The sequence below is a fragment of the Pelophylax lessonae genome, assembly GCF_965119305.1.
Source record: "Pelophylax lessonae genome assembly, chromosome: 2".
Lineage (NCBI taxonomy): Eukaryota > Metazoa > Chordata > Amphibia > Anura > Ranidae > Pelophylax > Pelophylax lessonae.
The window spans coordinates 543,396,471-543,540,649 of record NC_138769.1 but is presented as its reverse complement, the minus strand read 5'-3'; positions in this window follow the sequence as shown (position 1 = coordinate 543,540,649).

The window sequence follows — 144,179 nt, the reverse complement described above, 5'->3', positions numbered from 1 at the left end:
AAATTGGACTGTGTCAAAGTGGAAAACTGTTCTGTGGTCAGACAAATCGAAATTTGAAGTTCTTTTTGGAAAACTGGAAGGCCATATCATCCGGACTAAAGAGGACAAGGACAACCCAAGTTATCAGCGCTCAGTTCAGAAGCCTGCATCTCTGATGGTATGGGGTTGCATGAGTGCATGTGGCATGGGCAGCTTACACATCTGGAAAGGCACCATCAATGCTGAAAGGGATATCCAAGTTCTAGAACAACATATGCTCCCATCCAGACGTCGTCTCTTGCAGGGAAGACCTTGCATTTTCCAACATGACAATGCCAGACCACATACTGCATCAATTACAACATCATGGCTGCGTAGAAGAAGGATCCGGGTACTGAGTGGCCAGCCTGCAGTCCAGATCTTTCACCCACAGAAAACATTTGGCGCATCATAAAGAGGAAGATGCGACAAAGAAGACCTAAGACAGTTGAGCAACTAAAAACCTGTATAAGACAAGAATGAGACAAAATTCCTATTCCTAAACTTGAGCAACTTGTCTCCTCAGTCCCCAGACGTTTGCAGACTGTTATAAGAAGAAGAGGGGATGCCACACAGTGGTAAACATGGCCTTGTCCCAACTTTTTTGAGATGTGTTGATGCCATGAAATTCAAAATCAACTTATTTTTCCCTTAAAATTATACATTTTCTCAGTTTAAACATTTGATATGTCATCTATGTTGTATTCTGAATAAATTATTGAAATTTGAAACTTCCACATCATTGCATTCTGTTTTTATTCACAATTTGTACAGTGTCCCAACTTTTTTGGAATCGGGTTTGTATATATATATATATATATATATATATATATTTAAATATATAGAGAGAGACAAAGAAAAAATGTGTGTGTATATATATATATATATATATATATATATATATATATATACTGTATATATAATATCCTCAGCAAGTGTACAGTCACATTTCATTCACCTTGCTGCAATTATGTTGAATACTACAGTATGTTAATGTAATTTTTTGTAATCAACAGTCCTACAGATAGATGTCAGTGATGAGGAAAGTTCGAAGACAATGGATACAACTAGTATACAAGATCTAGAATTTGAAGAGGAAACACTGGAGAAAATCGCCAGCAAAGATCTGTCATGCACAAGTGAGTTTAATAATACGGATTCTACATAATATCATTAAAAACTGTCTCCCTATTTGCTATTTTTCACAAGGCTCTCAGCCATTTTTTTCTTAGAAAAGGTCAATATTATATTGGTTAAAAGAAAAATAAAAGTCACCAACACGCCCCCACCCGGGAAAATGTAAACTTTTACTTTTTTTATAATAAGGTGTGGTCTCAACCACCGTGAATTAAGATAATATACTGCATTCAACATATCCAGATTCTGCGATTGACTTCTAAGACTATTCCTCATGCCAAGTTACAGATGACATTCCCAATCTAGATGTGAGCTTGGATGTAGAAGATGCTTACGATCATGTTTGTTCAAGAATACATGACAGTGAGTATGTCTCCTACACATGTATTGTACATATTTTTTTAATTAACATTATCTTTTCGACAATTTTGGTTTGATAATAGTCTTTAATACTACAGGTCGTGGTGTGGATAGTGGCACAATTGCAAGACTGACCATGGATTTGTTCCACTGCTGTCACGAATTAGAAAAAATAAGGGATGCAGCAACTGTTTTACGTCAAAAATTGCAGGACTTTATCGACGTACTTGGTAAAATTGAACCACTCAGAGCTGAAGACCTGACCCCCCCCCCCCAACTAGTGAAACTTAAATCTCAGGGGCTCAAGCTGGGACTTATAGCCCTTCACTAGTTGAGGGGCTGTCATGTCCTCAGCTCTGAGGGGTTCATGCTGGAACTTGCAGTCCTTAGCGGATCCATTCACGGGACTACAAGTCCCAGCACGAGATCCTCACCAGTGCCCATCGCTGTTGGTCCTTTTTAGACTCATTTATATTATTATTGCCACAGTCTATAATGGTGCTATGGTTGTGAAAATGTGTTTAATAATGTAGTTTTTTTGGTTTTAAACATGTCATTGCCCTTCCACAGAAATTCTATGAGGTCTGTAACATTTTTTGCAGGCTGCATAGAATTTTTTGAAGTTATATGCATGTTTTCACAGAGATAATCATCTCCAATATTGTGCTCTGACACAGGGATGCAGTTGTCTCCCAAACCCAGTACATCCCCTTCCCTCAACCCTCCCACCCCCCTCTTTTAATACATTTCATTAATCTTATTTTACTAAAAGTACGGTTAATTTATATTGTGCAACTATCTCATCACCTAGAATCAAGATGGAAGACAATGACACTCCTAAAGTACTGCAATTATGTATAAATAGCATTGTCTGCCTAATAAAAAGTGTTCACTTTTCTTCAAATATTAGAGGCAAATGAAAGATGACATTGCACAACGTTACTGTACTATACAGCACTTTGTTTATGCACTTTAATGTTTGAAAATGTTAACAAAACAATAAAAACATTTGCACCAGAGAAATTATGCCCACTTTTTAATGTTAATCATTATACTACCTTTTTTCTATGTAACAATGTGGCAATAAAGTATATTTTTCTGTTTTTGGAAATACATTTTCTCTCTAATTATTCGAACATCAGATGTGGTCTTTTATAATAGTCACTAGGCTTATGTTAAATGATCAATGAATTGGTATGTGTAGATGCAAATATAGAAAACAAGAGACTCATAACGTGTGTATCGATATATATATATTTATTATTAAAAAAGAATAGCGCACACATGCAAAAGAAATGACTATCAAATATGGAGTTTATTATGTATTCGGTCTGACCAGACTTCTGAGGTTGAGCATCCCATCCCCCACACACACCTGTACTCTATTGGTGTCCACTATCAAGTAGATATAGGAGGAGTCCCCTGTAGTGCATTAGCACACCTTCCCAGCAAGGAGTGTTGTCTCCAAGGGTAAGAAAGGCTGGATTCACCCCTTTTTTATGGATAGTGTAGGACCCACTGGGAATGGGGTACGTTGACGCAGTGGTGGGCTTGAGCACGATATGGCCATATGGTGGGACCAAACCCCCATTTTTATTTATGGATTGTCTCCATATTTGATAGTCATTTCTTTTGCATGTGTGCGCTATTCTTTTTTAATATACATGTTGCTTGGTCCATAGCTGCACTGGCTTTAGATATACATGTTCAGGGTTTGCTCCCCCAATTTTTTGCTTGTTTATTATGTATTCAGTCTGACCAGACTTTTGAGGTTGAGCATCCCATCCCCCACACACACCTGTACTCTATTGGTGTCCACTATCAAGTAGATATAGGAGGAGTCCCCTGTAGTGCATTAGCACACCTTCCCAGCAAGGAGTGTTGTCTCCAAGGGTAAGAAAGGCTGGATTCACCCCTTTTTTATGGATAGTGTAGGACCCACTGAGAATGGGGTACTTTGACGCAGTGGTGGGCTTGAGCACGATATGGCCATATGGTGGGACTAAATCCCCATTTTTATTTATGGATTGTCTCCATATTTGATAGTCATTTCTTTTGCATGTGTGCGCTATTCTTTTTTAATATACATGTTGCTTGGTCCATAGCTGCACTGGCTTTAGATATACATGTTCAGGGTTTGCTCCCCCAATTTTTTGCTTGTTTAATATATATATTTATTAATTATTTATAACACTCTGAACAAGAAGAAATATGAAATGAACAGTAAAAATGTAATATACTATGTGATACAACAGGCATATAACATGAAAAACAACCCTTTAAGCTGGGTATTTGTAATAGGGAAAAAATAACAGTTTAAAGAATATGCACAACCTAAAGTTTACATGTCATTTTGCCACTCCACTGCACCAACTCCATTGAAATAATGCATATAGTTTAGCCTGTTTTGTCTAGCGCTCTGAGTGGCTAGTCCAGGATGGCCCATGCCAATGGGTGTCATGACATCCAGAACTTCATGCTCCTGTGCACCAGATGTGTTTCCTGCTCTTCCTGGATCCTCATCAAATTGATGCGCAGAAATGTATTTATCTGCATGTCTCCGAAGAAAGTTATGCAAAATGCAGCAACAAAGAACAAGATTGTTGACTTTATATATGGCCAGGTTGATGGTAGTCAGGAAAATTCTAAACCAATTTGCCATAATCCCAAAGGTGTTCTCCACTACACGCCTAGCCCGAGACAGTCGATAATTGTATATTTGCTGTTCACGTATGAGATTGCGCATAGGGAATGGTTTTAATACATTTTCGGAGTGTGCAAAGGCGTCATCTGCTACGAATACAAAGTTCATGTTTTCAATGTTATCCTCAGGTGCAGGCAAATTTAGGGTTCCGTTCTCCAACCTTTTATAAAATTCGGTCTGATCGATTACCCCGGCATCTGAACTACAACCATTCTTCCCGATATCCAGATAGATAAATTCGTAGTTGGCATTAACAACAGCCATCAAAATTATACTAAAAAAGCCCTTGTATTTATAGTAATAGGAACCAGATTTTGAGGGAGGGCTAATTCTAACATGTTTACCGTCCACAGCTCCTCTGCAATTTGGAAAGTTCCACTGCTGGTTAAATCAGACTCTGATTTGCTTCCACTCCTCTGCAGTTGTAGGGAACTGATAACATCCAAGAAGAAAAAAAATAAAATTTTTAACATCAATATATATGTTTTTAGGTTTTGCAAATTGAACAGGTATATTCAACAATTATCAATTTAGTTTTAAATACATGTATATATACCTTTATGTATTCTTCCTGGAGGACTTGGATGACGGCACTACAGGTTTCAGGTATTATAACTCCAAGAGCTTGCGGAGAGATGCCTGTCATGAATTTAAGATCCTGTAGACTTCTGCCCGTGGCCAGGAAACGCAAAGTGGCGATTAATCGCTGTTCTACAGTGATAGCCTTCCGCAGAATGGCGTTCTGCTTTTGGATGTATGGCCGCACTGCACTCAGGAGTACATGGAAGCACTCATCAGTCATCCGTAAATAGTTCCTGAAGTCATCAGGATTGTTCTCTTTCAATTCCCTCAGTAGTGACATATGAGAGAACTGGTCAAGGTTCAACAGCCACCTCTTTCACCATGCTCTCCTCTTCATCTTCCTTTTCTGCTGCCTTTGGATAGCCAGGACTCCAAGACCAAGTATAGTAAGGGTCTCGGATGTTTCGATCTCCATCTTCCAAGATCGTTGTATAAACAATAACGACAATGGTAATAAATCTCGAAATTTCAGAATAATCCGAAGCGATAATCCGAGAACAAAAGTCATGCCACATCCGCAACAAGGAACTCAAAGGCGTGGCCTGGGGGGGTTACACGTATACGTACTTACATCACACTCTACGAACAGACGTCAACAACAACAAAAAAAATTGGACGAGAAAGTTCATGAACATTTATGCACTTTCAACTAAAAACAGTTGTGAACGCTGAACATGAGAGAGAAAAATCAGAGGATATTTCGTCCGATTTGCGTCAAGTGTGTGCGGGCCTTAAGCCTGCCCCTGTTCCTGTTTTCTCCTCCTAAGTGTAAACAGAGACTTGTGTGAAGAAAAAAAATGATAATAAAAAAATAAAGGAAAAGATAGCTAGATCAGGGTTTGGTCAGTGTCAGGGTAAGAGTTAGGGTCGAGATTAGAGTCAAAGATCATAATAACAGACAGAAGATATATATATATATATATATATATATATATATATATAATATTATAGGTTGAATCTGGTACATCATATCATCAGACTCAGAAAGCAAGTTTTTATGCAAAGAAAATGTAAATTTTAAGACAAATTTCTCCTTAGAATTAATAACGTTCGCTTGATTTTCAAATCGTTAGTAGGGTAAAATTGAAGTTTGTTTTCGACTGCAGTGATGGGAAAATTCAAAGGAGCAGAATAAAGAATTTTCCTTAGTCAAACAAATTTATGGACCGTGTATGTGTTTTTAGTTCAGAAATTACATTCATTTTAAAATTGAATGTTAAAAGCAAGTGAAATTTTCAAACAACATTCGTCCATTCATCAAATGTACACAGAATAATTTAAATATAATGCTGTACTGTATTTCCTGATAGGTAAACAAATAAAGCATTCTGTATGCAGGCCAACTAATTGGCTGACCAGCTAATAATATTAGTCAATTGATTGGTTATGTCGATTAGTTGTTTCAGCCCTAGTGGTATCCCTGCATTCATCAGGAGCAGTAGAATTTATTTTCGGTTGTTCTTTGATGGTAGGCTATGGTGATAGCAAGAAATATACAGTGAAATGAAAAAAATATATTATTTACTGTTTTGTTTTTTTGCCAAAACAAAAAAAAATCAGGAGATATTCTTTACTATTTACCACCAAATGAAAATCCAATTTTTACTCAAAAAAACAAGCACAAAGTAGTTGTGATAATATATACAGTTTTACTAACACATGTCAAAGTTGCAAAACTGTGTTCAGGCATTGAGATTTTTTTTAGCTTTCGTCATGAAGGGGTTAAAGTGGTTCTAAAGGCTAGACATGCATTCCCTGCATTAAGGTAAAAAAAGTCCCAGTAGTAGTATCGCTCCCTCACCCCCAATATACTTACCCGAGTCCCATCTCGATCCAGCGCCATGCCCATCTGCAGCAGCACTCCCCTCTCGTCCTCTTTTCACAGGCACAGAGGCAGCAGTGGGAGCCATTGGCTCCTGCTGCTGTCAATCAAATTCTGCAGGGAGGAAGCAGGAGGGGGGCCGAGCCACTGTGTGTGTCTATGGATGTACACAGCCTGGCACAGCAGTGAGCCCGCACGTCTGCAAGCAGTTTGCTATGGAAGCAGACACAGAAGAAGAGCAGAGAGCACTGGCAGGGGACCCCAGAAGAGGAGGTTTAGGGTTGCTCTGTGCAATACTATTGCACAGAGCGGATAAGTATAACATGTTCCTTATTTTAGAAAATAAAAAAATAAAAATACCCCGCCTATACAATTTATTTAAATATAAGAATATGATAGATAAACTCACCATTCTACAGAGAATATAACATTTAACAAACTATTGACTATTGATATTCCAGGTGCCAAGGAAAATGGCTTTGCATGCCCACAGTGGTGCCCTTGCTTTAGGTTCCTGACCCTGGTATATAGGTTTAGAAAGGTGAAATGTTATTCCTCCTATGCTGCCTCTAGCAAATAGCTTGTCACTTCAATTACACTAATAATGGACTCACTAATCTGGGACACACACAGGTAGATATGCCAGTGTACAGATGGTGAATGGGGAAGAGATAAAACATGGATGCTAAGTGATATACAAAACCTAGGAATTCTGTGCAACCCCAGCCAATACCAAATTGTGGAACCCCAGACAATACCAGAGAATACCCAGACATAATACAACTTTCAGGGCAAGTTTCCTTTTTACTCAGCGTGTTTCCATACATTTTGGGGTTTGTCCGTAACATTAAATGGTGTGTGGACCAACTGTATTGCCTGAACATTAGACTTTAGACTCTGTATCTATGCTTATTAGAAATGTTTATATATAGATTAGGATGTATTTTAAATCTTTCATAGATTTCATATCTGCTTTTAATAGATTAGCTCAGGCAGACTGACAATTGAGGGTTTGTGTTTATATATAGGACATGCTGCATTTAGAGGAACATAATGCGAACCAGGTCAAACGCAGCCTCATGACTGCCGTCATTGAGGTAAATGGTAATCTGTTGATCTGTGTTTGATGTGCTTTTAAAATGCAGTTAAATAAAATACTGGGAAGCATGGATTTGCATTTTCGGAAAAAAGGGTCAGCAATAGTGGTCTTTTTACTCAATACAGGTGTGGCGCACCCCGCGTAAGAGCCGCTGGTGAATAGGGATCCCCCATCCCGCACAGCCAGGTACACCGGATTTCCAGGCACACTTAAGACAGGAAACAGTCCAGCAACTTTGCTTTTGTTTTTTAATTGGCGGTTAATCTTGGATGGGGTGTTTATGGGATGGCCACTTGACTCATCGGCAAAGAACTCTTCAGGGATACTTCAGCTATATACAGTCTATATACACTCTTTTTCTGCCTCCTGAACAAACTTGCTTGCAAATCCACAGTGGGGTCACCCTAAGAAAAGTCTGTAGCAAAGGCCCTTTACAGGCAGGGACTGCTGGCCCAATACTTGAGAATGATGGGGTGACACCACTGGCACTATCACTGCACTTCCCCTCACGGTCACTGGTCGCAGCACCAGCTTTTCAGGCTCTGCCAGCCCGCTTGGCTGCAGCAGCTGCTTTCACTAGCCTACCTAGCTACTTTCCACAGTCCTCCCAGACTGCACACTCACTAGCCCACCAGGCTGACTTCTCCCGGAGATCTCCTGGATGTGTTCACTGGCTCTTGCTGTCCTCATTCTTGCTCCCGTGCCTCTGGACAGGACTCTACTATGTGTTGATAGAAGATCCCTCCAGCACCCAAGCCCCGGGCCCAAGGTTACCCCTCCCCTAGACTAGGAGGACACCTTCAAGGACCACCAACAGCCTCCTCAGCGCTCCATCTCCATCTTCCACCTGACTGTCCCTTTGCTGGCATGACACTGAGTATTTACGAGGGGCCTACCCCCTTCCAGCCCATTTGCTGGTGATTGGCTGGGGCCTTCCTCAATACTCCAGACAGATCATCCTAACCTCCCTCCCATTCTTCTGAAAGCTTCTCCAAGGTTCCAGCAAGTAGGGGGAGGTGCTGCCTGATGAGTCATCTAGCCTCCCTGAGTCACTCACGCTTATCCAGATTCAACCCAGTCTGGCTCTCACCCAGGCCAAATGTATCTACACTACAACTAATACAGCTAGAGGGTGCTACAAAGGTTTATTTTAAAGTGGTTGTAAACCCTCACCAGTGAAGTGACTGGTCTCAGGTGATACTTAGAGATTAACCATTTCCGGAAGGCCTGACACATATATACTGTGGCAGGGTGACCCGCCTGTGCAAAATCACGTACATGTACGTGATTTTGTGCACGGGGTTTCGGGGACACGCACGATGGCTCCCGGGACCCGCTGATCGTTCGGCGGAATGACAGAAAGGCGGTCTGCCTATGTAAACAAGGCAGGCTGCTGTTCTGTCAGGGAGGAAAAGAGAGATCTTGTGTTTCGGCTAAGCTAAAACACAAGATCTCTCTTTTCCTCTAGTGCATCCAGTCCCAGTACAGTTAGAAAGCACTCCCTAGGAGCACACTTAACCCCTTGATTGCCCCTAGTGTTAACCCCTTCCCTGCCAGTGTCATTTATACAATAACAGTGCATTTTTTGTTTAGCACTGATCACTGTATTGGTGTTACTGGTCCGCAAAAAGTGTCACGGCAGTGTCAGATTTGCCTGCTGCAATGTCGCAGTCCCATTAAAAATTGCTGATCACTGCCATTACTAGTAAAAACAATAAAAAAATCAAAAGTCCATAAATGTTTTCCATAGTTTGTGGATGCTATTACTTTTGCACAAACCAATCAATATACACTTGGGTACAGGGTCACATGACCGCACAATTGTCAGTTAAAGCAGCGCGTGCTGTATCGCAAAAATGGCCTGGTCATTAAGGGGGTAAAACCTTCCGGAGCTGAAGTGGTTAAACAAGTCCTCCTACATACGTTGTAGCTGTTTATCTGTAATATTTTCTTCTCTACAACTGTTCAAAATGCACAATTTATACAGCTTATTTTAGCTTTCAGAAAGTAGGGGATGTCAAGCTGAAGTTTCACTATGCAGAGGGAAGGGACACACGGCCACTTCACACAGCACCCTGGAACAGAACTGAGGCTTTCAATCACAGGCTGTTTGCTGAAGCTCACACCCCTGCCACCTTTTTTCTTTTGGATTCAGAAAAAACTTGTCAGAAGTGACTCATGCTGACAGCAGGGGAATGAGGCTGCAGATAGAAATAACACTTAGTTCTTGAGACAAGTACACCGTATACAGGGATATGCTTTGTTCATATTTCTTGTCAGAAGTTTACTATCACTTTAATGTTATAACTACAGTTTAGGATGGACCAAAACAGCCCCAGCCCCTCATGCCTTGTATTGTCTGGAACCGATTTGGCCATACAAGCCTGACGCCAAATCACTCAAGACAAAATGTTCAGTGACCAAGACATGAACCGCAGAATCTGTCGGATTGTTGTGTTACTGCATGTACAAAATCCCCTCTTTTCAGCATCCAACCCCTAGCACAATTTGTTTTTAGCGCCCCCCAGTGACCGTTTATAAGCCCGTTCCTGTGTCGGGGGCCTACTGTAAATCATGAGCACGAGATGTCAGTTTACATCTTCCTTGTATCTGTACAGAGACTTAACATTCCCAAAGAATCCACAATCCTCCATGTTCTGCTTTACACATTGAGGGCCATGGGATAATATAACCGCACACCTCCCCAACTTAGGATATATAGACTCTTTGCATTTCTATGCTTTCTTTACTGTTTTTTTTTTTTTTAATTGTCTGGCTTTTTTGTTTTAGCTAAAAAAATAAAAACCGCAGAGGTGTTCAAACACCACCAAAAGCAAGCTCTATTTGCGGGGAAAAAAAAATACATAAATTCTATTTGGGTACAGTGTCGCATGACCGCGCAATTGCCATATAGCAAAAAAATGGCCTGGTCATTAAGGGGTAAAACCTTCCAGGGCTGAAGTGGTTAATTAAACCCTCAGACCTTTTTTAGCTCTTTCAGCAGCTGATTTTATCACTCACTGGATATGCAGCAACTTTATCTTTTAATACTACCATGTGCTGCAGTTTAGGCTGATGCCATGACCACGGTCCCTGCTTTTCTGTTTCAGGGTGGCTCCTTTCTCTTGCAGCTTCCTTTGGAGCCACCCTTGTGTAGGGATTGCCTGCCCTCTACTGTTGGAGTTTGTAAATGCCTGTATAGATATTATTTATGCCCTTCCTGTCCCTGGGTTGTAGGCTTTGAAACCCTGGAAGGAGGAAGTGAAGAGAGAGCAAAAATCTCAGCCACATGTCCTGCCCATGCTGCTAAACCCCAATCCAGGGACTGTTATGCAAGTAATCCTATTAGGTAGATTAGCTGCAGTTAAGTGAATGTATATCTAAATGTTTGTGACAGAGTATTTCTGCCCTGTCCTTGTTCTTTTTTCATATGTACAGTGCCAGATAGCTATGTCTGTGCTACTGTATGTGTAGTGGTCACCTTCCAGTATAACCTGTTTGTTTGCAATATAGTTTATATGCAGCTCCTGGTATTCTAGTTAACCCTGTCCCTGCTGATTTAAAATTCTATAGCTTTTTTTAGTTTAGGGCTCCATAACCAGCATACGCTAGAGCCAGGTTTGGCTTCTGGGGGCCATGTCAAGATCATAGAGTTAGAGGTCTGGTTGCATGTTAGTGTAGAACATATTAGGAAGGGACTAAACTATAGAACAGATAGGCTGACTCTGAGTTCCAGTGCCACACTGCAGTTCATGATGGTGAGAACCTTCGTTCCAGGCTGATTGGACAATACTTGGAGGATCTCCCCATGATGCAGATCTTACCTTCAGTTTTCTGACAGAGGCCACATCATCCTCAAGGAACTTGCTGCAACATTTGTGTGGAAGTATCTCTATTAATAACTATATATACACCCAGGTTTATGTGCACAATCCCACACGGACTCTTATCGGGCCTTTTGTTGATAATACTGTAAATGTTTGTACATTTGATGTATGTACTGTTATTAATCTCTTCTTATATAAAGCCTGTTTTATTTCTATACTTGTGTACTTTTATATACAGTACTTATGGTAAATGTTATATGCTGATTGAAGTAGTTTTTCTGCTCCCAATTACTTTGTTTAGATTACTGATTGTTCCCAGGAAGGGGATCCCCACTGTTCATAGAGGCCCCAGGGTGGAGTTATATTTTCTCCACACTGTGTACAGCAATAAATATAAATAGCCATTGTCTAAGATTGCAGGCACCCCTCTGCTTCCTTCCCCAAGCAAACACACTGGCTGGAGAGCGCACTGCCCACAGTAAACTATTTCCTGTGAATACTGGAAGTTCAGGGAAGCATCACTGAAAGGAGGAGCCAGCAGCATTGCAAGTTGTAAACTGAAAGTTTACAAAATAGTTTACTGGAGAATGTTTATTTTTTTTATTTTTTTTGTGTTCACTTTCTTAAACTTAAAAAATCCCTGAAGGTTTAACACTAATTTATATGTTTGTTTTGTTTAGGGGTGCAGGGATAAAGTGTATTACTTACCCTATGCCTGGCAAGTTCCAGTGTTGTTCTGCCAGGAGCCCTGGGCTAGGCAAGAGTAGATTTTGTCTAATTCCTTTTGTTCAGCTTTAATTTACTGCTGCCGTACCTGCATTTTACTCCATGGATTTTAAAAGGCTTGAAAGAGTACACCACGTACAAATTCAACAATACCATGCAAATTATGCCCATTCTTTCCGATTGCTCATTATGTCCAAGTCAACAGCAATTATCAGAAGGAAATGTAGCTAGAAAAGAATGTAAAGCAGGGATTTGCATAATGATCCATCATCTTGTAGCTGCATGCTGCATCAAAATGTCTTCTGACATTTAGGCAGTACAAAAAAAAAACTAAATTTTACAAATTTTTTGCTTTTTGAATAAAGGTAAAAATAAAAATACTTTGTTTTCTAAGCACAGAATCACACATGGCAAATCCCACCATAAGACCCCTAGAGAAATACATACTTCTGAAGTGCTATGTTAGCTGGCTGTATCTGGCTTCTCTACTTCCGAGTCACAAATCTGGAACAAACATGCAGCAAATAAAAGTCAGAAATCTCCATAGTTGCTACAGGTCCATGACTCAAAGCCAAAATATCACTATTACAGCTGGGCAACTAACATTTTAGGATGTGGAGGTTAAAGTTCAACTCTGTCTTTTTTTTTGCACTGTGTCTATTATGTGTAAAATTTAAAATCAGAGGCTACAATACTCACCTTCAGTTTAGAGCTGTCCCATGCAGTAATCTTATTTAACGACTAAATGTCCTTAGTCTTTGAGTTGAATGGCGCACAGGGGCTCCACAACACCCTGTGTTCACTGTGTAATGGTGCACTGTGCGGCACTGGAATTATCACATTAGCGCATTATCATATTAGTGCCACTTTCTGAATCATTACAGTACAGAACAGATCACAAGAAGATGTAGACCCTGTTGCATCATGTGACTGGCCTATAGACTTCTGGAATAGGTTTCACTGAAAAGAAACCTGTATTAAAAGTACATAGGCTGCCTTTGCGACCTCTGATTCTGAAAATGAGTATTACTTGGTGTATCACTTCATCTCTCTAAATAAATCAAGCAGTCCTTTCTGTTGGAAATGAATACCATTCTCTATATTTAAAGGACTCTGTTTCGTTACGAATTGAAATGTGAACAAAATGTTTGTTATTCGGAGATTCAAATGTATCCTATTTTACAAATCACAATAGTAACGAATGTCCGCAGATCAAAAATAAATTATACCTAAACAAAATATTCAAAAATGTTTTCAAATTCCAAAATGAATTTGAATTTGAAATGGAAACATAATGCAATAAATACAGTAAGGCATAAAAGTGAAATAAGATGAGGATTCCTACTTAGACTGCTTTATAGAATAGAATAAAAAAATAGAATATGATTGAATAGAATAGAATAAAATAAAATAGAATGAAAATTAGTATAATAGAATTTAATAGAATAAAACAGAATAGAACCGAATATAATAAAATAGAACAGGAAAGCATAGAATAGAACAGAAAAGAATAGAATATAATAAAACAGAATAGAATAGAAAATAATAGAACATATTAGAATAAAACAAAATAGAATAGAAAAGAATAGAATAGAATAAAACAGTATAGAATATAACAAGATAGAATAGAAAAAAGAGAATAGAATAGAATAAAACAGAATATAATAGAAAATAAAGGAAAAGCATAGAAAACGAAAGAATAAAATAGAATATAATTAAATAGAAAAGAAAGAAATAGAAAAAAAAATTATAGACTAGAATAGAAAAAATATAGCCGTCTTCTATAATTAGAATTTTTAAATTAAAATTTCAGATAAATTTGAATTTCTAATAAATTTCATATCTATTTGAAAATAACAAATATACGAAACGAAGCCAAATATACAAAACATATTCCTAATCATTCTAAGATAACGGATATGAGAAAACAGAATTATTAACTTCATGAACGTATCCAAAATGAAACCCATTTTTCCGTCATGCACATTTCCAATGGACTTGTTTGAAAGTCCGCAAATTTTGGACCAAAAGATATAATCCAATTTATTACCTACCTAATTTATCATTCTCTGAATTTGCTTTGAAGTTTTTCCCTGACCGTTTCATTACCAATATCCTTAAAAATTCTGAAAAATTATTCCTATCTTTCTTGTGGTCAGAATTACAATTTCAGTTCATCAGATTTAATATTACAAGTTCATCAGATTTAATATCAATTATTTTTGATTGGACTGTTTAAAAATGTAACTGGATAATGGCCAATGAACATTTGGCAGCTAATAGCAGATTTGTTGGCATGACAAAATGACAGATTTGATTGGCAGTCACAGTAGTCACATGATTGGGATCCCCTCCCACCGGTTACATGGTACAATCGTACATGGTGGTCGGGAGCTGTAGGTGATAGCTTGGTCAGTGTGCTAGGAGCTTTCTTTTATCAATGAACAGTGGTGTGCCATGGACGCATCTGTGTGGCATGCCTTAGACGTGCAGAATCAAAACATTTGTTTAGTCTCATTTCGGTATTTAACCCCTTGGCGCTGGCCGCATGCACATATGTGGCCTCTCAGCGCCTGGTCCTCGGCACAAAGGGGCCGCATATTTGTATGAATTGCTGTTCATACAGCTGTGCCAAGAGACACAGTTACTGGCGCCTAACCGAAATCTGCATTTTTGAATACAGACACTCTTTTTAAATCGGCGCTGTTGGCAGCCGAATAAACCAGAAGAGACGTTGTGACGTCGCTTTCGGGTTACATAATCGGAGACCTGATGGAAGCTGAATCTGGCTTTGTTCGGGACTCTAACCAGCGGAGGGACGTGCCGACTGGTTGCTTGGGTCTCCCGGTGGGACCAGAGACCCGGGCAGAGCGGCGGAAGGCCGCTCACTGGGATAATGGCCAAGTGGCTGCTGAGCCGCATTGGTTGTTATCCCCAGAAAGCCGACCGCCGGCTCTAAAAAGATGTACTGGGATGATGCCTTTAGCTGCAGGCATCATCCCGATACAACCACTTCTTCAAGCCGACATACAGGTACGTCAGTTTACGGGAAGTGGTTAAACCTTTACATTGGTTTGCACAGAGCAACCCTGATCCCCCTCTTCTGGGGTCCCCTGCCGGTGCTCCTAGCTCCCCCCACTGTCACTGCTTGCTGTAGGGGTTCTCATGCAGACCTGCTTCCTCATCATAGAATCATATTGACAGCAGTGGGAGCCAATGGCTCCCACTGCTATCAGTCTGCCCTGTGAGGAGGAAGAGAGTAGAGATAGCCGCTTCTCTCATGCACAGCTCTGGATTGAAATCGGACGGTAAGTATAAGGAGGGCTAGCGGGGAGATCCTGGACATTTTACCTTAATGCACAGAATTCAGTAATGTATAAAAATCTTAAGCCTTTAGAGCCACTTTAAAAAAAGAAGTAAGGCAAAAAGTCGAATTTTGTTGTCTTCATGTTCTCTGAAAAAAGCTGACAGTTCTCTTAAGATATATAAATTGCACAGATGTTGCTGACAGGCAGTAGTCAAGGTACGTTGCTGATGATTGTAAGCTGTTTTGACATCCAGTCTGTCACTTGTGAAGCAGAAGCACTTTGCTGTACAGCAGAATGAGACAATGCAGAATATGATTTTTTTTTTTTTTTTGATGGCTCAAAAAGTAGTGAAACAATTTGATTAGCATAAGAGACAGGGAACTAGCATTTTAACTAGTGGGTCAGCAGTGACAGCACCCATATTTCTTTCATAACAAGTTTATTTACAAGAATGATATGGTCACATCACACGTTTTTATTTTATATCAGCATTGTAATAGCAATACAAACAATAGTTATATTTATCAATCCAGTATAAGCCTGCTTTTATGTTGTGAGTTGTACCTGTCTATTGGTTTTCCACAACTTCATGTATCCATTACATGCTTTGCCGCTTCTCCTCTGCTGTTTATTTTCACTATCTGGGCGCCCAGACGACGTCTTTTGATGACGAAACGTTGGCGACTCCAGACGCAACGTCCACACGCCCCCTTGCAGAGCCGGCTGTTTGATTGCTCCATGCTGTTCTTGGTACTTGCGGGATGCCGCGATTCCGTCCATGACCAGCTCACTACATGCCTGTTTTGTCTTATGTTTGTAAGTAGTTTTTTTAAATAAATATTGCTTTTATGTTACGGGATTACGCTATGGGCCTCTATTCTTTCCACATATGTAATTATGTTTGATGGAGTAACTGAGGAGTGCCAAGCCTGATATCCTGATATCCACTAAGCCTATTGGTCGAACAACTCGCCGAGAGAGGCGGTCTCATTGAAGGTAGCCACGAAGTTCTGAAAGTGCCTGAGTCAGACATCTAGTGACCACACTGGTTTTGGTAACAGCTGGGAGAGGCTGTCTCATTAAATTGAACAGCCACGGAGTTCCGGTAAGCTGCCTACTATACCCGTGCACAGAGGTGTCCCCTTCTCACACTTTTCCTTGGTGTCACTGGAAAGAGTTTTTTTCTTTGAATACCTTGTATGAGGAACCACAGCTTTGCACTTGTTGTTGGGACTGTATTCATTCATTTGGACACTATCCTCTCATATATATTTTTCATGCTTTTGGAGCTTTATTATTATTCATAATTTTTTTATTCATCTTTAGCGCTGCACTTTTTGGTTATATTGTTTATGGATCATTGTTAGTTGATTTTGTGCTAGCTGTTCATATTTACTTTTAAGTCACATAATATTTGTCACATTAGCGCGGAAATTTTCCCTTATATATACAAAAAACGTTTACAAGCTGTGATACTTGCCAAAGGGGGCAGTACAAGATATTAACTCTGCAGGGTGCCCAAACTTTTGCAGACGCCTTTTTTTGTTTTCTGTTATTTTGAAAGTGTAAATGGTGGAAATAAAATCTAACTTTTGTTGAGATATTATAAGAATGTTTAATCTGTAATTTGATGCCTTTTGGAGATTTTCCCATCTTTCCTTTGCTTCTTTATGCACATTAATACAAATTTTTACCTGGGGTGCCCAAACTTTCGATCACCACTCTATATATATAGATATATATAGATATATCTATATATATCTATATATATATATAGATATATATATTGTGACAGGAAGTCAGGTAAATCTGTGAGTGGTGTCACAGATGGGAGATACACTTCTGCTTGGTTTAGACAATTCACCAATTACTATAGGGTGTCGGCTGCAAAGGCAGCAGGAAGGTGTAAAGAAGTTGAAAACCATTCAGCTAGCTATTCAGAATGAGGAAATTAAGGCCTCTATAATTTGTCCAGAGGAAGTCCTATTGATTGCTGCCTCCTGACGCTGTGTGAGTAGAGGAGGACAGTCAGATGGGTCCCTCCCGACGCTGTGTGAGCATGGGAGAAGGAAGGCCTCCTGAAGCGATGTGCACTGAGGAGGGTAAAAAGTGTGAAGACTACTCAAGGTGAGGTCTTGGATTGTTTCTATGTGAAAAGAAACCAATGGACATTTCCTGTGTGAAGGGAAAATGAATTAAGACTGAAGACTACTCAAGGTGAGGTCTGGGATTGTTTCTATGTGAAAAGAAATAAATGAACTATTTCTATGTGAAGAGAAAAGGGACATGTTCAATGTGAAGAGAAAAGGGACATGTTCAATGTGAAGAGAAAAGGGACATGTTCAATGGACATTTGTTGTATGAAGAGATAAAACATGGACTATTGATTGTCTGCTGTAGGATCAGCAAAGTCTGCCCAACAGTAGGTTGGGGACAGACTCCTTAGGTAGGTTCCTGTGTGTGAGAAGGTAGCCACCCACAGTGGCAAGGATTTATTTTGTGTTTTATTCTATTTTGGATGTTTTTGACGCTTGCAATTGTGTGAAGAAAATTGCATGAATAAACCAAACTGTTGTTTGCAACCACTTCTCGGCTATCTCCCTGTGTAACGAACCCCCCAAAGGGGTCATCCACACCCGCCACCGAGCTAATCCCCTCACAATATAGATAGATAGATAGATAGATAGATAGATAGATAGATAGATAGATAGATAGATAGATAGATAGATAGATAGATAGATAGATAGATAGATAGATAGATAGATAGATAGATAGATAGATAGATAGATAGATAGATAGATAGATAGATAGATAGATAGATAGATAGATAGATAGATAGATAGATAGATAGATAGATAGATAGATAGATAGATGTGTGTATATATGTGTGTGCAACCTTATAAATTACTTTAAATATCAAACAATAAAGGTGAAAAAATGAAAACTAAAAAATCAATCTAAGCATATCCTATCCACCGTGAAAGAAAAGGAAAAAAAGTCAAATTATTCTTGCTCAGTTAGTAAAACGTGATTAACAAAAATCAAGGCCAATTTTTGTGACATCACTACACACCAGGCTGGAGGCGAGGTCCGCGGCTTTGTGGAACATTTGTTTTCTTTGCTTCTTATCGTTTTGTTACATGTAAGTGCAACAATACTTTTAGAGGTGACTAGTGAAGACGCCGTGCACCGCGACTTCGGCGCGACTTGCATGGACTTCACATAATGGAAGTCTATGCAAGGCGCTCCGACTTCGGTCAAAAGTAGTGCAGGAACTATTTTCTAAGTCGGAGCGACTTGAGTCGCTCCTATTGGAACGGTTCCAATTGCACTGAATGGACCGCGACTTGTCAGGCGGCCAAGTCGCCTGACAAGTTGCGGTAGTGTGAACCGGGACTAAAATACATGTTTTAACGTACTGCACAGTGAAGCCTCTTCCTTCTATCACCCTCCATGTATGAGAGAACCTACAGCAGCATGCATTGCATGGTTCCAGAGGACACACAAGATACATTATAATAGGTGGAGCAGTAACCTTTTACAGAGGGAGCACCCTTAAAGGAGCTTACGAGTGGAATATGTCTGGAAACCTGTAGGAGCGAGTTTGATCTCTATAATTTGAGATCCTTTTGGTAAGAGGCCTGTGTTTATTGTGGGAAAGGCATTTTGGTGAAGCACCTTTTTTGTGAATCAGTTTTCACTAACTGAAAATTAATAATTGGACTCTTTTTTTTTTCACTGTGGACTGGAAATGCTTAGATTTATCTTTTAATTTGAATTTTTTCACCTTTATTTTTGATATTTAATGTCATTTTGGAGTATATGACAACTTTGCACACACGCACACGCATATATATATATATATATATATATATATATATATATGTATATATATATATATATATATATATAGATATATACACACATACACCATCCATTGTCGACTCTATAACTTTCCTACAGACTAAATAGAGTACACTGATTTGGGTTCTTTTCACCAAAAAAATGTAGCAGAATACAGTTTGGCCTAAATTTATGAGGAAAGATTATATATTTGCAATATTTTATAACAGAATGAAACGAAGAAAAACATGGTGATTAAATACCACCAAAAGAAAGCTCTATTTGTGTGAAAAAAAATGATAAAAAATGTCATATGGGCATAGTGTTGCCACATCTTACTTCTATGCTATTGGAAAGCCACTGATGATATGACTCCTGTGCATAGAGGCACATTAACATCCAGGTACTTTGCGATCACCTTCTAGGGGCCCCCCTGCTCAGGATCACTTTCGGACAGCCACTTACGGATAAAATCCACATTTATAATATTTATAGGTACTTCTCTAGTTTTCATCCATCCACTTTTTCGGTGCAACATGCAAAAATAAAGTCACCAAACATTGCCGACCACAATATTAATGGTCAAGTAGCTCATAATAACCATTAAGCTCTTTGTTACCATCCCTTAGTTAGAGTGGTTTATCGCATGAAGGGGGAGGGGAAATAGGCCCTTGCATTTTTATAGTACAAGGTCTGATTTATTATAATAAAGATCTGTACCAACGACATGCAAATATCAAATCTGTCCACATGATCATTATTATCATAAACTGTGACATACAAATAATTGATAGTTAAAAGCAACATAAAGAATAGAAAGGTCAGAGCTAAACAATGAATTAACAGAAGAGACAATATATATCAGCAGCGTGTCTTCTTTAACAGAGTATGAGAATAGAAGAAATGAAATGATAAGTACCAGTTAATAGCCATTATCTGTGAGGGTCAGCCGTTAAGATATTGCCTGTTATTCCATTATTGTTAATCAATCATCTCTTTGCTTTCAAATCAACACGTTTGTAGATTTTCTGTCAGTGAAGTTCAATTTACCTAACTAAATGAGCCTGGTAGACACCAGCGAGGACCGGTCCTCTGCAAATAACATTAACAGCAGTGTAACCTATGGCACGAATCCTATTGTCCAACTGGTTCACACTAGATCTATGCTGCTAATATAGTCTTGTTTTTATGACTAGGTTAGCTGAGATGTTCTGTAAATATTAACAGCAAACTCACAGGTAACTTTTGCTTTCTGCTTGTATTTTTTGGCCCAAACATTCCATATTATATTAACCACTTCAGTTCCGGAAGGTTTTACCCCCTTAATGACCACGCCATTTTTTTGGGATTCGGCACTGCGTTATTTTAACTAACAATTGTGCGGTTGTGTGATGCTGTACCCACATGCAATTGATGTCCTTTTTTACCCACAAATAGAGCTTTCTTTTGGCGGTATTTGATCACCTTTGCGGTTTTTAGATTTTGCGCTATAAACAAAAAAAAAAGAGTGACAATTTTGGAAAAAATTAATATTTTTTTTCTTTCTGCTATAAAACATTCCTAATAAAAAATTTAAAAAATCTGATTTTTTTTTATCAGTTTAGGCCAATTTGTATTGTGCTACATATTTTTGGTAAAAAAAAAAAAAAAAAAATCACAAAAAAGCATATATTAATTGGTTTGTGCAAAAGTTATAGCGTTTACAAACTACGGGATACATTTTTGGACTTTTTTTTTTTTTTTTTTCATTTTTATTAGTAATGGCGGCGATCAGAGATTTTTAGCGGGACTGTGACATTGCGGCGGACAAATCTGACACATGGTGACACTTTTTGGGACCAGTGACATAAATACAGTAATCAGTGCTAAATAATATGCACTGTTACTGTATAAATGACACTGGCAGAGAAGGGGTTAATACTGGGTGTGATCAAGGGGATAAGTGGGAGCCTGATTCTGCTTACTAACTGTGGGGGGGGACTTCTGTGAAAGGCACACAGAGATCAGTGTTTCAGCTTAGCTGAGACACACAATCTCACTGTGCCTGTCTGACAGGAGAGCTGCCTGCTTTGTTTACATAGGTAGGCGGCTCTCCTGTCAGTTTCCCCAGAAATCGCTGGAGGCCAGCAACGATTGAGCCCGCTCCTCCTGCGGTCTGACTCCCACTGTGTCTAATCAGACTGCGTGCACATAATCACTTAGCTGAGCCGCCCTGCCACAGTGAATCTGCGTGGGGCGGTCGGCAAGTGGTTAAAGGGTAGGAGGGAAAGTATACTGAACTAATGACTTCAAGCACAAAATTTCTAGTTGGTAGTTTTTTCTGGTAGAAGAGGCTTTGTATATTTCTTCAGCCAAAACCTACTTACCCTTTTTTTTTTTTTTTTTGCGTGCATACTGCCTGTGAAGCATGCACAGTGCAGAGTAGACTCTTGAAAAAAGTAATAAAGTGCGCTATCCAAAAATGTGAATGTGATACAGTAAATAAAAAATAAACCAATAAACATGCAGATATTGTTTAAAACAAAATAACAAAATAGTTTGAATAAACATTTGGACACAAGTGTTATAGTATTATTAAAAAAACACTTCCAATCAATGTAATGATAAAAAAGTAGTGAAAAAGATATATATATATTGAAGCATTCATGATACAGCAGAGTACGCTCTTGACATCTATATGATGAGAGTAGGAGCCAGGCATCAGGACAATGTGACTACTTTACCAAGGGACGGCAAGTTCCTAGCCTGTAATGGGCTGTTGCTGAACTAACTAGAGACTGTTAGTTCCCCCAGGAGTGAACCAGTGGGAACTGTAAAAGGGAACCAAGTTTGTGCAGGTGGAAGGAAGAAGAGAAATCTGTAAATAGGAGGGAAGTTGTCCGTGGTGTCGATTGTTGGACATTTTCAAGTTGGGCATCCCATAATACCTTATTCCATCTGTAGTGCCCTCCTAGTTAGGTGCTAAAGTGAGTGTATATCGTTTTTTTGTTTCTCTGCCTAACAGGGAGACAGCTAGGCAAATGTATATGCTGTCTGCTTAACAGAGAGCTGTGATTGTTTAGCAGAGGCTGCTCAGTGTGCTCTGATGCTGCTCATGCAGTCTTGATGTTTCACACTGATCCAGTAGCAATGGAGTATACTGGATAGTGGGTGGAAACCTGGCAGATGAGAGCATGGGATGTTTATACAGCCCTGGCCAATTAGAAGGGGATGTGCCCCAAGGCATGCCGGGAGACTGTATTTATATCTAAAGAACAAGTGGGCTTTGGGGCAGTCTTCCTCTACAGAGAGAGGTTCGAGGGAGGAGGGGGCTGCTGCCTCTGTCCAGCATAGGCTGCCATGCGGCCTCAGGTGGACGACCTGAGGGCCTGAATCATTGAAGCTGTAAACCATGATTCTTTTGCAAGCTGACTGAGGGAGGATGTCCACAGATCCTGTCTGGTATCATGGAAGAAGGTGACCTGTGGCCAGAGCCTTGTGAGTACAGACCCCCTAAAGGTACCCTGGAGATTGTTGTTACTAAAGTCCCTCTTACTTGGTGCTAGGAGTCAGCATACTGTGTGTAAGCTAAAAGAGACACTGGCTAGTGTCTTGAAGAAGCAAGGTCTACTAACTAAATTCCTTCTACTACAAAAAGGGACTTAATTCTGTATAGCTTGCTGCATCATTCCACTGACAGTCTGCTACTGATAGTCTGCTACACAGTTCTAATAAAGAAGCTGTCCTCGCTTGTGAATAGTTAAATTGGAGTATACTACTAAATCCCTTCTCCTATCCGAGTTCTCCAAATAAAATACAAAAAAACACACCCTCTAGACTGGTTATTGGAGACAACAAGCAGAAGAGTGTGTGCACCTGGCTGTGTAAAAATACCCTGTAAGTGGCTGTGGATTAATCAGTGGGAGACCCGGGCACAAACAACTATTCAAGCCGCTAGTAGTAGTGCTACACATCCAAGTTGTCATCCCCTTATGAAATAACAAAAAACAAGCCAAGGGACTGATTTCTGTGTCTAGATACAAGAAGGAAATGCTGTGTGACTGGCTGTGCAGCAGTGGGGAACCCTGACATCAGCAACTTCTACAGGGGGTAGTGCTACACTTATATTACCTTTGTTGCTTATGTGAGGATCATGTCACGCTTATTCTAGGGAGGTTAGCCCACTGCACTGCTAGAGCGCCATCTGGCAAGAATCGGGCTACTTAGCTTTCCCTGGGATCTTGTTTGAAGGACCCTGTGGTATGCCAGTCGAAAGATAAATTAATTTAATATTTTTCCAGTAATTATTTTTTATTGCAGCTGTTTAACAGGGGATGGGGCAAGTTAATAAGCAGGCCTTGCTTGTAGTGCAAGGTCTGCTTTAAAGAAAACTGTACTGAGAAATTATTAAGGCTGCCATTGCTTATTTCTAAAAATTGCTACTTGCTTGGCTATCATACTAATCCAATGGCTTCAATACTTTCTGAGTCACTGACCTGCAACAACTTTGTCTGACTTCACACTAAGGGGCTTTTCACGCGGGCTGTCTGATCACTCAGGTCTGCCTGTCAGTTTTTCAGGCAGACCTGGTAGGACCCTTTGGTCTCTTCTATGGAGCGGCAGATGTCAGCTGACACCCACCACCATCCAATCCAATCCTGTCTGCCAAAAACAGTGGATGGATGGTGGTCCTATTCCCCATCCATCCGGCGGATCAGATGGCGTAGGATGGTAACCGACAGGTTGTCTGTTTCCATCCGACTACCCCATAGAGGAGAGCGGAGCGGACACGGCTTGTCATCCCCAGCAGAATCTGTTTAGTGGAGGTGCCCATGTGAAAAGGGTCTAACTTTCCATTGAAGATAGGAACATCTAGGTGACTAGTATTCTTGGAAGACAACAGTGGCAGCTTTGTTTTGCTCTCTGTACAGTTCTTCTTTAACAAGCTTAATTGATAATGCAGACAGCAGTCATGATTTACAAAGTTTATTAACCTATTGCCACCAGTTAAATCTCTTACCCGTAGACAGATCAGCTAAGAGATGATCTCTTACTGTAATGGCATGAATTATTCAATTTGCAGATTATAATTTATAATCCATTCAGCTAGCTATTTATCCAGCTTTATTGAATAAGCCTACCAATTAACGGCTTCATTAAAACCAGTTTAAAACCAGACTGTGACAGATTCTTCTTTTAGCTGCAGATTGATAAACTTAGCAGGTTGTAGTAAATATTGAAACTGATATATGGTATCAAAGCCAGCCGCAGTGATAGCATTTCCCAGTACAAACTGGATAACCTAGTCAGGTTGCAGCCGGCTGACTACACAAGCCAGCCTTAACCCTTCTCTTATGTTAGCTTTTTGTTACTATCCATGATGTTAACGGGTCGGTTTTGACCCGTGTCTTAAATCAGCCATAAAATACCCTCTGAACAATTATTTATCATCCAATTTGTTTCTTACCTCTTGGTTAACTTGTTAGGCTTCTTTATCCTTGAAAAGATTGGTTTTAATATTTTTTGTGTGATCCCTTAGACCTTTCTTTTGATAGCATACCTCTCATTTTCAAATTTAGAAAATGGTAAAATAAAGTCAGCAACTCTGAAATGTATTGGTCCTATGTTTCTTTACTTTATTTAGAGAAGCAGACAAGCAGGAAAAGAGATAGGCCCCTCCCTAACTACAGCTCACAGGGTTGAGAGGGGATTGGCTGTCACTGTTCCTAAGCAGAGAGAGTGTTTATGATTTCAGTTTTGGCACTTATTAGTGTCCTATAATCCTATATTATAACTGGGTCAGAATTGACCCTAACACCATAAACATCTTAATTTTCACCACAGTATTTTATAATTTAGTGAAAAGGATTATTTTTCTATTACGTTGTTTAAATAGAGGTTCCTGACAAAGTAAAAAAATCTTGATGCAATAAACAAATTTATGTGATACTTATAGACATTCAAAACCGGAAAACGGGTCAGTTCTGACCCTAACACAAGAGGAGGGTTAAGCCAGCCATACATGGATTGAAATTTGGCCGCTTCAGCAAGTTCAATCCATGTATGGACACCGACTGCCCGGCCAGACTTTCGAAAACCAAAAAACTGTCTTATCTATGGGCTGCTTTAGATGTTGTGCAAGCATCAGAATTGTTTCTTAAAAATTATTTTTTATAAATGTTGAGGTGAGTTTGTATAGGTATACTGTAATTCAATAGGTCTTGAATCTTTTTCATTCTGTTCTATACCTGCTTTTCATAGAATTTGGCAGAGTAACTGAAGAGTGTTTTTCAATGCAGTTCCATTTTAACTCATATTGGTGATGATTAGTGATTGTAAAATGACTAAAGCAACATGATGGCAATAACACCATTGTTTATTTTTGTAGTTTATATAGGCAAAACTATGATAAGGTTTGAACATTTTTTAAGCTAGCCATAGATGTCTCATATTTCAACCAATTTCTGCTGAATAGGCCCAAATCCGAGTCATGGGTGGCCCTGTCAGCACCACTTGGCTTGACAAAATTAAATTAAAAAATCAATTGAGCCGTGCAGAAAATCATCATCCTATCAGATGCAATTACAGTTCAGGTATTCAGGCACCCACAGGTGCTGGCAGGGGGAATTCCTCCACCCATGCTAAACAGGAATCTATTGAATTAACCTATTGATCCTCCTGGAATGAACTAGGTATAGCCTCGTACACACGCACCGATTGTTGGCCGACCGATCGGCCGTCTTTTGTCCAGTGTTGTTGTGTTGGTTGAAATGTGCTCTAGACTGCACACGAATTTTCTCGGCCAACAACAACCAACTTTCTGAAGTGATGTCATGTGCTGGTTAACTTTCCGTGTGTTTTTTCTTCTCTGAGCATGCCCAGTCTTGCTCATCTGATGTTTGTCTGCCGAAATCTGTACTGACTGACGAAAAATCGGCCGTTGTGGTGACGGCCAACAAAAATTTTATAGCATGCACACCAGATTTTGTTCAGCCGAAAAGTCGCAGTCGGTTGTCGGAATCATCATACTAACAAGCCGACAATTGGCCGATCGGACGTGGGCCAAAAATTCACAGCCAACAATCGGTGCGTGTGTACGAGGCTTAAATCTAGCCATGTACTGGCTAGCATTAGGTTATATACCAAGGCTCACCCTTCTCTTTATACAGACAGGACATGCTTCCCATTTGCTTAGTGGCCATTCTGATATACAATAATAGTTATTACATCTCAGTGCTAAACTACACAGCTACCTACTAAAGAAGCCCATTGGGTGGTTGTAACTCGTATGGGAGGAGACAAAGCCGCCTTTGATATTATGCATTAGCCATTGGTGTTATGTCAGCATGGTGAGCTGAATCTATGCTTGTCTCACATATATTTTCATTAGTGTTAATAATCCCTTGATTTTTCAATAAATGATTGGTAGCAGAGCGCACTATGGTCTTTCTGTTTATTTTATTGCCCCATTGACGCTTGAGGAAGAAGGAGAAAGGGGAAAGAGCGTTCTCCTGGTGATATGAACAAGGGTAAGGTTGCTGTACCAGCCAGAGTGGGAGTTCACTAAGACCATTATGACACTGTAGTAAGTAGGGTCAACTACTTGAGGTGAGAAGGCATTTTATCTGGAGGTGGTGGGCACTGGACACACCGGAAGATGTTATATGAACTGTCACGTATTTTAAACACTGTGGTGGAGTCTTGAAGGGGACATTCATCCTGATTCACAATTTTTATGCTGTTTTAGAAATCCATCATTTTGAAGTTATTTTCACATTTTTTGGTGTTGTTATTTGGATATGATTATGCGATTGCGCTGTACTTACATTAGGCACTATATGATTTTATTGTCTTGTTACTGAGAGATTTAACCACTTGCTGGAAGTCATCTGAGAAAGTTAGGCCCCATTCACTTATGCGTGTTTTTTCATGAGTTTTCCCTATGTGCAACAAATGCATCAAAGTAGTGTTTGACACTTTTTTGAGTGGTAAGAATTTGCTAGCCGTGTTTGGGCTGCCATTAAAAATTAATGGCACTGCAAGCGCGTGTCACGCTTTAGTGTGTTTTTTGTGTATTCCCGGATTGTGCAGGTTTAAATGGCACCGTATAGATACACGGCTATCCTTGCCTTGCTATTGCTGGAAGTCACCTGGGTAAACTAAAGCTCCACATAAGGGTTTTAATAGCTCAGTCTAGCTCCTAAAAATGCTAGCAATTATTTTAAAAAAGCAGCAATTGATTGCTAAAGACATGACACAAATAGATACCTATGTAATGAGCCACAAAACTATCAGTCAATCTTGCATTGCCGCTCAATACAGGAATCATATTCAACTGATCTCTAGAAGAGCTACTATATACTATTTGTGTAGCTTAGTCCATAGGGACCCATTTGTTTTATCAGTCTAGCAATCAATTGCTAGCAATTATTGACTATCTATTTTAGTGCCACATCTACTAAAAATGTCCTATGCAGCTCTAGCCTAATGAAGTGACTGTTAGCAAATGTTCACATTTCTTAATATCAAGGGATTAAAATTGCCCATGCAGCTTAGCCCTAAATAGGTAACTGAAGATTCAAGTCTAAAATAATCGTTCTTAGTCCCAAAGAAACTAAGGGTATGCAGTAGGAGTGGGCCCTTAGGGCTCATGCACATAGGCTTACAGTACTCTGTGTTCACATCCATAATTAATAATGATCGGTACTCAGCAGTATTGTATCCTAGGGGCCTATACAATCTGGGCTTTATTGGTCCACAGCGTAAAGCTACATAAAAATAAAAAGGGGAAAATCTGCATCCAAAGACAAACCTATGCAGCATATTTTCTTTTCCAATGATTTTTATTTTTTTGAAAACAAAAATACATATACAAGATGTGACATGTATACTTTTGTATTACAGATCATAAACAAATGAGTGTGTCACATAGATTTCCAGAATAAGAGTTTACACCCATTCCTGGGTACTTTCCAGCATTAGAGGATATTTTCATATATCCATACATTAATGAAGTCTTTGTTACAAATAAATCTGTACATTATTGACATGTTTTGGCAGCACTATAGTTCAAATAAATGAATGCTCATGAAATGAAAAGAAGAAACAGGAAAAAGAAGAAAAAAAAGTGTGAAGGCGTGTTATCCACCTCCACGTTCATCCCACAGGTCCAACCTACAGTGGTTTTCATTTTCCTCTGAAATATAAAGTTTCAATGGGTCAGAAATATTTTCAAATAAAGTTATTTTGTAATTCAGAGTGGTTGGTTTTTAATTTGCCATTATTCATGATAATTTTGTGTTTATCAGTGTGATCAGAACAGACAAAGACCTCCGTGATCTGGCGATTGCTATTCTAGCAGCTAGAAATATAAAGGAGATTCATTTTTTGGTTTGCCTCTGTTCTTTCTTTATCAGTCGTATGACTAAAGCCTTGTAGATTTATTAGATTCTGAGTTAAAGAGTAAAAAAAAGTTATATTCTGGAATCCACAATCTTTTAACTCTCTGGCAAGTCCACCAAATATGGTAGTCTCTGCCTTCCTAGCCACATCCCCTAAAGCACTTAGGGGAGGCTCCTGACACACACAAGGCTATTTTTATAGATACCATGTACCATATTAAAAGCTCCTTATAATTAGCTTTCATAACGAAAGTGTTTATATATGACTTAGAAGCCAGAAGTTTGTTCCACTTAATAGGATCTAGGTGTTCATCTAAGTCCTGTTCCCACTTTTTCGTATTTGGTAGTTTATCATATTTCTAGGTAAAGATAGATTATATTTCAGATATATGAACAGGAATCTTGTCAACATTTATGCAGCGAAGCTCCATTGATGTCATAGTAGTTACATCTTAGTTTCGTGCTGGAGCCTGTAGGAAATGCCATATCTATCCTATTTGATAGTATTCGGCTTGCAGCAGTTGATGTTTGTCTTGTAAAAATTGTTGCTACAAGATGCCCTGATCATTAAAAAAATCTGCTATTCTGAGAAATCTTTTGTTTGTCTACAAGGTAAAATTACTAAAGGTAAAACCCAGGATTATTTGATATTGGGGCCAGGTGACTGGACAGGCACAACCCATGATAGACTAGACTGATGGGGTGCACAGGATCCTGAATTCAAGTGAAAGGGGAAACATTGTTGACTCAGGAGTTGGTGGTAATTAGTGGAAAGAGGTCTAACCTCCTGTCTGTGAATGAAGACCCCAAAATGGAACATTCAGCAGGTGACCTGAGCCCCGTGACACACAGACCCAAGATGTATTGTGAGATTGTCAGTGTCATAGACTGCAACCACGGATCCAGAATGTAAAGCCTTGTGAATGAGTAACAACCAAACACTAGAAGAGCTGGTGCTGCACTGGGCCAGGGGGGTGGCAATGTGGGGTCTTGGGCCCACCATTCATACACAACGTGAACAGTTGCTGTGCTGGGAATGAGGCCATGGAGGGTCTTGGACTTCGGTAGGCCCCAAATAGGCAACAACTATGTGGGACCACTAGGGGGTGTCCTACAAGTACTATGTAATCTCAGGTAGACCCATCCAAGGCCTGACATAAGAAAGGTTTCCTTTGCACTCCCTAGGTGACCATTTATAAGATTTAGCAGCATAAATTATTTCTACTTGGTTCCAGTACTAAACAATTTGAGATGCACACTTTCTGCCAATACATTTTTGGAAATAGTAAGCTTAGTATAAATGTTACATTTGAATTTTCAGTCGTCCTGCCACACCACTGCATGAACATTTTCAGTGTAGTACTGTTGGGCATTTTAGGAATTAGGTTACATTCATTCCTAGCCATGAATCCAACATTAACTCTCAGTAGTGAACTAAGGTAAAGTTAGTATAAACTGAAATCTGATTGGCCGCCATGTGTTACTGCACAGCACTGGTCCAAACATGTTATCGTATATTGCCCCAAACTATTAGCAAGTTTTATGTGCTGGTACTCAGTAGCAGCAGAATGGGAAGCTGCTCTACATGCGTCCATCTAAATATAGAACTTATTAAAGCATTTCCTACAACTTCCTTTTGTTACATAATAACAATCTTATGCAAAACTTTGCCTGGAATTTAAGGGGTTTATTAAATTTCCCTCTTATCTTACAAGAATTAGTTGTGGTTTGTTTGTTTTTTTTTAATGCTTATACAGAATTATCATAGAAATTTTCAATGGGAAATATCTTCTTCATTCTATAAAATGCTGAAGTGACATAAATATCTCAAACAGCGCATACGTTAAACACAAGGCCCATTGGCTGAATCCCACCCTACTGGCCATGTCATGTGGCCCTCACACCCAGGACTTTTTTCAGGCCTAGTTCTCCGCTGTCACTTATAAACACAGAAACCTTCTGTGTTTATAATTACAGCTTTGTTCTCGATGGCTCGAGGCTCTCACAGATCCATGCACACACTCCATGGCAGGGCACAGCAGGGACAGATGCTGACCAATGATCTCCCTGCAAGGTGAGGCAAGGCGGAGCCGCCTACACTGCTAGACGAGTGCACTGCTAGTACACTGGTACTAGAGCCAGGCTGGGTAGGTGACATGTGAGAAAGCTTTGGGGGGGGGGGGGGAGTGAGGGCTGTGGAGGGAGATGTGTGCAGGGGTGGGGGATGTGGGAGAGTGGTGCAGAGGTAATAGCAAAAGAGGAGAGGTGGAAGTGATGTATGGAGAGCCTGTGTTGAACACTGTGTATAGCACACCCCTAAACATTGCACTTTGTATGTAGTGCACTCCTCAACCCTGCACTCTGTACACAGCTCACCCCTGAACTCTGCACTCTCTACGTAGCATGCTTTTGAATGCTGCACTCCTTACACAGCACACCCCTGAACTCTCCTGAACTCTGCACCCTGCATGCCACATACTCCTGAACTCTGCACTCTTTATGCCACATACTCCTGAACTCTGCATTCTGTACACTGCATGCTCCTGAACTCTGCACTCTGTAGGCCACATACTCCTGAACACTGCGTTCTGTATGCTGCATACTTCTGATCTCTGCACTCTGTACGCCGCACACTCCTGAACTCTGCACTCTGTACACAGCGCACTCCTGAACACTGTTCTCTGTACACAGCGCACCCCTGAAGTCTGCACTCTGTATGCCACATACTGCAGAACTCTGCACTCTGAATACCACATACACCTGAACTCTGCACTCTGCATGTCGCTTCCACCTGATCTTTGCACTCTGTATGCCATAAAGGCATAAACTCTGGAACTCTGCACTCTGAACGTTACGTACTCCTTAACTCTGTACTCTGTATGCCACAAACTTTGCTCTCTCTCTCACTTAATAACTAACGTTATTACTAAAACCAGTGGCGGCTGGTGCTCAAAATTTTTTGGGGGAGGGGGCGCAAACAGAAAAATGTAATAGGCATTGCTTTGCGGCAAAAAACACTGTAAAAAATTGCGTGACTTTGAGGTTGCAAAAGTGTGAAAGGGGACTTCAGTAATTAAGGTATAGTTTGCCCCCCTTCAATGCAGAGAGACCAGCGCGCCCCCTTTCAATGCAGAGAGACCAGCATGCCCCCTTTCAATGCACAGTGACACCCCTTTCAATGCACAGTGATCAGCGTGCCCCCTGTCAATGCACAGTGACCAGTGTGCCCCCTTCAAAACAGTGACCAGCATGCCCCCTTCAAAACAGTGACCAGCGTACATGCCCCTTTCAATGCAGTGACCAGCGTACATGCCCCCTTTCAATGCAGTGACCAGCGTACATGCCCCCTTTCAATGCAGTGACCAGTGTACATGCCCCCTTCAATGCAGTGACTAGCGTACATGCCCCCTTCAATGCAGTGACCAGCGTACATGCCCCGTTTCAATGCAGTGACCAGCATACATGCCCCCTTTCAATGTAGTGACCAGCATACATGCCCCTTTCAATGCAGTGACCAGCGTACATGCCCCTTTCAATGCAGTGACCAGCGTACATGCCCCCTTTAATGCAGTGACCAGCGTACATGCTCCCTTTCAATGGGTCCACCCTTTGCATCGCCCTATTAGAGCCTCTGGCTCTAATCAGGTGATGCAAAAAAAAAAAAGCCCCATTGAACTCCATGCATCCTGCGCCCCTGCGTGTAGATTAGGGGGCCGGATGCATGGATAGGGGGGGTGGCGCCCCTGCGCCCCCAACGAACCGTTCGCCACTGACTAAAACCAGTAATAATCAAATGTAGAACAATTAATTAATATGATAAAGAGTAAATATATAGTCTTACAGATACAACTGGCTCTTTCAGGGCAATCATAATGTTGATGCTGCATGCAATGAATTTGAGTTTGACACCCCTAACATACAGTATGTTCTTTAGACATATTTTCGAAAGAAAAACATAATTTAATTTAAATCATGTGCAATGCTTAAACTTGTTTAATGTAATATGAGGCTACTTGTCAGCAATCTACTAAATTATTGAATTAAATTAAGAAAATTCCCTTTTCCTGAATTTATTGTGTTTGTGGTATGTAGCATGTTAGCATTTGAGTATAGTATACCTTTTTACACAGTGATTTCCACATGGAAAATATTTAGTATGGGAAAATATTAAAGATGCTTTTTCATAGAAGAGTTAGGTGTCATAATAAAAATGTTCTTATATATTAAAAATATGAATAGAAGAAATGCCAGTAACAACTGATTGGGTATGCATCTGTGTGTTTTGCCCTTTCTTTATTTACGTTATATACTGTACAAGTATCAGATACAATATATGGTTACCAGATTTCCAAAATAAAATCCGGGGTAATACTACTGACCACATCCACTTTAAACTACATTCATAAAATAATGAATGCCTTATTTGTAGCCACATTCCCTCATTTTTAACAGGCCATCGCACAATTTGTCACAGACTTTAGGAACAAAGAACATTTAGAATATAAAGACAGTATAAACAGATTTCAAATAAAAGGCACCAAGATATGCACGAGTTCATGATTTATTTGCTCCAGAAAACTTGAATATATAAGGTAGAGCAGAACAATTTAAATGAAATGGCATGGCGGCTGAATCAAAAAGGCCCTTTTCAGGCATTTCGTCCCTCCATTGGGAACCTTTGTTATTGTCTGTTTAGGAGCGGGGGGTATACCTCAGGTTTCACAACAGTTGGGGTAACGTATGTTCATATAGTGCCATTCCAAATAATGCTGGGCGGTCATTATATTGTCATTATATTGAGGTGGCACCTGTGACTATTACTAGTGCCATCTCTAACATGGCTACCTGGCAGTGCTAGATATCGGTGGAGTGCACCACCAGAAATGTTTGTTTGCCCAAAACAGCCCCAAAATGGGGACAGATGTCAACGGTATAATAATACTGAATGCTTGGGACCCACAAATGTTATTGCACCATCCCACATGTACATTTAAGCTGCTGCTTTTCATCTTTAGGTTACCGATCCTACATCTATTAGAACTCATACCCAGAAGTGCCAATTTTGTGCAAAAAACATATTAGATATCAATATTTATTCATACTTTTAAAAGCATCATGTGCTTGCGTTAAAGTTTATCTACAGTAAAAATGTATTTTTTTAGTTAAGGATTGAGTAGGGAAATCCATGGCAGGCTGGCATTTTCTCATTGTCCTTAAATGTCCCCAGTGGAAGTTTTCCCTCACCTTCATCTATGACATTTTGGATTTCCCATCACTTTTTGTCTCAGTTACAATGGTCACCAAAATAAATAGAGCTGGAAAAAATTCCCCATTGAGAATTAAAATCAATAAAAACGAATCCCTGTCAAACTCTATTAAAAACTAAAATGTTTTAGCTATAGATATAATTTAAACCTTAAAGCAGTAGTAAGTTTACCAAAAAAAAAAAAAAAAAAACCCTGCAAGGTAAAGGCATTAGGTGCTAGTATGCAATGAAAACTAGAACATTATGAAAGACTTCCCTTGTAAGGAAGCCGTCCATGGGCGGGCTGTCACCGCTGATAGGGCTTCCATCTTCACCTGGTCTTTCTTCTGGGTTCAAAGGCTGTAGCTGCTTGAATGGTCGAGCTGTGATGACGTCACTGTTTTTGACACAAGCCCCTGAAGCAATGGCACGGGTATGCCGTTCCTTCAGAGAGCATGCACCAGTGACGTCACAGGCTGCTGCACCCTAGAACATCTCCTTTATTATGAGCTTACCTGTAGGTTTAAATAAATATTTACTACCACTTTAAGTTTGGCCAAATTATGTCAGTTCTGTTGGAATCCAAAGTGTTCTTCTTTCTTACTCAGCCATTGGGTAATTTGGGCCTACATAGTGATACACATTGTCATTTTTTGTAGCAAAGAGAAAAAATAATGTCCTCAAATGCAGAGATTTATGCAACAAGTGGTATAAGTGCCGGTTCACACTAGCAGGGCACGACTTCGGGGGCGACCTGTGAAGTCGCGTGCACCGCGACTTCGGCGCGACTTGCACGGACTTCACATAATGGAAGTCAGTGCAATTCGCTCCGATGTAGCCCCGAAGTAGTACAGGAACTATTTTCTAAGTCGGAGCGACTTGAGTCGCTCCTGTTAGAACGGTTCCCGTAGCACACAATGGACCGCAACTTGTCAGGCTGACAAGTCGCCTGACAAGTCGCGGTAGTGTGAATGGACACTTAGTTCTGTATTTAACACCAAACACATCTTTTGGTTAGAGGGGCAAAATATTGTAGCTTACGAAAGCCCATGGCTGAGTTCTTGCAGATTGTCACAAAAGATTCCCAGTTAGAGTTATCTAGTTGAAAAGTTTGGGCCGCATATTGTTCCACTGAAGCTGGTTACACACTGGTAGAAATGTGTTGCTTTATGAACGTACGTTCAATTTTCTAATCATTAGTGAGGTTAAAACAACATTCAATTTCAACCTCAGTGACAAGAAAATTGAAAGAAGTAAGATGGAACATTTCAAACAATGAATGTGATAAAGTCCACATACAAAATCCACTTGGTAAAGTCCATTTGTTCTAAAGCTGATGGTTGAAAACAAAAAAAAAAGGTTGAACTACTTTTGAACAGTGGCGGCTGGTGCTAAACATTTTTGGGAGGTCGCAAACAAACCCCTTCAGGCTCGCACTCACCATGGTCATGGCTCCCCTGATATGGCTCCCCTCCGTGTCTTTTTCCTGGGTTCTAAATCTTCAGCCTTCTGATTGGCCCAGGACGAGAAGCTGGAAACCGGAAAGTGACGAAATGGCGAATATTAATGTGCTAAAATCAAAAGTGGGAGGGTTCGAGGTGCAGAGGACAATTTAAAACAAGCCAATTAGAGCCTCAGGCGCTAATCACATGCTCGTCAAAAAATGACGGGCATAATAGACACCCATTAGTCCGGCGCCCTGCACAATGCAGTGAGTGCACACACATAGAACGATTTATTTTAAAATAAACTATAATATGACTAACATTTTTTAACTTTAAGATGTTAAAAAATGTTAGTCATATTATCATTTATTTCAAAATAAATCATTCTATGATTAGCTTTCTTATTTGTCAAAACTTTGGGGAAGAGAGGGGTGGCGCCCTTGAGCCCATTATGGACCAGCTGTCACTGCTTTTGAATGACATTCGTCAAGCAGTAGAATTTACTGAGACTTTTCGTGGGAGAAATCTTGTTTAAAAATCTAATAGTGTATAGCCAGCTTAAATAATAGGTTACCCCAACATTTCATAATCTTTATATGTGTCTGTTGTACCATGTAGCAAAGAAATAGCCGGCAACTCGGTATGTCTTCAAATTCTTAATTTTCTAATCCCAGTGGGGTCGGGTCCTTCCCTTCAACTTGCAGCCTAGTTCATTAAATTGGTTCTTAAGGAGCCTCCACCTTCCATACATTCTGTCATTGGTTCCAACGTGGACCAAAACATGCCCAGCCCCTCCCAGTTGATTTACTAAAAGCAAATAGACTGTGCACTTTTCAAACTGCAAGTGCAGTTGCTCCAGAGCTTAGCAAATGAGGCAAAGCTTCGCATTGCAAAGAGTACCCACTCATATGCAAGGAAAATAAAAAAAACAACATTTTTGCTTGCACGTGATTGGATGATGGAAGTCAGCAGAGTTTCTGCTCATTTACTAAGCTCTGGAGTAACTGCACCTGCAGAGTGCAACTGCACTTTGCAAAGTGCACAATCTTTCTCACATTAATAAAACAGCTCCATGGTGGTAATGTCCTCTGATTTCTACATACTGGGGGCAAATTCTTGACCTGGTAGGCAAGATCACTTCTATCTCCCTAACATATGACCCATGGGTGGTCCTGTTTAATAAAATCAAAATTTCAGTCCCAAAATATAAAAAAAACAATTCTACCTCATTTTTTGAATGCAACCAAAAGCCCAATCACACAGCACTGGAAATCAATAAATCCACCTAACAGTCTGACTTTTCACATTTTACTGTTGAACATCTTTATAGCAGAATAAGTAAGGGAAAAGACACAGTTTTTACCCTCCAAACGACAGTGTGCAAGAGTTAAGGGGAGGCAGGGGTCTCTCTGTTGGAAGCATGGGCACCATCAAAGATACTGGGTTAGCTACCTGTGAGGTGGTGCTTGTTTGCCTCAGCCTCTCCCTCGATGGGTGAGGAAGCCTCTGGGGACTCACTTTCACTTCTTGATACCCAAGGGGAGTGGACAGGAGTAAGTGGCTGCCTCCCTGCATGTTTATGCACGTGCTTTGGGCGGTGGAGCCCTGTATGCCGGGGGGGGGGGGCATCCCAGTTGCCTTACAGGACTTCCTGTAGTTTGCTCTTCTAGGCTAAAGCCCAATTAAAAACCAAACCTCCTTCTCATGGGACAAAAAAAGGAACTGCCCCTCATGTAAAGTTACACTTAAGGAGTCCTGGACGGAGATGTTGTACATATTCTGTGTGGAGGGTTAGTCAGGGAGCAGTCCGTCTCCCACTGTAATGACTTGGTGACTTCTGTTAAGGAGTTATCAGCTACTTTTCAGTTGTTTAAATCACTGTTCTCTAACTTCCCTCTTTTGCAGCCCCAGGTTAATCTCCCAGCAACACAGCAGTGTCCGCTTCCTTTAGATGTATCAAGATTTGGGTTTGGGAGAGCTGAAACTGAATCTGTTTCCGATACATGAAGTTTTGGTTGAAGCCATTAAAGAGGAAGGGAGGGACTCTGAGAGGAAGCCTTCCTTCTCAAAGTCTTTAAAGAGGATGTTTCCATTTGACGAGGACACCACGTTGGTTTGGAATAAGAGTTTCTTGCAGGTATCAAAGAAAACTGATCTGGCTTTTGAGGACATGGGGTTCATGACAGATCCCGTGGATAAGAGGATAGACTCCCTGTTGCCGAAAACCTGGGACTCTACACTGACAAATCTGAATCTGGCTATGGCAATGACAGTTGTTGCCAACAACATGGAGTATTGTCTCTGTCAGCTGCAGTCACACATAGAAGCCAGCACTCCTAAGGAAAAATTGAAAGTCAAGCTGTGTGGAATTCCCTTTACGGGGAACCTGCTGTTTGGCCCAGGCCTGGAGGCGGTATTAAACTGCATGGCGGATAAAAAGAAGGGATTCCCCATTGAGCGTAAATAAATTGACGAGGGAAACAGGAAGTTCCGCTATCAGAAGAAATTTTGGCCCAACAGGAGCAAAGCCCAAAAGAGGTCATGGGAACAGAAGGGAAGGGGGAAGCAATTTTCCACCCTCCTGGCCAAAGCCAGAAGTCCCAAATACATTTATTCTGCAGTGAGAGAAAGGTCACCTTCAATCAAAATATTTTGGAAATTGTGGAGAGGGGGTACCACCCAGAGTTTTCAAGACCTCCACCACAGAGGTTGCTAGTCACAGATTTGCTGAAGTGTACAGAGATCAGCAGTCTTATTTTCATCACTGCAGGAGTTGAAAGAACATGAGATGGTAATCTCAGTTCCCCTTTCGGAGGTGGGCAAGGGATTTTATTCCCACATTTTTTAGTTTAAAAAATGCCAGGGAAGTTCAGGCTGATACTAAATTTGAAACCTGAACAAGTCCATCTCCTACAAGAGATTCTGGATGGATTCAATTTTTTTTTTTACTCTCCTTCCCCCAGTCTAATATATGGCCTTAATAAACCTAAGGGATGTTTATTACCATATCCCCATTGTGGAGTCCTGTCAGAAGTTTGCAGGTGGAATGGAGAATTAGCGGTAGACACTCTGTCCCAGCCTTGGCAATTTCCTCTGTGTTACTTACGCCTTCCCCCTCTGGCATTATTGCGGAGGTTTCAGAACGAGAGGACCATGCTGATTCCCTAAGTGTTTGGCCATCAGTACCTTGAAGAGTCAGGTGTTAGCACTTAGTGTATACCTGGAAAGACTGTTGGCCAGTGATCCAGTAGTGATTACATTTTTTAAGGCGCTTTCAAGACAAAGACAGGGGGGGGCGTCCCTTTCCTAGGTGGGATCTCTCGTTAATGTGTTACGGGCATTGACAGGGGACCCCTTTGAGCATATAAAATCAAGATTTCTGACCCTTAAAACAGTTTTGTTAGTAGCTAGGAGGGTTTGTTGAAGGCATTTTTGGTAAGATCGCCTTTTCTACAGGTTTTAGTACAGATACAGCTTTTTTTTGCCTTTAGGTGGTAACGAGCTACCACCGAGGTCAAGATATTACTTTGCCCACTTTTTGTTCAACTCCTACGAGTGACCAGGAGAAGTAATTTCACACGTTGAATGTCAGAAGGTGTGTCTTACAGTACTTAGATAGGTCGAAGGACTTTAGGAAAACAGATTCCTTTTTTATTTTGTTTTCAGGGGCCAAGATGTTGCTTGGCAAGGTGACTAAGGTTAGCGATCAGGCACGCTTATTTAGTTTCAGGACAGGAAGGTCCACAGGGCATTGTGGCCCGTTACACACGCAGAGATAGCTGGTGCTACTCCGGGGCAAATTTGTAGAGCCACTACATGGTCCAGCTTCACCACATTCGTCAGACACTACAGACTGGACTTGGTGTTGGCTGATGAGCAGATTTTTTGAAGCAAAGTTCTGCAGGCGGTAGTTCCACCCTAGGGGTACATGCTAACCTTATCCTCTCAGCAGTGCTTTTCTGAAGGACGCTAGGGGGGAAACCAAAGCTACACTTACCTGTAACGTCTTTTCCAGGAGTCTTTCAGGACAACCCCGGTCCCCCACCCTTTGTAGTGGTTTGGAATGTATGTATGTTTTTTTGTCCATTATCAGTCGGTATGGTATTCTGTTAATTTGTGTCTCCACAGCTATCCAGAAGTGCTTTTCAGGACTGGAGTACCAGCAGGGAGGCTGCTATTTGAAATTGTTGAAGATGATGTTTCCTGATGGATGGAGGGACCTAGGTCTCTCAGTAGTGCTGTTAATAATAATAAACTTTTAATGGTGGCTTCTCAAAGCGCTCTACAAGGAAACACAAGGAATACACAGGATAACATAAAAGAAAGGGACAATTAAATGAAAACTTGTCTAAAGAAAAAGGTTTTTAGATTTGATTTTAGAGAAAGTGACTCTCTGGTGTTCTTTGGAAGTAAATTCCAGCGTTTTGGAGCATAGCAGAAGGCTCTGTCTCAAATCAAGTGTGGGTGAGTAGGGAGGACACACAGAAAACCAGAATTTGAGGAGCGGAGGTAACGAGGGAGGAGTAAGTTAATAAACGTTCAGAGACATAGTGGGGTGCCAAGCCATGAAGAGTCTTATAGGTGAGCAAGAGTATCCTAAAGTCTATGCGAAACCTGACAGGTAGCCAGTACAAGGACTCCAGGATAGGGGTGATATGATCACTTGTACAAGACCTAGCCAGGATTCTGGCTGCAGAATTTTGAACATATTGAAGTCGATTAATAGTGGATTTAGATACACCAGTAGAGCATTGCAGTACTTAAGTCAGGAGAACACAAATGTATGGATCAGCTTTTCAGCTGCAGTGTATGATAGCATAGGATGCATCCGAGCAATGTTTCTCAAGAAACAGGAGTCTGAAAGACTCCTGGAAAAGACTTTGTTTTTTTTCTTTTTTTCTTCTTTATGTGCATATTTGAGGCTGCACCACCATGTTTGTAACACTTCAATTGGTAACCTTTAGGAAAGGACAAAGGGATAGAAAGGAAGGGGAGGAGATGAAAGGGCAAAGGAAGTAAGAAGATAAGGAAACTTACCCATAGGTTCTAGTAGCGGGAACTCAAAGGTTGCCTTCTGTCAAAATGTTTTGGTAGCTACATAAATATCTTGGGGAAAGTTCTCCCAATGGAGGTAGCCACTCTCCACAGCTTTTCAGATGGGTGTTTTATATCATTTTTTTTGTTAATAGTTTTTTTTTCTTTTTTTTTTGTTAGTAGTTCACCTTAAATTACACATGAAGTGCCCGCATAAATGCACTGTGAGACACTTACTTGGACCAGTCTGAATCAGCATCCAACAAATAAGCAATAGAAACAGTTATGAAATATAATGGTTTGGAAGTAATAGGCTAAAATGGAGGGGAGTTTAGAGGCTGTTAAAAATGCCAGACTTTTGCTGATTTCTCCTTTTGTTCAGCCAAAGTATGGAAATCATATACGCTTTTTTTTTTTTAAATGCAGCTTTTGTTTAATGCTAAGCTGGCAGGTAACCATTCAAGCAGTGCAAGCTGACTGTCCATTCTTATTTATGCAACTTACAAGGAAACCATCCAACGTATTACAACCCACAGTCTATTCATACGACAATCTCAAAAGCATTTTTTTTTCAAACCTGTAGGCAGTTTTGAACACTGGCAGTATAGACTGTCTGAATATTTTATTTATTTGGAAATTGGCAAAAAACACATTTATGAAACTACTTAATTAACCGATGGGTACATATTAATGAACAGAATGTGGTGTTGTGGTGCTCTAGATAATGATATCCTTCTGTTGTGGGTTTACTAATCTTAATGCAAAATGTTACGCTCCAGCTGAATAGTATTTCCAAATGTATTGTGTTATTCTAAGGATTATAGGCCACAATACTGTACATCCACAGATCAAGACAAAATGTAACACTGTATAAAAAACAATGCAACTTCAAAGACCTGGCAATGAATAAAAAGATTTATTGACTCCCTAGGCAAAGTGCCAGGAACAGACATGAAAGGAGGTTCAGTCACTGGGTTCTGTGTCTTCCTACAATGCTTTGTTGCCCCTTTCACTAGTTACTCAAACATAGTTCTAAAAGTCCTCTTGGGCAGCAGGCTTGTCAACGATGGCCGTTAAATCTGCTGGACAAGTGTTGACTGAATAACGCAGTGAATACAGGACAAAAATAATTATTTTAAATAATTTTCTATTGACTGTAACCAAATAAAGGAAGGTTCTGCAGAGCTTCGACTAGACTTTGCATATGTTTTTGTACATAAAGTGCACATATAAATTAATTTCCATATGATGAATAGAATTGCAAGTTGAATACAACCTGAATAGTGGTATATGGATACAAGCGTGCCCACACACGCCTTTTGAATTATATAGCTAACATTTGGAAAATGAGAACAAGTGAGGAGGTGGCACAGTCTTTGATTGGCAGCAGTGCTGTTTAGCAGGAATCTCTGCCACTGTGCAGCCTGTCACTCTGATGCCTTGCAGAACATTCTCTGAACACTATGGATTGATTGCACACAGCCTAATATGGGCATTTCCGAGCTAATGAGCATTTCTTGGGATAAAATAGGAAACTGAATACCAACTGCGAGCAGATTGATATGTTTAAGGGAAAAGGAGAGAATATAATTTAAAGTAAACCTGTCACAAAGCTTGGTAATGTAAACTGGGCATGTGATGATGAAATGCATATGCAAATATTACTTAAGTGAAAACCATATGTCAAAACAATTAGCAGATCTGACAGCCTAATTTATATGCAAATCTTGAGTGTTCTTGTAAATGTCAAGTTTTAACCCAACTGCTCCCAAATTCAGAGTCTTCCCTTTGATCAGCTATGCTGACCATCCCATTAAAGGACATTAAATTAGTATTAAACCCTATTTTTCAGGCTCTCTGTTTAAAAATATTTATTATTTTCCTACTCTTTTATTCACCTATCTGAAACTTTAATCCCTCAATTTTCCTTTTGGAGAGCTCTGCTCTCCTTGAGGGAGCACGCACATAAGGGTTGATTTACTATGGGTGGGTGAATGGGTTACCCGATACCCATTCACATGGGGGGGCCGGGATCTGGAGGCCCCCTTGTTAAAGGGGGCTTAGAGATTCTGATAAGTCCCCATCTGCAGACCCTGACAAACACAGCCCAGGGTTGTTGGGAAGAGGCCCTTGTCCCCATCGACATAGGGACAAGGTGCTTTGGGGGGCACCCCAAAGCATCCTCCCCATGTTGAGGGCATGCGGCCTGATATGGTTCTGGAGGGGGGGCACTCGCTGGTCCCTCCGCCTTTCCTGGTCTGCCAGGCTGCATGCTTGGATAAGGGTCTGGTATGGATTTTGGGGGGGACTCCCAGATCATTTATTTATTTTCAATTTTGGAGTGGAGTTCCCCTTAAAATCTTAAAATTTAGGGGCGTGGAGGGGGGGGGGGTCCCACACCGTTTTTTATGTCCTGTCTTCGTCTAGCCTAAACTACCATTGTCTCTCATTATTTTGTGCGTAATGAATTTAAAACAGCTGAGATAAGCTTCAAAACCATTACTTGACATCTTTCTATCTGCCTTTCTGTCGTTTTTCACTTCCAGAACATATCTAGGTCCATCCACTTTTATAGCATATAGCATCTCTAAAATACATCCCAAACATGTTGTTCACTTTGCAAGGTAATTATTTACCTTATTTACCTAATGTACTTACCTTATTTACCTTTTCCAAAAACACCCAATCAAAAAAAAAAAAAAGCATTTTTGCTTGCTCATGATTGGATGATGGAAGTCAACAAAGCTTCAGCTCATTCACAAAGCTCTTAGGAAAATTCCCTTGCAATGTGAAACTTTCCTTGTAAAGTGAAGTCTATTTACCTTTAGTAAATTAACCCCATGCCTCATATTCTCTCTCTCTCTCTCTCACCTATTACTCCTGCAATCATTTCATATTGGCTACAGGACTCTCATCTCTTCTGCATATCATCAGCTTAGCTCTTCACTGGCTTCCCCTGAAGATGAGTTAAAATAGGTCTATAATATTTTTCCTTAAAAACACTTAATACCTACCCCAAACTGTCTTCTCTATGCTTCTACTAACCTGCTTATGTCTTTCCCTATCATAATCCCTCTCATGCCCTGCTGTAAAAGATATTCTCACGCTATTAAAATCTCCTTCAAAACCCACTACCTTGAAACTACCCTACCTCTCTCTTCTCCCTAACCGTAACTTACCAAATGTTCACTGCCTGTCTTCTGCAACCACTGGCATCTCTCAACCTATTCCATTCAGTATTCTCTCAACTCTTAGATTGTAAGCCTGTTTAGTCATGTCCCTTTTCTCCTAACGTGCATTTTGTTCTGTTTTTTTTTGTTAGTAGTTTGTGATTCACACTCTATTATTCAATGAACAATGTTTTATTATGTTGGCTTAGAATAAATAGAAGCTAATGATAACATTACAGTAGACACAAGATCATTTCCCATCTGATGAAGAGGATCATGTAATTATGACATCAGACACGGTTACAGCATGATGTTTTTCACTGTGAAGCTACGTATCTGGCTGGATAGTGTCATTATGCTAAAAGGTAACCTACCCGGAAGTTTGTCTTTCAAAGCCAATATCTGGTAATGAGTTTGCTGACACTGAATTTGAATGTATGCTAATGTCATACTAATGATCAAGGCTTTTCTTTCAAACTAGCCATTGTATTCTTACTTAATTAAGTTACAAATAAAACCAAACAGCTCAGAGGCTTGTCCTGCTCTGATCAAATAAAAATAAAATTACCCTAGTGCAATCTGTTGAACAACCCTAGACGTGCCATGTAAAGTAGTCCATCAGCCAATCAGAATTTGTATTTTACAAGTCTAACCTAATTGACATAGAAATGAAAACATGCAAGAGGAGATTAACCACATGTAAACTCCTAGTATGCTTGATTACCTGGGAATCTGATCAGTTTGTTGACTGGGTACACTGATAATTGGTGGTTTATTGTACCTTTTCATTATCATTTGGCTTTGCCCCTATCATCATTATCCACCTTTAGATCATGACTAGAAAATTTGCATCCAGTTGACCATGGCAGGTGAATAGTGAAGCTGAGTAACACAAGCTCTATCTGTTTGGTTATTTACTCACAACAATTAACGTTTATCTAAACCCAATACCAAAAATATAATATATTGCAGCCTACCAATCGCTATATGTGGTGACTGCATTTTTTTCCCAGGCTTTTTCTCCCTTTTCACCCTTTGTGTCCACGTGTGGTTACATTCACTACTCCACTGTACCTATAAAAGTAACCACACTTGTCACACAGCCTGGACTTCAAGGGGGAGATTTACTAAAACTGATGTGTGCAAAATCTGGTGCCACCCTGCATAGAAACCAATCAGCTTCCAGGGTTTTGTTGTCAAATATTAATTGAACAAGCTGAAGTTAGAATGTGATTGGCTACCACGCACAGCTGCACCAGATTCTGAGTCCTTCAGTTTAGGTAACTCCCCCCCCCCCCCCTCATATATCTGCCTTTGTTTATCTCTATTAAATGGGGCAGGTTAGTAGTTTCACTAGGATGTTAACATAGCAAATCAGGTGAGCGCGGTGTATTCATTGGTGAAGGGGACTGAGTTGTTTCCTTATTTCCTTATTTCCTGTACAACCCGAATTGGATTGGAATCTTGCTGTCTATGGACTATCTTTTTATCTTGTGCTGCGCTTTATTGTTTATGGAATAGCTCTTATATAGTTTGAACTTTAAAACACAGTCAACAACATAGACATGCAACATTTGTGAACACAGGAGAAGAGTAAGAAAGAAAGAAGAGAGAGAAAATAAGAGGGTAGCAAGAGAAAGGAAAAAAAGGGGGGGGGGGGATGAAATTACTTAACAGTCCCCATGACAGCACCATATTCCTTGGAACAGGTATAACATGTCCAGCGAAACCATGTGTGCCTGAACTTTTCCTCTTTTCCTCTCAGTGTAGCTGAGATATTTTCCATAGAATGGATTTTGTTAACCTCCTGGGCGGTAATCCCGAGCGTGACTCGGGGTGGATTTTTTAGGTTAGGATCGGTATCCCCGAGTCACGCTCGGGGTAGATGTGCAGAGCACGCAGCGGTGTCTCTTACCTCTCTCATTGCTGTGACCGACAGCCGAGAGTCCCGCCGCTCGTCTGTCGGTCCGATGACTTCCTAGTTCCGTTCCCTGCAGCAGCAATGCTGCATGGGAGCGGAACTAGGGAGGGAGATTAAAAAAAAAAAAAAAAAAAAACGTTGCACAAAACACATAACACATTTTATATTATATATATATATATATATATATATATATATACATATATATGCATATATATATATATATATATATATATATATATAAAATATATAACGCATGAATTATAATCTAATCAATAATATAATTTTATTATATATATTATATATTATATAATAAAATTATATTATTGATTCGATTATAATTCATGCGTTTGTGTTTCAAATTTATCACATCTGGGATGTCTACTAGACTCTTGTTTTGGTCAGGTTTAAGTCAGTAATTACTAAGAATTGTAGGCCTATAATTCATAACGCCAAATTTCCATGAAAAAAATTGTACCGCTTTTGGTACATAATTCCTGACATAATCATACCACCAGGGAGGTTAAAGAGGAGCTCCAAGCTCCTGCAGAAAAAAATAGATAGTCAGCAGCTACAAATACTGTTTTTTTTTTTTTTTTTAACTTTAAAGAATTTTTTATTGAATTATTAAAAAAGTGATAACCAATTGCCGACTGCGCACAGTGTATTTACTTCGGCAGTCAGCCCCGGCCAGGCAGAGGGTTTTGTCACTGGGTTTTGAGCCAATAGCGGGCAACCGCGCGCCTGCTGAGGCGCGCGCCCGCCTCGGCTCGTTCACGGAGGAGTGCGGGCGTGTGACCGGCGGACCCGATGTCCGCCGGTCACACTACGATCGTCGGTAGGGAGGGAGAAAGGCGGGCAGCTTATGTAAACAAGCCGCCTGTCATTCTCCCCTGTGTAAAAATGCAGATCAGACGGTTCTACTATGTAGAACCGTTGATCTCTGTTTTTACACTAGTAGCCATGTCCCACTACAGTTAGAATCACGCCCCTAGGACACACTTAACCCCTCCCTCTCCAATACAGTTAACCCCTTCCCTGCCAGTGTCATTTTTACAGTAACAGTGCATATGTATAGCACTGATTACTGCATTAATGTCACTGGTACCCCCAAAAGTGTCAAAAATGTCAGTCAAGGGTCCGATCTGTCCGCCGCAATGTCGCAGTACCGCAAAAAAAATCGCAGATCGCCGCCATTACTCGTTAAAAAAAAAAACACCAAAAATGACAAAAATCTTTCCCTTTGTTATTAAACGCGATAACTTTTGCGCAAACCAATCAAAAAAACGATTTTTTTTACCAAACATATGTAGCATAAAACAAATTGGCCGGAAATGTTAAAAAATTTTGATTTTTACATTTTTTTTGGGGGGAATTTCATATAAAAAAAAGTGAAAAATATTGTTATTTTTGCAAAATTGACGCTCTTTTTTTGTTTATAGCGCATGATCAAAAAATCGCACAGGTGATCAAATACCACCAAAAGAAAGCTCTGTTTGTGAGAAAAAAAGGACGTGAAATTCGTTTAGGTACAGCGTTGCACGACCGCGCAATTGTCCGTTAAAGTCACGCAGTAAAAAATCGCAAAAAAAACCCTGGTCAGGAAAGGGGTAAAATCTTCCGGGGCTTAAGTGGATAACAAACCAAGATAATACAAACATCATATAGGATCATGACAGAATAACATTTTGATTGAATAACTGCAAGTAATGATACATGTTTCTGTACATCTAAGATTTAGTCAAAGGTACCTTCAATTATTGGTTTGATATTTATTCCCTGTCTACCCCAGTGGGAACTTACTGTAAACAGGGAGCTTGGAGTGTGAATGTATCAGTATAAGTATGAGGGTACTAGTGTGAAACAAGAACATAAGAGAAAAAAAAAAGAAAATTTTAAAAACACAATAAGAAAATTAGAAAGATGTTACTCATATATGAGATTCACAATGAAATTTATAGGATTTTATAGTTGAAATACTTTAAGGGAAGGGGAAGCTCTAGTATGGTTAATCCATGTTTGCCAGTATTTTCTGAATTTAGATGTGGTGTAGTGTTTATGTTTATAGTCCAAAAATAACATCAGACAGGTTTGGTGCGTTAGATTTCCATAATTTAGTTATAGTGAGTCTAGCAGAAATCAAAATGTTGGCCACATTTGTCCTATATTCTATAGGATACAAATGTAGATTAATTCATAATAGGGCCATAGCTGGAGTAAGAGGTGTTAAGTTTCCTGGGATGGTTGATATGAAGGATGAGATAGGCTTCCAAAAATTCTGTAAGTTTTTGCAACACCACAGGGTATGATAAAGAGTACCAATTTGATTGTCACACCTCCAAAAATTTGCTGATAAAGATGGGTATATTTTCACAAACCTCTAAGGTGTTAGATACCATCTATTTAATATTTTCGTGGAATTATCCCAGTGTTCTATGTAGGAGGATACTGTGGCATTAATCCTGATGGCCTTTTGCCATTGGTCCCATGAAAAGGATTGGGTTAATTCTTGTTCCCATTTAATCATGTTAGTAGTCTTAACAACTTTGGGAGAAATGATCAATAGATAAAAAATAAGGTTTCTTTCACTGCTGATTTTATAATATTCTTATATCAATACAGGGATTTCTATTGCTGCATCTGGATTACATTTTCTTAGTCAGTTATGTTTGCTTAGCCTAAGGGCAATCTTTTGTTTAAAAGGCACGGTAATGTGTTGTAAAAAATAAATCCTTGAGTTATCCATTTATCCAAAGTTATTCATGCTTTACAATAGTAAAGTACTCTTAAAGGTATAAAGATATTTGCTAATTCCCCTAACTCTTTGGATTTTGACAAAATGTGTTTCCAAGCTATTAATGTAGCTTTGTTAGTCAAAAATTTAGATATAATAAGGTTTGGTAGTAAAATATATGCAACAGTTAGTGCGAACAAGTCATTATCAATAGGGACCTCTTTCTCAATATTGGCCCATAGTTTATCAGCAGTGGAAGAATCCAGTATTGCATTTGATCCAAAAGAGTTGCATAATAGTAGCTACGATCATCAGGGAGGCCCATACCACCGTTGGTATTAGAGGTAATTATGATCGAAAATGCAACTCTAAGTTTTTTATCATTCCAGATAAATTTCCTAAGCTTGGAGTTTAATTGCATGAAGAACTTAATGGGCATAGGTACAGGAAGGAATCTAAAGTAGTAGAGGACTTTAGGCAGGGTTTGCATATTTCCTACCCAGGATAATTGTGTTTTCTGGATATTTTGGAGGTCCTTGCCGATATTTTCTAATAATTTGGGGTAATTGGCATCATATAATTTTGTGGAAGGAAAGGCAAGTTATATACCTAAGTATGAAATTAAAGATTCATCCTAGATGTATTTAAAATTTGATCGCAAGTTTTTATACAGTTCTTTGGGGATGTTCATAGGCAAAGCTTAACATTTGCTGTGGTTAACTTTATAGTAGGATACCTTTCCAAATGCTTCCAGAATTTCTCTGTACTTTGGTAAGAGAAATTTCTGGGTTACTGTTAGGGTGCCAAGAAACCAGACCATACGGAGATGCAGGTAAAATAAGGCAGTTTTGGAGTAAACAACAATAAACGCAGAGCAAGAGAAGAGAGCAAGATCAGGAACTGCTGGGGTCAAGTCCAGAAGCGGGTGGTCAACCAAGCCTGGGTTGAGTCCATAAGCGGGTAGTCTGCCGATGCCTGGTCGTCTGCCGTTGCGGGGTCAAGAACTAGGAGAGTCATCAGCTAAGCCTGGTCAGACACGGAGGAACCTGGAGAACAGAAGACTGCTAGCAGTGATACACCTTGGAGCTCAAATGCAAGGGCAAGGACTGCAACCCATCAGGTTATTGATATAGTCAGGTGTGCAGCATCATCATTGTGTGACATCCAAGCAGCAGACAAGCCTTAACATTCTTGGAGCTGGGTAAATAGGAGACCACATAGTTAAAACAGGGCAAGAATAAGGCCCATCTGGCCTAACGGGGTGTGAGCCTCTTGGCCTCAAGAGATATGTCACATTCTTATGATCGGTGAGAATGAGAACTGGAACCACAGAGCCTTCAAGCAAGTGTCTCCACTCTTTGAGAGCCAGGATAATGGCAAAGAGCTCTCTGTCTCCATTCTTGTAATTGCATTCAGCTGGAGACAGCTTCTTGGAGTAGAATCAGGTGTCCGACGCTGAGACAGGAGGGCACCTACTCCCATCTCAGATGCATCCACCACTAGGACAAAGGGCAAACCAGTATCAGGATTAGATAGAATAGGAGCTGAAGCGAAAGTAGACATGAGGACCTCGAAAGCTTGGATGGCAGCAGGAGTCCAATTGTGGGAATCGCTGCCCCTCTTGGTCAGATCAGAGATAGGTTTGGCCAAAGAGAGAAAATTCTTGATAAATTTCTGATAGTAGTTGGCAAACCCCAGGAAATGCTGAATAGAATGGAGACCACTGGGGCGAGGCCATTATAGAACAGCCGAAACCTTCTGAGGATCCATGGAGAACCCTTCAGCAGAAATGATGTAGCCCAAGAAGGCAACCTGAGACAGGTGGAATTCACATTTCTCAAGCTTACAGAAAAGCCCATTCTCACGTAACCATTGCAGCACCCGTCTGACATCCAGGTAGTGAGATTCAATGGAGTCCGAGTAAATCAAGATGTCATCCAAATATACTACCATGCATTGCTGTAACATATCACAAAAGACATTATTGATGAACTCCTGGAAAACAGCGGGCGCATTGCACAAGCCAAAAGGCGTAATCAGAGATTCGTAATGACCAGTTCTGGAAATAAATGCATCGCCCTTCTTGACCCTTACGAGGTTATACGTGGCCCTTAGGTCAAGCTTGATAAAGACTGCTGCTCCTTTGAGGTGGTCGAACAACTTAGTATTCAACGGAAATTGGGTATGCATTCTTGAACGTGATGCGATTGAGGCCCAGATAATTAGTGCAAGGTCTCAACTTACCCCCCTTTTTCTTTACGAAGAAAAAAACTGGCACCTACTGGAAAAGAGGACTTGCGAATGTGCCCCCGGAAAAATGCATCTGCAACATACTCCTCCATGGCCTTATTCTCCACAACCGAAAACCCTGCCACGAGGGGGAATGGCACCAGGTTGAAAGTCTATAGCACAATCAAACAGACGATGAGGAGGAAAAGTACCAGCGCACACCTTGTCAAATAAATTTTGATATTCACAAAATTTCAGTAGGCAACACTGAATCCAAGGAGGTACAAAGTACCGTAACAGGCCCACAGACACAAACAGTGCCACACTGTGGAGACCAAGAGAGAATCTCGACCGACTGCCAATCAAAGGTCAGATTGTGTTTCTGAAGCCAAGGGTACCCCAAAACAACAGAGTAGTGTGGGAACGAAATAACCTGGAAGCAGGTCAACTCCCATTGAACAGCCCCTATCGCCAAATCAACTGAAACAGTCTCGTGGGTAACCTGTGTCGGTTGCAGGGCTCTGCCTTTAATCACCTCGATAACCAGTGGAGAAACACAAGGCTACAAGGGTATGGAATTTGCCGCAGCAATAAAACAATCGCCAGTAGCGGAGTCTACCAGCGCCGAGTAACCACTGAACCTGCTGCCCAGGAGAGGACAACTGTACTTATCGGTTTATCTTTACGGGAAACCGGGGAACGAGGAAATTCCACCTGAGATATGCATTAGACTGGACCTTAGGTGCTAGCGTCTCCTGGAAGGGTCGTACAAGATTTCAAGAAATGCCCACCAAGACCGCAATACAGGCACCAGCCCCCATAGTCATCCCCCTGGTAACAGTGACTTTAGCTGCACCTACAGAAGCAGGAGCCGCAACAGGAGCAGCACAAGGAGCAACAACTGGAGGAACAACCGGCTTAGCAGCACCAGGAGCAAGGTGTGCTGTGCTTGCCTGAGCAAATTGACCCAAAAGGTGATCTTAGCATAGGGAGCGTGGGAGTACCTGCATCGTCGGGATTCATGGCCCTTGCGTACTGTCAGGCGGCCAGGAAACCAGACCACATGGAGATGCAGGTAAAATAAGGCAGTTTATTGGAGCAAACAACAATAAACGCACAGCAAGAGAAGGGAGCGAGATCGGGAACAGCTGGAGTCAAGTCCAGAAGCGGGTGGTCATCCAAGCCGGGGTCAAGTCCAGAAGCAGGTAGTCATCCAAGCCGGGGTCGAGTCCAGAAGCGGATAGTCATCCAAGCTTGGGTCAAGTCAAGAAACGGGAAGTCATCCAAGCTGGGGTCGAGTCCAGAAGCGGGTAGTCTGTTGATGCTGGGTTGTCTGCTGATGCGGGGTTGAGAACCAGGAGTGTCGTTAGCCAAGCCTGGTCAGACACGGAGGAACACGGAGAAATATTTTACACATTAGTGTTGGGACCCTATACCAGCACATTAGAACTTTTTAGCCCAGTTCCTGGTATTTACTCACAATAGATGAGTAGTAATTATGCTGTCATCTGTGGGTAGATAAGTGTGTAAGGCTGAGATTCCTTTCCATTTCAGCCAGAAAGGGTCTTCATTCTTCAAAGGATTCAGGTGGTTGAACCAGCAGCTTATACGCCACTAAAACTGTGCGAGAGGAGGACCCAGAATATCCACAATTCTTCCTTGCTAACACTGAGGATAAAACGAGGGGGGTTCCCATGTTCTTCTCTAAGCATTCAAACTTTTCGGTTAATCGGGTGTTGAGAGACCCAAATGGTAGATACATAGTACTATTGGGCTCCATTGATGGCACAATTTTTACTTTTCTTTCTTACTACACCCCTAATCTAGGCCAGGCTGCTTTTTTTTTGCCAAGCCCCCCCAGATTATTTCAGCTAACATTGAAGGAGGCTTGGTTATTGGTGGCGACCGAAATGTTGTCTTTGACCAATGCCTTGATAAATCAGGAGGGAACAGATCCTGCCTCAAACGCCCCCCCTAAACAAAGCCTTCGCATAGCAAAGATCCTACACTTGCTAGGATTCGTGGACATTTGGAAAGAGCTCATCCCTAAATCCAAAGATTACAGCCACTTCTCAGCCCCTCACCAAACCTATGCCAGGATGGATCACATTTTTGTTCTCACCACATCCATCTGGACCAAACGGTCCGTTCCGGTGGCGTCTCAATGAGTCACTCCTTAGCAATCCAGTACACCATACATACCTAGAGAAGGAACTCAAGGAATACTTCTTGACTAATGACAATGGAGATATTTCCCCTGAAACTTTATGGGCTACCCACAAAACAGTAATTAGAGGGAGAATTATCCAGCTATCTTCCAAACGTAAACAGGAGCGAAGGGCGAAAACAGACAAAGGGACAGATTGGAGAAGAACTTTATTAGCATTAGTAAATCCCACAAAAGGCACCCTTCCAAGACTACTCTGGCTCAACTGGAAGCGGCCAACCTTGCTCTGAACTTGGCTCTAACCTCCGAGGCAGAGAAAAGCCTAAGATGGTCAGGATCGTGCTTTTACTTGCAAAATAGACAACATTGGACCGAAACTAGCCACTAACACCTAAGCCATGCTAATTTTCGTTCCCTAAAATCCGCACTGCTTCATGATGACAACCATCATGCAATCCTTCCAAGACTTCTACTCTAAATTATATACAGCGGATGATAACATATCCACCACTCATACCGCTGACTTCCTCCACAACCTCCCCTTCCGAAATTGTCCTCCCAACACTCTTCCAGTCTGGAGAAACCAATTTCGGAGGCAGAGATTCTGGAGGTGATCAAATTTCACAAGAATGGTCCTGCCCTGGGGCCTGATGGTTTCTCAATCTGTTACTACAAAACTTTTGCTCGCACCCTTGCTCCACATCTGGTCAGGTTCTATAACTCTCTCAGGACAGGAAACCCCATTGACAAAGCATTGAACCTAGTTTTTGTGTTGGTCATTCCAAAATCTGGGAAAGACACTAGCAACATTAGTAACTATTGTCCATCGGGGAAGCTCTGAAATGAGGGGAAGCTCTGCTGATTTCTATCATCCAATCATGTGCAAGCAAAAATGCTGTTTGTATTTTCCCTGCATGTCCCCCTCAGATCTACAGCGACTACACTTCCAAGTGTACTTGCAGCGCACTTATAGTGCACAGTGGATTTGCCTTTAGTAAATCAACCCCTTTATGTACTATTTGGCAAATATTTTATTTCAGTTTAACTCCATTCATCATGATTATGTTGATCATGTTGTATCTGATGATGTTTTCTTTTGGCAAACTTAAAAAAAAAGATATAGAGCCCATTCACACTAGCACGACTTGTAAGGCGACTTGTGTTGCCCCAGGTCGCTTGACATAACAAAAGCAATGTTAATCAATCAGTGCCGTCTTAATTGGCACTACTGAAGTCGCTCCGACTTCAGAAAAGGGTCCTGTACTACTTTGAGGCGACCTGTGATCCGACTTGTCCCATATACTTCAATGGGAGTCGCCTCCTTATCTTAATTGAAGCGACTTGTTATCAGACTTTCCAGGAAGAAGAAAGAGATTAGCCAGGCATTCCCCACAGACAAAGTCGCCTGTCTCTTCAAAGTAGTGCACAAGTCTCTTCCAAGTCTTTTCCAAGTCTCTTCCAAGTCTCTAAACAAGTCTCTTCAAAGTAGTGCACAAGTCTCTTCCAAGTCTCTTCCAAGTCTCTAAACAAGTCTCTTCAAAGTCATGGGGCGACTTTCTGGTAGTAGTGTGAACCGGCTCTGAAAGAGAATAAACAGGTTTTATTACAATTGCTCAAATAATTATTTAGGAGCTGTGTAAACATTTTTATTATACACACAAACCTTTTCCAGAGGTTTATACTACTTTTTTTTTTTTTCCTTCAATAAGGATTCTCCCAATCCAACAATCTCAATACAGTATTTTCAGCTTTCAGTTAGCTGTATAGTTTGTTTATATTAGGCACATGTTAAAGATACTAATTTGAGGTAGATATGAGATATAAAAAGGAACACAGCCTACCTGCTCAATACTTCAGTTTTTTATCCCAGCATTTCTGTAATGCCCCAATCCACCCACTGGCTTTTGTCAGCAGCCTCACGGTCTCTGTTATCCAAAAGTCTGATGTTAAAAAATAGTACTACAAAGCTTTCCAAAGCCACCACTAAGATTCAGACTTGCTTTAGACATTTGCATGTGATTATAGAGAATGAGGGACATACTGTACACAACATGGGCTACAGGAGGAACTACACTGCAAGTGAGAATGCAAGGTGTTTTCTACATTCTAGTTACAATGCTTTACATAAAACTAAGATTACACAAAATATCTTGTAAAGAAATATAGGGATTGCCACTGTTGACCTTCAGACTTCCAAGTGTCAACACTTGTCACTGAGTTTGAATAAATATGCAGAAAAGCCAAGGATAAATATGACGTTCATGACCTTATTCTTGTTGAAGATTAAAGAGCTGAAATAAGTGGGTAAGCATGAGAGGCATCTTGCATTTTCAGATGAAGAGGTTTAGAAACGGCAAACTCCATTTCTCTTTTATGGCAAGTTTCTTTTTGGTACATTAAGTGGGCTTTCTGACTTTAGCGCTGCTGTTTGATTGATGGGTTAGCACTTCATTGATTGCTTTCACTTGTACCTGAAATTATTCTTTAAGCTTTCCCAGCATAGCACTAGTACAACTTAATGCTATAACACGCACTAATCAAGTGTTCCTGTTACAATCAATAGGAACTCGAGGAGGTGCTGAGCAACACTGATTGCTGCTATCTATGACCCTTACTGTAGGTGCATTTCAAAGGCTTCCTACATTAAGTATACTTATTAAATCACAATTTGAACAGTGCTACTAACAATGACTACTCCGTAAAATTAACACAAATGGTTCTCCATACCCAATACATTAATAATATTGGGTTCCATGCAGCTGCCAACAACATTTTCTTTTTAGACTAACAAAAAGTTCAGGAAAAATAAATAGCAGTAATAGTGCAGAGCTTGGGGTCGGGTTTTCCAAATGGCACGTCATGACAAATCTGGAAGGCAGCTGATTAATTCATGTACTGTATGTAACTTTATTCCCTTTTACCCAACATTATTTGTAGGTTTATTTCAGGTTAATGGTGCTGTGTACATACGGCCCGCAGGCTGCACCCGGCCCACTGCCGCTAAATGTCTGGCCCATCAGTGCATGTGATGAATTCACGTGCACCCGGCCCACTGACATTTTAGGTAAGAGCAGAGTGGAGCAGGAAGCAGGATGAGAACATGGGAGAGACAGCAGCGCTGATAAGACAGCAAAAGGTTCCAGAGTTAACTTTCCAGGTGATTGGTTGCTGGGTGATTCTAGCAATCAATCACCAGCTTGTTAATATGGAAAATTAACTCTGGAAGCTCCCGCTGTCTTATCAGCACTGCTGGATGTCTCTCCCGTGCTCTTATTCAGCTTCCTGCTCCCTTCTCTGCTCTGCTCTGTCTCCCTCTCTGCATGGGGCAAGGTAGGAAAGGGCAGAGCTGCGGGGGGGGGGGGTCTGTGTAATGTACAGGGGGGATGTGTAATATGCAGTGGGGCTGTGTAATATGCAGGGGGGGGGGCTGTGTAATATGCAGGGGGGGCTGTGTAATGTGCAGAGGGGGCTCAATAGGGGGGCTGTGTAATGTACAGGGGGATGTGTAATATGCAGTGGGGCTGTGTAATATGCAGGGGGGGCTGTGTAATGTAAAGGGGTCCAGAGGTATGGGGGCTGTGTAGTGTAAAGGGGTCCAGAGGAGATATGCTGGAGCTGAATGAGAGCAATGGAGAGGGTGAGTATAAGTTGAACAAACTAATCACTGCAGGGAAGGGGGAGGACTGGTGGGAGACCCTGCAGTGATGCCAGAGCTTCGAGGGAGTAAACATGCATGCTCCATCAGGGTGAACTGGCTTTGTAATAGTGAAGCACCTTAAAGTGATGGAAACCTGTACTGTTATTATTACTATGTTAGGATTATTATTATCTTCATTTATTAGCAGGTGAATGTGGCCCTCCATGCATTCACATACATTGAATCTGGCCCTTAAGTGGAAAAAGGCTGTTGACCCTGCATTAGGGTATATGTAAACCCTAACAATGTACTTCTGGTTTTTGCTCGCTCTTGGTATGCTCACATTTTTTTTTAGTTTAACAGCTCGATAAGACCCATAGGTGAAAGCTGTGTAAAGATATGAACAGCAGTGCTGAATTCAGAGCCATAAAAAAATGTTTTTACATTTGACTGCAGTCATTTACATGTACTGTATATATGTGTATACCCACTTGAAGACCAAGCCTTTCCTGGCACTATTTGTTTACAAGTAACAATAAGGCGTAGGGTTATAGGTAGGATAGGGTTATATGTCCTCAAAAGCTTGCCAGTGTCCAGTCACCTGAAGGTACCAGCCTATAACCCAGGGTCTATAAATATTCAGCCAGTGTCCTGTACTATACAATTAAAGTGGTTGTAAAGTCAATTTTCTGCATTAAGGTAAAAAAATGTTCTACTACTTGTCCCTCCTCCCAAACACTTACCTGAGTCCTCTCCCGATTCAGCACTTTGCCCATCTGCAGCAGCGGTGGGAGTCATGGGCTTCTGCTGCTGTCAGTCAAATCCTTTAAGCAGGGAGCAGGGGGTGGCCCAGCAGCACTGTGTGTGTCTATGGACACACACAGCCCAGCTTGGGAGCACACCCACATGATTGCCCCCTCAGCACATGGTTTGCTGAGCGGGCACTCGCAGAAAAGAAGGAGTGGAGAGCGCCAATGGGTGACCCCATAAGAGAATGTAATACCATTGCACAGAGTAGGTAAGTATAACATCTTTTTTAGTATCACTTTAAGATAAACCTTTACCACCCTTGATGCTTTAGGAGCTCTCTTTATCTTACTCTGTCTGTGCACTGTTTTGTATTATATAATGTATAGAGTGGAAAGGGGACCAGTACATATTTTTTGCTGGGTGTCATGTCCTTGACTACAAATCAGATTTTCTTCCTCTAACCACTTGCCGACTGCTTGCTATATATATATATATATATATATATATATATATATACAGCGGCAGGGTGGCTCGTGCAGGCAAAACAACGTATGGATACGTTGCTCACTTGGTGGCAGCTAGGGGGCGAGCGCGTGCATGCCCCCGATCATCAGCAGGGAAGCCGATGCATGTGTCAGGCGGCTCCGATTGCCGCCTGACACCCACGATTCTTCCCCGCTGAGAGAGAAGGACGGTCAGCTGTTGTAAACACGTTCTTCTCCCTGGAATGGTCATAGAGTCCATGTGATCCTTCCATATAGTATCACATGTCTCTATGGTCATTTCAGAAGCCCCCCCCCCCCACAGTAAGAATCACTCCCCTAGGCTCACATTTAACCCCTTGATCACCCACAGTTTTTACCCCTTCCCTGCCAGTGTCATTACTACAGTAACAGTGCATATTTTTAGCAAAAATGTCAGTCAGGGGTCCGATCTGTCCGCAGCAATGTCGCAGTTCTGCTAAAAATCGCAGATCGCCGCCATTACTAGTAAAAAAACAAACAATAAAAATGACATAAATCTTTCCCATAGTTGGTAGACGTGATAACTTTTGTGCAAATCAATCGAAATACGCTTATTGCGATTTTTTTGACCAAAAATATGTAGCAGAAAACAAATTGGCCTAAAATGTTAAAAAAATTTAGATTTTTTTTTTTTTTTTTTGAGAATTTCATATAGCAGAATGTGAAAAATATTGTTTTTCTTTTTTTTTTTCAAATTTGTCACTCTTTTTTTTATAGCGCAAAAAATAAAGGTGATCAAATACCACCAAAAAAAAGCTCTATTTGTGGGAAAAAAAGGATGTAAATTTTTTTTTGGGTACAGCGTCGCACGAGCAATTGTCAGTTAAAGTAACGCAGTGTCGAATCGCAAAATATGGCCTGGTCATTAGGGGGAAAATCTTCCGGTCTTAAAGTGGTTAAAAGAAATGCACAGACAATGTTTTATATTTAGTGATTTAATCTGGTAATCAGTTTAAAACCTTTACCCTGCTTTTTTTTTTTTTTATCCAGGGTAAACACGCAGAATATCTTTTGTTCGATTAGTGTATTGAAAAAACCCCAAAAAAAGCAGATTCCTGCATCCACCTAAGTAAGGTAGATGCAGGGATCTCTACCAGTGCACTATTGTATTCTGACAGTGGGGACAGATCTGCGCAGAAGCCATTGGCTGTATGGTTTTCCAGCATGACCTATGGCAGAAACGGGTCTAACGACCGGCTTCTGTTGAATAGACAGAGCTAGATACGGATTGGAATTCAGCCAGCTCAGCATTTTGTTTTATCCACATTCATATTGTTTTGACCTTGTTATGGTTATGTAATTATACACAATCTTGTATTGTACAGTAGGCTATGGGTGTTATTGTAAACATCGCTTTTACGCCTGTTCTCTTTGAAAACCTAATAAACTACTTTAACCACTTTACAACCGGAGGATTTTGCTGTCTTCCGTCCAGGCCACTTTTTGCGATTCGGCGCTGTGCAACTTCAACTGACAATTGCGCGGTCGTGCGACGCCGTACCCAAACGAAATTTACGTCCTTTTTCTCCCACAAACAGAGCTTTCTTTTGGTGGTATTTGATCACCTGTGCGATTTTTACTTTTTGCGCTATAAACAAAAAAAGAGCGTTTATTTTGAAAAAATAACAATATTTTTCACATTTTTTTATATGAAATTCCCCCCAAAAAAGATGTAAAAACCAATTTTTTTAAAAGTTTTTTGCCAATTTGTTTTATGCTACATATGTTTGGTAAAAAAAATCGCAATAAGCGTATTTTGATTGGTTTGCGCAAAAGTTATTGCGTTTACTAACAAAGGGAAAGATTTCTGTCATTTTTGGTGTTTTTTTTTTAACGCGTAATGGCGGCGATCTGCGATTTTTTTTGCGGGACTGCGACATTGCGGCGGACAGACCGGACCCCTGACTGACATTTTTGACACTTTTGGGGGTACCAGTGACATTACTGCAGTAATCAGTGCTATATATATGCACTGTTACTGTAAAAATGACACTGGCAGGGAAGGGGTTAATTTTATTGGAGAGGGAGGGGTTAATGTATGCCTGGTGCTTACTGACGTGTAGGGGGGGAGGTGACTATGTGATTCATGGACAGATCGGATGTCCAGCTATGCTGAACAGTCCGATCTGTCACTCCCTGTCACTATGGAGATCCGCCCGCTGTGTTTACACACAGCGGGCGGATCTCCAGACTCGATCCCCGACGATCGGGTAAGAGCAGCGGCGATCGCCGCTGCTCCTCCCCTGGCCCGACTCCCGCTGTGAATGAAAACAGCGGGAGCGAGCCTCCGGCGGCGCGCAAGCGCCGCCCAGAAGGGGAGGAGTCCAGTCACGTTAATACTACGTGACTGGACGGGAACGAGCCCCTCTGCCGCAGTAGTATTCCCGTAAGCGGTAGTAAAGTGGTTAAACAAGAATATAACATAATTTTATTTTGTATTACTTCTTTATGTAGTGAGATTTGTATTTATTTACCAATAAATCTGTATCTGTGTATACTAAGTTTGTGTTGCGCCTCATTTAAAGTCCCAAAAAGTACCGACCTTTGTTTTTATAGATATGCATTTGCAGGGATGAAGGCGCACCAATGGGTGCAATTGACGACATTTTACTTATCTTACCACTGTCAGGAAGCTTACAATTTATCCCAAAAGAAAAAAAAAACTTTTGTTGTAACTGCTTGTTTACCTGCAATGTCAGCCGGAGTGTGGCTTCAATTTGTTAGTGTATCTAAATCTGCAAGTCCATTTACCACTACCTAAACCCCAAACTGATAATGCTGCTGTCCACACGTGTCCCCTGTGCTTCTTTATCCAGAGTGGAGGCACTTTAACCACTTCAATACAGGGCACTTTCACCCCCTTCCTGCCCAGGCTAATTTTCAGCTTTTAGCGCTGTTGCATTTTGAATGACAATTGCGCGGTCATGCAACACTGTACCTAAACCAAATTTATGTAAGTTTTTTTTCCCACAAATAGAGCTTTCTTTTGGTGGTATTTGATGACCGCAAGGTTTTTTTTTTTTTGCTACACAAATAAAAAAAGACCAAAAAGTTTGAAAAAAAACCCAACTTTTTTTTGTTTGTGTTACAAAATTTTGTAAATACGTTTTTTTCCTGCACTGATGAGGCCGCACTGACAGGCACTGGTGAGGAGGCACTGATGGGGTGGCACTGATGGGGTGGCACTAATATGCAGCACTGATGGAAACTGATAGGCAGAACTGAAATGCAGCACTGATGGGCACTGATATGTGGCACTGATAGGTAGCACTGATATGCAGCATTAGTGGGCACTGATAGGCGGCACTGATAGGCAGCACTCATAGGCAGCACTGATAGATGGCACTGATTGGGACTGATAGGTGGCACTGATGGGCACTGATATGCAGCACTGGTGGGCAATAATGGACACTGGTGGGCGGCACTGATAGATTGCAATGATGGGCACTGGTGGGCGGCACTGATAGATGTAATGGTATCCTGCACTGGGACACCATTTTGTCAAGCAACCATTTTGTCTCCAGCAGCCATGATAGTTTAAAAACAAAAGGCCACTCACTCACCAGCCCCCACCCCACCTCAATTAACTTAAGAATGCGAGCTTCAAAAGAGCTGTTACTTCAAAGAACCTTATCTAGGAACCTTATCTCAGCACATCCTGGCAGATGTCCACTAAGGCTGACCAGGCTGGGTTGTAAATTCCACAGCCAAATTGTAAATTTGAGATGTACCAAATACATTTAACAAATCCATATCCAGTTCATGAATGTAGACAGGAACATGACACATTAACAAAAAGTATATATTTGGATGAAAAATAAAATAGTGAACAGAACGAGATCATACATGATCACGTTCGCTGCTATGGAAGACAAGCTAGCTGTCAGATGCCTTACGGGTCAGAGGTTACTTGGAGATAACCCGTGTCTGGTGTCTATGGATGTAAAATTCAATGCCGCACAATAATATATCAGTTTCAAGAAGGCCACTGGTAGATATTTTGAGATATGAATTCTGTTATAAATCTGTCTAAACGGGAGGTTCCTTACCATTGTCTGAGCCTAGGGCCGCCCAGGGCCACTGTGTTTATTGGTCAAGGACCTCTGGTGACACCCCCTGGGGTCTCAGAGAAAAGGAGATGTTTTTTTCAGTTCCCCTATACCATCAAAGAAGAAACATCTATCTATCTGTAATGTTCTGGTACCTCTGGTACCCTTATTTCCACATTTCTCTCTTAATATTGCGTCCCATCTTGCTATCCAAATGGAACGCATACACCTTTAAGGGCAATGACTATTTCAATCGCCGGCTTTCTCTCACTCATTGCTCGTTCAAACCGCATGTTGCCTTGTCTTGTCCAATGCTGCTGGAGCTTCAAGCTATTCCCCTTGCCTGAACAAGACCGGAACCTCGCTACCGATCCAGTACCTCGCTACCGGATTACTCCATTACTCTTGGACCTTGCTACTACTAACCCATCTAGTGATAAGTACCCCGCAGGGGATTCCTTCCTCAACCTAACTTTCACTATCTACTACTGCATACTAAAGGGACTATTACTATCTAAGCTATTTCTATCATCTGCATAGATTGCTAGCTCTTGGGACTACCATCACCTATCATTGCACTAGGTTACTCTCTCTTGCATACTTCATCTGCTGTCCCCTACTACCTGTTACTATACATGAATGCTAAAACCTATCTGCATACTATCATCACCTACCACTCTCCTGAATACTACTACTAAGTGCTCATCATTCTATTGCCTGTCTCTCACCTCTATTCTATCATATACATTCTATCACTCCAGGAACATCATATTGAGTGTATGTATATTTGCATAACAGGCTGTACACAGTGATGAAGTCCTGAGAGTTGGATATGTTGTTCAACACATTCTCTACATGACTACTGAGTGTAATAATTCTGCAGCTGCAAATCCATTCACTAACAAAAAACGCATGAGCGTTACAGATTGAACGAGCCTGAAAAAATATGGATTCAGCAGAATTACTCACTCAAGTAATGCAATTAAAACAACAAGTAGATGCATTGATACTTGCTCTTACAGAGGTAAAAAACGAAAATCAGGCCGTCTTGCGCAGCTCTCTGCTGCTCAGCCCCGTGAGCCTAAGATAAACCCTCCTCTAGTGTTTACTGGTGATCGGAGTAAATTTCGTGAATTTAAAAACGCATGTCGATTGCTATTCTTGTTGAAACCTCATACCTACCCCACTGACCAAATCAAAGTCTGTACCACTATTTCCTATCTGACGGATGATCCCCGGGCCTGGGCAGACTCTCTCTTTGAGAAAGATGACCCACTTCTTAACTCCTATCCTTTATTCCTAGCGCCACTCGCTAGTTTATATGAAGACCCCAATAGGCAGAGTACTGCTGATACCCAATTGAGGGCTTTAAAACAAGGAAGGAGACCTGTTGAGGACTTCGTGGCAGATTTCAAAAGATGGTCCCTTGATTCAGGGTGGAATGACACATCCTTGCGAACGCAGTTCAGACTCGGCCTATCAGAAGCCGTTAAAGACGAGCTCGCCCGAGCGGATTTACCTGACACCTTGGATGGCCTGATACAGACCAGTATCAATATTGACAGACGACTGCGAGAAAGAAAGGCTGAGAAGATGGGATTGCCATTGTCCAGTCCTTCTCGGATGTCGACTGTTGACCCTACTCCTATGGAGGTAGGAATGATACGCCCACCTTTGACCTTTTCCGAACGTGCCAGGAGGAAAACCGAACATCTCTGCATGTACTGCGCTTCCCCGATCATTTGATAAATGGCTGTCCCCTTGTCCGCAAAAAAGAGGGTGAGTGTTCAAATGTCTTGCTAGGGGGACTAACAACTTAATTTTCTAATCCTTATCTTTTTATTCATTTGACATTACAGTGGGACCAAACTAGGATCACCACCAAGGCTATGGTCGACACAGGATCTTGTGGGAACTACATTGATACTTGTTTTGTTACCTTAAATAAAATACCTATTATTTCAAAACTTAAACCTGTCTCTGTTAGTTTCATTAACGGTATTCCGTTATCCTCTGGTCCCATCACTAATCAGACACAGGCACTCCTTGTCACTGCTGACGGGTCTCATGTGGAGACCACCACTTTTGATGTACTGACCTCACCACATTTTCCCATTATTTTGGAACTTCCCTGGTTACACATACATCAACCAATCATCGATTGGAAAACAAGAACTCTAACCTTCTCTCCTCACTACTGCGAAACCACGTGTAATCTCTCATCACATGGAAGGATCCTGTCTGTGGTGTCGGATAAGATTATACCAATATGTTATCAGGATTTGTCGGAAGTCTTCCTTGAGAAAAACGCTCAAGTGTTGCCTCCCCATAGGGACTATGATTGTTGTATCGATCTACTCCCTAATAGCAAATTGCCTTTCGGTCACGTTTATCCTCTTTCACAGGATGAACTCTCTCATCTCAAGGAATACTTGGATGAAAATTTGGCGAAAGGATTCATCAGACCTTCTACTTCCTCCACTGCTGCAGGACTCTTCTTTGTCCGCAATAAAGATTCAAGTCTCAGGCCTATTATTGATTTCAGACAATTAAATACCATTACAATAAAGGATCGTTATCCTTTACCTCTTATTCCTGAACTTATAGAACAGGTGCGCGGAGCTTCCTACTTTTCGAAATTGGACCTAAAAGGGGCATACAACTTAATTCGAATCCGTGACGGGGATGAATGGAAGACAGCATTCAGAACCAGATATGGACTGTTTGAGTACATTGTGATGCCATTTGGGTTGTGTAATGCTCCCGCAGCCTTCCAACGATTTATAAATGACATATTCAGAGACTTGCTTGTTGTTTGTGTTGTAGTGTATCTGGACGATATACTTATTTATTCTCATTCCTTATCTGAACACATAAAACATGTAACACTAGTGTTGTCAAGACTCCTTGCACATAATTTATATGTTAAATTAAAAAAATGTTTATTTCATAAAGAGGAAGTACTATTCCTAGGATACATTATATCCAAAAATGGAATCAAAATGGACATGAGCAAAATATCCTGTATTCTAGATTGGCCTGTGCCAACAACTCGCAAAGCATTACAAAGATTCCTCGGATTCTCTATCTACTATAGAAAGTTCATCAAGAACTTCTCTGCTATTGTGAGACCTCTCACACAACTCACAAGTACAAAAAAACAATTCAAATGGTCAGAAGAAGCAAATGGAGCTTTCTGCTTGTTGAAATCAAGCTTTACTTCTGCTCCCATACTACGCCATCCAGACCCATCCCTTCAATATATTTTGGAGGTAGATGCGTCAAATATGGCAGTAGGAGCAGTTCTCTCACAACGACCAACAAACACTTCACCACTTCACCCAGTTGCTTTCTTCTCAAAGTCACTAAGCAGCCCCGAGGTGAATTACCCAGTGGGTGAAAAAGAGTTACTAGCCATAAAACTGGCATTAGAGAATTGGCGACACCTACTTGAGGGTACTCGATTGCCAATCCTTATATACACAGATCACAAAAACCTTCAATACCTTCAGACTAATAGAACTCTTTCCCACCGGCAGGTACGATGGTCATTATTCTTTTTGAGATTTAATTTTCTAGTGACCTATACACCTGCAGACAAAAATAAAAAAGCGGATGCGCTTTCACGATTAACCGAAGATAGCTACGCCGAGGTTCCCTCAGTTCCTATAATACCCTATGAACGTATTGTCGGTGTTGTCCGTTCCCTGAAGGAAGAGATTTTGCACAGCATAGGACTGGATTCACCTCCACCACAACTAAATGCTGATGCAGAAGGCTTCCTCTATTACAACAATAAACTATACATACCCACTACTATGCGAACCAAGATCTTGGAATTGTCGCATGATGTACCTATGGCAGGACATATGGGTATGACTAAAACATTCAATTTACTTACTAGGCAATTTTGGTGGCCTGACATGAAGACGAGGTACAAAAGTTCGTTTCATCTTGTGACATCTGTGCAAGGTCCAAAATTGACACTACAAAACCATCGGGTCTACTTTGTAGTTTACCAATACCCCAGGTTCCATGGGAAGTGGTGTCCTTAGACTTTATAGTAGAACTACCACCTTCCAAAGGATTCAACACCATTTTAGTGTCAGTGGACCATCTGACCAAGATGGCACATTTCATTCCTATCGAAGACTACCTTCATCCAAGCAAACAGCGGAATTACTTGTGAAACATGTCTTTAAGTTACATGGTATTCCAAAAACACTTCTGTCTGACCGTGGTTCACAGTTTATCTCAAAGTTTTGGCAAGCTCTATGTCAGATTCTACGAATAGAGCGAAAACTTACTTCTCCTTACCACCCTCAGACCAACGGACAGACAGAAAGAGTCAACCAGTGCATTGAGCAATATCTACGTTGCTATACTTCATATCTACAGGACGATTGGGTGGACCTCCTCCCGCTGGCGGAATTCGCCTATAACAACGCGACCCACAGCACTACTAAACAAAGTCCATTCTACTTAAACTATGGGTTTCATCCCACACTTCTTCCACCACGTATCTTGCCATCAAGTAATCCAGTGGCCTCTGATTATCTTACCCAAATAAAGGATTCCCTGGGTTTACTCAACACCACCATCTCACATGCCCATAGCCAACAAAAGAGGTACTACGACCTTCGTAGAAAACCCTCTCCCCAATATGCCATTGGGGATCTTGTTTGGCTTTCTACAAAAAATTTGAGATTAAAGATCCCTAGTAAAAAACTTGGACCTTTATTCCTGGGACCTTTCCCAATAAAGAAGCTTATTGGAAAAGCTGCAGTACAACTCACATTACCAACAGACCTCAAGATTAGGGTTGAGCGAACACCTAGATGTCCGTGTTCGACGGGTTCGGCCGAACTTTAAAAAAAAGTCCGGGTCCGTGTCCCGGACTTTTACCGAACTTTTCCCGGACACCGAACCCCATTGAAGTCAATGGGGACCCGAACTTTAAGGCACTAAAATGGCTCTAAAACACCAAAGGAAAGGGCTAGAGTGCTGCAAATGGCAGCAAAACGTAATTAAGAGCATGGCAAGTGCTCTGCAAACAAATGTGGATAGGGAAATAACTTAAAACAACAAAAAAAAAACAGAAAAATAAAACAATGTTCTTCTTCATCTCTGAAGGACGAGGCCCATATGGAGTAGGAGGGAGGTTGAGGTGGTGGTGGATGTGGCGGTGACATAGGCGTGCGCACAGGGTGTGCTGGGTGTGCCTGGGCACACCCTAATCACCTAGGGCACATAGCATTGCCAGTGAGGAGATGGGAAAGATCTCCCTGGGACCTGCTCTGCTCTATTTCTCCTTGCCTACAGGTACATGGCCCCGATACATTACTCTCCCTGCTGGCAAACACATGCATGTGTATTTCAACTTTGGGGTGCACACCTTAATGCAATAGGCTGCGCACACCTATGGGCGGTGTAGGTGGAAGCGGCGGTGGAGGAGGACCAGGGCCGGATTAACAGCATCATGGGCTTGGTGCTGAGGATTTTGAAGGGCCTTAAGGGCCGTGCCTTGCCATGCACCCAGAGGAGGAAGGGTGCAGCCATGCATGCCTAATTCAACATGGGATGCTGTCTCTGAAGCCCATAAACACATCCATGCATCGCCAACTGTCCCTCCTTGTCCGGCCTTCACGCTGTGTGGGGAGGTTCTGAGGGTGCTGCCTGGGGAAGCGAGCATAGAAGCCAGACTTCTGTGTTTACAAGTGACAGAAGAGCGGTAACAGTGAATATGGCCAACCCGGGGCCTATATAAAAGGTAGGGGCCTGGAGCTGCAGCTCCAATAGCCCCTACATTAATCTGGCCCTGAGGAGGAGGACGAGGTAGCCAACACTGCTTCTTTTCAAAAATTTTAAATGAGGGTACACCCCAAAAGAGTGAGAAAGAGCAAAAATGGAACAATGGGTGGGTAAGGTCGGTATCCATTGCTATTCTGCATAAGGTACGGAAAAGTCCCGTGGGATCCATGCCTGGTTCATTTTAATGAACGTGAGCTTGTCCACATTGTCTCTGGACAGGCGGCTGCGCTTGTCTGTTATAACGCCCCCAGCCGTGCTAAATACCCGTTCAGATAATACACTGGCTGCAGGGCACGCCAGCACCTCCAAGGCGTAAAGGGCAAGCTCAGGCCATGTGCCCAATTTGGAGACCCAGAAGTTGAAGGGGGCAGACCCGTCATTCACTACATGTAGGCGTGTGCACACATACTGCTCCACCATGTTGGTAAAATGCTGCCTCCTGCTAAGGCGTTCCATCTGAGCTGCTGGTGCTGCTGTTTGTTGTGGCGTGCTGACAAAGCTTTTCCACATTTCGGCCATGCTAACCCTGCCTTCTGAGGTGCTGGCGGTGCCCTGGTTGCGTTGGCGACCTCCTCCTCCTCCTCCTCTGCCTTGTGCTTCCACTGTGGCCCCGCTGTCAGATGGGAATGCCAGCAGCATGGCGTCTACCAGCGTGCGCTTGTACTCGCGCATCTTGCGATCGCGCTCCAGTGAGTGAATTAAGGACGGTACGTTGTCCTTGTAACGGGGATCCAGCAGCGTGGCCACCCAGTAATCAGCACAAGTTAGAATGTGGGCAACTCGGCGGTCGTTGTGGAGACACTGCAGCATGTAATCGCTCATGTGTGCCAGGCTGCCCAGAGGCGACGAAAGGCTGTCCTCTGTGGGAGGTGTATCGTCCGTGTCCTCTGTATCCCCCCAGCCACGCACCAGTGATGGCCATGAGCTGGCCTGGGTGCCACCCTGCTGTGAACATGGTTCCATCTCCTCCTCCAGCTCCTCCTCCTCCTCATCCTCCTCATCCTCCAGAACTGTGCCCCTGCTGGACAATTGCGTCCCTGGCGTTTGCGTGTGCAGGAACCCACCCTCGGAGCCCCTTGCGAATGACTGCCCTGAAAGCCTTGGAAATGTTACCTCTTCATCCTCCTCCTCCTCCTCATCCTGTGCCACATCCTCTTCCATCATCGCCCGAATTGTTTTTTCAAGGAGGCATAGAAGTGGGATAGTTAAGCTGAGAACGGCGTCATTGCCACTGGCCATGTTGGTGGAGTACTCAAAACAGCGCAACAAGGCACACAGGTCTCGCATGGAGGCCCAGTTATTGGTGGTGAAGTGGTGCTGTTCCGCAGAGCGACTCACGCGTGCGTGCTGCAGCTGAAACTCCACTATGGCCTGCTGCTGCTCGCACAGTCTTTCCAGCATGTGCAAGGTGGAGTTCCACCTTGTGGGCACGTCACATATGAGGCGGTGAGCGGGAAGGCCGAAGTTACGATGCAGCGCTGCCAGGCGAGCAGCAGCAGGGTGAGAACGCCGAAAGTGCGCACAAACGGCCCGCACTTTCTGCAGCAGCTCTGACATATCGGGGTAGTTTTTAAGGAACCTCTGCACCACCAAATTCAGCACATGCGCCAGGCAAGGGATGTGCGTCAAACCGGCTAGGCCCAGAGCTGCTATGAGATTTCGCCCGTTATCACACACCACCAGGCCGGGCTTGAGGCTCGCTGGCAGCAACCACTCATTTGTCTGCTGTTCCATGCTCCTCCACAACTCCTGCGCGGTGTGTGGTTTGTCCCCCAAACAGGCAAGTTGTAAAACTGCCTGCTGTCGTTTACCCCTGGCCGTGCTGAAGTTGGTGGTGAAGGTGTTACGCTGTCCGGATGAGGAGGCGGTAGAGGATGAGGAAGCGGAGTAGGAGGAGTTACGAACAGGAGGCAAACTGAAGCGCCCTGCAATCCTCGGTGGTGGAAGGACATGCGCCAAATTGCTATCCGCCTCAGGCCCATCCGCCACTGCATTTACCCAGTGTGCCGTTAGGGAGATATAACGCCCCTGACCGTGCTTACTGGTCCACGTATCCGTAGTTAGGTGGACCTTGGCACAGATGGCGTTGCGCAGTGCACACCTGATATTTTCCCCCACTTGGTTGTGCAGGGAAGGGATGGCTTGCCTGGAAAAGTAGTGGCGGCTGGGCACGACGTACTGTGGGACAGCCACCGACATAAGGTTTTTAAAACTGTGCGTCTCCACCAGACGGAATGACAGCATTTCAAAGGCCAATAATTTTGAAATGCTGGCATTCAGGGCCAGGGATCGCGGGTGGGTAGGGGGGTACTTCCTCTTCCTCTCAAGTGTTTGGGAGATGGAAAGCTGAACGCTTCCACGGGACATTGTGGAGATGGTTGTTGGTGACCCAGGTGGTGGTGTTGCTGACAGATCGTCTGTTTGCGGGGTGGCAGGTGCCGGTATCACTACAGATGTGGCTGGAGCGGCCGAGACTGCAGCAGAAGAGGAAGCAGGATGAGCCAGAGACGTTTCTTGGTTTTGAAGGTGTGTACTCCACTGCAGCTCGTGCTTTGCACTTAGATGCCTGATCATGCAGGTTGTGCTCAGGTTGAGAAGGTTCATGCCTCGCTTCAAGCTCTGATTGCACAGGGTGCAAACCACTCGTGTCCTGTCATCAGCACATTTTCTAAAGAACTTCCACGCTAGAGAACTCCTTTGAGCTGACTTTGGTGCGCTCGTTCCCTTGCTGCGTTGGGCAGTAGCGGGCGTAGTGTCTAGGGCACGGCCGCTCCGCTTCTGCACCCTGCTCCCTCTTCTGCTGTGCTGGTGGCTCTGTGCGACCACCGCCTCTTCCTCCAAACTACTCAGGTCACCTGCATGACGTTCATTCCATGTGGGGTCGAGGACCTCATCGTCCTCCACATCATCTTCCACCCAGTCTTCACCCCTGCCCTCCTTGTCGGTCTCCACAATGCTGAACGCCGCAGCAGTTGGCACCTGCGTTTCGTCATCATCGGAGACGTGCTGCGATGATCCTTGCATGTACTCATCTTGAGAAATAAGTGGTTGGGCATCGCTGCACTCAATCTCTTCCACTTCTGGGGCAGGGCTAGGTGGATGGCCCTGGGAAACCCTGCTGACAGAGTCCTCAAAAAGAATAAGAGACTGCTGTATGGCTTGGGGCTCAGACTGCTGGCCTGATTTGCAAGGGGGTGAGGTGAAAGACGGTTGGACATTGGCTGCAGGTGCCAACTCTGACCTTTCTGCAGTAGACTGGGTGGGAGACAATGTGAAGGAACTGGAGGCACTGTCAGCAGCAAACCAATCTACTATCGCCTCAACTTGTTCTGGCCTCATCACTTCTAGGGGCGTTTGATGCCCTACCAAATACTGATGCAGGTTCTGTCGCCTACTCACACTTGAGGAAGGTGTTTCACTTGTGCGTGTAGCTGGCACAGATCGACCATGTCCTCTCCTTGCAACAGGAGCTCTACCAGCAGCACCACGACCCAGGCCACGGCCCTTATTTGACGGTCTCCTCATATTTCTGTAATTTAAGATCTTGCCCTAGAAAGGTTTTTATTGAATAGCGGAATAGAAAATATGATCCAAAAAAAGTGTATGTATATCACACGTACACAACCACACTAGGCCCCAATTACTATTGTTTGTACCCCTAAAAGGCTAGATGAGGAGTAGGGGGAGTATGGAACAGGCAGCACCCTCAAACCTTCAGAAGTATGAGATGAACCCCAACAACTTGGAAAGGTGGATCTCTCTCACACGTACCGACACAGACTATCCCGCAATTCAATTGATCCTCAAAGGTTTTTATTGAATAGCGGAATAGGAAATATGATCAAAAAAAGTGTATGTATCTCGCACGTACACAACCACACTAGGCCCCAATTACTATTGTTTGTACCCCTAAAAGGCTAGATGAGGAGTAGGGGGGGTATGGAACAGGCAGCACCCTCAAACCTTCAGAAGTATGAGATGAACCCCAACAACTTGGAAAGGTGGATCTCTCTCACACGTACCGACACAGACTATCCCGCAATTCAATTGATCCTCAAAGGTTTTTATTGAATAGCGGAATAGGAAATATGATCAAAAAAAGTGTATGTATCTCGCACGTACACAACCACACTAGGCCCCAATTACTATTGTTTGTACCCCTAAAAGGCTAGATGAGGAGTAGGGGGGGTATGGAACAGGCAGCACCCTCAAACCTTCAGAAGTATGAGATGAACCCCAACAACTTGGAAAGGTGGATCTCTCTCACACGTACCGACACAGACTATCCCGCAATTCAATTGATCCTCAAAGGTTTTTATTGAATAGCGGAATAGGAAATATGATCAAAAAAAGTGTATGTATCTCGCACGTACACAACCACACTAGGCCCCAATTACTATTGTTTGTACCCCTAAAAGGCTAGATGAGGAGTAGGGGGGGTATGGAACAGGCAGCACCCTCAAACCTTCAGAAGTATGAGATGAACCCCAACAACTTGGAAAGGTGGATCTCTCTCACACGTACCGACACAGACTATCCCGCAATTCAATTGATCCTCAAAGGTTTTTATTGAATAGCGGAATAGGAAATATGATCAAAAAAAGTGTATGTATCTCGCACGTACACAACCACACTAGGCCCCAATTACTATTGTTTGTACCCCTAAAAGGCTAGATGAGGAGTAGGGGGAGTATGGAACAGGCAGCACCCTCAAACCTTCAGAAGTATGAGATGAACCCCAACAACTTGGAAAGGTGGATCTCTCTCACACGTACCAACACAGACTATCCCCCAATTTAACTGATCCCCAAAGGTTTTTGATTAAATAGCGGAATAGAAAATATGATCCAAAAAAAGTGTATGTATATCACACGTACACAACCACACTAGGCCCCAATTACTATTGTTTGTACCCCTAAAAGGCTAGATGAGGAGTAGGGGGAGTATGGAACAGGCAGCACCCTCAAACCTTCAGAAGTATGAGATGAACCCCAACAACTTGGAAAGGTGGATCTCTCTCACACGTACCGACACAGACTATCCCGCAATTCAATTGATCCTCAAAGGTTTTTATTGAATAGCGGAATAGGAAATATGATCAAAAAAAGTGTATGTATCTCGCACGTACACAACCACACTAGGCCCCAATTACTATTGTTTGTACCCCTAAAAGGCTAGATGAGGAGTAGGGGGAGTATGGAACAGGCAGCACCCTCAAACCTTCAGAAGTATGAGATGAACCCCAACAACTTGGAAAGGTGGATCTCTCTCACACGTACCAACACAGACTATCCCCCAATTTAACTGATCCCCAAAGGTTTTTGATTAAATAGCGGAATAGAAAATATGATCCCAAAAAAGTGTATGTATATCACACGTACACAACCACACTAGGCCCCAATTACTATTGTTTGTACCCCTAAAAGGCTAGGAGTAGGGGGAGTATGGAACAGGCAGCACCCTCAAACCTTCAGAAGTATGAGATGAACCCCAACAACTTGGAAAGGTGGATCTCTCTCACACGTACCAACACAGACTATCCCCCAATTTAACTGATCCCCAGAGGTTTTTGATTAAATAGCGGAATAGAAAATATGATCCCAAAAAAGTGTATGTATATCACACGTACACAACCACACTAGGCCCCAATTACTATTGTTTGTACCCCTAAAAGGCTAGGAGTAGGGGGAGTATGGAACAGGCAGCACCCTCAAACCTTCAGAAGTATGAGATGAACCCCAACAACTTGGAAAGGTGGATCTCTCTCACACGTACCAACACAGACTATCCCCCAATTTAACTGATCCCCAAAGGTTTTTGATTAAATAGCGGAATAGAAAATATGATCCCAAAAAAGTGTATGTATATCACACGTACACAACCACACTAGGCCCCAATTACTATTGTTTGTACCCCTAAAAGGCTAGGAGTAGGGGGAGTATGGAACAGGCAGCACCCTCAAACCTTCAGAAGTATGAGATGAACCCCAACAACTTGGAAAGGTGGATCTCTCTCACACGTACCAACACAGACTATCCCCCAATTTAACTGATCCCCAAAGGTTTTTGATTAAATAGCGGAATAGAAAATATGATCCCAAAAAAGTGTATGTATATCACACGTACACAACCACACTAGGCCCCAATTACTATTGTTTGTACCCCTAAAAGGCTAGGAGTAGGGGGAGTATGGAACAGGCAGCACCCTCAAACCTTCAGAAGTATGAGATGAACCCCAACAACTTGGAAAGGTGGATCTCTCTCACACGTACCAACACAGACTATCCCCCAATTTAACTGATCCCCAAAGGTTTTTGATTAAATAGCGGAATAGAAAATATGATCCCAAAAAAGTGTATGTATATCACACGTACACAACCACACTAGGCCCCAATTACTATTGTTTGTACCCCTAAAAGGCTAGGAGTAGGGGGAGTATGGAACAGGCAGCACCCTCAAACCTTCAGAAGTATGAGATGAACCCCAACAACTTGGAAAGGTGGATCTCTCTCACACGTACCAACACAGACTATCCCCCAATTTAACTGATCCCCAAAGGTTTTTGATTAAATAGCGGAATAGAAAATATGATCCCAAAAAAGTGTATGTATATCACACGTACACAACCACACTAGGCCCCAATTACTATTGTTTGTACCCCTAAAAGGCTAGATGAGGAGTAGGGGGAGTATGGAACAGGCAGCACCCTCAAACCTTCAGAAGTATGAGATGAACCCCAACAACTTGGAAAGGTGGATCTCTCTCACACGTACCGACACAGACTATCCCGCAATTCAATTGATCCTCAAAGGTTTTTATTGAATAGCGGAATAGGAAATATGATCAAAAAAAGTGTATGTATCTCGCACGTACACAACCACACTAGGCCCCAATTACTATTGTTTGTACCCCTAAAAGGCTAGATGAGGAGTAGGGGGGGTATGGAACAGGCAGCACCCTCAAACCTTCAGAAGTATGAGATGAACCCCAACAACTTGGAAAGGTGGATCTCTCTCACACGTACCGACACAGACTATCCCGCAATTCAATTGATCCTCAAAGGTTTTTATTGAATAGCGGAATAGGAAATATGATCAAAAAAAGTGTATGTATCTCGCACGTACACAACCACACTAGGCCCCAATTACTATTGTTTGTACCCCTAAAAGGCTAGATGAGGAGTAGGGGGGGTATGGAACAGGCAGCACCCTCAAACCTTCAGAAGTATGAGATGAACCCCAACAACTTGGAAAGGTGGATCTCTCTCACACGTACCGACACAGACTATCCCGCAATTCAATTGATCCTCAAAGGTTTTTATTGAATAGCAGAATAGGAAATATGATCAAAAAAAGTGTATGTATCTCGCACGTACACAACCACACTAGGCCCCAATTACTATTGTTTGTACCCCTAAAAGGCTAGATGAGGAGTAGGGGGAGTATGGAACAGGCAGCACCCTCAAACCTTCAGAAGTATGAGATGAACCCCAACAACTTGGAAAGGTGGATCTCTCTCACACGTACCAACACAGACTATCCCCCAATTTAACTGATCCCCAAAGGTTTTTGATTAAATAGCGGAATAGAAAATATGATCCAAAAAAAGTGTATGTATATCACACGTACACAACCACACTAGGCCCCAATTACTATTGTTTGTACCCCTAAAAGGCTAGATGAGGAGTAGGGGGAGTATGGAACAGGCAGCACCCTCAAACCTTCAGAAGTATGAGATGAACCCCAACAACTTGGAAAGGTGGATCTCTCTCACACGTACCGACACAGACTATCCCGCAATTCAATTGATCCTCAAAGGTTTTTATTGAATAGCGGAATAGGAAATATGATCAAAAAAAGTGTATGTATCTCGCACGTACACAACCACACTAGGCCCCAATTACTATTGTTTGTACCCCTAAAAGGCTAGATGAGGAGTAGGGGGGGTATGGAACAGGCAGCACCCTCAAACCTTCAGAAGTATGAGATGAACCCCAACAACTTGGAAAGGTGGATCTCTCTCACACGTACCGACACAGACTATCCCGCAATTCAATTGATCCTCAAAGGTTTTTATTGAATAGCGGAATAGGAAATATGATCAAAAAAAGTGTATGTATCTCGCACGTACACAACCACACTAGGCCCCAATTACTATTGTTTGTACCCCTAAAAGGCTAGATGAGGAGTAGGGGGGGTATGGAACAGGCAGCACCCTCAAACCTTCAGAAGTATGAGATGAACCCCAACAACTTGGAAAGGTGGATCTCTCTCACACGTACCGACACAGACTATCCCGCAATTCAATTGATCCTCAAAGGTTTTTATTGAATAGCGGAATAGGAAATATGATCAAAAAAAGTGTATGTATCTCGCACGTACACAACCACACTAGGCCCCAATTACTATTGTTTGTACCCCTAAAAGGCTAGATGAGGAGTAGGGGGAGTATGGAACAGGCAGCACCCTCAAACCTTCAGAAGTATGAGATGAACCCCAACAACTTGGAAAGGTGGATCTCTCTCACACGTACCAACACAGACTATCCCCCAATTTAACTGATCCCCAAAGGTTTTTGATTAAATAGCGGAATAGAAAATATGATCCAAAAAAAGTGTATGTATATCACACGTACACAACCACACTAGGCCCCAATTACTATTGTTTGTACCCCTAAAAGGCTAGATGAGGAGTAGGGGGAGTATGGAACAGGCAGCACCCTCAAACCTTCAGAAGTATGAGATGAACCCCAACAACTTGGAAAGGTGGATCTCTCTCACACGTACCGACACAGACTATCCCGCAATTCAATTGATCCTCAAAGGTTTTTATTGAATAGCGGAATAGGAAATATGATCAAAAAAAGTGTATGTATCTCGCACGTACACAACCACACTAGGCCCCAATTACTATTGTTTGTACCCCTAAAAGGCTAGATGAGGAGTAGGGGGAGTATGGAACAGGCAGCACCCTCAAACCTTCAGAAGTATGAGATGAACCCCAACAACTTGGAAAGGTGGATCTCTCTCACACGTACCAACACAGACTATCCCCCAATTTAACTGATCCCCAAAGGTTTTTGATTAAATAGCGGAATAGAAAATATGATCCCAAAAAAGTGTATGTATATCACACGTACACAACCACACTAGGCCCCAATTACTATTGTTTGTACCCCTAAAAGGCTAGGAGTAGGGGGAGTATGGAACAGGCAGCACCCTCAAACCTTCAGAAGTATGAGATGAACCCCAACAACTTGGAAAGGTGGATCTCTCTCACACGTACCAACACAGACTATCCCCCAATTTAACTGATCCCCAGAGGTTTTTGATTAAATAGCGGAATAGAAAATATGATCCCAAAAAAGTGTATGTATATCACACGTACACAACCACACTAGGCCCCAATTACTATTGTTTGTACCCCTAAAAGGCTAGGAGTAGGGGGAGTATGGAACAGGCAGCACCCTCAAACCTTCAGAAGTATGAGATGAACCCCAACAACTTGGAAAGGTGGATCTCTCTCACACGTACCAACACAGACTATCCCCCAATTTAACTGATCCCCAAAGGTTTTTGATTAAATAGCGGAATAGAAAATATGATCCAAAAAAAGTGTATGTATATCACACGTACACAACCACACTAGGCCCCAATTACTATTGTTTGTACCCCTAAAAGGCTAGGAGTAGGGGGAGTATGGAACAGGCAGCACCCTCAAACCTTCAGAAGTATGAGATGAACCCCAACAACTTGGAAAGGTGGATCTCTCTCACACGTACCAACACAGACTATCCCCCAATTTAACTGATCCCCAAAGGTTTTTGATTAAATAGCGGAATAGAAAATATGATCCAAAAAAAGTGTATGTATATCACACGTACACAACCACACTAGGCCCCAATTACTATTGTTTGTACCCCTAAAAGGCTAGGAGTAGGGGGAGTATGGAACAGGCAGCACCCTCAAACCTTCAGAAGTATGAGATGAACCCCAACAACTTGGAAAGGTGGATCTCTCTCACACGTACCAACACAGACTATCCCCCAATTTAACTGATCCCCAAAGGTTTTTGATTAAATAGCGGAATAGAAAATATGATCCCAAAAAAGTGTATGTATATCACACGTACACAACCACACTAGGCCCCAATTACTATTGTTTGTACCCCTAAAAGGCTAGGAGTAGGGGGAGTATGGAACAGGCAGCACCCTCAAACCTTCAGAAGTATGAGATGAACCCCAACAACTTGGAAAGGTGGATCTCTCTCACACGTACCAACACAGACTATCCCCCAATTTAACTGATCCCCAAAGGTTTTTGATTAAATAGCGGAATAGAAAATATGATCCCAAAAAAGTGTATGTATATCACACGTACACAACCACACTAGGCCCCAATTACTATTGTTTGTACCCCTAAAAGGCTAGGAGTAGGGGGAGTATGGAACAGGCAGCACCCTCAAACCTTCAGAAGTATGAGATGAACCCCAACAACTTGGAAAGGTGGATCTCTCTCACACGTACCAACACAGACTATCCCCCAATTTAACTGATCCCCAAAGGTTTTTGATTAAATAGCGGAATAGAAAATATGATCCCAAAAAAGTGTATGTATATCACACGTACACAACCACACTAGGCCCCAATTACTATTGTTTGTACCCCTAAAAGGCTAGGAGTAGGGGGAGTATGGAACAGGCAGCACCCTCAAACCTTCAGAAGTATGAGATGAACCCCAACAACTTGGAAAGGTGGATCTCTCTCACACGTACCAACACAGACTATCCCCCAATTTAACTGATCCCCAGAGGTTTTTGATTAAATAGCGGAATAGAAAATATGATCCCAAAAAAGTGTATGTATATCACACGTACACAACCACACTAGGCCCCAATTACTATTGTTTGTACCCCTAAAAGGCTAGGAGTAGGGGGAGTATGGAACAGGCAGCACCCTCAAACCTTCAGAAGTATGAGATGAACCCCAACAACTTGGAAAGGTGGATCTCTCTCACACGTACCAACACAGACTATCCCCCAATTTAACTGATCCCCAAAGGTTTTTGATTAAATAGCGGAATAGAAAATATGATCCCAAAAAAGTGTATGTATATCACACGTACACAACCACACTAGGCCCCAATTACTATTGTTTGTACCCCTAAAAGGCTAGGAGTAGGGGGAGTATGGAACAGGCAGCACCCTCAAACCTTCAGAAGTATGAGATGAACCCCAACAACTTGGAAAGGTGGATCTCTCTCACACGTACCAACACAGACTATCCCCCAATTTAACTGATCCCCAAAGGTTTTTGATTAAATAGCGGAATAGAAAATATGATCCCAAAAAAGTGTATGTATATCACACGTACACAACCACACTAGGCCCCAATTACTATTGTTTGTACCCCTAAAAGGCTAGGAGTAGGGGGAGTATGGAACAGGCAGCACCCTCAAACCTTCAGAAGTATGAGATGAACCCCAACAACTTGGAAAGGTGGATCTCTCTCACACGTACCAACACAGACTATCCCCCAATTTAACTGATCCCCAAAGGTTTTTGATTAAATAGCGGAATAGAAAATATGATCCCAAAAAAGTGTATGTATATCACACGTACACAACCACACTAGGCCCCAATTACTATTGTTTGTACCCCTAAAAGGCTAGGAGTAGGGGGAGTATGGAACAGGCAGCACCCTCAAACCTTCAGAAGTATGAGATGAACCCCAACAACTTGGAAAGGTGGATCTCTCTCACACGTACCAACACAGACTATCCCCCAATTTAACTGATCCCCAAAGGTTTTTGATTAAATAGCGGAATAGAAAATATGATCCCAAAAAAGTGTATGTATATCACACGTACACAACCACACTAGGCCCCAATTACTATTGTTTGTACCCCTAAAAGGCTAGGAGTAGGGGGAGTATGGAACAGGCAGCACCCTCAAACCTTCAGAAGTATGAGATGAACCCCAACAACTTGGAAAGGTGGATCTCTCTCACACGTACCAACACAGACTATCCCCCAATTTAACTGATCCCCAAAGGTTTTTGATTAAATAGCGGAATAGAAAATATGATCCCAAAAAAGTGTATGTATATCACACGTACACAACCACACTAGGCCCCAATTACTATTGTTTGTACCCCTAAAAGGCTAGGAGTAGGGGGAGTATGGAACAGGCAGCACCCTCAAACCTTCAGAAGTATGAGATGAACCCCAACAACTTGGAAAGGTGGATCTCTCTCACACGTACCAACACAGACTATCCCCCAATTTAACTGATCCCCAAAGGTTTTTGATTAAATAGCGGAATAGAAAATATGATCCCAAAAAAGTGTATGTATATCACACGTACACAACCACACTAGGCCCCAATTACTATTGTTTGTACCCCTAAAAGGCTAGATGAGGAGTAGGGGGAGTATGGAACAGGCAGCACCCTCAAACCTTCAGAAGTATGAGATTGTGTTCACTGTACCCCACAAAGATTGAGTTCACTGCACCCCACAATGATTGTGTTCACTGCACCCCACAAAGATTGTGTTCACTGCACCTCACAAAGATTGTGTTCACTGTACCCCCCAAAGATTGTGTTCACTGCACCCCACAAAGATTCTGTTCACTGTACCCCACAAAGATTGTGTTCACTGCACCCCAAAAAGATTGTGTTCACTGCACCCCAAAAAGGATGTTGTTCACTGCACCCCAAAAAGGATGTTGTTCACTCCACCCCAAAAAGATTGTGTTCACTGCACCCCACAAAGATTGTGTTCACTGCACCCCAAAAAGATTGTGTTCACTGCACCCCAAAAATGATTTTGTTCACTGCACCCCAAAAAGGATTTTGTTCACTGCACCCCAAAAAGGATGTTGTTCACTCCACCCCAAAAAGATTGTGTTCACTGCACCCCAAAAAGATTGTGTTCACTGCACCCCACAAAGGATTTTGTTCACTGCACCCCAAAAAGATTGTGTTCACTGTACCCCAAAAAGGATGTTGTTCACTGCACCCCAAAAAGGATTTTGTTCACTGCACCCCAAAAAGATTGTGTTCACTGCACCCCACAAAGGATTTTGTTCACTGCACCCCACAAAGATTGTGTTCACTGCACACCAAAAAGGATTGTGTTCACTGCACCCCAAAAAGATTTTGTTCACTGCACCCCAAAAAGATTGTGTTCACTGCAGCCCAAAAAGATTGTGTTCACTGCAGCCCAAAAAGATTGTGTTCACTGCAGCCCAAAAAGATTGTGTTCACTGCAGCCCAAAAAGATTGTGTTCACTGCAGCCCAAAAAGATTGTGTTCACTGCAGCTCACACACAGAAAAATGGATGTGGATCACTGACACCTGCCTATCTCCAATCCCACACCACACAGCAATATCGATTGTAGTTTGTAGAACACAGTTTCCCTAAAATTCAGCAGACTCTGTCCCTAACAGGATTGAGAAGAGATCGTAGATCAGGATTGAGTGCAGACCCCACCCCCCACACAGCAATATCGATTGTAGTTTGTAGAAGACACTGACCCTATAATTCAGCAGACTCTATCCCTAAAATGCCTACAACTCGCCCTGCCTAAACACTCCGACCTGTCCCTCAATTCTATCCGGACACAAATGGTTTTTTCCTGCCTATCTTTCCCTAATCAGCAGCCAGCACGTTGATGTGTGCTCTGTCCCTGAATCTAAGCAGCATAATGACGCCGCTGCGGCTGCCTCGAACTTATAAAGACTTGGTCACATGCTTCAGACGGCCAATCACAGCTACTGAGACATTTGCAGGCATGGCTGGGATGGCTTAAGGCACACCAGTTAAACGATTGTTGATTGGCTGTTGAAAGCCCGCCATGAAAAGAGCGCCAAAGCATGCAAAACCCGGAAATAAAACGACCGAACACGGATTTTTACCCGAACATACAGTAAAGTGTCCGTGTCCGTGTTCGGGTACAAAAAATCCAATTATTCGGTACGAACACGAATAATACAGTCCGTGTTCGCTCAACACTACTCAAGATACATCCCATCTTCCATGTGTCTCTACTAAAGCCCCATGTTCCTAACCAAGGAATAAGGCCTACCATCTCACCTCCACCTCCTGTACAAGTTGAAGGCGGAGAAGAATTTGAGATAAAGGAGATTCTCGTATCCATAGAAGAAGACTCCAATATCTAGTACGATGAAAGAACTATGGGCCCCAAGACGACACCTGGCTGGATACCTCCGATATACATGCCCCTAGACTGATTCGCAATTTCCACTCGAAATACCCGGAAAAACCAGTTCTAGAGGCCTTCCGGAGCCTGCCTTAAGGGGGGGGGGTACTGTAATGTTCTGGTACCCTTATTTACACATTTCTCTCTTAATATTGCGTCCCATCTTGCTATCCAAATGGAACGCATACACCTTTAAGGGCAATGACGTCATCGCCGGGCACCGCTATGAGCGGCTATTTCAATCGCCGGCTTTCTCTCACTCATTGCTCGTTCAAACCGCATGTTGCCTTGTCTTGTCCAATGCTGCCGGAGCTTCAAGCTATTCCCCTTGCCTGAACAAGACCGGAACCTCGCTACCGATCCAGTATCTCGCTACCGGATTACTCCATTACTCTTGGACCTTGCTACTACTAACCCATCTAGTGATAAGTACCCCGCAGGGGATTCCTTCCTCAACCTAACTTTCACTATCTACTACTGCATACTAAAGGGACTATTACTATCTAAGCCAGTGTTTCTCAACTCCGGTCCTCGGGGCACACTAACAGGCCAGGTTTGCAAGAAAACTGAAATACATCACAGGTGATATCATTTGCTGCTCAGTGATTGCAGTATTCTAGTCTGCATCTCCCCAAGGTAATACTTAAAATCTGGCCTGTTAGTGTGCCCCGAGGACCGGAGTTGAGAAACACTGATCTAAGCTATTTCTATCATCTGCATAGATTGCTAGCTCTTGGGACTACCATCACCTATCATTGCACTAGGTTACTCTCTCTTGCATACTTCATCTGCTGTCCCCTACCACCTGTTACTATACATGATTGCTAAAACCTATCTGCATACTATCATCACCTACCACTCTCCTGAATACTACTACTAAGTGCTCACCATTCTATTGCCTGTCTCTCACCTCTATTCTATCATATACATTCTATCACTCCAGGAACATCATATTGAGTGTATGTATATTTGCATAACAGGCTGTACACAGTGATGAAGTCCTGAGAGTTGGATATGTTGTTCAACACATTCTCTACATGACTACTGAGTGTAATAATTCTGCAGCTGCAAATCCATTCACTAACAAAAAACGCATGAGCGTTACACTATCACTTTGGGAACCGGCTCAGCTTCTGAACTCTGATAATACAAGGAAATTGAATGCAAGTATCTTCATTTCTAATTCTTTATCTTATTTTTCTAAATTGCTGAATTGTGTCTCTATTTCTTTGAAACCCATTTTTCTGTAAATATTTTTATTTGCACCAATTTTAACCATTTTATTATTAAACCTTATTTTGAAAAGTGTTAATCTTGTCGCTAAGCTCTTAATGCAAACTAACCAAAGAACCTGTCTCTTGAAGAGCGCTACTGTCTAGGATAAATCATCTGGACATTCCTGTCTGTGGTGACAGCGCGTGTTACAGATGATTATTCTAAAATCATAATTGGTATTTCTAAAATTACGAGCATCCTCTGGGCTCATCATAACGTAGAGGTGGTGGCAGAGAAAGGATTAATTGCTTAATTAGCCCGGTACAATCGCTCTTAGCCTGCTGGCATCTAGATTGTGGTCCCGCAAGCTGGACAATCTGTGTGCCGGGTGCAGCTGAGAGTGGCATTGTTACGCAAGTGACGGCAGGGTGTGAGATTGCCTGGTCTTTGGTCACAAGTTGGATGAGAAGGCCAAGGGTCTGATACCCGCCACCGTCACAATAGATGCCAATCATGGTCAGCTCTGATGGGGAGGGCACTGAGAGGGTCCCTGAGCCCTGATTGCCATCCCTGGTGGCTATGGGTCGGCATCCCTGGTGGTTATGGGTGGGCAATCTCTGGTGGCTCTAGTGACACCCCCCAAGATTCTGCACTTGTAATCAATGATCTGATTACCAGCACAGACCCCCCCCGTCATGAGAGCCGCAGACCACGAACTGAGGAAAGCCGATCAACGGCACTTCCTATTTACTATGTGACCAGCTGTGATTGGACACAGCTGGTCACATGGTAAAGAGCCTACGTCATTAGGCTCTTTACCGAGATCGGAGATGCAGTGAGTTAGACTGACACACCGCAGCACCGATCGTCGCTCTATCTTGCTGGACATCATATGATGGCCAGTCCGGATAGTACAACCACTTTGCCGCCGTCAATCTGCTATAGGGCTGGCGGCAAGTGGTTAATACAGGAGGTGTGTTACTAGCCAGATTACCAGGTGAAAACAGAGGGGGAAAAAGTAAACTAATGCAGCCAGCACATCCAATGATTGGTAAGCTGCAATATTTTACATTTGTGGTTGTGGGTTGATTGCTGCTTTATTATATAAACTATAATAAATTTTTCATATTAACAGCATAGTTTACATTTGGTGTTTTTTGTATGTTTTGCTGCTGACGTTTTTTTCTGTTACTTTTACACAAAGCAAAAAGGTTTGTTTGGTTTCCAAAGAGAACATATCCAAACAGAAAACGTAGGAATGTTCTAGAAGCCACATAAGTCATTGTGTATACTCTAAATATAGCTTCTGAACAGTGTGTCCCCTCTCCCCTCGTTTTTCAGGTCACTCTGCCTCAGACTGTTTACTCTCCTGAATCACTTCTAGCAGCATATCAAGTCCAGGATTTCCTTCTAATAACCTTTCAAGAGTTTGGAAGGCTTTGGCAAACATTATCTACGTCATCGGCACACACAATTCCCATGTGGGAGTGACACGCAATATACTCGTTATTACAAGACATGACAAAATAAGTTACTGTGTAAATCTAACTGGTGTAAGTGTCAAAGTAAAAAGAAAAATAAGAGTTAGAAGGACTCCCACACCGGTGAAAGAGTTCACTCATTACTATCTTAGCTTGATAATAGTGATGGGCCGAACAACCCCCTATTCGGTTTCCACAAGAACATCTCGAACAGTCAAAAAGTTCTAGTGAACATGGGAACTCTATTAAAGTCTATGGGACACAAACAGGAAAAATCAAAAGTCCTCCTTTTAAAGGCTTATATGCAAGTTATTGCCAAAAAAAGTGTATGGGGACCTGGGTACTGCACTGGGGGACATGCATCAATGCAAAAAACGATTTTTAAAACAATAGTTTTTACAGGAGCAGTGATTTTAATAATGAAACAATAAAAATGAAAAATTCCTTTAACCACTTTACCACTAGAGCATTTTGCTGTCTTACCTCTGGGCCACTTTTTGCGATTCGGCGCTGTGTAACTTTAACTGACAATTGCGCGGTCATGCGACACCGTACCCAAATGAAATTTACGTCCTTTTTTTCCCACAAACAGAGCTTTCTTTTGGTGGTGTTTGATCACCTGTGCGATTTTTACTTTTTGCGCTATAAACAAAAAAAGAGCGTTTATTTTGAAAAAATAACAATATTTTTAAATTTTTTATATGAAATTCCCCCCCAAAAAAATGTAAAAACCAATTTTTTTTTTAATTTTTGGCCAATTTGTTTTCTGCTACCCATGTTTGGTAAACAAAATCGCAATAAGCGTATTTTGATTGGTTTGCGCAAAAGTTATTGCGTTTACTAACTAAGGGAAAGATTTCTGTCATTTTTGGTGTTTTTTTTTTAAACGCGTAATGGCGGCGATCTGCGATTTTTTTTGCGGGACTGCGACATTGCGGCGGACAGATCGGACCCTTGACTGACATTTTTGACACTTTTGGGGGTACCAGTGACATTACTGCAGTAATCAGTGCTATAAATATGCACTGTTACTGTAAAAATGACACTGGCAGGGAAGGGGTTAATTTTATTGGAGAGGGAGGGGTTAATGTATGCCTGGTGCTTACCAACGTGTGGGGGGGAGGTGACTGAGTGAGCCAGGGACAGATCGGATGTTCAGCTATGCTGAACACTCCGATCTGTCACTCCCTGTCACTTAGGAGATCCGCCCGCTCTGTTTACACAGGCGGGCGGATCTCCAAACTGGACTCCCCCGACGATCATGGCAGAGCAGCGGCAATCGCCACCGCTCCTCCCCTGGCCCGACTCCCGCTGTGAATGAAAACAGCGGGAGCGCGCCTCCGGTGGCGCGCGAGCGCCGCCTACAGGGGAGGAGTCTAGCGACGTAGGTCTACGTTGCTAGACGATAACGAGCCACTGTGCCGCAGTAGCAGCACAGTGGCTAGTGCTAAAGTGGTTAAATATCGTGCCTGGGGAGCAGTGTTAAATTTCAATCGAGTTTTAGTCTTAGTCTTAGGACTAAAATGGCATTTTAGTTTTAGTCCCATTTTAGTCTTCTGCAAGTGTTTTAGTCGTATTTAGTCGACTAAAACTCCAGTGCATTTAGTCGACTAAAACTCATTTTAGTCATCTAAATGGTCATGTTCAGGTCAGAGAGGAGGCCTGTAATGCTGCTGCCTGCAGTCAGTGGGGGTCTCAGGTTTAAGGGTGGTCTCTGGTCTGACACTGAACTGAAGTTGTTGAACAGGATGGGCCAGGTGGGCCTCAGCGGCCTTTATGCACGCACACAGTCCTGGATGGATGGCGGAATCGGATGCCAGTGGTGACTGGTTAGTGGTCTGAGGGGACTCAGGGAGGCAGTAATAGCTGGCCTGGCTGTTAACTCACAGTGGGTGCTCTGCTCTGGATGTGGTGGTGGCCGGGTGTCAGTTACATGTGATGAGTCGGGTCTGGCGCGTCTGGCTGTAGTGCTGCAGCTGCAGTGCTCTGGTGAGGTCAGGTGACTGGTCTCGAGTCGACTCTCTTGTAGTAGTCCACTCCTCACGTCGGACGTCACGGGGCACGCCACGCCAGACACCAGACAGGCGGAGCTCCATGAAAACCGGAAGTTGGGTAAACGTCCCTGCCTCACATTCTCGTTTAGTTTTTGTTCGTTAAGGAAAACTGATTTTTTTGTCATAGTTGTCGTCATTTGACGAAAATGTGCTATACTTTGCGTCTCGTTTTGGTCAGTTGAAAAATGCCGGTGACGAAAACCTTTTCGTTGACGAAATTAACACTGCTGTAAACTCCATTGGCTGTAATGTCATTAATGGCACATATTACCTGAATATATTACCAACATTAAATATTAGGGAAAAATATAAGAAAAGCCTTTTTCTTAATTGTTTAGTTTTCAGCAGCTTAGTAGATGCTCCTTACTTATGCGTATGCGGTGGTGCAATACATGTTTAAACTTTAATGTGCTATTATTACATGCTCTGGATTGAATTGTGTTGCCGATATTGAAATGGCAAGCAGAGGAGTGTTAATTTTGATGATGTAAATTTTTTATTTAGTTTTAGTTATAGTCTTATAACTAAAATGCCATTTTAGTTTTAGTCATATTTTAGTCTTAAGACTAAAATGCCATTTTAGTTTTAGTCGTATTTTAGTCATCTGAATTGTTTTAGTTTTAGTCGTATTTTAGTCAACTAAAATTGTGTTAATTTAGTCGACGAAAACGTTTTAGTCGGTTTTAGTCGAGGAAATTAACACTGCTGGGGAGTCCCCTAATGTGCCTGTAAAGTGATGCATCTGTATGATATATAGAGCCTGCTGCAGCAATACTAACATTTCAAAAGGAAAAAAATCTCATTCAAACTTGCTTGCGGCTGTAATGTATTATCGGCTCCCGGCAATACAGATAAAGAAAATGAAAAAAATGGCGTAGGGTTCCTCCCAATCACATGACATCAGAAGGGGCAGTTCCACGGGGGACATAACCGGGTAGCCCCGCCCCTTGTCTATAAAACAGCTGTCAAAGCTCAAAAGCGGCATATGGCGAGATGCCTTAGAAGAGACAAAGTGTCTTTGAATTTTTTTCTATTTTTCGGTTGCAGCGAGCGTCCTGATTGACGATGGATTTACATCGAGGGACACTATTTTTAAATTTTTATTTTTGAATAAAGGACTTGTCAAAAACTGTCTTTTGTGTTTATTTTTTTTTTTTGTTCACTTTTTTGGTGAATGGGTAGGAGGACAATGTACCTGATACCCATTCACATTGGGTGTGGTCCCCCTTGTTAAAGGGGGCTTCCAGATTCCAATAAGCCCCCCACCCACAGACCCCAACAACCACAGCCCAGGGTTGTCGGGAAGAGGCCCTTGTCCCCATCAACATAAGGACAAGGTGCTTTGGAGGACAAGCGGCCTGGTTTGGTTCAGGAGAGGGGGACCGCTGTCTATGCTTCTGCGTGATCCCTACCTGTCACATCTGTTATCAGACCCTAGCATGCTCAACTCCTGGTGGGACAATCCTGAGGATCATGACCTGGCACTAGCACACAGCAAAACCCATCTCCACCATCAGGAATACCAGTGAATACCAGTTAGTGCTCAGATCCCGCGCCTTGAGTGAGCCTGTGTCACTTGGCAGGGTGACCTGCATGTGCACTTATCCTGCTAGTTGATTAGAATCTCCTTACTGCTATAGCTACTGGTGTCCAAGCCTGACCCCTGACCTTGACAGCTGTACAATATATAGGCATACAAGGGTTGTGGCAACTTACCCAAAATATATGAAAATAGCAGGAGGAATTACTGTGCATGCCTTTTCAACATAAATCCTACAGTCTAAACCTCACCATTAATATTACAGTACACACTGTAATAACTGTACACACTATGTACAACCACATTTAGATTTGCCAAAACAGTCTAATAAGAGAACCTGCCTAAACAATCCAATCTATTTGGAGCCAATCGGGTGGCCCTTGCATGCATAGTTGTTGGGTGATTTAAAAAAGAACGTAACATGTTTGGTGAGCCCAAAACATAACAGGCATAATATTTCCCAGATCAGACAACAATAGAACTATAACTGAGAGGAAGCATCAGTAGTTCCTTAATTTGCAAAGAGAGAAAAAAATAGATTCATGTAAAGCCTACTGAGGACGCCTAAAGATGAGAATAACTGTTATATAGGACAGCTTTTTCAAAACTTGAAAAATACTTTAAATACCATTCCGTCTCACTTACTGTCCTTACCTGCCAAGACCTTCAAAAAACTGCTAGGAATAGCAGCGACCCAGTGCTTGACCACTCTCAGATTCGCAATTTATCTGATTTTCAATTATAAAAAATATCAAATTAGGATTTCAGGAATTTCAACTCCACCAAGAATTATTTTAAAAATCCTACATTTACTGTACAATTGGATGAAATTAACTGCAGTTCTTTAATGACCACAAAGTAATTAGGATTTCTTGGTAATATCATGCTACCTTCTGCTTAGTTCAAATAGAACTGTGCTGATGCTGTGCATGCGTTTCATGTAAGTGTCTGGCCAGTGCATATACTATTCATGCAGATACAAATGGTACTGACACAGGATGATAAAAGGATAAGTGCAATTTCAAACAAATTACAGTTCCACTTTTTGCCTCTACCCCCCTGATCTAAAATATGCCCCTCTTCCCAGATGCATACTTTTGTCCATCTAGCAGCAGCCGTCTTCAGTGTTTGTATCCTTCTGTCTTTTCTGGAGACTGTTCTGTAGAGGTCTATGTGAATCTACTGTGCAGGTGCAGCCTGAGTTGATTGTAATGGAAGTATGCAAACATTATGGGAGGCTGTTGTATGCAGGTAAGTATACATCTGTGCTGGGGGGGTATTTTTGGTCAAGACTGGAGGTTAAAAACGATCAAAAATAAAAAACAAGCTTGATACCAGGTAAAGGAAAAATGTTCCCTTGCAGTAGAGCTACCACTGCACTGCAGGGGTTAAGTTACCTAACCCTTTGCTCCCTCAGACTCCCTTCAGGTTACCTCCAGACTGTAAAACTAGTCCCTGCATCTCTTCTCTCCTATGCTCTAGTGATCGCAAATCCATTGACATCATCATGTCCAATGCAGACAGTGGTGTATTTAGGTTTTGTGCTGCCCTAGGCCTGACTAAACTCGTGCACCCCCTAATTTAACTACGACCCACCCCTTTCTGTCAAGGCCACACCCCTTCCTGTTTCAGACCTGCCCTGTCACCTGTAAACCACACCCCTTCCTCTTTAGGCTCCACCTTTTCCTCTTAGAGCCCCACCTCTTCCGCTCTGTACATTAAAAGTGGGCACAAAGTGCCTACTTGTATATTTTGTGGCAATCAGTGCAGCCTCATCAGTTTCAAAACATCCCAGCTAATTAGTGTTTATTATTATGTAGCCACTTGCCGACTGCCTACCGCAAATATACTGCGACAGGCTGGCTCGGCTGCGCAAACCGATGTATGGGTACGTTGGTTTGCGGGAGCACTCCTGGGGGCAAGTGTGAGCCGCCCACTTGGCAGCGGGGATGCTAATCCACGGGCCGGCGGCCACGATTGCCGCGAGAGTTGGGATTCAGAAGACAGGTCGGGTTTTTTTTTTTTATGCAGGGGGCGACTTTTGTTACGCCGCCCCCCCCCCCCCCCCCTGCAAAGTGCCACCCTAGGCCTGGGCCTTGTCGGCCTAGGCCAAAATACAGCACTGTATGCAGAGCCTATAGCCCTGCATTAAACATTAATGTGCAGAGAGAGAGTCAACTGGCAGAGCTCCGAGGATTTGGTAAGCAAAACTGCTTTATGCAGCCCCCTAGACCCAATGTTGTCCATACATGGATCAAAATCGACTTCTATACAATTTCCACTTAATCAGTGCTGCATGCTATATATATATGTATCTGTGTATTCTGACAACACTGTCAAAATACTTTGACTCAGCTGGCAGGATTCCTCCATCCAATTCAAATTTGTGGATGGGTGAAACAGGTCATATGTTTTCATTGAACCCGCTGGGTGAATTGAAAAAAACTGACTAATCTATGGGCTGCCAATACCCTTGCAGTGCGAAGGTAGCCCAACTGCACAAGAGCATTTTTCCTTTTCCCAAAGTGCTCTTAGGACACCCATGTACCTGAGCATTTATATGGAAAGATGTCCCACAATACACTAAACTTTGACATACTGGGGTGGCCACTGACGGATATACCATAAGGCACCAATGACCTGTGCTTATAGGTGGCAGAGACAAAGAGGTGGCTTTTTTCCTGCATAATTACCAGCCACACATTTTATTTGCTATCACCAGCATCATATCAGTATATGACATATCTTAGAAACTGCTTTACATGTTCTAATATGCTAAGCAAAGCTGGAACAGTCAAGCAAGAAAAAGTCCTGTGTAAATGAGGAGATCGTAGCAGATGGTGTTTTCAAGTGGTAAACAAGCCCTGGGTGTGACAATATCAATACATTTTCTTCAAGATGATTGCAACCAATAGCAACGCATGGAGGACAAGAGATTTAACCAAAACTCACAAAGGAAGGTATCCTACCAGGTCTAACCATCCTTAATACATAATGATAAATTACTGTGGAGTGGGAGCCATCCACAAAAACACTAGAACCAAAAAAATACAGTAAAATTGTACTTTGGCTCAATATTATAAACAAGAAAATAATATTAAAGGACGCATTTCCAGAAATTAACTAATCCCTGACAGATGACATTAAAAAATCTTTTTTCATTCTTATTATAAAACACATAATAATTATGAATGAAACATCATTAAAAACTCTACCCGTTAAGTCCCCAAATATTATGAATATTTATCGTGTTATTAAATTCAAGGAGGATTTGACCAATTCAGACTATATTATATTGTCAAAAGTAATGGGACGCCTGCCTTTACATGCACATGAACCTTAATGGCATCCCAGACTTAGTCTGTACCGTAGGGTTCAATATTGAGTTGGCCCACCCTTTGCAGTTATAACAGCTTCTTCTGGCAAGGCTGTTCACAAGGTTTAGGAGTGTGTCTATGGGAATGTTTGACCATTCTTCCTGAAGTGCATTTGTGAGGTCAGGCACTGATGTTGGATGAGAAGGCCTGGCTCGCAGTCTCCACTGTAATTCATCCCAAAGGTGTTCTATCGGGTTGAGCTCAGGACTCTGTACAGGTTAGTCAAGTTCCTCCAACGGAAATGTGTTCATCCATGTCTTTATGGACCTTGCTTTGTGCACTGGTGTGCAGTCATGTTGGAACAGGAAGGGGTCATTCCCAAACTGTTCCCACAAAGTTTGGAGCATGAAATTGTCCAAAATGTCTTGGTATGCTGATGCCTTAAGAGTCCCCTTCACTGGAACTAAGGGGCCAAGCCCAACCCCTGAAAAACAACCCCACACTATAATCCCCCCTCCTCCAAATGATATGGACCAGTGCACAAAGCAAGGTCCATAAAGACATGGATGAGCGAGTTTGGGGTGGAAGAATTTGGCTGGCCTGCACAGAGTCCTGACCTCATCCTGATAGAACACCTTTGGGATGAATTAGAGCAGAAACTGTGAGCCAGGCGTTCTCCTCCAACATTAGTGCCTGACCTCAGAAATGTGCTTCTGGAAGAATGGTTAAAAATTCCCCTTAACACACTCCTAAACCTTGTGGACAGCCTTCCCAAAAGAGTTGAAGCTGTTATAGCTGCAAAGGGTGGGCCAACTCAATACTGAACCCTACGGAGTAAGAATGGGATGCCATTAAAGTTCATGTATGTGTAAAGGCAGGTGTCCCAATACTTTAGTTTATATACCCAGAATATGGCCAATATCAGATATTGCACATCATATCAAATAAAAACAGAAGTCATGTAGTCCACTTGTGACCTTAATAATCCTCCCTCACACAGGTGGCATGGTATATCCAAAGGCATCCACTGAAGAAAGATCCTTGTAAATATAGCAAATGAAAGCCCAAGGACACCCTCTCAATCAGATGTTCCCATCCGAAGCAGCCAAATGCAAGAAAGTGTATCCATGATGTATTTATATTTATCAATTCCCCATGTTGGAAGCTTTGGAGTTTAGTGTTCATGACAGGTGTGACAAGCCTGACCGGTTTCGCCGGATCCAACTGGCTGCATCAGAAGTAACAAGATTTGCGCTGGTTTGAAAAATATTGTCCTATCTCTCATTGATCTTCATTGATTGTGCTCAGGCTTTACTTTGCTGCCTATGGGGAACTCATCCATCATTCAAGAAACATGAATATGTATGTCAGAGGGTAAAATAAAAGAACATTCAGAGCACATTATCTTTTTGTAATTACAGTAGGATTTCAAAACCTTAGATTTCCATTGCCAGGCCTTATATTGCAGTTACAAAATGATTAAAAGTCTATCAAAACTCTTTTTCTTTGTTATAGTCAAAGTATTTCAACACTGATATATACATGCAGTCAGTGTGTCAATGGTTTTCATGGCTTATTTAGTTTTTTCTTGGCATAAAAAAGTAAAAAGCAGCTATTTAAAGCTTTAATGTATGACCACATTTGCGTGGGTGTATTCCTACAAACCCAAGTATGGAAATAGTTTGTCATACAGGATACAATATGCAAACACTTTTACCTGCTCACCTTAGCAACAGTTTCAGTTTACATCAGAGTGAGCGATAAAAATAAACACTTCATAATGTGCATGTCATAGGACGAGACACCTTCTTTCTAGAAGAGTTTCTGTTTGTCTTTTCATTTTTAGAATTTTATCAATAAGTAAATTTGACAAATAAACACCTAGAATGGTACCTAACTGGTACACAGGCTGAAAATCGTTGTATCTGTTTCCAGTGGCGTAGCATGGGTTGTCAGCGCCCGGGGCAAGGTAAGTAATTTGCGCCCCCTACACAAATCTACTAGACCACTACACTGACACCTACACTGACCTAGCTGATCACTAAACAGACCTACCTTATTCCTACACTGACCTACCTGATTACTATACTGACACCTACACAGGCCTACCTGACCACTACACAGACACCTACACTGACCTACCTTATTCCTGCACTAACCAACCTGATCACTACACTGACCTACCAAATTTCTATACTGACACCTACACTGACCTACCTGACCACTACACAGACCTACCTGAGCACTACACTGACCTACCTGACCACTACACAGACCTACCTGAGCACTACACAGACCTACCTGATTCCGACACTGACCTACCTGACCACTACACAAACCTACCTGACAATTACACTGACCACTACAGAGACCTACCTGATTCCTACACTAAGGATGGCTGAGCAGGCTCCTAAATGGCAGCATGACACTGCGCCCCCCAGATTTTGCGCCCGGTGCGGCTGGCCCCCCCAGCACCCCCCACGCTATGCCACTGTCTGTTTCAGCACCTTCGGTTTATTTAGGAACTTTTGTAGCAACATTATCTTACCAAGAACTAAAAGTTGTTTCCCCACAGTCATTAATTCAAAATTTTAGGGCAGATTGTCTACCTATTATCATTAAATGAGTTTATTAGTAAGAACTATATTTCTAAGCTGGCCAGTTCTTCGGAATAACATGTTGATTTATAAGGCATGTTGGGATAAATTCTTTGCTAGCTTTTCACTTTTGCATCATAGTATGTAACTTCAGTAAAGTTGGGATAAAGGCTAGCTAAATATGTGTGCAGATTTACAATGATGGGTATGGAGAGAGCTGGAACTTCTCAAGATTATTGCCTTACAATGACAGCAACACAAGTATGTAACATGGGATCCTTTTTAGGATTTTGCACATTAATTGGAAGCCAATGTATGCCAATCCTTTACCAGTAGTGAGACTGGGTCTGACCATCTCTAGCAATAATTAGGTGTAAGCGCTAAAGGAAGAGCAACACTGATCATCTCCATCATGCAGGAGATTCCTAGAGACTAATTATACAGTGCCTTGAGAAAGTATTCAGCCCCCTTGAACTTTGCGACCTTTTGCCACATTTCAGGCTTCAAACATAAAGATATAAAACTGTAATTTTTTGTGAAGAATCAACAACAAGTGGGACACAATCATGAAGTGGAACGAAATTTATTGGATATTTCAAACTTTGTTAACAAATAAAAAACTGAAAAATTGGGCGTGCAAAATTATTCAGCCCCTTTACTTTCAGTGCAGCAAACTCTCTCCAGAAGTTCAGTGAGGATCTCTGAATGATCCAATGCTGACCAAAATGACTAATGATGATAAATAGAATCCACCTGTGTGTAATCAAGTCTCCGTATAAATGCACTGCACTTTGATAGTCTCAGAGGTCCGTTTAAATCGCAGAGAGCATCATGAAGAACAAGGAACACATCAGGCAGGTCCGAGATACTGTTGTGGAGAAGTTTAAAGCCGGATTTGGATACAAAAAGATTTCCCAAGCTTTAAATATCCCAAGGAGCACTGTGCAAGCGGTAATATTGAAATGGAAGGAGTATCAGACCACTGCAAATCTACGAAGACCTGGCCGTCCCTCTAAACTTTCAGCTCATACAAGGAGAATACTGATCAGAGATGCAGCCAAGAGGCCCATGATCACTCTGGATGAACTGCAGAGATCTACAGCTGAGGTGGGAGACTCTGTCCATAGGACAACAATCAGTCGTATACTGCACAAATCTGGCCTTTATGGAAGAGTGGCAAGAAGAAAGCCATTTCTTAAAGATATCCTTAAAAAGTGTTGTTTAAAGTTTGCCACAAGCCACCTGGGAGACACACCAAACATGTGGAAACATGTGCTCTGGTCAGATGAAACCAAAATCGAACTTTTTGGCAACAATGCAAAACGTTATGTTTGGCGTAAAAGCAACACAGCTCATCACCCTGAACACACCATCCCCACTGTCAAACATGATGGTGGCAGCATCATGGTTTGGGCCTGCTTTTCTTCAGCAGGGACAGGGAAGATGGTTCAAATTGATGGGTAGATGGATGGAGCCAAATACAGGACCATTCTGGAAGAAAACCTGATGGAGTCTGCAAAAGACCTGAGACTAGGACGGAGATTTGTCTTCCAACAAGACAATGATCCAAAACATAAAGCAAAATCTACAATGGAATGGTTCACAAATAAACATATCCAGGTGTTAGAATGGCCAAGTCAAAGTCCAGACCCGAATCCAATTGAGAATCTGTGGAAAGAACTGAAAACTGCTGTTCACAAACGCTCTCCATCCAACCTCACTGAGCTCGAGCTGTTTTGCAAGGAGGAATGGGCAAAAATGTCAGTCTCTCGATGTGCAAAACTAATAGAGACATACCCCAAGAGACTTACAGCTGTAATCGCAGCCAAAGGTGGCGCTACAAAGTATTAACTTAAGGGGGCTGAATAATTTTGCACGCCCAATTTTTCAGTTTTTTATTTGTTAAAAAAGTTTGAAATATCCAATAAATTTCGTCCCACTACATGATTGTGTCCCACTTGTTGATTCTTCACGAAAAATTACAGTTTTATATCTAATGTTTGAAGCCTGAAATATGGCAAAAGGTTGAAAAGTTCAAGGGGGCTGAATAGTTTCGCAAAGCACTGTAGATCATTTAGTTTCTACCTACACTATTTTTCAGTCTTCTAAAAGTGATCATGTATAATGCTTTTATAGGGGCAGATATCTTGCTATACAAGGCAGGTTTGGTGAGGCAATTATTTGTCTTTGTGCAGGCCTGGACCTTCTTCTAATTCATTCACAAGGTAACCCAATTGAAGAACATAGAAACTGGAAGAACCAACTCCCATTGCACAAGATTTTTTGCAAAAAAAAATCTGTATGCAGAATACCTTGTATATTTAACAGTCATAAGTGCTTAGCATCTCAGCTTGCTCGGAATATTGTGCTCATTGTGTATGTGCACTTAAAATGCCACCATACACAGCTTGAAATTCCAGTAGTGGGTGCAATAATCACTAAGTGTTCTCTCAGCAAGGATGGCTCCCCTGCCCCCTTTCCCTCTGGGAGAACCCAATAGCTCAATGAGAGGGGTTCCCCTTTTTACACTGACTGTGTTGATGGGGGAATTGAGCAATTTTCTGTCCTGCAACCAATGGTTGCAGGAAAGAAAATCAAACCATGTATGGCCAGCTTTAGTATGCAGGCTGAACAAAATAAATCTGTGCGTGTATGGCCATTCTTAGTATTCATCTAATCAAAATTCTCTAAGAAGCAATGGGTAGTTTTGACATTGTTGAAGTGTCTGTTTGTTTTTATAAAAAGTATACCTATAATATTTCAATCTTTATTCTTAAAAAAAAAAATCAGATTTATTTTGTTGAAGCTGTGTGAGCCAAGGACTAGTCAGAAGTATTGCCCTGAGTTATCCCCAAAGGCAGAGCTACCATGCCTTATTCCACACTAGGTCTTGGTGTGGCAATGGCCATCTTGGTAGAGTAACAGGACTTTGCTTCCTCATGTTATACATGCCTACTTGATAAAGTAGCAAATAGACAGCACAGTGGGGAGAATGATCAAGAGGCAGCAGGAAAGGTGGGGGAGAAACAGGTTTTCAGACAAATGCAGGGGTAGAAGAATCAACATGCAGAAGGCCTCACTTGCCCGGGGGGCCCCAATTCCCCAGGGAGCCCCACCTGCCCAGCAACCCAGCCCCAGCAGGTGGCAAGCGCCTGTCAACCCTGCGCTGCTGTCAGGACACTTTGGCTGTGGAGGGGGAGCCCACAACTGCAGGAATACCTGTCCACCTCCACGGGAACAGGTACATACAGGACAGTCGAGACCGGACCCAGCCCCTGAACTTGGAGGCTGTCATTAGCCTGGCACTGCTGTACCAATAAATATTGCCTATCAATAATTTGCATTTTTATTCTCGTGGGTGATTGTGTAGGCGGGGCCCCAGTGCACTGCATTGCCCGGGGGCCTATAATGCTCTTAAGATGGCACTGAAAAGGTCAGGTGAGTGATGGAGGGTAATTTCTGCTACCAAAATGGATTAACATGAACTATGTGGAAGCAATTACACTGCAGACCCTCAGTTTTGGTTTCTTTTCAGTGGGCCCACTACACTTCTCAGGAATACTAAATCTGGACTTAACATAGCAGTCCTCGTCAGCAGAAGTCTGAGGGATTTTTCTTAGGTGTATATATGTAGTTTTGTGGCCACAGAAACAGTGGTGCCTAGGCAATGTCAAAACTCAAGAATTTTATTTTTCAAGAGGTTCTAAATGTTAAATGTAGATTGTAATGCTCAACCATAATTACCCTTATTAAATATCCCCGTTCAATCTTTACTTTTTGAGTACACAGAAGGTCCACTTTAAAGTTCCAGGAGAGTCCTGAAATCTCATGATACCTGAATAAAAAGAAAGGGCTAAAGTGGTGAACTAAACATGGCATTGTTGTGAAAAGATCAATTGTAAAACTTATAAATTTTATTATAAAAAAACAGCATAATTCAAGACTAAAGTAGTTGTAAAGCCACTTTGTTTTCTTACTAGAATCCCCAGTGTTAGACAAAGTTTTGTGCCCCAGTTTATGTTTTTTATTAAAAAAATATGCCACTTTATACCTTACTTTGGAGCGCCACCCAGCACTCACATGACTGCCCACCGCTCTCCTGCTGCGATCTGTGGGAGGAGCTGAGAATCCCCTGCGGATGTCATCTGGGAGGAGGAGAGTGTGAGCAGTAACGTGAGGGCCGAGCATCTCTCTAAAATAAAGTATAAAGCGGCATATTTTTTAAAAAGAACATACAATGGGGCACATAATTTAATCTAACACTGGGGATTCTCGTAAGAAAACCCAGTTATTTTATCAGCAGGAGGGGAGGGGCAGAGAGCAGATTGGCAGAGACTAGCTGAAAGGCAGGGAGAAAAGGGGAGAGAGGAGAGACAGCAAGATGACGGTAATCATGGATCAGCAGCTATGATAAACATGGTCAGTGTACAGAGGGAAAGGGAGACACCAGGCAGGACCAGCTAAGTATTTTAGATAAGGGAAAAATATGGCACAAGTATTTTAGATAAGGGACAAATATAGCGCAAGCACTGTGCAGTTATTCATGCTTTAAAGGAACTGGATCAATTTTTTTTTTTTTTTTTGGTTACAGACACTTTAAGTCAAATGATAAAATACTTTCTAGAAAACTAGATTACAACATTGTGGGTGGTACAGTTTATGTACTCAAACTTGAAAATACTAATGTGATCTTGTGGCTTCAAAAAAACAGACACCTCTAGTGCATCAGGTTTATTACTAATTCAAAATCAAAATAGGTAACAAAAGAGAATATTTGTACATTTCAATTGCACATGGACATAATCATATACTGATGTTTAGATTTAGGATATTGCTGGCAGAAAGAACCTGAGTAAAAAATACATGTTATATTTTGTAAAGACCTTGTGAATATGCACATACATGCGTGTAAACATGTGCATGCGTATACACACATAACATCCTTCTTCATCCTCTTCCAGCTGCCAGTGTTGCAAGTTATGCTTATAGGTTCATAAATATTTTTGTGTGCACCTGCGCACAAATTACCGCATTCAAGAATAACATTTTCTTTTTTTTCTGACTAAGAACGCATTTCTGCATTATGGGTTTTAATGCAAAAACAACAAACAAAACAATACTTGGCGTTTTTTTGACCCATGTGCAACCCAGGGAAACAGTGCTGTAGGTCAAAGACTTTGCCAGGCATGACACACAGACATGTAATTGCCTGTAATTGTGTAAGCATATTATTATGATTTATTTATAAAGCTATGGGAGTGTCTGGCTGTCCCAATGGAATACACATATGTCCTGAGAGATAGTAAAATATATCAGCATCTTAGTAACCCATATTCTTTAGTGATCTTTTCAGATGCTAGTGATTTTTTTATGTTAAAAAAAATTCTTCCAGTCCGTAGAGGAAACGAAAGACAAGAAAGCTGCTGTGCGGTCCATTATTTTAATATGTGTATTTATTTAAATCGAATACTACATCAAATATTTAAACAGTCTAATATAGCAAAGTGTAAAATATGCTCATAAATATATTGCAATAATCTCAGCTGCCTCTTGGAAATGACATCAGATTCATTAAGTGTTCCCTGCATATGGAGTCTAGAAATCACTACCAATAAAAAAAACAAAAACTCAGTACAGCAGGAATAAAGTCTACTTTTTATAGACACTTTTATAGCAACATGGGAAAAACACCAATCCTTTAAATTTGCATGCTTGGCAGATGCCTTTAAAGTGGTAGTAAAGGTCATTTAATAAAGTTTTATTCACATGTTAGTCTATAACAAAGGCTTACCCATAAGTACTATAAATATCTGCTAAACATACACCGTTTAGGAGATATTTACATGTGTAGCTGCCGATGACCTCACCCGCGCATGCGCTCTGAAGGAATGGCATGCCCATGCTGTTCCTTCAAAGCCCTGTGCCATAAACAGTGACACCCACGCCCATGAGTAGGTGTGATGTCATCGCTGCTCAGCCATTTAAAGGAACAGAGCCCACGAACCTGGAAGGAAGACCCGGTAAACATAGAAGCCCTGTCAGCGGTGACAGGAGGGTTTCTTTTTAAGGTAAGTTTCACATAATGTGCTATAGCTTGGCTAACCACTTAAATCCCAGGCCTATTTCGGACACTTTTTGTTAACAAGTTAAAATCAGTATTTTTTCCTAGAAAACTACTTAGAACCCCCAAACATTATATATATTTTCTTAGCAAAGACACTGGAGAATAAAATGTCGGTCATTGCAATATTTTTTGTCACGCGGTATTTGCGCAGCGGTCTTTAAAACGCCATTTGTTTGGAAACTTTTTGAAAAATTACATTTCACTGCATTTAAAAAAATACTAAACAGTAAAGTTAGCCCATTTTTTATATATATATTGTGAAAGATGATGTCACACCGAGTAAATAGATACCCAACATGTTACAGTTTAAAATTGCGCACACCCGTGGGATGGCAACAAACTACGGTCAATAGAGATCTCAATAGCCGACGCTTTACATTTTTTTTACGGTTACCAGTTTAGAGTTAGAGTGTAGCTCTTTTTTAAAATTATTGCTCACGTTCTGGCAATCGTGGCGATACCTCACATGTGTGGTTTGAACAGCGATTTCATTCGCGGCTCGACTTCCGTATACGTTTTTTTTTCATGCGCGAGCTAACGGTGACGGGGGCGGCTAAAATTTGTTTATTTTTTTTTCCTATTTATTTATTTATTTTTTTTAACTTTATTACAGGTTTTTGAAAAAAAAAAATCTGATCACTTTTATTGCTGTCACAAGCAATGTAAACATCCCTTGTGACACCAATATGCAGTGACAGGTACTCTTTATAGAGGGATCGAGGGTCTAAAAGACCCTAGACCCCTCCACTACACTTTCATGTATGCAAAACGCCGAAATCAGCATTTTTGCATACAGCAGTTTTTTAAATCTGCCGCCTTTTGCAGCAGAGTAACCCGGAAGTGACGTCATGGACGCCGCCTCCGGGTTACGTCATCGGAGACCCGATCTAAGCCGTTTCCGGCTTTGATCGGGATTCCATCCAGCCGGCGGACGCCCACCGGGAGCCCCGAGTAAAGTCGCGGAAGGCGGCTCACCCGGGTAACGATCGAGTGGCTCCCGAGCCGCATCGGTCGTTACCGACGGAAAGCCGACCGTCGGCTGTTAACCATGGTACCGGGATGATGCCTCTAGCTAGAGGCATCATCCCGGTATACCCCAGCAAAGTCTGCCGACGTATATATACGTCAGTTTGCGGTAAGTGGTTAAAAACAGCAGCAGCACCATATTCTGATTCGTAATAAACTTGGGGAAAAAGGCTTTTTTTTAAAATAACTTTTGCTGCGATATCAGATTTGTTTTTCTCTTACAAACATCATAACTTCTTACAAATTGCCCAGTGGCACAAAAGTTTTTCTTTTTTTTTTTAATAGGAACTCAGTACAGTTCATGCTCTGGTGTCTTCATGCAACTGTTGCTTATTATCCAAAGATTATTTTCAAGGTGTTGAATGATGGAATTTCCCCTCTCTATTTGTCCTATTTACCATTATTATTGAAAGTGAAAGTTAAAGAAAATCCCAAATTTGGGTTGTCCCCAGAAAAATAATAGAAGAGAAATCTTCTAATGAAGACACTAGTTCTGGTGACCTAGGGGTCCCCAAACGATTAAATTACTTTGCAAGGATTTCTTCTCACTTCCTGTTTGGCTACAGGACAGGAAATTAAGGTAAATCTCCGCAATGGGACACAGGCGAAAAACAAAATCTGACAGGGCCTGTAACTCTTCCTTGCTCTATCCAAAATGTAAAATGTGAAAAGTTTTGTCTATAGGTCTATTTTAATTATGAGTTTTGATGTTCTCTATGAGTTTTGACACAAAGGAACTGATGTTCTCTGTGGGCTAGGGCTTGCATATGTTAGAATACTAGGACACTTCAGACATGAAAACACATGTACAGGTGGTCCCCGGGTTACAAACATCTGACTTACAAATGACTCCTACTTACAAACAGAGGGAGACAACAGGAAGTGAGAGAAAAATCTACCCCTAGGAAGAGAAATTCACTCCTGTAAGACTTATAGGAAAAAGGTGTCTCCACTGAAGCTTTATCAACAAACCTTCCTTTTGGAAAAAAAAAAAAAAAAACAAACCTTCCTTCCACAACAACCCAACATTTTCAAAATCCAGTTGTCACGGGGACATTACAGGGGTGTTGCTATCCAAAAAGCTTAAAAAATATTTTTTGGGCTGGAGCTACACTTAAAAAATTTACCTGTTCTGACTTCCAAACAAATTCAACTTAAGAACAAATCTACAGGCCCTATCTTTGTAAGCTGGGGACGGCCTGTATTATATTTATTATATATAAAAAAGGATTTAGTAAATCTCCTTAGAACTTAATGCCATGCTAGTATATGGTTATGTAATGCCTCCATGAAATCTAAAATTTCTAGTAGATTTTCAAGTATGTTTTTGAAAATACATACACGTTAATTCTTTCAAAGGCTTGACGTTCAAAATGACTTCACAATTTTGTTTACTTTTAATGTTTGATTTTGGATTGAATAAACTTTACCAAACGAAAACCACATACACTGTTAGAAATTATTGCACAATTTTCCACCCTGCACTTAGAAATTTGCTTGTCACTGTGGTCCAAAAGGAATGACAATTTAACCCCACAAATAATTAGAAAATTGAACGACTGTTTTAAGACAAATTTTGATTGGAATTCTACTAGTGTGTGTCCACACTAAGAGCTTTAAATTTTACAGTATAACAACACAATCTGAAAAGAATATGTTTCTGTGATCCTTAACAGCTGTTTCCTGTTTTATTTTTTTCTATTGCAGATTAGAAAATAAGGGTAATTCTTTGGTGGTTGTAAAGGATAACGCAGATATATAGGGATCAGCATTTTAGCTAAACAACTAGGATCTGCAAAAAGAGGTCAGAATTGTTGGGCTAGGTATTTTTGTTATGACAAATTTCCTTTAAGCTGAGTGCTGTGCTAATAGTGCTGTGGAATACATTTGGGGTCAAGTCACTTACTATCATCCAAGCGGGAGTTGATGTTTGCCTGCTGCTGACTTTCCAGTACTTATTCATATATTGTGTTTACATATTTAAATTATGTGGACGAAGCACAGCAGTGTATAAAGCCCCGAGTGTCTTCTGTGACCTAATATACCCTTGCAGTTTCTCAATACACTGCAGGCTGTGTGTCTTTGCCTGTCTGTTTTATTAGCCAAAAGGAAATGTTAGCCTTAAAAATGTCCATTTTCCATGTACTTTATTTCCACTAACTGCCACTGTACAAAGGAAACAGTGTGATAATAAACGGTACCCGTGTCTAAGATGTTAAAATGTCAAGCTGTGTAAAATTAAATGATTACATGAATATGGCAAGTGTGACATTTCAATAAAGTTTAAAAAAAAGGTAAACCGTGTGATCCATTGTAACAATGCATCACAACACCCCTACACTATGCATACCAGCAGGCAATACAGAGCTTAACCCATGCCTTCTGCTGTGACTTGGCTTTTACTAAAATTTTATATTTGCCTTTTTTAATCCAAATTGAAAAAATAGGAAAAAATACAAAGCTTTAGGCAACCAATATTTAACTTGTTTTTCATGTAACGCAGTGGTTTACAAAGTACATAAACCTCATTAGTCCTTGCCCCTAGGAAACTATTGTGATGTTCCCACTACAGCTGGGGTCTCTATACCGCAGCCTGGGTGCAGGATGTGGCTCTTTGCTTGCTTTTTTCAGCCCTTGGGATATTATTTCCTCCACTGTCAGCAATAGTGGGCCATAGTTCTTGCCAAAGTGAACTATAACTTAACCACTTGCCGACCGCCGCACGACTATTTACTGCGGCAGTCTGGCTCTCCTGGGCAAACCGACGTAGGGCTACGTCGCTCGCCCAGGAGCCTCTAGGGGGTGAGCGCGCACCGCCGGAGGCGCGCTCCCACCCCCGCTCGTTCCCTTACATGCCGCTTGAGTGACCGGGGGCTCCAATGTTCGCCGGTCACTCGCGATCTCCCGCTGGAGAGGGAGAAAGGCAGGCGGCTAATGTAAACAAAGCCGCTGTCACAAACCGGCAGGACTGGTAGTGGATCCTCTGGACCAGAGAGACGATGGCGCGGGTTGTACTAGAGGACCGGTTCTAAGCAGTTACTGGTCTTCACCAGAGCCCGCCGCAAGGCGGGATGGATTTGCTGCGGCGGTAACTACCAGGTCGTGTCCCCTAGTAACAACTCGATCTCTCTGGCAGCTGATATGGCATGTTACACAGGGAGTAGGCAAGAGCGTAGTCGGACGTAGCAGAGGTCAGGGCAGGCGGCAGAGGTTCAAAGGCGAGATGTCGGTAGCAAGGCAAAGCAAACAAACACAGAAGGGAACGCTTTCACAGAGGCACAAGGCACAAAGATCCGGCAGGAAGCTGTGTGAGGAGAAGGTATTAATGAGCAGTGCACAGGTGAAACCTAATTAAGTCAGCACTGCCTTTCACAAACCTTAACCCTTAATAACCAGTCTGGGCCAGGTACCAATCACCTGTGCACTGGTCCTTTAGATCTAAGAGTCCCGGTGCGCTGTGAGCGCTTCGAGGCCAGCAGGGGGCCCGGAGCGCTGAGCGTAACAGTACCCCCCCCTTTGGTCTCCCCCTCTTTTTGGAACCCAAGAACTTGCGGATGAGGCTGCGGTCCAGGATGTTCTCCTCCGGCTCCCAAGATCTCTCCTCAGGGCCGCAGCCCTCCCAATCGACCAAAAAAAATCTTTTCCCCCGGATGACTTTGGTCGCTAGGACTTCTTTGACCGAAAAAATATCAGAGGTACCAGCGACAGGGGTGGGAGAAAGAAGTTTAGGAGAGAAGCGGTTAAAGATAGCAGGTTTGAGAAGGGAGACATGGAAAGAGTTATGGATTCGGAGAGAGGGTGGAAGATGGAGCTGGTAGGACACCTGGTTAATGCGGCTCTTGATTTTAAAGGGACCCAAGTAACGAGGGCCCAACTTGTAACTTGGGACCTTAAATCTGATGAATTTCGAGGAGAGCCACACTTTGTCACCGGGACTGAATTCCGGAGGAGCTCTGCGACTTTTATCGGCCTGGAACTTCATACGGGCCGAGGCCTTGAGGAGGGCTGAGTGGGTCTCTCGCCAAATAGAAGAGAAGTCCTGAAGGAGGTCCTCTACAGCTGGTACAGAAGAGGGAGCAGAGGTCCGAGGCAGAGGTGGCAGAGGATGACGACCATAGACCACAAAAAATGGGGATTTATTGGAGGCAGAAGATTGCTTGAAATTGTAAGAAAACTCTGCCCAAGGGAGTAAATCCGACCAATCATCTTGACGGGAGGACACAAAATGGCGTAGATAATCTCCCAGAATCTGGTTCACCCGTTCCACTTGGCCATTGGACTGAGGGTGATACGAGGAAGAAAAGTCCAACTTGACTCCGAGCTGACCACAGAGAGCCCTCCAAAATCTGGAAACAAACTGCACCCCACGGTCTGAGATGATGTGTCTGGGAAGGCCGTGGAGGCGGAAGATGTGTAGAAAAAACTGTTTGGCCAACTGAGGCGCGGACGGGAGACCAGGCAGGGACACAAAGTGAGCCATCTTTGAAAATCGGTCCACCACGACCCATATGACCGTCTTACCATGGGAGGAGGGAAGATCAGTGATAAAGTCCATGGCGATGTGCGACCAAGGGGTCTCAGGAACAGGAAGAGGCAGAAGAAGACCCGCAGGTTTCTGACGAGGAGTTTTGTCACGAGCGCAGATCACACAGGATTGGACGAATTCTGTGACGTCTCTCTCCAGAGTGGGCCACCAATATCTTTGGGAAATTAATTGAAGAGATTTTTTAATTCCAGGATGACCGGCAAAAAGGGAAGCGTGGCCCTACTTGAGAATCTGTAACCGCTGACGAGGAGGAACGTAGGTCTTGCCGGGAGGAAGAAGACGCAGGTCCACAGGAGCAACCGAGATAAGACATTCTGGAGGGATAATGTGTTGAGGAGTGGGTATGTCACCCACCACATCTGAAGAGCGAGAAAGGGCATCCGCCCTGATGTTCTTAGCAGCTGGGCAGAAATGAATCTGGAAATTGAAGCGGGCGAAGAAGATGGACCAACGGGCTTGGCGGGGATTTAGTCTTTGAGCTGACTGGAGGTAGGCTAGGTTCTTGTGGTCCGTAAAGATGATCACAGGGTGAGGAGCACCCTTGAGAAGATGTCTCCATTCCTCCAAGGCTAATTTAATTGCCAGCAGTTCTCTGTCCCCAATAGAGTAATTCTTCTCGGCGGAGGAAAAGGTTTTAGAGAAGAAGCCACAAGTTATGGTCTTGCCTCTGGATGACTTCTGAGTTAGCACAGCTCCGGCTCCCACTGAGGATGCATCCACTTCCAGATAGAATGGCTTGGAAGAATCTGGCCGGGACAGAACAGGTGCAGAAGCAAAGTCGGCTTTCAGGGACTGGAAGGCCTCTTCAGCGTGAGGAGGCCAGGTTTTGGAATTTGCACCTTTTCTAGTCAAGGCCACGATGGGGGCCACCAGGGTGGAATAATGAGGAATAAATTGTCTGTAGTAGTTGGCGAAACCCAGGAACCTCTGTATGGCTCGGAGGCCAGAGGGGCGTGGCCAGTCCAGAACCGCTGAGAGCTTGGCAGGATCCATTTGAAGTCCTTGGGCAGAGATGATATATCCCAGGAAGGGCAAGGAGGAACGCTCAAACAGACACTTCTCAATCTTGGCATAGAGGCGATTACTCCTGAGACGGGTGAGAACTTGTTGGACATGGACTCGGTGTTGCTCCAAATTAGAGGAAAAAATAAGGATGTCATCCAGGTATACTACTACACAAGTGTAAAGAAGGTCCCGGAAGATGTCGTTCACGAACTCCTGGAAGACTGCAGGGGCGTTACAGAGCCCAAAGGGCATCACTAAGTATTCAAAATGACCGTCCCTGGTGTTAAAAGCAGTCTTCCACTCGTCTCCCTTTCGAATGCGGATCAGGTTGTAGGCCCCGCGGAGATCCAGCTTGGTGAAAATCTTGGCTCCTCGGAGACGGTCAAACAACTCAGAGATTAGAGGCAGTGGGTAACGGTTTTTAATGGTAATTTTATTGAGTCCTCTATAGTCAATGCAGGGGCGGAGCGAACCATCCTTTTTAGACACAAAGAAAAAACCGGCTCCAGCAGGGGAAGAAGACTTCCTAATAAACCCTCTCTGTAAGTTCTCACGTACATAGTCTGACATGGCCTGAGTCTCTGGAGGTGAGAGAGGATAAATTCTGCCTCGAGGTGGAGTAGAGCCAGGTAATAGGTCAATAGGACAATCATAAGGCCTGTGAGGAGGAAGAGTCTCAGCTTGCTTTTTACAGAAGACATCCGCAAAACGGTGGTAAGTCTTGGGGAGACCTGGTGGCGGAGGAATTAGTGGGTCCCGTTTGATAGGAGCAGGCTTGAGACACCGGTCAGAGCAGGAGGAACCCCAACGCAAAATCTCACCGGTGGACCAATTCAGGACAGGACAATGGCGTTGCATCCACGGTAGACCCAGCAGGAGTTCGGAAGAGCAAAAGGGAAGAACAAAAAATTCCAGAGTCTCTGTGTGAAACACCCCAATGTCCATCCGCAGAGGCTGGGTGCGGTATTGTACCGTAGCAGAGAGTCTCTCCCCGTTGACCGTAGAAATGAGGATCGGCTTGGGAAGACGAATTATAGGAATTCGGTACTTGTCGACCAAGGAGGCGTGAATGAAGTTGCCGGCTGAGCCGGAGTCCAAGAAGGCTGCAGCAGAAAAAAAGGACTTGGACGACAGGAACAACTGCACGGGTATGATGAGACGCGGAGAGGAAGAATCCACACCTAGTAATGCCTCTCCCACATTCACTAGGTGCGAGCGTTTCCCGAACGTTGGGGACGAAGAGGACAGTCCTTAAGGAAGTGCTCGGTACTAGCGCAGTATAAACACAGGTTCTCGTCTCTACGACGGCTTCGTTCTTGCGGGGTCAGGCGAGACCGGTCCACCTGCATGGCCTCCACAATGGAAGACCCAGAGACAGGTTGAGGTGGACGCTGGAACACAGGGGCCAGACGAGGGTAGCGTTTAGGACGAGCTCTTTCCTTTTCAAGATGGAGTTCCTCTTGTCTCTCGGAGAAACGTTTATCGATCCTGGTGGCCAGCAAGATGAGGTTACTCAGTGTAGTAGGCAGGTCACGTGCAGCAAGGACGTCCTTAATGTCACTATTGAGTCCCTTCTTAAAAGTGGCACAAAGAGCTTCATTGTTCCAGTTCAGCTCGGAAGCAAGGGTACGGAACTGGATGGCATAATCACCCACGGTAGAAGTTCCTTGGGACAAGTTTAGCAAGGCAGTCTCTGCGGAGGTAACTCGGGCAGGTTCCTCGAATACGTTACGAAACTCCTGACAAAAATTCTGGACAGATGCGGTGACTGGGTCAGCGCGGTCCCAAAATGGTGTAGCCCAGGCCAGGGCCCTCCCGGAAAGCAGACTGAGGATGAAGGCTACCTTGGCTCGCTCAGACGGAAACTGGTCAGACAGTAGCTCGAGGTGAAGAGAGCGCTGAGACAGGAACCCTCGGCATAATTTAGGATCTCCGTAGTACTTGTCCGGCAGAGACAAGCGGATTCTGGACCTGGTGGCAACTGCTTGTGTGGGAGGTGCAGCAGATGCTGACGGAGGAGCTGGCTGTTGCTGAGTTGGCAGGAACTGCTGAAACATAGCGGTCAGCTGAGCCAACTGTTGACCTTGCTGGGCCACAACGGTGGTGAGGTCCGCTAGGCTTGGCAACGGAACATCAGCGGGATCCATGGCCGGATCTTACTGTCACGAATCGGCAGGACTGGTAGTGGATCCTCTGGACCAGAGAGACGATGGCGCGGGTTGTACTAGAGGACCGGTTCTAAGCAGTTACTGGTCTTCACCAGAGCCCGCCGCAAGGCGGGATGGATTTGCTGCGGCGGTAACTACCAGGTCGTGTCCCCTAGTAACAACTCGATCTCTCTGGCAGCTGATATGGCGTGGTACACAGGGAGTAGGCAAGAGCGTAGTCGGACGTAGCAGAGGTCAGGGCAGGTGGCAGAGGTTCAAAGGCGAGATGTCGGTAGCAAGGATTCGGCAACAGGCAAAGCAAACAAACACAGAAGGGAATGCTTTCACAGAGGCACAAGGCACAAAGATCCGGCAGGAAGCTGTGTGAGGAGAAGGTATTAATGAGCAGTGCACAGGTGAAACCTAATTAAGTCAGCACTGCCTTTCACAAACCTTAACCCTTAATAACCAGTCTGGGCCAGGTACCAATCACCTGTGCACTGGTCCTTTAGATCTAAGAGTCCCGGTGCGCTGTGAGCGCTTCGAGGCCAGCAGGGGGCCCGGAGCGCTGAGCGTAACAGCCTGTCATTCTCCCTGATCTAACTGCAGAGATCATACGATCCTGCTATGTAGGATCGTATGTCTCTGTGGTTACCTCACAAGCCACGCCCCCCACAGTTAGAATCACGCCCCTAGGGATACATTTAACCCACTGATCACTAATAAAGTTAACCCCTTCCCTGCCAGTGTAATTTTTACAGTAACAGTGCATATGTATAGTACTGATTACTGTAGTAATGTCACTGGTACTCCTAAAAGTGTCAAAAATGTCAGTCAAGGGTCCGATCTGTCCGCCACAATGTCGCAATGTCGCAGTCCTGCAAAAAAAATAGCAGATCGCCACCATTACTAGTTAAAAAAAAACAATGAAAATGACATAAATCTTTCCCATAGTTAGTAAACGCAATAACTTTTGCGCAAACCAACCAAAATACGCTAATTTCGATTTTTTTTACCAAAAATATGTAGCAGAAAACAAATTGGCCTAAAATGTTAAAAAATTTAGATTTTTACATTTTTTTGGGGGGGAATTTCGTATAAAAACATGTGAAAAATATTGTTATTTTTCCAAAATTGTCGCTCTTTTTTTGTTTATAGCGCAAAAAGTAAAAATCGCACAGGTGATCAAATACCTCCAAAAGAAAGCTCTGTTTATGGGAAAAAAAGGACGTCAATTGTTCGTTAAAGTCACGCAGTGCCGAATCGCAAAATAGGCCCTGGTCTTTGAGCAGCCAAATCCTCCGGGGCTTACGTGGTTAATCAGTGCAAACTAGCCAATAACACAATCTCAAACAATAAATATATGAATCCAAGTGAATATAATCCAGTTGTTGCTTATCATTTAAAAGTGTTCTCACTCACTTCAATTCAAATAAACCATATAAATAGTGCAGCGCAACTAGCAACAAATTGGCAAAATCATAAGTGTAATAAAAAGTGCAACAATACTGTATCAAAAACAATGATTGCCATTTGTAAAATAAACAGTGAAAGTGAGTCCAACAAAATCCCCACAGTACAGGGCCAGGAATAAATCAACAGTACATTGTGCTTCAGAATAAAGTCACAGAATTCTGTGATCTTCCACCTCCCTGTTTAAATGATAATAACTGTGCTCGTAAATCAATCTTCCACCAGTGATTAGATGGCAGCTCACCTTATACTTAGGCCCCTGTTTCACCAGTCGGTCCAAGTAGGTAGTCCTCTAATGGGGGTACAATTAGATGTGTGCTTCGCTCTGCTTTTAATCACCAACACCTCCTTTCAATGATGCATGCTCTCGTTCAGCGGTATATGCAAATAAATAAAAAATATCTAGTGCTTTCTGTAAACACTTTATTGCCAGATAAAAATAGGGATAAAACACTCACATAAAATGTACTCAACCGTGCCAGCGTATCAGACAAATAAAATAATCCCAGCATGCTTCAACAATGGTGGCAGTGACCGTGGGATAACATCTGAGGGTCTGGCTCCTATTCCCAGACGCGTTTCACCCTTGGCATAGACTTCATCAGTGGGTGGAAACTGACCCTACATCCACCACTTAAATAAGTTAACCTCATCCTATCTCAACAATCATCTCCGCTGTCAGTAATGGGAGGAGTCACAGACTGGATCTCATCACCTGTGTTACCTGGGAACGCATATACATGAGGTAACCACTCCTCACCACAGCAGCCCAGAAACCATAATCAAAAGTATTGCCTAAACCCACATTATGACTTAATACTCCCCATGGAGTATATAGCAATATATGTGTAAAAATGCTAAAATACATTTAAAAATCAGCCTAAAACCTACATTTAATTACTAATAATGTCACCCTTCCCCCATTTTACAAATTGGTTCTACCTGACAAAGAAGTGGCTGCTATACCCACAATAACTCCTACACGAGTATTTAGAGACCGCTTACACTTTATACATACTCTTAAATATCTTAACCCACCACTCACCATCAAAATCTGAATCCTTATGTGAATCTAAATAAAAATACACCAAAGTAAAACCCCATATATTAACAGTGCTATATCAAAGGGGAGGTCTTATTGTATTTGGGTGAAAGTAACTGAATATTACCTAGAATTCTAACGATCACTAATAAAGCAGTTGAGGTCAAGCACTATATTGAGGCCTTTAGAAGAAAGGACCTTTGCCTAAAAAAAACCTACTGAGCTGCCTAATATATTTGCCCCCCCCCCCTCCCCCTCCCAATGTCTTTCAACTTTCTCAATGCCCCAAAATCTAAATTAACTCAAATCTTTATTGTGGACCAATTTAAAGTGCTTAGATACACACTGGGGTTTATTTACTAAAGGCAAATAGACTGTCCTCCAGTCTTTGAAGTACAGTCGCTGTAGATCTGAGGGGGACTTGCAAGGAAAATAAAATACAGCATTTAAGCTTGCATATGATTGGATGATAGAAATCAGCAGAGCTTCCCCTCATTTCAGATCTTCCCCTCAGATCTACATGACTGCATTTCCAAGTGCACGTCCAAGTGCACAGTGGATTTGCCTTTAGTAAACCAACCCCTATGTGTTAGTAACCCCTTTCTTGATGTTTTTAATGTATTCTCCTATCCTCACCTGTAGGCTTCCAGAGGTATGTTCGATATACTGCAGACCATATCCACATTCAAGTACATATATCACTTCAACAGTAGAGCAAGTAATGAGATCTTTTTATTGCATATTTTTTCCCTGTACTATTAGACACAAACTCCTTTCTCCTTTTTATATTATTCCTAGATTGTCTACATCTTGTGAATCTCCCACATGCGTGGAACCCAGATAGGAAACTGAACAATGTGTTGTTCTTCATCTTAGGGGGATCTATCACTCCCGGGGCTAATTGATCTTTCAATATAGGTGCCCTTTTCTAAATAAATCCAGGACTCCTAGGTAAGTGTGGCCCTAGTACTCTGTTCTTGAGGAGTATATTTCAATGTTTTTGACCACCTTTTCAAATTGTCTATATTGAAAATTGTAATCTAGAATCATCTTATATTGGTATTCTCGTGATTTCTCAGCGCCTGGCTCATGTATCAGTTTATTTCTATCCATGTTAAGTACTTTCATTTTCTCCTCTTCTATCATTGTCCCCTTATATCCTTTCTGTACAAACCTATTGGACAAAACTTGTGCTAGTTGGAAATAATCCATGTCCCGTGTGCAATTTCTCGGTATTCTGACAAATTGTCCTTTTCGGAATATTATATATCCAGGATGTATGATGGCAACTGTCAGTTGGTAAATATGCAATAGGGTCGGTGGGCTTGAAAACATTTTTTGTATATAACTTCCCTTGGAGCTACATATAGATTGATAGCATTTTTAAACATGCATGATTATATTCAAGTATTATGAATGTATGTTAGTACATTGTTTTATTTACCTTTTATAATATTCTGTTATGTATTGAAGGTTTTTTGTTATGATCAAGTTGGTCCAGGCACCATAAATGCACGGCAACTCAGTGGTCTACTAATTTGACATGTACCAGTATTGATATACATATGTAACGGTCACTGCATAAAGTATGATAGGACAGTACTGAATGTGAAGACCAAGCAGTGCGTATGAATGCAGTAATATGCTTTTAGCATAAAACATGAACTGACCATCGATTTCCCATTGCATTTGTAGAAGGATGATAGGATGCAAGGGTGTCATGTAACAGTAGCCGAAAGCATTATAAATGTAATGATGGCACTATAAGAAAAATGATGCATGAAATATGTTACATTGGATTCAATATTGACATTGTTAAGAGGGGCTCCGATGTCCTGAGTCCCGCTATTGGTGAGTACCGATGATGTCGGCTGGCCGCGGCAGTTGTGATAGTACTGAAGGGGTTAAAGCCGGGCGGAGGTATCCGATAAATAGGAGTGACGTGACCGCGCAAGCACGCTCTCCGTTGAAGTCCTATGACGAAACGCGTTAGGGCGGTGACTTGCGCGGTCACCCAGGCAATGGGACGCTGTCCAGCCACGAGGATCGGGAACTTCCGGAACGCTGAGAAGCGGGCGGGAGACCGGTAAGCGGCCGGCAGAGACCGTAGTGCCTACACCATACTTATATATGCTGTAAATTTTCTTGTTTGATGTAAGTGTAATGGGAGAGGGGGGAATTTTAAATAAAGGTGCACAGTTTTATACCAAACAATATTGCCCTATGTGCATTTTTACTCCCTCCTATGCACTGCACCTCTGAGGATATTGCAGCCGTGAGCAGATTCTACAGAGATTGGAGCTTTAGGAGAGTCCGGATGAGAGAGTCATTCACTACAGGCGTTACTAACAGAGACATCTGGTAAGAGTATATCTTTGGGGTGTGTGCACGCGGTGAGGTGGAGGTATACATCTAGCAGCTGTGTTTCACATTGGGATTTATGGCTTCCCATGACCCCATATGAAGCCTTGTTGGTGATGGACACATTTACTTTTGGACTCTGATGCTCTTAAACATTACTTTTTGTGTATTGATTGATGCACCTGAGAGCTATATGATTTTAAGTCAATTGCCATTTATTGTTTTAACTAACAGCGCTGCTTGTGCTTATTGACTTGTTGATATGCACCTTGTATAGATTGAATGTGATTTAGGCGGCTGCTTTTTTTAGAAACTTATTTTTGCATAGGTGCAAACTGTTGCATGAGTTGATAGCGCTGGGTGATTGAGTTTTAAGTTCATCTTAGTGCTCGGTCCTTTTTTTATATTATTTTTCAATTGTCATTATAATGTAACCCATGTAGCTTTTAACAATTTGGTGGTTATGGCCGCAGGGAGTATTAAGTCATAATGTGGGTTTAGGCAATAATTTTGATTATGGTTTCTGGGCTGCTGTGGTGAGGAGTGCTGTCCTCATGTATATGCGTTCCCGGGGTAACATGGGTGATGAGATCAAGTCTCTGACTCCTCCCATTACTAACAGCAGCAAAGATTGATGAGATAGGATGAGGTTAACTTATTTAAGTGGTGGATGTAGGGTGAGTTTCCACCCACTGATGAAGTCTATGCCCAGGACGATACGCATCTGGGAATAGGAGCCAGACCCTCGGATGTTATCCCGCGGTCACCGCCACCATTGTTGAAGCATGCTGGGATTATTTTATTTGTCTGATACGCTGGCATGGTTGAGTACATTTTATGTGAGTGTCATATCCCTATTTTTATCTGGTAATAACGTGTTTACAGAGAGCACTGGATATTTTTCATTTATTTGCATATACTGCTGAACAAGAGCATGCATCATTGAAAGGAGGTGTTGGTCATTAAAAGCATAGCGGAGCGCACACCTGAATGTACTCCCATTAGGAGACTACTTACTTGGACCCACTGGTGAAACAGGGGTCTAATTATCAGATGAGCTGCCATCTAATTACTGGTGGAGGATTGATTTACGAGCACAGTTTTTAAACAGGGAGGTGGAAGGAAGATCACAGCATTCTGTGACTTTATTTTGAAGCACAATGAACTGTTGATTTATTCCTGGCCCTGTACTGTGGGGATTTTTTTGGACTCACTTTCGCTGTTTATTTTACAAATAGCAATCATTGTTTTTGATACAGTATTGTTGCAATTTTATTTACATTTAGGCTTCTTTCACACGGTCCGCCTGCGTATCGATCCGTGCTGCTCAGCGGGGGATCGATACACAGATCCCCACTGAGCAGGCAGGTGACATCTCCCTCACCACTCCCATGTGTGCGGAGAGGGAGGTGTCAGAGCCCCATACATCTTTATGGGGGAATCGGATGAGAGTGGACTGCCTGTCCGCTCTCATCCGATCCCATCTGATCCGATCCCCTGGACTGATGGAAAATAGGGTTTCCATCCCTCCGGATTTCACGGACAGGATCGGATGCGGATGGCAGCGGGTGTTAGCGGACATATATGGAGGATCAGATCAGATCCGCCCAAAAAACTGACAGGCGGATCTGATCGGAGCGCTCGTGTGAAAGGATCCTTACTCACTTATGAATTAGCCAATTTGTTGCTAGTTGCGCTGCACTATTTATATGGTTTATCATAGTTCTTACCACTCTGCTTCCTCTACTGACATCAATGATGGGGCACTAGCCTTCCCACTGATACTAACGATGGAGCACTATTCCTCCCACTGACACCAACAATTGGGCACTATTCCTCCCACTTACACCAAAGATGGGCCAATATTTCTCCTACAGACATCAACTATGGGCCACTATTCCTTCCACTTACACCAATGATGGGGCACTATTCCTTCCACAGGCACCAACAATGGGCCACTATTCCTTCCACTAACGCCAACAATGGGGCACTATTCCTTCTACTTACGCCAATGATGGAGCATTATTCCTCAACTGATACCAACAATGGGGCACTATTCCTCTTACTGACACCAACGATGGGCCACTATTCCTCCCACTGCCACTAATGCTAGGGCACTATTGCTCCCTATAATACCAAAGATTGGGAACTGTTTACCCCCACTGACATCAGGTCTTTTTCTACTCCCCCTGGCCACAGTCCAGCCCTTCTAAAGTCTGAAGGACAGTAAACTGGCCCCTGTTTAGAAAGTTTGGAGACCCCTGCACTACAGTAACACCAAAAAAAAAAAAAAAAAAAGGAATTTAATGACCCCCCCCCCCCCTTTGTAATCAGAACAGCTTCAGTATTTTTGGTAGGCTGTCAGGTCCTCAACTGTAGCGGGATTTTGTACCTCCTGCTCTTCAGTGAAGAATGTAATAATCTATTCCCAGCAGAACTATATGTAAATTATACAATAATGTCTTGATCTGCTAATAAGAGAGGCCATGGACGGTATTGGACTTCTTCCACTCATGCATTTATTTGTCTTTGTATTTGAGGATATTATCATTGTGGAAGGTAGCACATCATGAATAAACAATTTTTGCATTGCCTCTTTTATTTTGGATGTTATTCAAACATACAAAGAAATAATGGGTCCTAAAGACGCCCATAAAAGTGCTGTTCATAGCATTACAGCCCCAATACACATTTATGGCTGAAGGTGATCTTTGGCTCTCTCCAAATATGCAGTACATACACATCTATAAAATGTAGAAAGTATAGTGAAATATAACAATAGTACTTTTTCTATTGCTCAGAAATTAAGGTTTATTGCTTCCTACAACAGGTCATCAGATGTCTTTGAGTTCTTTGTAAACACACTTTGCAAACTGCAGCTCTGCAATAAAATCGAACTTTTTAAAACTCACAGTCCAACTTTCTATCTATGTTTGTAGTTCTAATTAGGCTAAATGCATTAAACTATTACACGTGTGCTATTTGCCATAATGATCCTTATCTTCAGTTCCTATTGACTCTAATTCTTATAAATAAGATTGTTACGGCATACATGAATTGTTGTAGCTTGGTCAACTAAGCCAATTTTTATTTAATTACAACAAGACAATGGTATTTTTCATGGTTTTACACTTTTGCTATACAAGGAACCTCTTACTTTTCATTTTACTGGAGGTTTCCTGGCTGCACCATGGGCTACTACTACCTGGGCTCTTAGAAGTTCTCAGGTGTGCACATCACTGAGTGAAAATTTACAACTGTTTTAAACCCTGAAGCTGGGATCAAAAATTGTAGAGCATGTTACCCAACTTAGTTTTCATAGGTAAGAGGAAAGTGGCACATTTTCTTTGAAATTAATATAAGGTTTTATACAACATGCAGATAATTTGTTCCTTTTCATACCTTCTAGAGACCATTCAATACCTTTATTTTTGTTTACAGAACATAAACCTAGATTGTATGCAATTAAAGTTTGATATTATTTTAAAAAATGCATTCAAACATAATTTATCTAAAGTTTGTGCACAAAAAAATAATGGGCTATATGCACATTTTAAATTTAAATATACAGTTTTAAAGTATATTATTAAAGTATGTTATTTTTAGATAGAATGGAGAGGGATTAGAACACCTGTCATTTCTTATTGTTGTCTGTGCCCCCATTAAGCAGATTTACCCTCTCTATGTATCCTGTTTACTGTTATCATCGAAAGTAAGAGTAAAAGAAAATTCCAAATTTTGAGTTGACATCAGAACACTAATAAAAGGGAAATCTTACAAAGGTAACACAAGTTCTGCTGACACACAGAGATTCCATCAGTTTGGAGGAATTTCCTCTCATTTCCTGTTTTGGCCATCCCAAACTCGCTCAACCACACTATATTGCCAAAAGTATTGGACCACCCCTCCAAATCATTTGGTGGAGGGGGGATTATGGTGTGGGGTTGTTTTTCAGGGGTTGGGCTTGGCTCCTTAGTTCCAGTAGGGGAACTCTTAAGGCTTCAGCATACCAAGATATTTTGGACAATTTCTTGCACCCAACTTTGTGGGAACAGTTTGGGGATGGACCCTTCCTGTTCCAACAGTAAATTTCTTTGCTAAAAAAGGGTCTTAGTTTTTGTCCAGATGACAATGTTGACAAATTTGAGACTATTAGGGACCTTCATCTTTTTGCGAGGAAGTTGCTTCTCAAATCTCTTTATAATAAGAATAGCACTACATCTGCTTATCAAAGTAAACAGGACCTTTTTGCCCTAGATACCCTTATATCTCTTCTGGACAAACAAGAACCTAGTACACCTAATACTCATGCAAGGGTTAACGAGCTGCTTGAGCACTTCGAAGAACAGGAATCTCCAGTTACACCTACAATGAATACTAAAATTCTGAAAAAATCTGATACATTTCCCACACTTAGTCTCAATCCCAATCTGGCAGCATTTGATAAATGAACCACTGATGAAATGAAAAAACTTAAAATTCACAAAACTACTAGCAACTGCACCCAGGAAGGGAGACAGGCACTTCAAATAAGAACTGGTACCACCCCATAGGCATCAATGTTATCGATAGATTCCACAATGAATTCTACCAATTAGTTGACCCTATTTGCACAATGTCATTGACAAAACTCAATGGGAATTCATTCAGACCACTTATCCACGTACTCCAGTCTTTTATGCTCTACCCAAACTGCATAAGGATTTGAAACATCCATCTGGTCACCCAATTATTTTATGAAATGGGTCCCTTACTGAGAATCTGAGCATTTTTGTTGATAACTTTTTGAGGCCATTTGTGGTTAGTTTACCCACGTATATATGGGACACGATCCACCTATTTCAAATTCTTGAAAGTTTACATATACCTCAGAATGCATATTTAGTGGCCATTGATATTAAGGCACTTCACAGTTCGAATTCTCACGATAGAGGCCTTACCTGCATGCAACGAGTTCTCTCGCAGGGCAGTCTTCAGGATGGTCCAATGGTTGGGTTTATTCTAGAGTCTCTGCAATTCATCCTCCATCACAACTCTTTTTCTTTCAATGGCTCCCACTTTCTCCAGGTACAGGGAGTTGCTATGGGCACTTACTGTGCCTCTTCTTACGCCAAACTGTACCTGGGGGAGTAGGAGCGCATGTTGATGGACTCTGACTTACTGTCTGGATTTATGGATCATGTGATCCTTTGGTATACATATATCAATGACTTTTTCACAGTCTGGGATAGGATGGCTCTTGTGACCTTTTACAGGAATTCATGAGGGCACTTCACATTAATGATTTTATTTTGAAATTCACTATGAATTAATGAATGAAGTCTGGATCACATATTATTCTGGAAAATCCACAAGGATGGGAATGGATATTTAACAAGCACCCTACATCGCAAACCCATGGTAGGAAATTCAATCCTTCATGCCAAAAGTTTCCACCCCAGACCTTTAATTGACTCTGTTCCATACAGCCAGTATCACAGACTCAGACTGAACTGTTCTCTCAACAGTTCCTTTAAACAAGAGGCAGAAAAACTGCGAGAGAGACTGTTGTTGCAGGGCTACTTGCCTGAAAAAGGCTTACAAAAAAGCTGCACAAAAGACACAACAGGAACTTCTGTTCAGCCACAAACCAACACAGGATAATTCCACCAACCCTGCTCATATTATTATGAGGTATTCAAATCAACATAGACAGATTGCCAACATTGTCCAAAAATACCTGCACTTACTCATCATTGACCCCAATTTGGGACAATTGGTCACAGAGATACCCAGTTTTACATTTAGATGAGCTAAGTCCCTCAAGGACAATTTAGTTCAGAGTGAATACAAGGGTATTGCCAGAAAGGATCCATGCAAGTATCCAGGCACATTCGAATGCGGAGGGTGGGTGGTGAAAAATGTATCCCAAGCACAATTTTAAGACCAAAGGAGTGATATACCTCCTTACGTGCGAATGTGCCAGATAATATGTCGGAAAACCAAGTTGGAACTCTGAAGAAGGGCCTACCGCCACATTTCCAGCATGCAATCTTGTAATGATGAGCTTCCTCTTGGACGCCATGTGGCGAACATCCATGAAGGACATTTTCCACAGATTAAGTTCCTGGTGCTGGATCGTGTCCACCCTAGCCCGTGTGGAGGTGACTGAAACAAGGTCCTTCTCCAATGCGAGCTACGGTGGATCTTGCGCCTCAATGCCCCCTCTTTGCCAGGCTTAAATGAGGCAGTGTCCTTTAAACCTTTCCTTGAGGGGTTTACCTCGGGGGGATGGGAAAGATGATGCCATCACAACTGTCCAATATCAATGTATCCTATGGGTTATTGTCTATAACAACACACTGCAGACCTTTTGCTACTTATACCTTAACTCATCTTAGCGCGTTTCTCCAATTGCAGTATTATTTCTCTGTAATGTAATATATTTGTTTTCACATTTATACTTATGCTACAGTTATAACTTATTGATTTTGAGTATATCATATTGCATTTGTCTTTGATTTACCCTGAAACCCTTTCCTTTCTTCCCTCCCACCTTCCTCCCTCCCTCCCCCTTCTCCCCCTTCTCCCCCTTTTTTTTTCTGTTGCTTTAAGTCTCACATACATGATAAATCATATCTGTTATATGTACACATCAGAGATGTATAGTAACTAAGTAGAACTACTTCACTACTTTACTTAAGTACCGAAAGGCGGTATCTGTACTTTCCTAGAGTAGAATGTTTTTCTCCTACTTCCACTTTTACTTCACTACATTTTTTCAATGATTTCAATACTTTTACTCCGATATTTTTTTTTTTTGTGCTGCATAGTTATTAGTTACAATTATAAAAATTACCACTGGGAGAACAGTAGATGGCAGGTTTCATGAAGCTCAAAATATGTGTATTATCAGCGCATACGAAAATAAATGCTACTGTATGTATAAATAAAAGCTGCATTTGAAATAATAAAAAACAATATGATCTTCAAACTTTGACTTCTTTCTTTAATAACTACATAACACAGTACTTTTACTTTCAGTACTTGAGTAGCAATTTTTTTTTCAAAACTACTGGTACTTTTACTTTCAGTACTTGAGTAGCAAAATTTAAAAAAAAACGACTTGCAATACTTAAGTACAAAAAATGTTGAATACTTTAGTACTTCTACTCAAGTCACTTTTTGATCGAGCACTTCCACTTCTACTCAAGTCACTTTTTGATCAAGCACTTGTACTTTTACTCAAGTATGGGTTTCAAGTACTTTATACAACTCTGGTACACATTCAGTTTACTGCACTTGCCATGTTAATATGCTGCCCGTATTGCTGATACGTTTGTCACAACCTTGCTAGTTTTTCTATTTTTTGTCTGTGTTTGAAAAGAGAAGGAAGAAAGGAGGAATAAAGAGAATAAATGAACTTTATTTTAATTTCTGCTGCTCGACTACTAACAGCCTTAGGTGACGATCCTCCGTTTTCTCTCTATGCCGCCGCCTGGCGCATGTAGGTCATCCCTGCCTTCCGCCTCCCTCCTTGAGTGTGGTCAGCTAGGCGACCTTCTGGGGTCCTTTAAACGAAACCATCTTGGTTCTGAGAGCCCTGTAGTCACTCGGTCTAGGGAAGCTGCTTTTCCCTCCTCGACCTTGGTGGCTCAGAGCCTTCCTTCCTGAATCGTAGGCTCTCGACCAATTACATGCATCGATGGGCTGTTGACGCAGTGTGACTTCACCCCACTCAGCCGGGGCTGCATGGCGCGCTTTTGACCCGGGGGGGGGGGCTAATGGATAGCCCTCCTACCTTCACTTCTTTCTTGTCATTCATTTGCTGCCATCTCTGCACCTATTTAATCCCTGTTTGTTATTGGACCCTTTTGAATCCCTCATTGTACTTATAAATGACACATGTGCTGCTGAACTTCAGTGTTGCCTGGCAGCTAAGCTGCACGTGGAAACTTTGCTCCTCCTGGTATACATCCCTTTTGAGTACTTTTCCTTGGATTTTCTTAATTACTCTATGCAATTGAATTGACCCACATGCCTCTGTTATTATTTTCAGTGGCTAACAAATTGGACATATGTAACTGCAAACTGGCGGGATATCTGTGTACCTTGCAGTCTATTGACTTTACTTTAATGATCCCTGATTAACCTCCCTCTGCTGACAAAAAGTTTTACCCCAAGTAAGCTTATGCTAATACATTGATTTTTTTTTCTTTGGAATCTCATCTTTTTTAGCTTTCTATTTACTTTCATGTATATTCTTTTTTTCTCTCTTTTTTTCCCTTTTACTCCGTTGTTATATATAGCATATTAGGGCCCCCAGTGACGTTGTGGGTTATTGACAGAGTGCCACCCCTTCCCATTCAGCTGTAGTCCTTGGCCTGAGCACACTCCTTGGTCTTGATTACCACTTTCCAATCTTGATGACTTTTACCTTTGGGCTTGTTATACAGAGCAGCCTGGCTGGCTTCGTCAGGATCAAACAGTATGTGTAGACAGATATAATATAGACATTGTATCTATAATTGTATTTTTTGGATTTACTGTTGTTTTTATGTCATAGAAATTCTTTGTACATACATTAGCATCCCTGAAGAAGAGTGCAAACCCGAAATCTCGAAACACGTCAGTTGTCTTATTTTCTATTGTATTGTATCTTTTTTGTTGGAATTTCATATCTCAAGCTCCACCCCCTTTTCTGTCTTCTGTGTTTTAAGAATCAATTTTAATATACTTCTAATAAAATGTATACATTTTTATACATCTATAGTGTAAACATTAGAAATAGGCAAATCTGTTAATAAATTATTTCTATACAAATATAACCAATCATGTGGTATATGTGTTCAGTAAATTTCAATACATTTTCTGAGTATTAAAAAAAATATATATATTTTAATAAACCATAATCAGAAATATTTTAATGTAGACACAACAAAACCTTTATAGTTTCGTTCAGAGTGAGGAGGGGTTAGAATCCCCAATTTTTATTGCTGCCCATGTCTCTAATGATTTCCCCAACTGCCAGAGAGAGAGCAATATAACCTGGCAGAGGTTCTAACTTCTGTATCTGAACCAAAACAACAGCTTGGTTGGAGTTTTGCTTAATAATTTTGATTGGATTGTTTTTTCCACAGCTTGGATTAGTATCTTACAGTATTTTATTAAAATCTATGAAAGAAAGACTCTTCTTTTTTATATTTTTACTGTATATTTATATTGGTTTTATTGAATATACTGTATTCATTTTCTATTTATCATTTCATAAAAATACTTTTTAGGTTTCTCTTAATACTTTTGTAACAATAGGTTTCTATTGTTTTGTTATTCTTTTAATACATGTTATTTTTTCTTTTCTTTTTTTTTATTTTGCATATTAAAAATAGATTTACATACATGAAAGAAGGAAAAACACAATTATTTATTGAAATAACATTTCTAAAAAAAAGGGCTTATCAAAAGTTGAACGAATGGTTTTGGAAGAATTTCATGAATTATTTTATGCTCCTGCAATCCTCATTAATAAAATCTTGCAAACCGGAGTCATCCTGAATACCAACATTGCTAAGTAAGTACACATCCTGTATGAAGGTGGTTTGTTTAGGTTCTACCCAACAGCTGTTGTTAACCCTGTGCACAGGTTAGTAAACTTTGATACCTGCCAGCCAGCCAGCAACAAAGCGGCATTATACTAGATAGTGCTAGTTTGCAGCTGTCAATTGTCAAAGACTAAACACTTTGTGATCTTTTATTGAATGAGGCTGTTGGTAAAAAATCATTGACCTTCTCTGGGATTAATGCAGGTAGGTCATGATGCTTGGCCAGGATGATAATACTGAATACAATCAGATTTGGTACATGATGTCACCACCCTTGATTACCATAGATCTAAAACTACCCATCAAAAGCAGTTAATTTGCTTAGAACATGCATCAATTTGGGGCTTAGAAAACAGCTAGGCTCTGAACTAGGAGCACTGAAATAGGCAAGCATTTTTTTATTAAATAAATAAGTGCCGTGCCCATCCCAATTAACCAAGTGTAAAGCAATTGATAAAAGTAATTACATTATAGAAATAAACATAAGTAATAGGAAATCCAACCATTTAAGTAGTGAAAATGTGCATAGCTTCACAACTCCCAACAGAAAGTCCTCAAGTGACTACAGAATATATAGCACAAACTCCCAATGGAAAGACTTCTTCCAATAATAAGTGAATCAGTAGAAACACCATGTGTCCTCCACCAGACAAAACTCTGAGGCTTAGTAGTAGAACAATTGTCCTGCGTTTGAGTATAACATAGGCCGGAGGGAAGAGAGATACTTCAGATTTGAGTGGACTAGCTTGTGGTCTTGCTGCCCCTTCAGGATCAAGGGTATGCGAAATCAACTAAAAGACAACAAAAGAAAAAGGGCGCACCAACCTAGTGCATTACCACTAAAAATGTATTAAAAGTATTAAAAAGTATATATTATACTCACAAGGCAGGTGTGAATAACCACACATCAACATAACACACATATAATCTCCAAGGTAGCCAAGGAACCGCACTGTGCTAAATGGTATACAGTGTGCCGCCTGGGGCTGCTGTGTCTAGGCTGACGCGTTTCAGGGGCGAACCCCCTTCCTCAGGGCAAAAAAAAGAGTTGCTGCTAAAAGCTGCTAAAAGATTGAATCTTCAACCAACTCAGCAGCTCATATGGTGGTCTCTCCCCTCATAACAATCTTTCTTTTACTCAGGGTCCAGCCATTAACCACGTAAAATAGCTAAAACCCCACTTCCCATAGTGTAAATCCGGCATATAAATGTATTAAAATCGGGTCAAACACTTAAGCTTGATCATCAGCATAAAGAAACTTGAGTATGGACATTAAAAAATGACACAACCCAGAATCCTCTGCAATTCACACACATGTGTGGTGACGTCACGGCTTCTGATTCCTCCCAACGCATTTTGTCAGAGATGACATCATCAGGGGCAAGCATGTTGCACATGATGGATCAGATTCAAACATTCTAAGATTTGTGACATTATCAGTTATGGAAGCACATCCAGGCAACTTTTTGTCACATACAGTATATAAAAGTTTTCATGATTGCTTTCTTCAGTCATGCATTTTTAATATATTCCAAAATGGATGAAGTGTAATATGATATGGTAAATAATCATATCCATGTCAATTTAATAATGAAATTTGGTCAATGTGTTAGCATCAAGGTACCATGAGGCCCAATAGGATTTTTCTCATGATGTCCAAGTGTATGGATAAGCTGCACAGACATGAAATGCTTTACATCTGGAACAAGTGTATGGACTATTATATAAATGGCAAATAGTCATGGACAGACATTGAAAACATTTTTCCATAGCTAAGGAATAGGAGAAGTAGGTTGGTTGATAAACAGCTCATTCAAATTGGCCGTCCTCCATGAAGAGCTGCTTTATGCTGTGTGGGCATCCACCTTGGATCTGCCTGCAGGCAGCCCTTGGAAGTGGATACAGATGCAGAGCATGCACAGACACAGTTGCATGTCAAAATTTGAAGTGTGGGCAGGAGCAGGTGCATGCATCCGAATGCAGACACTGTGTGTTCATGTACCTGCTCCTGCTCGCATATCAAATTTTGACATGCAGCTGTGTCTGCGTTTGCTTCCACCTCTATGGGATGTCTGCACGCAGCTCCTAGGTGCTTGCAGACACAGCAAAAGGTGTCTCTGCACAGAGGACGGGACTCGGCGTCCCTTTGAAGGATCCCTGAGTGTAGCAATGTCCCAGAGATTGTTTTTTGGGGTCTTTTTAATTGGCTGCACTTGGCAAAACCTTCACTTTTTACATTATATCATTTGAGAATGAAAACCCACCCACCCGTTAAAGGATAATCAGAAAATACTCTAGCACTAGAACCTGAGATTGGTTCATTCCATCCAGCGGCGTAGCGTGGGTTGTCAGCACCCGGGGCAAGGCAAGTAATTTGCGCCCCCTAACCCGCGGGATTTTGGCACTCGAGTCTCTTCCACTAGATTAGTTAAAGAAATCCTTACCCCCCTAAGCACATGTATTGTTTGTTATGAAAATACTGATGTAATTAAAGTAAAATGCATCTAAATACAAGTTTGAATGACCAGCGTGCCCCCTTTCAATGCAGAGTGACCAGCGTGCCGTGCCCCCTTTCAATGCAGAATGACCAGCGTGCCCCCTTTCATTGCAGAGAGACCAGCGTGCCCCCTTTCAATGCAGAATGACCAGCATGCCCCCTTTCATTGCAGAGAGACCAGCGTGCCCCCTTTCAATGCAGAATGACCAGCGTGCCCCCTTTCAATGCAGAGAGACCAGTGAGCCCCTGTTCAATGCAGAATGACCAGCATGCCCCCTTTCAATGCAGAATGACCAGCATGCCCCCTTTCAATGCAGAGAGACTTACCTGCAGCGGCGGCTTCTCCTCAGTTCCCCACGTCTCCTCGAGACCTCCCGCCTCCTCCTCGGCCAATGGCATGCGTTCGCCTTTCAGCCAATCAGGAAGCGGGTCTCGGACCCGCTTCCTGATTGGCCAGGAGGAGGATCCGTGTGACAATAGCGAATTTTCATTCGCTATTGTCACACAATGGGTGAGCTCAGGGCGCACTGCTCTGCGCCCCAGGTCCACCCTTTTTTGAAGCCTATTAGAGCCTCACTCTGTGACAGCGCCAGGCTGCTGACTCACTCGCTGCTAAACTGACTGAGCAGTGAGGAGAGGCTGTATAGGCGGGGCTTGGCTTGCAGCACCACCCCACCCTACACCAATGGACAGGTGAAGCACAGTCCCGCCCTGCCCCGACCCACCATTTTCAGTCATAGGGCGGCTGCGCTGGACATCTCCCAGCCTAAAGATGGAGGCAGCCGCAGACAGTGTGTGAACTGTATATGTCAGAGTCAGACCCATAGAGTGACACTGCGGATGCGCCCCCCCAGATGTTGCGCCCGGTGCGGCCAGCCCCCCCTGCATCCCCCACGCTACGCCACTGATTCCATCACAGCAATTTTAGGACCTTCGTTAAATTGCAATGTACACCCAGTTTCTTATGTTAAAAACAATCATATTGCATACTGATTTTAATGAGTAACTCCCCTTTTGTGGAAAAAAAATAGCAAACAAAAAAAAAATATTATAGCATATACAATATTGTAATCTAACGTTATTAAAAATTATCTTTCCTTTTCAATCGGCAGCACTGTAAATTTCTGTGAAACGCAATGCAATATGACTACCTAGAGACATTCTGTACACAGATGGTGTACAGAGCCCCCAGAAATGTCATTTGCTACCTGTGTGATTGGCTTTCTGATATTAAGTCTGCACTAAGATAAAAATCTGATTTTGAGCATCCCTTGCAACAAAAATGTAATTTTTGGTGAGATACTCTCAAAGAGAAATCACATCTAAAGGGATGCAGACCCTGCACATTTCCTCATTAGAGCCCTGCAGGGGCAGCAGCTGATTGATAATCATAAACCCAATCCCTCACAGATTTACTGTTCACATGGACACACAGCCAAAGAAACAGCAGTTTCTTCAGAATACCAAAAGGTAGGAATCTGCAACAAAGTTTGGTAAAACAATAATCCTTGCAATGTACATAGATCACCCAGAGGGGGATGATTTTTCTCAACAAAAGTGGAGTTACTTTTTAACATTTTAACGACATGAATGTTGTTTGCTAGAGTCCAGGATGTTTAGTGTCTAAAACAGGAATGATTTGTTCCAAGTAGGCTTAGCTTAATTGCTTCCAGGTATGACAGCCTCCAAGGTTCACTTCCCAATTTTCCCGTATTAGCAGTTAGGCAATTAAAGTTATACAGTTCTCTGCTCTGCTAAATTTGCTACAGTGCCTGTGCATCGATATCAGTAAGACATCGTATGTAAAAAGCAAATTGACAAGAAAGAATGTTTAGGAAATATATGCTCTCAAATTAGAAATTCATTACAAAGCAGTAAAGAGAAATATATAAAAGCTGCATATGGTTTTGGGTTTCATTATTAAGCATAGCACAGCAAGAATAAAGAGCTGATTGCTTTTCACATTGATCAAGCACAAAGGCACACAGCTGTGGGATGCCACATGTAAGGTTGTTAGCTAAAAGTGTGGTTACTGGGATGTTTAAAGCTGAAGTTTGGGTATAGATATTTTTTCATAGTTACACTGTTAATGGTTTTATAGTTACAGCCTGGTCATGTGTCATACATGGAAGATTTTATTGTTGTATTACGAACACAGGAGGTTGCTCACTCAGCAAGGGCACAATTCAGAGTATACTTTGCATTTTCTCAATGAACGCAAAGTGCTCTTTGATTGGATGCAGTGAGGAGGTGGGGTGGTGTTGTCACAATCTCCACATCATCCAATAAGAGAACACTGTATTGTCCAGCTTCCTGCTAGCAATGGTTGTTAAGGACACCAGCAGGTGCAGGCATCACTGCCTCATCCACTTATAAGGGAATCACTGGCAATGTAAGCTAAGGCGCAGGGATCGTTTAAAAAAATGTTGAGAGCTTCCCCCCAAAAACTATACTAGACCCTTATCGGAGCATAAAACCTAAAAGGCCAGGAAAGGGGGCGAGGGAGGTGGGCAAGCATGCCCTTAACCACTTAAGCCCCGGAGGATTTGGCTGCTCAAAGACCAGGCCCTATTTTGCGATTCGGTACTGCGTGAATTTGATGGACAATTGCGCGAAAGTGCGATGCTCTACACAAATGAAATTGACGTCCTGTTTTTCCCACAAACAGAGCTTTCTTTTGGTGGTATTTGATCACCTGTGCGATTTTTATTTTTTGCGCTAAAAAACAAAAAAAGAGCGACAATTTTGAAAAAATAACAATATTTTTTACATTCACATGAAATTTTCAAAAAAAAAAAATGTAAAAATCTAAATTTTTTAACATTTTAGGCCAATTTGTTTTCTGCTACATATTTTTGGTAAAAAAAAAAATCGCAATAAGCGTATTTTGATTGGTTTACGCAAAAGTTATTGCGTTTACTAACTACGGGAAAGATTTATGTCATTTTTATTTATTTTTTTTTAACTAGTAATGGCGGCCATCTGCGATTTTTTTTTTTGTGGGACTGCGACATTGTGGCGGACAGATCAGACCCCTGACTGACATTTTTGACACTTTTGGGAGTACCAGTGACATTACTACAATAATCAGTGCTATAAATATGCACTGTTACTGAAAAAATTACACTGGCAGGGTGATCAGTGGGTTAAATGTATCCCTAGGGGCGTGGTTCTAACTGTGGGGGGCATGGCTTGTGATGTAACCACAGAGACATACGATCCTACATAGCAGGATCGTATAGTCTCTGCAGTTACTTCAGTGAGAATGACAGACGGCTGTGTTTACATCAGCCGCCTGTCTTTCTCCCTCTCCAGCGGGAGATCGCGAGTGACCGGCGGACATCGGAGCCGCCGGTCACTCGTGCAGAGAGGTCAGGGAACGAGCGGGGGCGGGAGCGTGCCTTCGGAAGCGCGCGCTCGCCCCCTGCAGGCTCCTGAGCGAGCGACGTAGTCCTACGTCGGTTTGCCCAGGAGCGGCTGACCGCCGCAGTAAATAGTCGTGCGGCGGTCGGCAAGTGGTTAACATGAAGGGTTACCCATGTTGATGAGGACAAGGGCCTCATCAATACAAACCTGACCTGGTAGCTGTAGGGGTCTGTGGATGGAGAATTTATCAGAATCTGAATGTCCCTTTGAATAACCTGTCAAAAACTGTAAATGAGTGTGGGTACTATGCACCCCTTACTCTTTCACATAGAAGTGGGGGTGTTATTTGGTTGCACCCTATTATTAAGTCCCCCACCAGCAGGCCCCTAAAACTACTGGGCAGGGGTTGCTGAGAAGAGGCCCTTGACCTCATCAAAATGGCTACAAGGTACTTTGCAGGGTAGTTGATGAGGACAAGGGCCAAGGTGATGAGAACAAGGGCCTCTTTCTCACAACCCTAGCCCGGTTGCTGTAGGGGGTCTTTGGATGGGGAATTTATCAGAATCTGGATGCCCCTTTGAAGAGCCTTTCAAAAACTGTAAAAGAGTGTGGGTTATGTACCCCTTACTCATTTACATAGGGGTGGGAGCGTCAAACACTTGGGAAAAACTGTAAATGAGTGTGGGTACTATCTACCCCTCGATCTTTTACATAAGGGTGGGGGTGTTATCTGGTTGCCGCCTATTAATAAGTCCCCCACCTGCAGACCCCCAAAACCACTGGGCAGGGGTTGTGGAGAAGAGCCATTTGACCTCATCCTCATGCTGACAAGGTGCTTTGTCACACACCTCCCCCCCCCCCTTTCCTGGCCTACTAGCCTGCATGATTGTAGACGAGTCTGGGGTAATTTTTTGAGGGAACTCATGCTTTGTATATTTTGTATAGGAGTCCCCCAATAACGGCTATATCAGACCCTCAACTAGGATAAGGGTCTGGCATGGATGGACAGAATTCTGGCATGCTTTGTTTACAAACAGAACAAAGCACTTGGCAGCTGTCATTCTGAAAATGTACACTCATTTTTTTTGTAAGTCCCGGTTCACACTTCTGCAATGCGGGAATGCTGCGAATATGCAGCCTGTTCCCGCATCGCATCTGCACCCCTGGCAGTTCACACTGCCATATGCGATATGCAGGGGGTGTCAATTAAAAGTTAATGACACCCCTAGTTGAGATTGCATATTGCAGTGCGATCTGCAAGTTCCCACAAAATCAGGTCACACTAGTGTGAACCACCATGCGATCCGATTCTGCTGTGGATAAAAAAAAGGGTCATGTGCGTGTTTAGTGCGATTGTGGTGCGAATTCAGCCATACAAACTGTATGGCTGAAATTTGCACCGCACAGAGATCGCATGTAATTTAGGAGCAGTGTGCTCCGAATTACATGTGATCTCTATGATCACACTAATGTGAACTGGCACTAAATGTCAATGTTGCTGTAGTAGATTTTTTACATCACATAGATACACCACTTCACAGGCAGGGTCCCCCTAAATACATTTTGCATGTTTAATGTTTCATTTCACATTATAAGCATTACTAAAATAAGGCAGATCCCAGGCAAATTGAATTTTAGCTTAGAAAATGTCCATTGCTGTTTTTCATTGACTTCAATGAGGTCTAGATTTGGCACCTGAACTTTAGTCAAATTCGATGAACCTGGCCCAAATTAAACCCAGGAACATTCAGCTCACCACTCCCTATATGAGACTATAGAAATGCATAAGCAGCTTGATGTGAATCCACTGCGGGTCAAATGCAGCTACACTTATTTATGAATGATCTCAAACCGATGTCAAAAGCACACTGCATTTGGCCATCGAAGAACATCGAAACTGGCCCTTAAGGTGATAAAGTAGCTAATAAATATCATAAAAGAAATATGCAGAACTGTCAGAGGAACAAAATCCCAGAGTTAGAGAGGGATGCAACTACTAGTCATGTACAGTTAGCCTGGGTTCACACTACTGCGATGCGGGAACCAGCGCGATTCTAGTGCGGGTTCCCGCTAGAGTTGCCACCCCATCCCTTTAAAACAGAACACAAATTAATTACACAGGTTCTTAGGCTAATTTAATGCAGAGAAGGCTCCAAGTGAGTTTAATTACCACCTTAATCAGCCACAGAACCTGTGTAATTAATATGTGTTCTGTTTTAAAGGGATGAGGTGGCAACCCTAGTTCCCGCGTCACATCTCCCCCCCGCAGGCAGTTCACACTGCCCTCTGCGAACCGCTGCGGGTGTCAATATAAAGTTAATGACACCCCCAGATCGGTTCGCAGATTGCAGTGCGAACTGCGAATTCGGACAGGAATTAGATCGCATGGATGTGAACACCAATGCGATCCGTTTCCAGTGCGGGGAAAAAAAAGGTCCCTGCATCATTTTCGTATAAATCCAATGGGAGTTCAGCCATACAACTGTATGGCTGAATTTGCATTGCACAGACATCGCATGTGATCTGCACAGCAATGCGGTGCGAATCACATGCGATGTCTGACATCGCAGTATTGTGAACTCAGGCTTAAATTGGAAGTAAACTCCCTTGTATGATTTTTATGTATAGGTAAGCCTATAATAAAGCTTACCTATAGGTACAGTAAATATCTCCTAAACGGGGACTGATATTTAGTTTAGATGCAGCCGGTGATGTCACTGGCGCATGCGCTCTGAAGGAATGACATACCTATACTGTTCCTTCAGAGCCGAGTCGGCTTGATCATTCATATCAACGCAAACCTGGGAGGAAGAACAGGTGAAGATGGAAGTGCCTTCAGTGGACCTTTGTTTTTAGGTAAGTCTGTCATAATGTGCTAGTATGCGATATATACTAGCACATTATGACCTAAACAGCTGGTGTTGTTTTTTTTAATGCAGTTTACTACCGCTTAAAGCAACCCAAGAAGGTTAGAACGACCTAATTTCTTCTACTTTTCCACATACAGTATGAGTTAGCTCTAGTTTTGACTTGGTACATGTTTTGTAATTCAGATTTCCATATAATATAAAACTGGAAGGAATGATGCACCCTGCTTTGCATGTTTTTGCATTGCAGCTTTTCAGTTTCGTTTGAAATAATGATCCTAAAGATAACTAGCTATGACAAAATGGGTAAATTGAATGTGTATATATTGGCATAATGATGTTGGTGCTTGCAAGAGAAAAAATGTACTAAAAGTATTAAAAGAAAATTTGTTGCCTACAAAAATTCTTACTTATGGACAGTGGCGTACCTAGAGCATTTGGCACCCGGGGCGGATCCTATATCTGGCACCCCCCCAACTTTAAAATGTAAAAACACCCACAGAAATTTGTAATGTTTCCAAGAATATTTATTGCACAAATTTCACAGCCCCCCATCACAGTGCCCCTTGCCGTCTGCCCCATCCCCCGTCTCTCTAATCACAGTTCCACCTTTTGCACTCTCTGCCTCCCCTGCACAGTCCTACCTTCAGCATAAATAGATAGCTAATATTATTAGCAATGTATTTAAGTTTGAGTAAGAGATTGGAGACTTGCTAAAGGAGATGGTCAGAGACTGCAGTCATAGTACAGGAGATGGTCAGAGACTGCAGACATGATACAGGAGATGGTCAGAGACTGCGGACATAGTACAGGAGATGGTCAGAGACTGCAGACATGATACAGGAGATGGTCAGAGACTGCGGACATAGTACAGGAGATGGTCAGAGACTGCAGACATGGTACAGGAGATGGTCAGAGACTACAGACTTGATACAGGAGATAGTCAGAGACTGCAGACATGATACAGGAGATGGTCAGAGACTGCAGACATGATACAGGAGATGCTCAGAGACTGCAGACATGATACAGTAGATGGTCAGAGACTGCAGACATGATACAGTAGATGGTCAGAGACTGCAGACATGATACAGTAGATGGTCAGAGACTGAGGACATGATACAGGAGATGGTCAGAGACTGAGGACATGATACAGGAGATGGTCAGAGACTACAGACATGATACAAGAGATGGTCAGAGATTGCAGACATGATACAGGAGATGGTCAGAGACTGCGGACATGATACAAGAGAGGGTCAGAGACTGCAGACATGATACAGGAGATGCTCAGTCAGAGACTGCAGACATGATACAGAAGATGGTCAGAGACTGAGGACATGATACAGGAGATGGTCAGAGACTGAGGACATGATACAGGAGATGGTCAGAGACTGAGGACATGATACAGGAGATGGTCAGAGACTGAGGACATGATACAGGAGATGGTCAGAGACTGCAGACATGATACAGGAGATGGTCAGAGACTGCAGACATGATACAGGAGATGGTCAGAGACTGCAGACATGATACAGGAGATGGTCAGAGACTGAGGACATGATACAGGAGATGGTCAGAGACTGAGGACATGATACAGGAGATGGTCAGAGACTGAGGACATGATACAGAAGATGCTCAGAGACTGCAGACATGATACAGGAGATGGTCAGAGACTGCAGACATGATACAGGAGATGGTCAGAGACTGAGGACATGATACAGAAGATTCTCAGAGACTGAGGACATGATAGAAGATAGAACAGCACTAGGGGGCCGGAGGGCACAGGCGAAGCAGAGAGCACTGGAGGAGCTGAAGGGCACGGTGGGGGGGATGGAGAGAATTAAGAGGGGGTTTGGAAAGCATTGCAGGGTTGGTTGGAAGGCGCAGGGAGTGGAGAGCACTGGGGGGGGGACAGGGAGCACTTGGGGGCGGGCAGGGAAAACCAGGGGGGTGGAGAGCACTGGGGGGACAGGGAGCACTTGGGGGGTGGGCAGGGAAAACCAGGGGGGTGGAGAGCACTGGGGGGGACAGGTAGCACTTGGGGGGCGGGCAGGGAAAACCAGGGGGTGGAGAGCACTGGGGGGGACAAGTAGCACTTGGGGGGCGGGCAGGTAAAACCAGGGGGGTGGAGAGCACTGGGGGGACAGGGAGCACTTGGGGGGCGGGCAGGGAAAACCAGGGGGTGGAGAGCACCGGGGGGGGGACAGGTAGCACTTGGGGGATGAGCAGGGAAAACCAGGGGGGTGGAGAGCACTGGGGGGGGACAGGGAGCACTTGGGGGGTGGGCAGGGAAAACCAGGGGTGTGGAGAGCACTGGGGGGGGACAGGTAGCACTTGGGGGGGTGGGCAGGGAAAACCAGGGGGGTTGAGAGCACTGGGGGGGACAGGTAGCACTTGGGGGGTGGGCAGGGAAAACCAGGGGGGTGAAGAGCACTGGAGGGGGACAGGTAGCACTTGGGGGGTGGGCAGGGAAAACCAGGGGGGTGGAGAGCACTGGGGGGGGGAGGTAGCACTTGGGGGGTAGGCAGGTAGCACTTGGGGGGTGGGCAGGGAAAACCAGGGGGTGGAGAGCACTGGGGGGGACAGGTAGCACTTGGGGGCGGGCAGAGAAAACCAGGGGGGTGGAGAGCACTGAAGGGGACAGGGAGCTAGGGAAAGATGAATTCCTCATATGCAGCTGCCCCATCCCCCTCCTATCCAGCACACACACTTCGGCACTCACCTTCTTCCCGCCGAGGCCCCGCCCCTTCTTCCCACCGAGGCCCCCCCCCTTCTTCTGCCACGGCTCCGCCCCTTATCCCCTCCACCGCTCCGCCCCCCCCCCCGCAGCGCTGACTGAAGGAGCTGCCTTCACACTGCGATACGGAACACGCCGGGCAGGACACCGGTTGACACCCCCCAATGCGTGGCACCCCCGGGGCGGGCCGCCCCCCCCCCCCCTTGGTACGCCACTGCTTATGGAGCCATTCGGCAATTAGATTAAAGCAGTATTAAAACCAAAAGTAAACATTTATGCTAATACTTCATAATTGTCCTATGTCCAGTGTGCATTTCCTGTGTTATCTCATAGACAGAAAATAGTCCTACCAGTCATTATCTTGGAACTACAGAATGAGTAGGCCTTTATGTTAAGGAGGTTGGTGAGTTGGTAGGTCTGAGTAGTTTGCCAAGAAAAACTGGGCAGGGCTGATAACAATCAGTCCACACAAAGTGGTAACATTGGAACAGCCCATTCAGAAGATGATATTTACATTACTCTCTGATGTACGAAAATCAGTCACACTAAAAATGTTTTAGTAACTTTAAACAAGCTACTTCCTTATAAATGGTAGATACAGAAGACAGGCACGTTCTACACCTCTACAAGCCTAGTGTGGCTGAAACATGTTAGAGGGGCGTGACCAATGGGCTGGAATTTGAGCTGAAACCTGTCTTTCATTTACCTTACACTGGAGTTCAATTCAGTGTGTGGTGGTACCTGTACAGCGCACCCTCTAAGGATCCGCAAGGAACTGGGATTCCCCCACCCACCACAGCCAGGCACACCCACATTTTTACAGGCACTCTTGAGACAGGGAACAGTCCATGTTTTTTTGTGGTTTATTGAAGGTTATTAACTTGGATTCCCAAGGGATCCAAATTAAGATCATATTTTTTTTTTCAAATATGAAATTTTTATTCAGGAATATTCATACAAAAAACAAAATACAAACATTACTTCAAAGTGAAATTTACAACATTTTTTAACACGCAATTTAATCTTCCTCTTCCACTTTTTACCTCTTATATTCCTACATTTTTTCTCTCTTCCCTCCCTCCCTCCCTCCCTATCAAAACCCAAAAGAAAAAAAAAAAAAAAGGGAAACCCCCCATAAGTTTTTCTCTCCTCCTCTCTCTCCCCCCCTCACCCCTCCATCCATAGCCAATGTTCAAGTGATCAAAGCAATCAATAAGTTTTTCCAGATTACTTTATCCTATTGTAAGTTGTTTCCCTTCTTCCGAGATTATGAATTGACTCCACTCCTCCCATATTTTCTTATATCTTCCCTGCCTATTCTGAGAGGATGCAATCATTTCCTCCATTCTCCTTATTTCCTCTACTCTATTTACCCATTCTCCTATCGAGGGGGGGTGTGCTTTTTTCCAATTACTCGGTATACATGCCTTTGCTGCATTTATCAAAAATGGGACGATCGAGTTTTCGTAACTCTTTGTCGATATATCCGACAAGTGCAGCAGAAAAAGGGCTGGTTTTTCCTCTATTCTATTTTCAGTAAATTTCTGGATTACCTCCTTTACTCTTCCCCAAAAGGGTTTAACTTCTGTGCATGTCCAGAGAATATGGACCAACGTACCTATTTCTTTTTTACATCTCCAGCATTCACTGGTTTCTCTTGGATACCAATTATGCAATTTCTCAGGAGTAATATACCATCTCATCATGAACTTATAGTTCATCTCTTGAGTCTTGGTACATCTTGCTGGTTTAAAAGTTAGTCTCACTATTCTCTGCACCTGCCCTTCTGTTAACTCAAACCCTAAATCCTTCTCCCACTTTCCCACCCAATGAGGTTTAACTTGCTCTTCTGGTTCCATCAGTAAATCGTAGGAGATTGACAGTGTACGTAGTAGTTTCCCTGGTTCTACACATAGCTTTTCAAATTTTGTTAATGCTCTACCATACTTCTCTGAGTCCTGTATGGAGTCCAGGAAATGATGTAGTTGCGCTGCTTGCCAAAAAGATAAGCTATATGCACCATCTCTCTCCAGCAATTCACTGATCGAAGCCCAGTTATTTTGTATAAGAAATGATGAGGCCTGTTCCTGTTTCTTTTCTCTCAGCTGTATAAAGCTTCTGGAGTCTAAGCCCGGAGTAAACTGCGGATTCCCTAATATTGGAAATAAAGATGATTCCTTCTTCGTTAGTTTACTATATATGCTCGGATGCGAGCATATCCGCAGTGTATTTCCTATTATTGGGTGATTTTTCAACTCCTTAGGCAACCACTGATAGACCCATATCGCCCTCTTTAAGTCTATTTCTGTTTGAGTCTGTTCAATTTGTACCCAAAGTTTATTTTCTGAATGATGCCACCAATCCAATATCCTGCTCATATGTGCTGCAAGATAATAGACTCGGACATCTGGTACAGCCAGACCCCCATTCTTTTTCGGTAGGGTTAAAGTTCTACGTGCTATGCGGGGTCTTTTATGGGCCCATATATACTTTACAAAAAGAGAGTGTATTGTCTTGAAAAACGCGCTTGGTATCTTAACTGGCAAGGCACGTAATAGATATAAAAATTTAGGTAGTACTATCATTTTTAATAAGTTGCATTTACCGAACCAAGAATGTAGCCCGCCATTCCACTGTTTAAGTAGTTTCCTAGTCATTTCCAAAAGTGGTAAAAAATTAAGGTCAAACACCTGTATTAACCTTGCTGGTATATATGTCCCCAGGTATCTCACTGCGTCCTTCTTCCATTTAAAGCCAAAACTATCTCTTAATAGGTTAATTTGAGCTATAGATAATCCTACGCCCATTGCTTCTGATTTTCCATAGTTAATCTTTAAATAGGACAGGTTATTAAATTTTCTAAATTCCTGTAGGAGATTTGGCAGTGAGATACCCGGTTTAGTCAGGGAAAATAATAAATCATCTGCGTAAGCAGCTACTTTATATTGCACTTCTTTTACCTCTATCCCTTCAATATCCTGATTCAGTCTGACCCTGCACAGAAACGGTTCCACCGTTAAGGCAAACAGGAGGGGAGACAGGGGACATCCCTGTCTAGTACCATTCCTTATTGGGAAAGCTTCTGATAATAACCCATTGGCCTTTACTCTAGCTATCGGTTCCGTGTACACCCTAGTAATCTTCTCTAGCATATTTTTTCCTAATCCGATGTGTCTGAGTACGGAAAACAGAAACGGCCATCCCACTCTATCAAATGCCTTCTCTGCATCCGTACTCAGCACAACATAAGGGATCTTTTTTTCTTTTGCTACTTGCATCAAATTGAGGATTCTTGTTGTATTGTCTTTTGCCTCTCTAGATGGCATAAAGCCTACCTGATCTAGGTGTATTAATTTTGGAAGGAATTCTGCCAATCTACTTGCCAAGATTTTAGTCAGTACTTTTAAATCCACATTTAATAGGGATATTGGCCTATAGCTGCCACATGCCGCTGGGTCCTTACCCTCTTTTAATATTAACGAGATGTGAGCTGTAAGTGTATCTCTCGCTAGTTTCCCTTCTGGACCTGAAGCATTATACAGCTTTGCCATATACGGTCCCAAGATATGGAACAGTACCCGGTAATATTGTACCGTTAGGCCGTCTGGGCCAGGTGCCTTCCCGGGATTCATGGCTCCAATTGCCTGTTTTATTTCCTCTAGTGTAATCTCGGCTTCCAGACTTTCCCGGTCCTCCTCTGAGAGTCTAGGCATCTGTGACTGTACCAGATACTGATCCATATCTTGCTGTTGAGGGGGTGCCTCCTGTAGATTATATAGAGAAGTATAGTATATCTCAAATTCTTTCAATATTTGTTTTGGCAAAGTCTTTTTAATTCCCTCTCTTGATGTGATAGATGGTATATAGGCTCTTGTCCTCTGCTCACGCACAGTTCTAGCCAGTACTTTCCCGCATTTATCTCCCGCCTCATAGTTTAATTTGCGGCATCTTTGTAATGCAGCTTTTGCTTTATACTGTAACAGGTCTGTTATCTGTTTCCTGACTAATTTTAACTCAACCAAGGTTACATCTATTGGTCTTTGTTTATGTTCTATCTCTAGTTCTCCAAGTTTTCCCAATAGCTGTGATAATTGCTCATTCCTTTCTTTTTTAATACGTGCTCCATGTTTTATAAGGATTCCTCTCACAACTACCTTATGTGCCTCCCAGAGTATTCCTATCTTACAGTCTGGTTGTTCATTTATTTCAAAAAAACTTTTCATTTCTTTCTCAACTTCCCTTAATATCTCTTCCTTTTGTAGCAGACTTTCGTTTAGCCTCCAGAAGCTCCTCCCCTGTGCAGAATTCACCACCAAATTATACAACAAGGATATAGGTGCGTGGTCTGACCATGTGATACTACCTATACTTGTTTTTTGAACTGATTGTAATTGTGCATGTGGTATAAGAAAAAAATCAATTCTAGAATAAGTCTTATGCGGCGTAGAGAAAAAGGTGTATTCTTTTTCAGAGGGGTGTTGTAACCGCCATGCATCTATAAGTTGAGCTTTATGTATTGTCTTTAAAATTTTTTTATTCCTTCCCGCTGAAAAAGTCGATGTCCCTGTAGATATATCCAATGCTGGTGTTAATGGGCAATTAAAGTCTCCTCCCATAATTAACTGTCCCTCTGAAAACCTCATAGATTTCTCTATTACTTTAGCTATAAACCTTTCCTGTCTTTTGTTGGGCGCATAAATTGTTGCTATTGTTATTTGTATTTCTCCTATTTTCCCCTTCACAAACAGAAATCTTCCTTCTGGGTCTTGCATTTTATCTTGGAAAGTCCAAGGGACAGAGTTTGCAATAAGTATGGAGACTCCTCTTGCTTTAGATTGTGTATAGGTGGAATGATATGCATAAGGGAAATTTCTGTTTTTAAGAAAGGGTAGTTTATCCGTCCTGAAATGCGTTTCTTGGATCAGTGCTATACTAGTATGTAACTGCTTTAGGTCAGATAATAGCATGTGTCTTTTTTTCTGGTACATTGAGTCCCTTGACATTATATGATACCACCTTTATATTTTCCATCCTTAGCTCGTGACGCAAAAACGAGCAAAAGGAGGAAGAGAGAGAGAGAGAGAGAGAGAGAGAGGAGAGAGAGAGAGAAAAAAAAAAAAAAAAAAAAAACCCCTCCGCTTTCCCTAAACCCCCACCCCTCCCTTCCTAAGGGTTTGAGGGGGACGATCTCCACAAGAGAGCGACCCTCTCCCCCGTAGTTTCGGATAATAACAAAACTTATCCTTATTTCACACGGTCACTTTCGTGCCACTTGTGTGACTCTATAGATAGGGTCGTGCCCTGAAGTGATTCTCTGTGGACTCTCCTCCACCTCCTCCCGCCGTTTTTTATGTGCTTATTCTATCCTTTTTTTATTCTAAGATTTACTGGAGTTTCCTTTTCCCCTCATATTCTTCAGCTTCCCCCAGTAAGTAGAGGCCTTCCCTTCTCATTAAATTACCAAAGGACATTAAAATGTCTAACTTATGGCCCTGGGGAGGTAGGTGGGGGGGTAGCAGGTTTGAGAGTAACCTCCCTCTTCCCTTCTCTCCCTTCCCCAACCATCCTTCCCCCCGATCCCCTGAGCGTCATTCATCACATAATAAACATCACAACATTTTCAAATTCACTAATTCAATCCCCTCCTTCTTTCCTCCCCCCCAATTGTTAATCTATCAATCCCCCATAAGTTTAGTAATTAGAAGAATAGCTTCCATCATAGTTTCAAAAATAAACAACAAAAAAAAAAAAAAAAAAAAAAAAAAAAAAAAGGGGGGGGGAAACCCCTCCCCAAAATTAGTGATTAGAGGAATAACTTCCATCATAGTTTCAAAATTGTGTAAAAAAAAAAAAAAAAAAAAAAAAAAAAAAAAAAAAAGAAAAAGGGGGAGGGGGGGACCCCTCCCCAAAATCCCTCAAAAATTAGTGATTAGAGGAATAACTTCCATCATAGTTTCAAAATTATGTGAAAATCCCAAGATCCCCCGTAAAATTAGTGGTTAGAGGAATAACTTCCATCAAGAATTTAAAAAATTGTGTGAAAAAAAAAAAAAAAAAAAAGGGGGGGGAGATTATTAACCCTTAATTCCCATAAGGGGACCTCACTATACAATCTCTTAATAGTTAAGTCTCTTTATCTTCTTTCTTCTCTTGATAGTGTCTCTGATCTTTTCTCCCTTTGTTGAAGGTATGTTGACGGTTTTTCGCTGGGCAATCGGTTCAGCCAATTCACTATTTGAATAGGATCTGTTTCAATAAACCGGAAAAATGCCGTCTTGTCCTGATATGTCCTAAGGTTGAAATACTGTCCGTTCCTACGGAATGTTACAGAGAATGGGAACCCCCACCTGTATGTACATCCTGCTTTTCTTGCCAGATCTAATAGCGGTTTCAAAAGAGTTCTTCTTCTCAATGTTCCTCTGGCGATGTCTGCATATATCCTAACTATCCCTCCTTCCACTTTTATATCCTGGGATTCCCATGCCAGTCTTAAAATCCCTTCTTTATGTACGTAGTGAAATAGTCTGCAGATCACATCCCTTGGGCTTCTCTCATCCTTATTTCTGGGGCCAGTGGTTCTATGTATTCTTTCTATCTCTAGTTGTTCCGGATATTTATCCTTCATGATCTGTTTAAAAATATCTTCCGCTACTTCTAATAGTCTCTCTTTTCCCACCGTTTCAGGTATGCCTCTTATGCGTAGGTTATTACGTCTATTTCTGTTTTCTATCTCCTCCAACTGTAATTGTATCTTCTCATCTATCTCCCTTTGTATGTCTCTTGTTAATTCCAATGATGTTACTCTCTCTTCAATATCTTTTCTGGCCTTTGATTCCTCTACTAGAGCTTGCGAAATATTTTGTATATCTTTCTTAATTTCCTGCATTTCTCTCTGATGTGCTTCCTCTATTTTATGCACCATCTGTTCTATGTCTATTTTAGTTGGTAGAGCTTGTAGTATAGCTTTTAACTCCGCGCTGCACTCCAAGCTCTGTGTATAATTACAAGATATTTCATTCTCCCTTTGTCTCGTCTCCGGACTTTCCAGATAATTCTCCGAGGTAGGAGAAGTAGTCATAGAGCTCGGCGCATCCCCTGACTCTGGGCTTGTTAAGGCACTGTTTCCAGATCTTGCCATTTTTACTTCCCTTGGCGTTTTATGATTATTAGCAAAATATTTATCTATTTCTCCTTCTGGTTTATTTATCTTGACTTTTATCGTGTTTTTCTTTCCTTTCCTTTTTTTAGTTAATGTCATGCTTTCCTTTTTAGTTCAATAACCAGTTCTCTCCCAGTTTCCAATAATTCCTCTAGTAGACTTTATTTCAATAACACCAAGAGGCAAACAGGTATCCGGCACAGAGGGGATGTAGTCCCTTTTTCTTCCACTTTACCTGCTATAGATATCACAGTCTATGGCCATCCCACAAGCAATGGAAATAGGTAGATATAGGTAGAAAAAGAACAAAAAGGTATTATCTCACCCACGTTCGCAGCTGTCCTCTTTCGGTAGGTATACAGTCCTTTTTCTCTGGGGGAAACCCTTCACATTAAGGAGCTTTAAAATAATATAATAGCCTGCAATAGGTATCTTGTGCTTGTTCGGGCCGGCTTTTCCAACCGGGTATCCCACCTCCGTTTCTCTACAGTGTGGGAGCTCAAGAGGTTGATGTCCTATTTCCTCCTTCTACTCTCCTTGTCTTCTCCACACCGTTACCCCGGCGTGCTCCAGCAGCAAGGAGCTTGGCGGCGGAGACACCCAGCGGGAGGTCCGGGACACGGTCCCCTACCCGGTCAGGCCGCCCACGTTCCGAACGGCGGGATCTAGCCGGGTTCCACCTCTCTCTCCACGCACGGGACAGCTGCTCCTCTCCCCCCTCCCGAGGCACGAGCTGCTCAGATGTCGGCGGTTGGATCACAGCCAAGTTCCGGCTCTATAGCTCCGCTGTTTTAGGGCGTCCTCGCGGCGTCTCTGTCAGCTCCGGCGGGAGAGGTGTTCAGCGAGGAGATACACAGCCCACACTCACATCCTCACTTCCGGGCACGCCCCGCCCTTCCACCCGACTCCGACCTAAGATCATATTTTAATTGTCTAGTGGTGTTTCCCACTTTCTTCAACACCACTAGAAACACCCCTAGAAACACCACTAGACAAACACCACTAGAAACACCACTAGACAAACAACCACTAGAAACACCACTAGACAAACACCACTAGAAACACCACTAGACAAACACCACTAGAAACACCACTAGAAACACCCCTAGAAACACCACTAGACAAACACCACTAGACAAACACCCCTAGAAACACCACTAGAAACACCACTAGACAAACACCCCTAGAAACACCACTAGACAAACACCACTAGATAAACACCACTAGACAAACACCACTAGAAACACCACTAGACAAACACCACTAGATAAACACCACTAGAAACACCACTAGACAAACACCACTAGATAAACACCACTAGACAAACAACCACTAGAAACACCACTAGACAAACACCACTAGAAACACCACTAGACAAACACCCCTAGAAACACCACTAGAAACACCACTAGACAAACACCCCTAGAAACACCGCTAGACAAACACCACTAGATAAACACCACTAGACAAACAACCACTAGAAACACCACTAGACAAACACCACTAGAAACACCACTAGACAAACACCCCTAGAAACACCACTAGAAACACCACTAGACAAACACCCCTAGAAACACCACTAAACAAACACCACTAGAAACACCACTAGACAAACAACCACTAGAAACACCACTAGACAAACACCACTAGATAAACACCACTAGACAAACAACCACTAGAAACACCACTAGACAAACACCACTAGAAACACCACTAGACAAACACCCCTAGAAACACCACTAGAAACACCACTAGACAAACACCCCTAGAAACACCACTAGACAAACACCACTAGATAAACACCACTAGACAAACAACCACTAGAAACACCACTAGACAAACACCACTAGAAACACCACTAGACAAACACCCCTAGAAACACCACTAGAAACACCACTAGACAAACACCCCTAGAAACACCACTAGACAAACACCACTAGAAACACTACTAGACAAACAACCACTAGAAACACCACTAGACAAACAACCACTAGAAACACCACTAGACAAACACCACTAGAAACACCACTAGACAAACACCACTAGAAACACCACTAGATAAACACCACTGGACAATTCAGATATGATCTAAATCAGATCCCTTGTGAATACTCAATGGAGGTGACAAAGAGATTTAAGAGATTAGATCTGATTGACAGACTGCCTGAGGAACTATGGAAGGAAGTATGCAACATCATACAAGATGCAGTAATGAAAACCATCCCAAAGAAGATGAAATGCAAGAAAGCAAAGTGGCTATATGATGAGGCCATACAAATAGCTGAACAAAGAAGGAAGGCAAAAGG